This window comes from Phoenix dactylifera, unplaced genomic scaffold (genome assembly GCF_009389715.1).
Source record: "Phoenix dactylifera cultivar Barhee BC4 unplaced genomic scaffold, palm_55x_up_171113_PBpolish2nd_filt_p 000918F, whole genome shotgun sequence".
Classification (NCBI taxonomy): Eukaryota; Viridiplantae; Streptophyta; class Magnoliopsida; order Arecales; family Arecaceae; genus Phoenix; species Phoenix dactylifera.
Genome location: NW_024068278.1, coordinates 222 through 144,400, shown reverse-complemented (window position 1 = coordinate 144,400; position 144,179 = coordinate 222). Strand labels below are relative to the sequence as shown.

At 39.5% G+C, this 144,179-nt stretch overlaps 9 protein-coding genes across 15 annotated transcripts; 4 read left to right on the top strand and 5 right to left on the bottom strand.

The window, feature by feature from the left end:
* Positions 1–13,384: 13,384 nt before the first annotated feature.
* LOC103723292 (pectinesterase-like) lies at positions 13,385–16,112 on the bottom strand. The gene is made up of 2 exons (XM_008814171.2): positions 14,978–16,112; positions 13,385–14,258 (listed from the first exon to the last, which is right to left on the bottom strand). Exons 1-2 carry the CDS (start codon positions 16,059–16,061, stop codon positions 13,579–13,581), a joined length of 1,764 nt encoding a protein of 587 aa, XP_008812393.2. The 5' UTR covers positions 16,062–16,112; the 3' UTR covers positions 13,385–13,578.
* Positions 16,113–36,586: 20,474 nt separating this feature from the next.
* LOC103723296 (probable pectinesterase/pectinesterase inhibitor 25) lies at positions 36,587–39,904 on the top strand. The gene is made up of 3 exons (XM_039120928.1): positions 36,587–37,263; positions 37,715–38,065; positions 39,081–39,904. The coding sequence occupies exons 1-3, from the start codon at positions 36,687–36,689 to the stop codon at positions 39,770–39,772; spliced, it is 1,620 nt and encodes a 539-aa protein (XP_038976856.1). The 5' UTR covers positions 36,587–36,686; the 3' UTR covers positions 39,773–39,904.
* A 3,488-nt stretch (positions 39,905–43,392) lies between these two features.
* Positions 43,393–46,880, top strand: LOC103723291 (pectinesterase-like). The gene is made up of 3 exons (XM_008814170.4): positions 43,393–44,583; positions 44,687–44,847; positions 45,827–46,880. Exons 1-3 carry the CDS (start codon positions 43,643–43,645, stop codon positions 46,531–46,533), a joined length of 1,809 nt encoding a protein of 602 aa, XP_008812392.2. The 5' UTR covers positions 43,393–43,642; the 3' UTR covers positions 46,534–46,880.
* A 1,310-nt stretch (positions 46,881–48,190) lies between these two features.
* LOC103700281 (probable pectinesterase/pectinesterase inhibitor 12) lies at positions 48,191–53,012 on the bottom strand. Its single transcript, XM_039120926.1, has 2 exons — positions 51,624–53,012; positions 48,191–49,344 (listed from the first exon to the last, which is right to left on the bottom strand). Exons 1-2 carry the CDS (start codon positions 52,591–52,593, stop codon positions 48,656–48,658), a joined length of 1,659 nt encoding a protein of 552 aa, XP_038976854.1. The 5' UTR covers positions 52,594–53,012; the 3' UTR covers positions 48,191–48,655.
* Positions 53,013–55,259: 2,247 nt separating this feature from the next.
* LOC103723290 (replication factor C subunit 3) lies at positions 55,260–72,640 on the top strand. The gene is made up of 12 exons (XM_008814169.4): positions 55,260–55,505; positions 55,599–55,709; positions 55,814–55,846; positions 56,295–56,463; positions 58,805–58,986; positions 61,528–61,664; positions 61,798–61,896; positions 64,808–64,877; positions 64,954–65,028; positions 69,787–69,832; positions 71,972–72,062; positions 72,164–72,640. Exons 1-11 carry the CDS (start codon positions 55,422–55,424, stop codon positions 72,028–72,030), a joined length of 1,065 nt encoding a protein of 354 aa, XP_008812391.2. The 5' UTR covers positions 55,260–55,421; the 3' UTR covers positions 72,031–72,062; positions 72,164–72,640.
* Positions 72,641–76,820: 4,180 nt separating this feature from the next.
* Positions 76,821–85,021, bottom strand: LOC103723288. 4 transcript variants are annotated; one of them, XM_026800030.2, is made up of 6 exons: positions 83,795–85,020; positions 79,121–79,218; positions 78,929–78,963; positions 78,657–78,797; positions 78,396–78,460; positions 76,821–77,462 (listed from the first exon to the last, which is right to left on the bottom strand). In XM_026800030.2, exons 1-6 carry the CDS (start codon positions 84,174–84,176, stop codon positions 77,440–77,442), a joined length of 744 nt encoding a protein of 247 aa, XP_026655831.2. In that variant the 5' UTR covers positions 84,177–85,020; the 3' UTR covers positions 76,821–77,439. The 4 variants fall into 4 exon arrangements, with proteins under 4 accessions (XP_026655831.2, XP_026655829.2, XP_008812389.2 ...); XM_026800028.2 differs by having other exon boundaries at positions 78,396–78,530; positions 83,795–85,017; XM_008814167.3 differs by having other exon boundaries at positions 78,396–78,530; positions 78,657–78,777; positions 78,939–78,963; positions 83,795–85,016.
* A 2,040-nt stretch (positions 85,022–87,061) lies between these two features.
* On the bottom strand, positions 87,062–94,415 carry LOC103723287 (26S proteasome regulatory subunit 7-like). The gene is made up of 10 exons (XM_008814166.4): positions 94,192–94,415; positions 93,860–93,941; positions 92,350–92,441; positions 92,081–92,158; positions 91,917–91,978; positions 91,085–91,229; positions 90,677–90,895; positions 90,328–90,509; positions 87,746–87,921; positions 87,062–87,444 (listed from the first exon to the last, which is right to left on the bottom strand). Exons 1-10 carry the CDS (start codon positions 94,273–94,275, stop codon positions 87,287–87,289), a joined length of 1,278 nt encoding a protein of 425 aa, XP_008812388.1. The 5' UTR covers positions 94,276–94,415; the 3' UTR covers positions 87,062–87,286.
* Positions 94,416–95,333: 918 nt separating this feature from the next.
* On the top strand, positions 95,334–98,926 carry LOC120107598 (putative pentatricopeptide repeat-containing protein At4g17915). Of its 4 annotated transcripts, none has more exons than XR_005509312.1 (4): positions 95,334–95,584; positions 95,687–95,778; positions 95,984–98,227; positions 98,312–98,926. XR_005509312.1 is itself a non-coding variant. In XM_039120925.1 (2 exons), exon 2 carries the CDS (start codon positions 96,005–96,007, stop codon positions 97,391–97,393), a length of 1,389 nt encoding a protein of 462 aa, XP_038976853.1. In that variant the 5' UTR covers positions 95,335–95,584; positions 95,984–96,004; the 3' UTR covers positions 97,394–98,926. The 4 variants fall into 4 exon arrangements, 1 of the variants encoding a protein (XP_038976853.1); XR_005509313.1 differs by lacking the exon at positions 95,687–95,778 and having other exon boundaries at positions 95,335–95,584; positions 95,984–97,917; positions 98,003–98,227; XR_005509311.1 differs by lacking the exon at positions 95,687–95,778 and having other exon boundaries at positions 95,335–95,584.
* A 969-nt stretch (positions 98,927–99,895) lies between these two features.
* LOC103723294 (DNA-directed RNA polymerase V subunit 1-like) lies at positions 99,896–141,373 on the bottom strand. The gene is made up of 18 exons (XM_039120929.1): positions 141,290–141,373; positions 136,168–136,294; positions 135,952–136,064; positions 123,111–123,167; positions 119,523–119,690; positions 116,809–116,967; positions 116,553–116,708; positions 114,629–116,365; positions 114,325–114,500; positions 108,824–108,899; positions 108,592–108,719; positions 107,037–107,206; positions 104,728–105,002; positions 103,328–103,501; positions 103,060–103,200; positions 101,807–102,879; positions 100,542–100,650; positions 99,896–100,386 (listed from the first exon to the last, which is right to left on the bottom strand). Exons 1-18 carry the CDS (start codon positions 141,371–141,373, stop codon positions 100,213–100,215), a joined length of 5,097 nt encoding a protein of 1,698 aa, XP_038976857.1. The 3' UTR covers positions 99,896–100,212.
* Between the last annotated feature and the right edge of the window lie 2,806 nt (positions 141,374–144,179).

Genomic DNA, 144,179 nt, shown 5'->3' with positions numbered 1-144,179 from the left:
TTTCCTAGACAAGTTAACTGTGTTCACAAGTTAACTGTGTTCCTAGATAACTTAACTATGTACCTAGACAACTGTGTTCCTAGACAAGTTAACTGTGTTCCCAAACAATTTAACTGTGTTCCTAAACAACTGTGTTCCTAGACAAGTTAACTGTGTTCCGAGACAACTTAACTGTGTTCCCAGACAAGTTAACTGTGTTCCTAGACAACTTAACTGTGTTCCCAGACAAGTTAACTGTGTTCCCAAACAACTTAACTGTGTTCCTAGACAACTGTGTTCCTAGACAAATTAACTGTGTTCCTAGACAAGTTAACTGTGTTCCCAAACAACTTAACTGTATTCTTAGATAACTGTGTTCCTAAACAACTTAACTGTGTTCACAGACAACTTAACTGTGTTCCTAGACAACTTAACTGTGTTCCCAGACAAGTTAACTGTGTTCCCAAACAACTTAAATGTGTTCCTAGACAACTGTGTTCCTAGACAAATTAACTGTGTTCCTAGACAAGTTAACTGTGTTCCCAAACAACTTAACTGTATTCTTAGATAACTGTGTTCCTAAACAACTTAACTGTGTTCACAAACAACTTAACTGTGTTCCTAGACAACTGTGTTCCTAGACAAGTTAACTGTGTTCCCAAACAATTTAACTGTGTTCCTAAACAACTGTGTTCCTAGACAAGTTAACTGTGTTCCTAGACAACTTAACTGTGTTCCCAGACAAGTTAACTGTGTTCCTAGACAACTTAACTGTGTTCCCAGATAAGTTAACTGTGTTCCCAAACAACTTAACTGTGTTCCTAGACAACTGTGTTCCTAGACAAATTAACTGTGTTCCTAGACAAGTTAACTGTGTTCCCAAACAACTTAACTGTATTCTTAGATAACAGTGTTCCTAAACAACTTAACTGTGTTCACAGACAACTTAACTGTGTTCCTAGACAACTGTGTTCCTAGACAAGTTAACTGTGTTTCTAAATAATTTAACTGTGTTCCTAAACAACTGTGTTCCTGACAAGTTAACTGTGTTCCTAGACAACTTAACTGTGTTCCCAGACAAGTTAACTGTGTTCCTAGACAACTTAACTGTGTTCCCAGACAAGTTAACTGTGTTCCTAAACAACTTAACTGTGTTTCCAGACAAGTTAACTGTGTTCCCAAACAACTTAACTGTGTTCCTAGACAAATTAACTGTGTTCCTAGACAAATTAATTGTGTTCCTAGACAAGTTAACTATGTTCCCAAACAACTTAACTGTATTCTTAGATAACTGTGTTCCTAAACAACTTAACTGTGTTCACAGACAACTTAACTGTGTTCCTAGACAACTTAACTGTGTTCCCAGACAACTTAACTGTGTTCCCAGACAAGTAACTGTGTTCCCAAACAACTTAACTGTGTTCCTAGACAACTGTGTTCCTAGACAAATTAATTGTGTTCCTAGACAAGTTAACTGTGTTCCCAAACAACTTAACTGTATTCTTAGATAACTGTGTTCCTAAACAATTTAACTGTGTTCACAAACAACTTAACTGTGTTCCTAGACAACTGTGTTCCTAGACAAGTTAACTGTGTTCCCAAACAATTTAACTGTGTTCCTAGACAAGTTAACTGTGTTCCTAGACAACTTAACTGTGTTCCCAGACAAGTTAACTGTATTCCTAGACAACTTAACTGTGTTCCCAGACAAGTTAACTGTGTTCCCAAACAACTTAACTGTGTTCCTAGACAACTGTGTTCCTAGACAAATTAATTGTGTTCCTAGACAAGTTAACTGTGTTCCCAAACAACTTAGCTGTATTCTTAGATAACTGTGTTCCTAAACAACTTAACTGTGTTCACAGACCAACTTAACTGTGTTCCTAGACAAGTTAACTGTGTTCCCAAACAATTTAACTGTGTTTCTAAATAACTGTGTTCCGAGACAAGTTAATTGTGTTCCTAGACAACTTAACTGTGTTCCAGACAAGTTAACTGTGTTCCTAGACAACTTAACTGTGTTTCCAGACAAGTTAACTGTGTTCCCAAACAACTTAACTGTGTTCCTAGACAACTGTGTTCCTAGACAAATTAATTGTGTTCCTAGACAAGTTAACTGTGTTCCCAAACAACTTAACTGTATTCTTAGATAACTGTGTTCCTAAACAACTTAACTGTGTTCACAGACAACTTAACTGTGTTCCTAGACAAGTTAACTGTGTTCCTAGACAAGTTAACTGTATTTCCCAAACAATTTAACTTGTTCCTAGACAAGTTAACTGTGTTCCTAAACAATTAACTGTGTTCCTAGACAACTTAACTGTGTTCCCAGACAAGTTAACTGTGTTCCCAAACAACTTAACTGTGTTCCTAAACAACTGTGTTCCTAGACAACTTAACTGTGTTCACAGACACTTAATTGTGTTCCTAGACAAGTTAACTGTGTTCCTAGACAAGTTAACTGTGTTCACAGACAACTTAACTGTGTTCATAGACCTGGGGTCGACCCCTGCTCACCTGGAGTCCCGACTCTCTCAGGCTTTCCAGAGAGCTGTTTTTTTGCCTGATTTCAGGGGTCCGACTCCAGCTCTTTAGGGGTCGACCCCAGCTCTTCAGGGGTCGACCCCAGCTCTTAGGGGTCGACCCCAGCTCAGCATAAGTCTACAATAATTTTCTAATAACACTTAACTGTGTGCACAGTCGAAATAACTGTGTTCTGGGGTAGAATAAGTGTGTTCCGGGATGATTTAAATATGTTCCAAGCTTATTTAACCGTGTGTCATGTTAGATTAAGTGTGTTCCAAACTTATTTAATTGTTCCAAGCTTATTTAACTTTATTTTTATTTTTCCTTTTTTTCTTCTTTTTTTTCTTTTTTTTTCTTCTCTTCTTCCCTTCTTCTTTCTTTCTTCTTTTTTCTCCTTCCGCGAGCTGGGCGGCCACACAGTTAAGTTGTCTGCGAACACAGTTAACAGGACTGTGCACACAGTTAAGTGTTCTTAGAAAATTGTTGTAGAAGTGAGCGAGTCGACCCAAGATTCTCACCGAGTCGACGCCCAGCAGAGCAGGGAGTCCGACCCCAGTTCAAACTTTTTTCTTTTTTTTTTCTTTTTTTCTTCTCTTCTTCCCTTCTTCTTCTTTCTTCTCTTCCTGGGAGGCCGGCGGCGCCGGAAAGGGGCTGGGCCACGGCGGACGCTGGAGGAGGGCGGGTCGTGGCCGGCGACAGCCACAGGACGCGGGACGACGCCCTTCTTCCTCTTCTTCGGCACCTTCCCACCATAGGGGCAGGGGCGGAGGCATTCCCGGCGGCGCGGCCGCGGGAGGGGGCTCGGGGAGGAGGCGAGCCGGGCCCGGCGGCGGCCGTGGGAGGGGGCAGGCCGCGGTCCGGCAGCAGCCGCGGCTGGGAGATTACAGTTTGGAAAGTCTCTGAAACTTCTTCTTCTTCCGGAAGGATGGGAGATCATGAGGGAAGGGGCATTTTCGGTATCTTATTTCAAAATAAAAAAGGCTCAGGGACTGGGAATTACAGTTTGGAAAATTTCCTGGACCGATTGTTTTAGATTTAATTAACAAGGACTTTTTGTTACAGTGGAGTCTTTAGAGGGATGGGAAAGCCAATTCCCCCAAAAAAATATCTCATAAGCCAGTGGAGACAAACTGTTTCCACTGAATAGGATGGACAAAAAAAAAAGTTTGTGATGGCCTGGTGGGTCACTTATAGTAATTAGGCAGCACACATCACCTCAGAGTGAATGCAATGAGTTTGATGGACAACACGATAGCAATCCATAGGAAATGATGTGCATGTGTTGCTTTTCACAATACAAGCCAACCACCAATACTCCTTAGTTGCCAATATGTTTTCAGAGTTCAGAGTCCTGAAAAGAAAAAAATTCATAAGCCAGTGTAGCAAAGTGTTTCCCACTGAACAGGATGGGAAAAAAAGGTTTTTGATGGGCTGGTGGGTCACTTATAGTAATTAGGCAGCACACATCACCTCAGATTTAATACCATGCCCAACACTTTCAGGTATCAAATAAATTATTCACTTAAGGAAGCCATCAGATCCCACATAAAGTCGCTTAGAATTCATAGAGTTCTGATCAACACAATGTTTGCTGGATTGGCTCATACTAGAAGGCAAGAACTACTTTAGGGAAAATTCATTTTGAAGAGGAAGCATATTTTAATTTGGCACTGGCGTACTTGAACCAATTTGAGGATTTCATAAGCTTTAGAAAAGAGGCTTGATAAGTGTCCCTAGATTTCATGTCTAATAAAGCCAATTAAAACAGGTTCAGAATGGGTCATATCATCAACAATAATGCTCTTGTTTCCAACGACTTTTTCCTAAATATAATCGTGAGGACAGAGAAGCTAGTGATGGTGGTCGTAGCATGATGCCAATTAGAAAAGCAGCCAACAAAGAAGAAAAGCTTATTTTATCAATACAGGGCCGACCATGGAGCTCCAAAAAAAATGCCACACCAAGACATTAACTTAAAGTAAATCTTAGATTAAAGTATAATGTTCTTGGCAACCAAACATAGCTTAGAGTATAATATTCTTGGCAACAAAAAAGATCAAAAAATGATGGAGAATTAATATCATATGTAGTTTGTCGAACCAAAATTCCTGATTTCTTTCCTTTTCTCCTCTCTCTTTTGAAAACCAACAACTCTCATTTCTTAATTTAAAGAAAACGAAAGGTTCTGAAAGCCTGAACGCATGTATAATGGTGATGTCAAATTATAATTATCAGCAAGAGCAGATAAGGATAAAGACAAGTAGAAATTTTATAGTACACAAAGATAATGTTATCTATGAGATTTAGTTTTCTCAACTAAAAAGCTTGAGGTGAGAAAATGGGACCTCCTCACCAATCAGGCCTTGACATATTAAACAATGACAAAAACAACTAAATAACAACTGCAATATTGTATTATCTTTGTTGGGGCCAACGTCACTTCTATGATGAGGCTACTCATTAATTCAAGCAATGCATCACTTGCTGTAATGGCTGAAAACCGAAGTACCAAATACAACCTCCTCCTCCTCCATCTTCTCCTCAACACACACATAGAGACACAATAGCTGGGACAATCGATGGCAATAAGATGTTCTTACCCTGGTGTCATCCTTCCAAGAGGCCAGACCAAGAAGGCCATGCCCAAGAGCTTCCATGCTGCCAACAACAGCCATATACAACACAGCAGAGCAGCAGCAACTTCTTCATGCAAACCTTTCACAACCAACAAGGTCTGATTCCGATGACCACAACCCAAATCCAGAGATGATGATGTTTCTTTAGAATCAGTAGATGACTTCCATGACTTGTTCTGAGTTCCATCTATCAGGTTGTTTTTGAAGACCAAGCAATGGGCAATAGTCCTGTTACATAGATGGACAGGGAGAAGTAATATGCGAGGGGTATGATGAAGGCCCGCGATTTAGTCGATGGTCATCGAATGGCGCAGATCACCAAAGGTATATGCCAAACAAGACAGAACTTAATCAGTTTCAAAACAAATAGTTTTCCACTCACTTTTTCTTTGCCACTTGCGCAGGCGCAGAGACCATCAGATTCCTGATTTCCAACAAGAATGAAGCTTCAAATTGCCAAGGATGATGACTTTTTACCGAATCATTCGCAAACAAAACTAACATTTGGATATGAAGACAGATTCGGGTATCATACGAGCATGGAGATAAGTAGATGGGTATGCTAGCATGGATCTTCATATTGTAAAGATGGATGATTTGCTAATGAAAAGCTGGTTTTTGATTACAAAGTTTATGTATGTTTCCTGTCACAATATCAACATAATGGAAGCCTAATTAGTAAATTTGAATCCTATATGTTTACATTCATTTAATTCCTTCATTTACACTCACAGATTTTATACCTACTCTTGGTAATAGTGTGGAAACCATTGATAAAGAAAGATGAATCTCAGCATGAGAGATGGGAGGTTCTGTTGAATGCAAGCTATACATACTATTAGACGGTATGCCTGTTTCATTTCAAACAATATCACCTAAAAATTCTCGATTAATTCTATCGGCAATCTGACAAGCTTAACTTTGGATGGGATTAAAATAACCTTTTGATATTTTTGCATATCATTTTGTTTCACAAATTTCGAATTGTCATTCCTAAAACAAAAAACAATAATGTTACTACCCACTGCCTTGCTAGTATCACTCCTCAGGCTCTCAATTCATGGAGTAACACAGCACATCAACTGGTAAATTTTTGGAGATTTCTAAGCTAGACAACTTCCCCCCATCATGAACAAGGTGTCTTATCTCCTCATCAATATGATGACCAAGATGAGCCAAGGCCTTAATAATGTTAGAAGTATAGCTATTGTTGATCATCCCACTCGATTGAGTTAGAATGGGTGCTTGCTTTTGATGCCATGAGAGAGGGCACTATAAATCCCATTGGAGGCACAAATCGGTCTTCTCCAGTGGTAGGTTGGGATGTAGCCAGTGTCAAAGGTCTGAGCCAGAATAGAAATGTGTTTGGGTTGTAAAGGTGTTGCTTGTCTGCATATTCCTATAAGATTTTCTAAGAGAATCGGACTTGTTGATCTATCGAATCCAGCCCAAATTCTACGAACAAAAAAAAATTATAAAGATCTTTTTTCTTTCCATAAGATTCGGGCTGGGTGGAGTTTGGTTAATATAAAGTAATGCTTAAATGGATAGCCCAATTCACAAATACTACAGAATTTTCAACCTAACTTATAAGAATAGCCAAACATGCAAGATTTTTTTTTTTTCAGAGTCAAATGGCATGCCTAGATCGACTACTTGGCTGATAAGAGACCTCTAAAAAAAGAGGTAATGTTTCCTATGAGTTCATTCACTGCCTGCTAACCCAACAAAAATTCAGCAAGAAATTTCGTTGTTTTTGCCAACCTTGTTCTTTTTGCTTACACCTGTCTCACTGTCTGTTATTTTAGTTCTCTACTGTCTTAGATCAGATGAAATATATGTCTGAAGATCCGTCAAAAACAAAAAAGAAATATATGTCTGAAGAACACTTAATTGTTTAAGGCAGCAAGAACAAAGGATGTGAAAGCAAAGCAACCAAGATTTCCTTCCTGTCTTCCAGGATGGCTCAAGGATGCAAAAAAATAGCAGATAAGAGCAGAGTAAGTGACCCAAAGAGAAGAATTCATATGCAATCAAAGTCTGTTTGCATGCCAAACTGCAGTTTGGTAGTTCCATCAATGATGTCTCACTAGCACATCTTTTAAAGCACACTATCAGTCACATATCAAAACAACACTGGTTTTCGAGTACTTGCAAGAAAGATAGAACTGGGGGTAAGCAAATTCAACCATGGTAATATCTTTTTCAAGAATATATTTGCGAAGGCTTCACTCACGATCCCATGTAAAACTCTTCAAAACCATTTATTCCAATTAAACAAAAGGAGGAAAGAGGAGGAAAGACCTGTTGTGAATTTCTACTCTTGAGGGTCCAGTTTCAGACATCTGAAACCAATCAAGAAGGAGGTGAGCACCATCAATGTGCCAGATTTAAATGCCTATTCGAAATCTCAGAGCATCTAAGAATCTTGTTCTCCTTCTTTAATAAATAATTCACAAATGTAAGCAAGATTACAAATAAGACTGTCATCTACGAATCTATATAGAGGAAAAAAAGAAGAAAGAACATGGAGAAGAAACCCAAAAAATATGGGCCACCCCATCATACATCTCAACAAGATAAGCACCTTAGGATTCTTGAGGGGCCCCTTGCATATTGTCCTGGTTAACATCAGACTGCCCAGGTAGTGACTTGATGTGGAAGCACAAGAAAATAAGCAGACACTGCTTTTCTGAAACGTTTTTTTCGTATTGCCTGAGTGAAATCACAATTGGAGATGCATTTTTTTAGCCCACCCAAAAAGCTTGAAACAAGATCCGTAGAACCGGAACTGGCATCCATGCTGGTAGACTGGCAATACGATATGGTACAATATCATACCGTATCATTCTAATGTGGATCGACAAAAGAAAAACTCGGTGAGGGAGGGACGGAAATAGAGCGGCGGTGGTGGACGGTGAAAGAGGGTCCGCCGCACCTCGACCAATCTCGCGGGTCTGGGTCTGAACCTCCTGGGGTATAAGCTTTCGACCGAGTTGGGCTTAGCCAGGTTGGCCCTAATTAGACTTTTGATCAGGCTTGGTGTCGGCTTGGAAACAACCGGTTATAAAAAAAAAAAAAATTCCAGTCCCAATCCTCTTTATTTTAAAAGAACTTGGATCCGATCGGGCCAAGTTCCAAACCTATTCATGATGATGGCTAACAAGAACAGAACTTCCAAGGCCTAAATGTAGTGTTGGCGAGCAATGGCGGATAAATAGTGGTGATAATGGCATTTTGTGGCGATTCGACAGGGATAAAATATTTTGAATTTAGAAAAACTAAAAGGATTCAAAAAAAAATACAGGTCACATAATAAATATAAAAATTCCAAAAATAACAGAAATAAAAGCCATTAAAACCAGGTTAGCATGTCATGACAACAGGTGGTTGATGAAGTAATAGTATTCTGACAACTGCTCAGCCCCAAAGCAAATCAAAACACCTTCCTTTCAGTCTTTGCAACTGTGAATATGCTGCAATCTTTTTAATGAAAGAGAAGCTTGTCACTAATGATACACCTCTAATCCTTCCTTAGCAGGTTCAACGACATTCCAACTTGAATTTGTTTTGGTGCTTGCACTCATCTTTTATATGAATTAAACCACTTTTCTAAGGGTGGAATGAGTGAAGAATTGGCACATCATAAATACTTCACCTTTGCTCCTTGTGAATAATTCATCATACTTAATCCCGGAATAACTTACTCCTATGATAACCTTCTTTTTCTCTCAAAGTTGCTCCATTTATTTAACCCAATTACTCCAAATTTCCTTTTCCGCTTCCAAAGGCCTTTGTAAAGGAAAGAAATTTTGGTTCTTAGAAAAACTATGACAAGATCACCATTATTTCATTAAAATTATTAATCAACAAAAATTTAAGAGAGTAAGCAGAGGGAAGCAGATATTTGATCCCAAAGAAAAAGATGGAGACCAACATTCTGAAACAGCCTACCCACTGAAGAGCTCTTAGCATCCAGATCGCTAAGGAGAATATCATCTGCCAACAAAATTCAAACTTGCAGTGCCAACCATTGAGTATAACAGGCATAGGTTTGAAAGAACAGCCAACATGAAGACCTGCACTTTTCAATCTTGCCACAGAGATCAACAAAACATCTTCTATCACTACAAAATCCGTAATGTTTTGATCAAGAAAACCCTTCTATCACTACAGAGATCAAGATACTTGATCGATAACCACATGGCCTCAAAAAAAAGATACTGGAAAAAGATGTGCTAAACCGTCTCCAAGGTAGTGCAACTTTCACAGCCATTTTCTGAGCAGGGCCTGTTTAGACTTAAAAAATCTCACAAGAAAACCTTCTGTGTAATCCAACTCACTTGAGCCAAAAAAGAAAAAGACATAACATCTAGGGAGCAGAAGTATGTGTAATAACTCAGGACCTCACCCAAAATTGTTAGCCGAAAGATATTTTTTGGATTTCTTAGTCCTGTATAAGTACCTAAGATCTCCTCGGCGAAAAACCGATGTGGAACTAAACACACGCCTACACGAGTCCTCATATATTAGCTCGGTTTAAGTCCTGACGTCCTCGTCAGGCTAAGAGTTCAAATCTATTCAAATTTAATCACAAGCACCACGATCGGCCCATGGTCAGCCTCTATGAATTTGTGCTACAGTGTCTCCTAGTCCACATAGGCTACGAGCCGAGTTCGCTTTGATATAATTTGTAACAACCCAAGAGCTCACCCAAAATTGCTAGCCGGAAGGTATTTTTTGGATTTCTTAATCCTGTATAAGTATCCAAAATCTTCTTGGCAAATAATTAATGTGAGACTAAACACATGCCCACACGGGTCCTCACAATATGTACCATGGAAAACAACATCAACATGTCACAATAGAATAGAAGTTTTCCTCTTGATCAACTTTATAACCTCCAATCGACCTTCCAGTTTGACAATGGCAAACCAAGGTATCTAATGGGGGTAGCTAGCAGTACAACCAAGTAGACAAGCGGATTGTTGTGCCACAGTCTATCCCTCACCTAACAAGACCAACAGTCTAATAATAGAATTGATGGATGGGCCAAACAAATCCTCAAAACAACACAGAAGAGATTCCGAAAACTGAATCTAATGCTGTTAAGAATTGCAAAGTAATCTTATACTGTTAGTGTGATAAAAAAAATTAATGAAAGGATCCTACCTGAGTCATTGAATCCATAGAGTCTGCTGCACTTCAAGATTCGCAAAAATTTCTTCCAACAAGAACAATTGTCTCTGATAGGATCAGAGATTGGCAGAAGTTTTTTTCGAAGAAAGAGCTTTGTATGCGTGTATTTAGAGAAGAGATCCCCATAAGCTATTTAAAGCTTTCCCCAAGGACCAACTGCCTCAGGTTGTCACACCCATGAAAAGTCACCTGCCCCCCATCAAGATAACTCTTCACCATTGAGAAATTATGTCTATGCCCTCGTTGTGATTATTAAAATTTAATTATAAAATTCAAGAAACACTTGTCAATGTAGGCCACAACTTAATGAGATCCAACATTCTTTCACTTGGACCATATTGACGCCACTTGTTAATGTGGACCACAACTTGATGAGATCCCAATATAGTGTACATGCAAAATACTTCTTTAAATTGGACTAGAAACAATTCAGTTGGTGTATTTTTGACTAATCGCCCTGAAAATCTGATAAAGAACATCTGCAGCTAACACAAAGAGGAGTGAAGAGTAGTATACCATAGGTGTGTATTTTCTGTGGTCCAATGTATCTCACTTCTCATAAGCACTCAAAAGTGTTCATATCTGACATTTCTTTTACCATTTTTTGGAGAGCATGCATTTTTTTGATGCATATTTCCAGGTTCAGCCATTCTGATTTGAAAAAATTATTGCATTCTAACTCTTGCACTTATTTTACTTTTTGGGACCCTGCTACGGTATAATCGGATGATGAATGCAGATGCAAGAGTGTCCTTGATTGACCCAACACTAACTTTGTTCGACAAATGCCCAAATCCAAAGACCTTTTTTATTGGCATTGGCTAAACCTGAATTGAATGAGGCTTCAGGTTGGACCGCAGTTGACCCTACCAAATTCAGGACTTGGGGTGCTGGTGAGGGGTTCTACCAAACCTTGGCCGATTCGGAGCTGGGTAGGAAGGAAACAAGATCATTAAAACTTTAAGCACTTTCGTGATAATTAATTTCTTATGCATTCTTCTCTCTCAAAAAATTTCTACATTCTTAGTTTATGAATTCTCAATGGGTTTTAGCCAGATACTCTACTAATATTTCAGGGCAAAACCTTAGCATTTAAAGATAATTACTGTTATATATAATATTTGCATACCAGATTTAGCAAGGGATCAGAATGTAGCTTGCAGCTGATGTGCTTGCATATATTTGGATCAACTTAATTCCATTCAGCCGATATTGGTGCACTTCTAGATCAGTTTTCTATAGTTTTATTTGTTCTCTCTTGAAGGTCCTGTTTTGTTGCAGATTAATGGCTTCATCTATTTGGTTCTGGACCAATGTAGAGCAGTTCAGATCAGACAGGCATATCTCTACAGAACAAAGAGATATGGAGTCCATTGGTGCTATTGGTGGAACCCAGTCAGCATGAGCAAGATTGGAAGCTATGCTGCCATATGTGCTCTAGTTTTTTTTTGGCATATGTTCTTGTTTTTGGTGGAGAGCATCTGGTTTTCGCCGGTGGCGTATGATGAAACATGGAATCTTCAGAGACCAAGAATTAGAATACTAGGACTCCAATCAGAGTATGATATTGCTACATACATTCGATCAATAACCTTAGAGGAAAAGGTATGGTTCCATCACCCAAGTTAAACATATGGTCCCAGTGGTTTCTTTCTTTTATTCTTTTTTCCTGTTACTTGGAAAGTAGTAGCTCAGCTTCCTTGGTTATATATTCTGAATTATCCTTATCCACCTGACTAGCAAGTTAATAAGCTAAATTTTAAAAAAACTGAAAACTGTACAGATGATGACTGAATCATAATTCATCTAATGCAACAAAGCATATCCCGATCCGTGACGCTCTCAGAAATGACTGTGATGCTTTCTGCACCGGCATACTTGGAATTGCATGGGAGACTGATGACTGCCACAATCAATGGTTCATCTTGATTTCAAACCATGCAAAACCTTCCTATAGATTTACTTTTATCTTTCCAAGTCCAAGTTATAACCTCTCCAGGGCTGGCATCCGGGATCAAATTAGTTTTAGAAGATCAAGCTTCATTAACGATCATCAAGTAATTTTTAAAATTCACAGATCTTAAGCATTCTTGCAGACCTAAAAAAAAAGCAATGACTCTTCTTTTTTAAACCCTTTTTTGCTGATTTCATGACCGTTCAGATGCTAGCAATCATATTTTTTATAGGTTCATGTAATCATTGTTAGAAATTATAAGCTATACATATGTTTTGTCTCTTTGACTTATGGCTTTTGTCTTTTTGGTTTCCGAGGTTAGTTAATGTTGTCTCTTTGGTTTTTGTGGTTCATGAATTTTCTGTTTCATGAACTTCGTTTCTTGAGAAGAATTTATTATTACTTTGAATATGTTCTAAGAACTTGGTTCTTGTCTCTTATAAAGTTATGTCATTAATAAGTGTAAATTCGTATGGAAATTTGCCTATAAATTTTCCAGCTTTGTAACTTCAGAAAACACACTTGAATCAATGAAATTTGAGTCCATTTTCAAGTAGTAACATCCTAGCTAGCCTCATTTCTCCATTGTTCTTCATCAAGAATACACTTTTCTTGATCAGTTTTTGTATTTTTTTTTTTCCTACAATCATATTGTGGTACAAACCTCTGAGAAGAATATACAAAAACACCAACTTCCTGAAGTAATCTATCAAGCTCTATCATGCAAAATAGAGAGGTGAAAACCACCTTAGTTTACAGAAAATCATGTAATCTTACCGACCGACGAAGCAATCCTTTCGCTTTCAGCCAAAAATGATGATGGCCGGCCGCGGTTGCTTGGCATATAAATCTAGCATGAATAATTGGTAGGGGTCCCCAAAGCCTGAAAGATTCCATATTATAGCTCTCTTTCAAGCATCTGTCTTTCTTGCGGATAGCTGAAGCAACTTGGACCCCTGGTGTCTATAATTGGTTGCAGGCTGGGAGACGCAAAGTATGGCATTGTCCATTTACATTACAACATAAGGAATACTCCTGCCCCACCTCATCTAAAGGAGGCAAGCAAAACATATATCAAACATGAATACCATGCGAGTTTAAAAGGATAACACTTAGTAGCAAACAAGTTCACATTTATTGTTATAGCGTGATGATTTAATCTACGCTTGCAGAGTTGCAGATAGCAGTACATAAATAAAAACCAACATGCATATCTTACACTTGTTCAAACTGGGCCACAGTAGTGATAATTTATGCATATAGTCACGCCGGCGGGATAGCATATCAGAGTCCGGCGTTGTAGCTGAGGCCGGTGCCCGGCAACCATGAGTCACCAAAGATGAATTCAGAAACAGTAAATTTGGATGCCTCGGAGGCGGAGAGCGACGAGTGGACGCCAGACCAACCGACCCGACCGGATATGGAGGCCCCTGGGCCAGTGTTGGCGTACTCCCCATAGTAGAGCGTGGAAAGCGCGAAGCTGCCCGACCATGGCTCCCATCCTGCAGGGTCGATGGAGTCATCCATGTAAGTCTCCATCACCACCGTCCTCGAGTACTTCTTCCATGGCCTACCAAGGTAGGTCGGAGTCCCGCCCAAGTCCGACGCTCCGACGATCCTGCATTTGTGGATCGATATGCCGGTGTTTTGGTTCGGGTCCTCCCGGCCTTGCGCCGTGATGACGTTCTTCTGGCCCCCGCCGGCCTTCCGAGGTTGGATGTAGCAGTTCTGGAAGACCACTGCCGAGTTGCCGAAGATGAAGTCGACGGTGCCGTAGATGTCGTCCTGTGAATAGAATTGCCGGTTGGAGAGGGTGTAGAGGGTGTCCTGGTATCCCTGTATGGAGCACTGGTAGATCACGGACTTATCCCCGCCGACAAGCAAGGCCACGCCCTGCTGCTTCGATGCCCCGGAGTTGTTGATGATGGTGACGCCCTTGGCGATGAAGCCTGCACCCATGGCAGCTGAAGAATACAAAAAAACTATCAACCTTTTTCGCAAAGTTTTCGAGCGACGTCAAAGCTGTTTAGATATTGAAGAAAAAATAATGGGGGATGAGACATCAAATACAGCTGGAAGGAACATATATCTATCTTTAGATTCTTTAGAATTTTACAACCGAATTGACTTCATTCGTGGCATTCTCTAAGTGGCCCATGCTGTTCTTCGTGTGCCACTAACCCAGCTAGAATTCGGTCCTCAATTTGATCATATTTATCGTGCAGGAATCTGGGATTTTTTCATTTATATTTTGAGGGAGAAGATTGGTGAGTATTTTTTTCATTTATGTACGGATTCTTATCTTGTCCGGGCTTTAACTAACATTTGATATGGACGTAAGCCGGTGCAGTACGGTATACACTTACCACATTGAGGCTAGCGTTAAAATGGACGTAACACTAATTGAGCCCATCCCTTCAAAACATTATTTGAGAGGGGCCACTAAGTGAGACGACCATTAATGCAACTAATCTGCCCCCCCATGATGGCTACATCCAAGTTCAAATTTCACAAGCGAAATGGTCCACAGCACAATGGAACCTTGGCTCTCATTTGAGCCGACGTTGCTAGTAGCTGCTTTTGGACCTGTCACGTAAGAATTACCACGACCAAGAATTTTGGCATTTCTCGGGGTAAAACCGGAATGGTAAGAGTTAGAGAGAGTGAGAGAGCTCATTCTCACCGACGGTCGCGGAACCGTAGGTCGTATACCCGTTTTCAACGTTCTTGCTGCCCACAATGACGGATTTGCCCTTCCCGTCTCCCATCAGCATGACGTTCTTCTGCTTGGTTGGGATCTTGATGTACTCATTATAGGTCCCGGATTTCACGTGTATCACGCTCCTGCCACCGCCGCCGGAGGCCAGCGACACGTAGGCGATGGCCTCGTTGATCGTCTTGTGGGTGCCGCTGCCATCCTTCGCCACCACCGCATCCGGCCGGACGTCCTCCGGGGGAGCTTCCAGGAGCTTTCGGTCCGCGGCGGACAGCCATGCCGGAAATCCGTCGGATAGTAGCTTCCGGCCGCCGGCATCGCTTCCAGTACCGTTGAGCTTCATGTGGAGGGCGAGCGAGTTGCTGATGAACTGCGTCAAGCTCTCCACCTGGCGGCTCATGGCATCCTTCCCGTCGGAGGCCTCGACGATCTGGAGGCTATCCTTGCACGTCGCCTGGTTCGTGAGGGCCGCGCTGAGCCAGGTCTTGATGTCGTGAGGACTCGAGCTCTTCTTCGGGTCGAGGACGTCGTTGAGTTGATCCAGGGTGATGTCGAGGAGCTCGAGGCAGTCGTCCATGCCGGTGGGGCGGCCGGACCCGAGCTTCTGGTGATTGAGGGTTAGGTTGTAGGCCATGGCGCGGACCGAGTGGGCGCGGCCCATGGCAAATTGGACGGACACGTCGAAGACCTCTTTCGCTGACTTTGTCGGTGCTCCGGCAAGGGAGGCGAGGGCGGACTCGCATGCATTTGGGTAGTGGGTGGCCTCGCAGGCAGAGGTGATGGCGCTAGAGATCTTGGTGGTGGTGGTGGTGGTGGTGGAGGTGGTGGTGGTGGTGGCGGCGGCAGCCCTAGAGACTGTACTGAAGGAATGGTAAGAGGAAGCTAGACCCTTGGGTTTAGCTCCTGCTTGCTTTGTGGTTGTCAGGGATAGCGCAGTTGATAGAATAATCACTAAGGAGATGGCACATGCCCACAAGATGAACTTTTTCTTTTTCTCCCTATCCTTGGAGCTCACTCTCTCATACATGCTCATGCTGCCGAAGGGGAACATGACACTAAGAGAGAGACACAGAGAGAGAGAGAGAGATGGGGTGTTTGATGAGCATTGGTTAAGGTTCCACAAGCTTTTATAGGGAGAGTTTCAGGGAAGAGGGAAGCTACCTTTTACTAGAGGAGTCAAACTCATGGGTCCTATTGAACGTATTGATGGTCCATACGTCATATCAAGCTGAGCGGAAGAGGTCAAAGAAGGCATCTCCTTATCTCTCTGTTTCAACAAGTCGGTCAATGGAAGCCCTTTAACAGATTATCAAAGAACTGATATAAGCTCTTTGCTTATATCAGATTACTAGCAGAAAAGAAAAAAAAAAGGCAGATTAGCAAAGAACAAGGTGAAAAACAATTCTCAATCTCTGTGGCCTACTGATTTGATAATTATCACTTCCCACAAATAAATCCTAGTTTAATTAGTAAAGTGCCTTGAAAGTATCTCCATCAAAGTCATACTCTAGTTACCAAAATATTAATTGTTTTAACAAATGATAAAAAAAAGATGGTAATCCTACGTCCCAAAGAGAAAAAGAAAAAGAAAGAAACTAAAGAGATGGTTTAATTTATTGTTGTTGCCGTTCGATCTCTATCCCTTGAACTTGGTTTAATTTCTAATAAATTAAGAATTTGGTATAAGATTTGACAATTTAATCCAAGAGGTAGTGATCATATGTTTTAGTAGGTCCTCTCCATATGAATTTTCCGTTGCAATGTTTTTTATGCCATTATTTAACTGTGATTGTAGTGATGCTAATTGCTGATTATTATTGATGGACTGAACAATTGAGAGTCTCAGATAAACAACTTCATAGCACAAAGGGTGTAGGTACGATGTCAATACGTTGTGGTCCATTTTAACAATGAGCTTGCTTCCTTTTCATCAGTTAACCACGTTACATTAATCAAAATTCGAAAGTATAATGAACAGACCAATAAATATGGCTTACACGAGGATGCATGAAAAGGCTCTAAAACTACTAAAATGGTACTATCAATTGGTTGTAGCTGTCTTCGTACATCAAATCTTCATCTAATATCACTCTCACATACATACGGACCGATGTATATGAGGGGGAGAGAGAGAGAGAGAGAGAGTACTCTGAATCATCCCTCAAAATGAGCCGTGGAGGGTCATAATTCACTTTGAGGTTATGATGTAAAGATTCTTGTATACGTACACAGACACACACATACACCAAACTTGTTATCTCATCCTTTTCACGGAATTAATCATGCATGCTAATCTTCTCCGTATCATGTTGATGACCTACATATTCTCAATTAGTTTCTTTTGCTTAATTGAATTAAGAGATGATTGGAGCACACTCCCATGCAAGACAATATGCTAATCACTTAATTCATGATTTGATACTATCACTTAATTTTGATACTGGGCACGGGTCGCCTCCTCCTCGAGAGGAATTCGACCACGTACAGTGATTGGGTGGATACGGGAACAGGGGTGCTCAGTCAAGAATCGGCCGTTACTCCACGATATTCGTAGGATACTGGGGAAGCCCGAGTCTTATCAGGTCATACACGTATATCGGAAGGCGAACGATACTGCAGATTGAGTTGCTTTCTTCGCGGCTCATCATTCTGAAGATTTCGATTAGCTAGACCTTGGGGCTGTGCCTATGCCTTTGCGCAGCATTTTGTTTTCTAATTTTGTTGGCTGCATCCACACCCATCTGGTTTGAGCAGCCGATGTACCAAAAAAAAAAAAAAAAAGTCATACTTTTCCACTGCAATCTAAGTAATTCCACATTTTAGCCATCTATATCACACTTAATTTTCATGTCATCAACTGAAAGGAAAAGCCTATGCATGGTGAGCAAGATTTGGCATAGCTGTCGAATATCTGTCTTTCTCGTACATCTTAACATAGAAAATAATATATTAGAAGTCAGAGAAATTAGTGAAGTGATTGGAGAAGTCTTTATATTGTCCTTCACGTGGCAGACCTTCTCTCTTTATTCCCTAAACCTTTAACAACAGCAGATTGTTGCTTCAAAAGATAAAAAGGCACAGCATACCATTCTTCGAATATTATTGATTGATCCCTAGGTTTTTCTTTTCAGGTTGGATTTAATTTTTTCTAGCTTAGTGCATATTCTCAGCACCTAATGACCACAAGGCCTGTTCTTTCTTAATTCAATATATTGTTCCATTACCTTTGTTGTGAGGGTTATTGTAAATAACCTGGTGATTGCACCCCCCACACTCCATTTATGGAAGGTTTCAGCTTCCAATCCTGAGAGGTGTTTCCCCAAATGTTCGACATTAAAAAAATTTTATTTTTATTTTGATATTTATTTATTTTTTGGGGTTGTGGAACTTTAACCCTAGGGTAACATGTTATGGTAAAGAGTATTGTGGATTAGGTCCAATTCTAATAGAAAAAAAATATGGGCAGCAGTAGATTTTGCTAACGACAAATTAATTAATGGACAAAATCATCTTCGACTCAAGTCGAAGAATCATATAAAAGGAGGCAAATTACTTATGTAATAGTTCTTATAAAATTTGCATCCACCACTTGATTTAGATAGCTAATGAGCTTTCACTTTGCCGAAGGAATATTTGTCTCCTTGTCAATAGAGATGGGCACTGGGCCGGGCCGCCCACGGCACGGCACGGCACGAAGCGGGCCGTGCCTGGCACGGCCCGCCAGCTACAGTGCCGGGCCGTGCCTGGCACGGCCCCTTTGATAGGGCCGTGCTGGGCTAGAGGTTCCTGGCCAGCGGGCCGTGCCAGGCACCGCCCGCTTCGGGCCTGGGCCGGCACGGCCCGGTCTAGGCCCGCGGGCCAAGCACGGCACGGCCCGCGGGCCAGCACGGCACGGCCCATAAGGGCCTGGGCCGGGCTGGCACGCGAGCCTGGCACGGTCTGGGCCTGGGCCCGGCTCGGCCCGATAAAATTTTTTTAATAAATTAATAAATATTGAACACTAAGAAATCTTGATTTATGAATATAAAGCCACCTTAATGGTGGGGGGTTTGGCATAGACCCCTACCAGTTTATTAATTTAAATCAAAATGGTACATGAAGGGAGGTTTGGACCTTGGTCTGACCTCTAGATTCTAGAATATAATAAGAAACTAAGAAAGGGCCGAGGTTTGGACCTTGGTCTGACCTCCAGAATACAATAAAAATGTACAATTATAAAAAATTAAGAAATCTTACTAATCATCAGTGATTCAGTGAATCAGTATTCACTCTTCAGTCTTCAGTCTTCAGTCTTCAGTCTTCAGTCTTCAGTAGTGTTTGTATCATCATCATCAGAGGATGTTGTATTATGTCCACCTTTATCTTGAAGTCTTGCCTCAGCATCCAGCCAATCCTTGAAGCAGAGAAGCATCTCCACCGTTTCGCCCGTCATCCTACTTCTCTTTTCGTCAAGAACACGCCGACCTGCACTAAAAGCGGATTCCGATGCTACCGTGGACATCGGCACAGCTAAAATATCGCGTGCAATTGCAGACATAACAGGATATTGATTTCTAACACTCTTCCACCAAGATAATACATCTAGATTCTCTATTTGATTTTCATCATATGCAGACTGAAGATCATTTCGTAAATAAAATTCTAGTTCACTACTTAAAGATGAAGAAGATGAAGAGGAACTTGAAGCATGTGTGTGTCTTCTCTGTGCAATGAATGAAAAAATAGATGACGAACGAGAACTACTAAAAGGAGGAATAGAGGTTTGTATTTGTGTTCTAGATCCACGAATTTTTTCATCATATATAGCATAAATATCATAAAGAAGTTGTCTTACCTCATCTTTAGCAGATTCAGCATCTTGATTCATATTTTTAGCGTATGCATCAAGTAAAATTAGCACGCCATTTAATTTAACTCTAGGATCAAATACAGCAGCTAAGTTATGCATAGGACATATCCTGTCCCAATACTCATTCCATTTAGATTCCATTAGGTGAATAATAGGCATTAAAACATCATCATATCTATGTTCTGCAAATTTTTGACTAATTATATATGCTTGTTGTAAAAATGAACATGAAGTAGGGTAATAAATACCAGAAAGAACATTGGTAGCATTATAAAAACTAAGCAAAAAATCTTCCAAAATTTTTCCTTTATTCCAATCAGTTTCAGTCAATGTAAATCCTAATCCACGATCATTAATATATGCACTTAATAAATTTTTATATGGGTATGCATCATGTATCATGCTATATGTGGAGTTCCAACGAGTAATTACATCAAGTTTAAATTTTTTAAAACGTTTACCATGATTTATGCATAATTCCTTAAATTCTTAAAGTCTTGATCTAGAAGCATGAATAAAAGAAACTGCATTTCTAATTTTTGAAATCACATCTTGAATCATGCCCATGCCAGCTTGAACAGAAAGATTTAAGATATGACATGCACATCTAATATGCAGTAAATTTCCATCTAATATGGGATGCAATGAGTCTTTTAATAATACAACAGCAGAATTATTATTAGATGCATTATCAAAAGTAATAGACATAATTTTATCATTAATATTATATGAACATGCAGTTTGATAAATTATATTTGAAATTTGTTGCCCAGAATGTGGAAAATCAAAAGCACGAAAAGCAAGAATACGTTTATTTAATTGACAATCATTATCAATATAATGAGCAGTAATGGCAATAAAACAATTACTACCTACAGATGCTGACCAAATATCAGAAGTTAATGAAATTTTTACATTTAAAGTAGAAAGTGTTTCAATTAAATTTTGTTTCATTGCTAAAAAATTTGTCATAGCTACTCTTCTAAATGTACGCCTACTAGTTCTTTTGTAAGCAGGTTGTAGGTTTAATTGAACATATTCTTCAAAATTAAAAGATTCACATAAACTAAAAGGTAATTCATCCTTAACTATCCATTTTACAAGTGCTTTTCTTTGATTTTCATGATTATATGCAAAATTACCTACAAGCAATCCCCCTTGTATATTAAGGGTACTTTGAGTTTGAGCATGAGAATCATGCATCCTATGACTCTCTTGATGTCTTTTTAAATGCCCTGTTCCCCCACTACTACTACAACTGTAAAGTTTGGCACATTTTTTACATTTAGCTTTCCAGACTCCCTCAACCATAACTCTATCAAATTCATTCCATACAGTACTAGTCCTCTTACGAGAAGAGGTTTGACCTTCACTCGGTTCACCAGTTCTAGAGGAACTAGGAACAGGGGGTTGGGGATTAGTTTCTTCTCCCTCAGAAACAGGAATGCCAAACTGACTTTCCTCAAAAGATGACATATCTATGATTAATTCAAAAAATAAAAACTAACCGCAAGGAGGAATTGAGTAGAGGGTCGGAGGGCAGAGGCAGAGCCGAGATTCCGAGCTTCCTCTTGTGCTCTCAACAGAAGCGACCTTCTCTTCTCAACAGGAACCTCCTCTTGTGTAGCACTTGAACAAACTAAAAATTAAATTGCTAGAAGAGCACTTTAGAAGAGAGAAATAATAGCAGTAGAGAAGGAGAGAATGAGAGGTTTGGTGTGGTGAGAATGAGGGAGGAATGGGCTATTTATAGAAGCCCAAAAATTTTTTTCTCCCAAAATACCCCTCCATTCAGCCGTTATTGGACTGTTGGGAGGGGTAAAATCGACTTTTTCCCGAAAATAGCCGTTGGAAACGGCTATTTTCCCTCCCCCTCTCCAGACGGGCCGTGCCAGGCACGGCCCGTCTGGAGCCGTTACGGGCCGTGCCAGGCACGGCCCGTTTAGAGACGTTGCGGGTCGTGCCTGGCACGGCCCGTTTGCGCCCGTTACGGGCCGTGCCTGGCACGGCCCGTGCCGTGCCGTGCCCGGCCCGGCCCACCAATAGAGGGGCCGGGGGCCGGGCCGGGCTGGCCTTCCGTGCCTCACGGGCGGTGCCAGGCACGGCCCGTTTAGAATTTGGGCCCGGGGGGCCTGGGCCGGGCCGGCCCGGCACGGCCCGTTGCCCAACTCTACTTGTCAATGGGTTGCTATTCAAAACATTGCTTAATTTTGATGTTAAAGAAGTAACTCTAAAATCATAAAGTTAGGAATTTTTTGTTGACTAAAGGGAGGGAGACTTATCCTGAAATAATTATTCAGGTCCAAACCCTTAATATGCACCATCCAATATTTGAAGATGAAATCTCAACTTTGTGAGCAAGGTGCTACCACTAAGGAGGGCTGCAATTTGCCTTAAAGATATCATAAGATGTTACTTAGATTTGAATAACAAAGAAGGTTGAATAGAATTAAGTATTTCTTCATAGATATAAAGGTCAAAGTTGACTGGTGACCTGTCGCACCTCGAACCCAACAACCGGGTCTGGGCACATAACAAGGCTGTATACTCTCTAGAGCAAAACCCCAGAGAATATGTAAGGCCTGAAAATTTATTACAATCTCAATATTATTGAACAATAACAATCTCAATTCATAACAAATAACAAAGTTGGTCTAATTATAAAATTAAATCATCTAACTAGTATTAGTAATGTTCTATCTATTCATTCCTTCTATCTATGATCTCAAATATAGTCCAGTGCCACGCAACCTGCAACTTTGAAAGAAAAAGAGGAACATGTTGTAAGCTTTACAGTCTAGTAAGAATCCTGAACCGCTACACCATAAGTAATAAGAAAATAATCAATTAGCAATATCATATAAATTAATATCGTATCAATACTTGAAAAGCTCAAACAAATAGCATGCATACACTACAAAAGAAAGAATATATCCTGGCGCTTTGTTTGGTCTTTAGCGTCGGTAAATTTCCTGCCAACGCCTCCCAAAGCGTGGGTAAGACGTCGGGCAGGTGGGGGTGGGCTCAGTTTAGGCCGACGCTTCCAAAAAGCGTCGGTCAAAAATGAAACGTATGCCGACGCTTTTAAGCGTCGTTCATCTGCGAATTTATATTTATATATATATATATATATATATATAAATTCTCATTATCATCTTTTCAAAGAAGTGTGTGTGTGTATATATATATATATATATATATATATATATATATATATATATATATTAAATGTAACCAATTGTTTAACAACAGTTTCTTATGTCATGTCATCCATTTCTCATTAACTTGATTTTTATGTTTCTAATTGATTAACTTCTGTCTTTGGACTAACCAAGATCATGCCTCAGTCCAAGACTGACAAAATTCCACGCGTAATCTCATAGAGGCTATCCCCATGCATTAGCCCACGCACGCTATTCCTCGCTTAAGCCCATGGGCGCTATCATATGACGAGGTTAGTCCCAATAATATATTGTCTGTCTGATTTATATATTACTTTTGTCAAATCAGTTACCATTTGTACGATGAATTTCTCTCAAATTCAAGATATCTTTATTTATATAGTCATGTTCTCAATATATGATACGTATAATAACCATACAAATATATTTGTATTGAAAATAATATAAAATATATCATCATATGCTAAACTAAATTTATTGATATAAATCTCATGATGCAAATCCAGCAATACAAATCCAATAGAAAATAATTAATAATCAACCACTCGAATAAGGAAAAAAAAATACTCCAACCACGTCCATTAAAATACAAAGGTACACATGCCGACCTCTATTTACCATTCTAAATAAACTTTTTATAATTGAAAACATGGAGTTTTAATTTAGCATGGTACGAGAAACTACAACGTACGTAGGATTCATAAAAGGTCTTCATCATCCTCCATGCAACGACAATACTTTCAGGAGGAAGATCTTCTTCGTACCTTAATCTTTTTCCATTGTTACTTTCAAGCATCGTGCTTCCTCTGGCGTCTGGGACGGAAGTTAGCGTGAGGTATTAATTAGTAGATAACTACAGAAACAGTACCGCCATTGGAGGATGCATGGATGTAGATACACCACCTAATAAAGGCAGGTTGGCTGTTTTGCCTCCCTCTTCAATGTCTACATAATAAAAAGAAGACGCATCCAGCAGAAGGTTTTTTACTTCCTTGGCGAGGCTGAAAGAGCGCCGTGGTATATATATATGCAGCACATATTGGCTGCTAATATTTAGACTTTTAGAGCAACAGATGGGAACTTTCCTACAGTGACATGCAAACAAACAGCTCCTTCTGATCATGTCCCCATCTCAACGCTCTTGCACTACACCTAACACAGTAACACTTAGCTAGCCACTCATCTCCACTAAGCCTCCTTTCCCTTATCCATCTCTGTGGTGATCCAAAAGTGCAAGCAAATGTTTGTGCAGAATCTCGCGCACTTCATGAATATGTTACTTGTTTTCACCCACAGAGGAAACTCTAGTTGATGGAAGCATCCATGTGGAATCCAGCCAAGTCGGGAGTAGGACATGAAGTAGTGAAGAATGATACGGATGGATGTATCATCAACATATTGAGGATTTCTCTTGAGTGCAAGGAAAGAAAATATCCATGCACCGAGAAGAAGGGTCCCCACGCTGAGGATTACATGCGTAGAATAGTCTTCCGATGGTTCCACCGATCATCAGGTCCAAAAATCTAATTAGAATGGAGTTTATGGGGTACCGGTTTTTAGCTTCTCTTACTGGTTTTCAGTACTAACCTCATCCTTCTCTTCAATCGCTATAGTACAAGTGGAATTTATATATTATATTGAATGTCGACATTCATATGGATGAGGTATAGATTGCTTGTACAAGCTGCTTATGGGTTTTCTTAGGAATAGATTGCTTCATATAAGCTAAGACCGGAATATATTTAATTTCATTTGTATTGGCCTTTTTTCTCAAGGAAGAAAGTATGGTTTACAAAGACCTGCGACATTTATTAATAAAAGAACCAATCTTAATGCCTAAAGAAAAGAGTACTGCTTGTTTACCGAGAAAGCTACATCCTCTTGTTTAAGATTACACAATATAGAAGAATCAGGCTATGCTAAATGCCTATGAGAGTGGACGAGAGTGTGCGTACAAGGGGAATGCCAGGTGCATGAGATTGAGATAAAGTGTTGGGGTTGAAAAAAGAAAAAAAATTGGGACACATTTGGTTTGCAGAAAAAAGAAAAAGAAAAAGTGCAGTCAATGGAAAAGCAAAAAAATAATTCTTGTTTGCTTCAAATTTTTAAAGAAAGATAAAAAGTAGCAATTTTATGGAAATAAAATTTTTATAATCTTTTTTTATTAATGATATAATAGATGTTTTATATAATTTTTTCAGAAAATTAGATGTTCAACCGAATATAAGTCACTCTGATGTATCACTTTTTCATGACCAATCAAAAATGCTAAAATAATTTTTTCAAGTATCATATTCCTAAAAATCATCTTTCCACAAAAAAAAATAGAAATAATTTTTTTCACGAACCAAAGGAATCCTTAGATTCCTTTACTAATCAAATAAGACCTGATTTTTTCCCGACCACTATATGATTAAAATAATAGTTTGTTATTATCTCATTGCATAACGGCATTCTTAGATGAAGCATATAATTCTCGCTTTGGCCAGTTCCAACAAGTTGGTACCACTTTTAATTGATATATATGGTGATAATAGGGACTTTGAATACCTTGATGATGTGCATTGCACTAAATAAATGGACGTCGTTGTTTAAATTATTTTGTATCTTATGATTTGTAAAATAAACACTCGCTAAATCTACATGCACATATCGACAAAAATGGAAAACACGTACGTGATACAGATGGCTCACCTCATTGTATAGGTCCTTGGGGGACGTCCCATGTATAGTAACAGTAATTTGTGGGATCCACATATAAAACTTTATAGTCCTGTGATGCAGCAGGATGCATGCATGCCAAGGTTCTACATCTCTCCACAAATTAGTTCCAGTTTGTTGGTCCTCAGCTGGAATCTCTTGGCTCAAACCCTAGGTGACCACAAAGTTGGCAGGCAGAAAAGGCCCGAAAGAGAGCAGAATCTTTTCATGGTAACTTACAAACTAGATATATAGCTGATCAGAAACTAACTTAGCAGTATAGGTAGGATGGTAATCAGGTTGGATTGGATATAGGATAGATCAAAAATTTGTTAATCCGAATCTAACTTATTTAGTAAACGGGTTTAAAATTCCGATCTCAGTCTGATGTACCATTTTATTAAATAAGTAATCTAATCCGATCTACAATGGTTGAAATAAGTTGAATGGTTTAAGCATTGCCAGGCTCTAATCTCATAGATTGGAGGGAGTGGTTGAGGGAGAAAGATTAGTAGCTAGGATCCAAACTTTGATGTTTGAACGCTTATCTCTTCCTTTGTTGTAATCTATGTCTGTTTCCTATCCTCCATTGCCTCATGTCTAGGGCATCTCTTTTGTATTTTTGTTACTTCCTCTCAATGAAATCCACGTGGGAGGTGTTCTTTCCGTTTGAATTTTCAAACATGGATCAACATTTTGTTTCCTTCCATCCCGATTCCAACTCTCAAGCTAAATTACATGCAAACTGATATTTATGTGCCCGACTAGCTACCAGCATACGTTCGTCAGTCAATATACATAACTTTTCTTTTCTAAGTCTCCTTAAGAGACGAGAAAAAGAGAGTTTTGTTTTTAAAGAAACATCAATACTTAGCATATACACATGAAGCATACATATATCCATACAAATGTATTAGGTTCTTAATTTTTCCGACTCCAACCCATTTGAAATGGCAGGGGTCACTGGATGCTTTCAGACTGGGATAGAGGTTGTATCTTTAGCACAAAAGAAGAATTCACCTTCCTTGGTGTAAATCCACTACTGTTGGATTGCACAATGGCCATTTTGAGACCTGTGCAGACCAATGAATAAAGAAGTCTGGAGGGTTCTCAGATCTATGCTAGGCAAGATTCAACGGTCGATGTCGTGAAAGAAGATCATTTATTTTTCACATGAAAGTTGCAATCTAAATCCTTCAGACTCCGACCACTGAAAATAATAGAGTCTACTATCCAGAACGAATCTTTTAATGGGAAATTGAGGTTCCCCGGTCTTAAATTGACTGTTGTATTACATTTAGTCCTTATTGATTGAAAACTTTATCCTGGATTTTGACGTTCAGTTTATATTTAATCCTAAGCCCATGAAATGTTTAGAAATAATAATGATAATGTATAGAAATAGGTTACCCGCAATCCCGCATGCAAAACTAAAGCCTAATTATGTACAGAGATTAAGCATAAGGTATCCCACTCTTTTAACTAGGATTGTTGATAAACCAAAATGTTTAACCAGGCTTATCTCTAAATATGGCTGGTTTGATTCAATTTCATTTTACTAAACCCAACCCCCACTTGACCATGTGAGACTTAGTCTGAGTTTCATAATTAGGTTTGACCAGATTGAGCTAATTAAGTCTTCTTCTAGCTTTTAGATAGAAGAAACCAGGTTTTGAGCTCTTCTACCATTATCTATGCTCCACTTTTCATCTAACACCAAAACGAGGTGGTCTCACCTCCAACCTTTAAAAACTAGAGTGGTTGTCAAGTCAATATGCCGTTGCCCTAAACCTCATGCCTATCTGGCCAACTTGCCATACTTAGCCAAGAGATGTCACAATAGCTGGTTTGACATCTCGTCTCTAAATCCTTTGTCTTTTGGCACGGTGGCTCAAGGTTGGCTCGGTGGTCTGTCGTAATTGGCTTAAAAAAAAAGTAGATGTAAACAAAGACGGTCCGTTCGCCAGTCGCAATACTCGCACGCTGAGGAGTTCTTGAGGTCCTGTCGCCAGGTTGTGTGAGAAAGTAAAAAGGAAATGCTCCATTGCCACGTGTCATGCAGGCATTGGTAGTCCACATGCCAACGGACACCTGGATTGGACCAATGTCGTCATGCCACACGGCTGGGTTCCATGGTTCGACGCATGAGGGATTTTTTTATTATTATTATTTTGAACAATATGATGATGCAGTAGAAAAAGGAAAAAATAGATATAAAGGAAAAGAAAATAGAAACTAATATTTCAATACAAGCTACTTCTTTTTCTTGCGGGTAGTTTTTATTTTTGTCCCTTTCATGATTTTTGCGAGTAGTTTTTCTTGCGGGTTTATATAGACCCTTCGACGGCCCAGATCGACAGCGCCAGACCTGGCTTTCCATCAAGATCGCGCCACGTGTCAACCCTGAAAATCGGAACGGCGTATCACCCTGGATGGGCGCTTTAAAAGCAGAATCGAGGCGGCGTCGCGTCGGATCTCGGGGCCTCATCATGAGCCCGCGGCCCAAAACTCCCTCGAAAAAAAAACGGGCATCGCCTCATGCCCACAAGCCTTCATTAAAGACGTCTCAAAGCGCGCGGAACGGTGGAGCGATTTAAAGCTACCTGGTCCCACCAGCATAATAAAGACAATTACTCCTTTCGCCCAAGCTCGCGAGCGGCTCGGACTCGCAAGTCGGAGGATAGTGTTGGAGAAAAATGGATTGCCCCGAAGCACGTGGATGCATCGCAGGCACGTGGTGATGGATGCCATGGCAGCAACCCTCAGGGCACCCGACCTCAAAGGCTCCCGACCCTAAGGCGCCCGACCTCAAGGCGCCCGAGCTCAGCGGCGCTCGACCCCGAGGCGCCAGACCCCGAGGCGCCCGACCTCAGAGCTCACAGCTGTACAACCTTGATCGGCCTTAAGTCCGAAGAAGGTCCAGTCAAAGAATGAAGCGGACCTCTCCACTCTACCGAGGATCAAGTTCCTCTCCCATTCTCCTTGGATCTAATCTCGTGATCTCCGCCCGAATGACTGTCAACAATTAAATGCGCACGATCTCCAGGGATCTCCAGCTTACTCAAAATCTCAGGCCATTCACGACAACTAGTTGACTCACTCAGCTCCATCCAGTCACCCACGGCAACTCATTAATTCACACGATTACGCCCAATCATGACGATAACTCATTAATTCGCCCAGTCACATCATAGATAACCCTGTATCCCCCCTATAAAAGGAGAACTTCTTCCTCTTGAAGGGAATTCTGATTTTTTAGACTCCGGCACATAGACTCTTTCTCTTTTTCTCCACTAAAGCCCCTTCTGACTTAAGCATCGGAGGGCCGGCGCTGGAAACTCCGGCCACCGGCTTTTTCAGGTCCCCGGAGGACACAACCCGCCGACGTACCGCCCGCACCGGAGCTCCCCCTTCTCAGCCAGTGGTCACTCCCGGGTCCAATTTCCAGCAACAGTTTTAAATCCCATAATTTCTTAATTCTTATATTTTTTTAGATCGCAACGAGTCACCAAAGGCTAGCAATATTGATCATTTTCACAAGTTTTGGCCCATTATTACGGCCTGATATCAAAGTTGATTTTCTTTTTTTATACAACGAACGACTCACATAACTCTAATATAAATACATCCAAAAAAATCAAAAAAAAGCAAATCTTAAAACGCACGAGGCAGCTCCGCTTCACCAGTTCACTGGACCTCACCCGAGTGATCCGCCACAAAGGAAGCCATCCCAATCTACGACTCCATTCGTCTTCTTGTAAACATGCTGGAGAGCATCCTACCAGACTTGGTTGTAGGCTCTCTCCATGTCAAGCTTCACCACTATGAGGCTTTGTCGATATGGTGCATGCTGCAAATCAAACATCATCTCTTCGGTGATCGAAACATTATGTGTAATGTTTTGACCCCCCACAAAGAGACTCTGCTCCAGGCTAATGTGACATGCAATAACAGCTTCATCCTGCCAACCATGATCTTCGCCATTGCCTTGTAGAGAGTGGTGCACGGGCTGATCGGTCGAAAGTGGCTAGGCTCTAATGCATTCTAGCGCTTCGGGATCAGAGTGATGTAGGTCTGCTTCCAAACATCCGGCGAAGCGGTTGTACTGAAGAAAAGTTGGACTGCCTCCATGACCTGCCTCTGGATAATGCTCCAGTATCTCCTAAAGAAGAACGGGAGAATGCCATCCGGCCTCGAGGCTTTATCCTCCACCATGGCCCAAAAGGCCCCCCAAACCTCGATCTCCGAGATAGGCTCAATAAGGCCATCATTCTCCTTCATCCTGACCCTTGCATTTGGGAGAGGAAAATCAAAAGCAACCTTCCAATATCGGCTCTTAGTCCATTTGGATCTGAAGAAATTGAACATCACCCATCTGATCTCGCCTTCCTCCTCCACTCTCCCCCCAGTCTCATTTCTCAAGGATCGGACCAAGTTCCTCTATCTCTTGATGATGGTAGACTAATGAAAGAATCTAATATTTCTGTTTCCCTCCCTGATCTACTGGATTGTGGACTTTTGCCGCCAGAAGACCTTCTATTGACGTAGAAGAGAATGGTGCATTGCCAGCTTCCCCCAAAGTTCGGTTAGCTCATTTGCCGACACACTTCCACTTCTATCCTTCCTTCCCTAAAGGTCAGCAATAGACCCTTCTACCTCATCCAGACGCCTATAGATATCACCCATGACCTTCTGGTTCCATCGCAGCAGCCTCCGCTTAGTGAGCTCCAACTTGCAGGTTACCGTATGCATGGCATCCCCCGCATTGGGACCCTTCAAGCTCGATGGACAATATTCCAGGATTGAGTAAGATAGCCATAACTTTTTGAAGCGAAAAGTGTTGTGGTGACTAGTACTGGTGACAGTGCTAATCAACATCGGGCAATAATCCGAAGCAATACGAAGAAGGTGACGAACCTGATAGGCGAAAAAACATTGGATCCATTTCACTATGGCTAGGATCCTATCGATCCTCTCCTATACTCTGGCACTACATATTCAGTTGTTGCACTAAGTAAAATCTCAGCCCGGAGAAGCCAAAGTCCACCAACTCATTGGCTCCAATGAATTCTCGAAACTCCCTTCTCTCAAATTTGTCGTAGTAGGCCTTGGTACCTCTCTTCTCTAAGAGCTCCTATATATAGTTAAAATCACCAGCAACTAAGCTCGGAATCCCCTGACCAATAAGGTTAGTCACCTAGCTCCAAACGGTCCTCCTCAATCTATAGTTAGTGCTAGCATACCCACCCAACAAGATCCAAGGATATCCATTAGGCTCAGAAATCAACATTACAACTTATTGATGGCATTTGTAGAAGACATCTACTAAAGCCACCTCCACTTCCATACTACAATAATACCCCCCCTCCGGATCCGTAAGAGGCTACCTCCAAAAAGATGCATCTCATAAAGAAAGTAGATATCTGGGTCATGTGCTTGAATCAGTCTTCTAAATGAAAAGATAAAAATAGGGCTTGCTGCCCCTTTTACAATTTCAAACTAGAATCTTCATTCCTCACCCAGCTCCTCTGTACGTACAATGGGCCACCATTTCTTGTTCCCCGTCGGCCACCGTCTCACCCCCCACCCTCGGGGAACTCAAATTGAAGCCGTTGCCGTCCACTTTTTTTGCAAGCCAATCGGTAGCAGACTTCTTATCAATCTGATACTGAAGCTTTTTATAAAAAATCATCTGTTTTGCCAACCAGACTTGTTATCAAGTCACTCATATGTAAACTAACCATCCGGGCCAAAAGTTTCATTTTCTATACAATTGGGTTTTATGCTAAGATTGATAAGTAGCAGGGGGCAAAATCGTTTTCATGGTAGAATAGTCGATAAAAAGGCACATATTTAGCTGTAAAAAGATGCAATGATCGGTCTTCATTGAGGTTAGCCAAATACCAAATTATCGTACATTTCGTACCCTGTGGTAAAAGGTCATTCGCAAGCGTGCTAGCTAAAGACCACGTTTCTACATAACATTTCCATCTTTCAAGTATTCAGATGGACATGACAAGTGACCCCCAGGAGTGGAGGAGTTCCATGGGATCATCATCACAATTAAATATAGGATGGACACTGTTACCGTGTTTGTGCCGTAACATGAGCCGAAGAGACCTTTTTGTTGTCATTTTAAATCAAATGTACCCATCTAATGTTTAAAACCTATACCTGAAAGGTACCAAGCTATAGTGAGCGATTGGACATGAAAAATAGATCGATATAGAGATAGCCACCCATTAATTCATGAGATTAATCTATGTATATCGGAAGGCGAATAGAGCAGCAGAGTGGATTTGTGCCATTAAGCTTCCTTCTTCATTATTTTATTTTATTTTTTTTTTGACTTGGCAGACTGTACCTATATAAGAGCTTAATAAAATATCATTTTTTACTAAAAAAATACCAAGTCATACGAAAGCTTGTTGCTTTTTAGGTCAATAAAGAAATTTTGGCGTCGGTAGGCTAGAGCTTGATCCTTGGGTCTATTATGTAAATTCCAAGCGAGACTCAGCCTATATTTGATTTGCTGTAAGAACAGAGATTCATCTAATTGAAAACGTTAAAAATTATACAAGCGTCGAACCATTTGCTTGTGCGTGCAAGTTTTCTGCATACTTGGGCTGGACCAGTTGTGAGATAGATAAATGATTGCCGTTGCCACTGAGAATCAATATGACCGAGGCACCGAGCAGAAGAGAACGTTGGAGGGATTGACGATCAATTGCTCTAGCTGTGCAAATTGGTGATGTGCCTGAAATATTGTCGGGAGGCTGGGGTTGTGCTCGAGGGACCCTCCAGCATCTTGGTCATAATGATTCTCGGCAGTAACAAATTGGCGCTATAAGAAGAGCTCTCTCAATCTCCTCTATTTTCTAAGAGTTGCTCTGACTTAGGCTTCGAAAGATTCTAGACACTCTGATAAGAGAACTTTTAAGAGAACTTTTTCTTTTTTGTTGTTGCAAGCTGAACCCAACGTTAGTCCAAAGCACCGAGCACGATCCTGGCCTCCCAACACTGGTTCAAGCATGTTGCCAAGTCATGCAGCGATCCCTCTCGCTCGGTGCCTCGATCGATTCTTAGCGGCAACAATTGCCTGTATAAGAAGTGTCAACTTTTGTGTTTTGAGCATTCCTCATAGGCAATTGTATTAGTAAAACTACTGTTTATCTTCTTCCTTCGCCCTTCTCGCCGGAAAATTTTTGGGTTTCATCTAGCTATGGCCAAGTTTTTAATATATCATTAAGGAAGGAGCCATCCTTCGAGTAGAGAGGTGGTGTTCCGTCCCGTCCACTTCCCAATTCGTTTCATAGTAGTCGGACCGTGAGATTGGGCTACCAGTTTTAAGCCCTGTTTATGGCCCATTGCTTCCACGTTCTTTCAGATTGGGCTTACAGTATTTGGGCTCCCATTATCGTTAAGCTTGGAGCAAACCGTGCAAATGTCGACCCACACAAAACTATGATTGCATGTCCATGGAATGCCTAAACAATTCTTAAACCACAATTTTTTATCTAACAAAATTAGAATTAAAATAATAAAATGTTTCTTTCTTCTTTGATGGTGAAATGGAGGAAGCTACATACTTCCCCCACTCTATTTATAAGTGTGAATATATACAAGAGAGGTAGGAAGTCAGTACAAGATACGTGGCATCAATTCATTTGCACAAGGGGAGCAAGGTAACTCTCCAGTGCTTGATCTTCTCTCATCACATAAGTTCCACCAATGTTGGAATGTTTGCAGGATCTTGTGAAGGGTTGCATTAATGGAACATTTCTCTTCTAGAAAAATTTCTGCATTTCTGTCCAACCATATATGCAAATACATTGTAATAATGATCTGATCTCATGCTCTTCTTAAGAAAGATTTTATCTTTCAATGGTGCGACATCGTCCAAAGGTCTAGAAGGTTTGTCGGCCAACATTTTAGTTTAAGGTGTAGCTTCCAAGCAAACCAAACACTTCTCGCAAATGGATATCTAATATAAGTGTGCAATGATTTCGAAGTTTGCATCGCATGCCGGAAAACCCGAGCTAACACCTTACCTATGTGAAGTTTGTTCTTCAATGGAAGTCAATGAAAAATTTTTAGCTTCCCCCCCTCTATTTAAAAAATAAAATATTATATTATATATATATATATATATATATATATATATATATATATATATATATATGCATATAAGTTTGTTTCAAGATTGTAAATAGTAATGTTATAATTATTATAATGGCCTTTATAACACATAATTTAGCATAGAATTATCCATTTAAAGATAAACAATGCATGTTATTTTCACTTGTTCCTTGTTCTAAATAAAATACTAGTTTTTCAAAGTTTAGTTTTTTAAAATTAAATTTCTCCAATGGTCAAAAAAAAACTTATTTTTATTCCATAAAAGTGAATGGAATGATATAGCTATTATTTTTCCTCATTATCCGTTATTTTCTATTATAATGCTGTTATAATAATTATTCTTTTCCTATAAAAAGTTTGAAACACTATTGAGGTAAATAACAGCTGTTTTAACCATTATAAAAATCAATAATGGCTTTAACCGGGTTGACATTACATAATATTAAATGCACATTTAGACCTCATTATGTATGTATTTATGTACATATATATCGTTTTGTTAGGAATATTGACTGGGGTCACGATTGGCCAATGTTCTTTATCAGGCCTAACATTCAAAATCAGGCTGATGGAGTTCAGTTTTGAGACATGAATCTAATTTGGTAAAAGCTATCTTTTTTGGAAGAATGTGCTAAAAAGTCTTGTGAAATTGAAAAATGAGAGACAACTACTTGCAGCTTAGTGGTGGGGTCTAGCGTCGGTCACTCGTCAACCACACCAATATGTTCCTCTTTGCTCCTTTGGCGTCGGTCTTTTGATGTTGTGCCTTGACCGAATTAAGGTAACGCCGGCTGATTTGGAATGATGACACTTGTGACTCCTTCTAATTCCAAGTTCTACTTGGCTAAAAATGGAGGATGAATTCTTCCTTAGAACCTTAGGCAATCTCTGCAATCGAAGACAACTCAATGAAGTGAAGAAGACAACAATTGGTTGCTTTTGATTCCACTAATAAAAACAAATTATAAATAATCTAAGGAGGGAGTGGTATCCCAACCTTAGCCTAATCTAAGGAGAGTTGATTTATCCAACCTTAGCCTAAGTCCGTTAGGACCGAATTAGGCACTATGCCTACCCAGGCCTATGCGGCCGAGCACATTTAAAGTGGCTAATATAATGGATGATAAAAGACCTCTAAACTCTCCTCACTTAGGCCTTTATATAGGCCTTTACATTGCATGAGAGAATGCCATGCGTTGCTGTAATTTTATCTTCTTCAGGGCTGGATAACTTGTTGGCAACCGATGCAAACCTTGCTCTTCGGATGGCTGTTGAGATGGCATGGTTGCCATTAAGTTTCTATTTGGTTTGGCTGGTGGTTCTTGGAGTTGCCTTAGCTGTGGCTGTGGCCTGCGGATTGGCTGTGGCATTGGTCGGCAGTTTCCTGCTGTTGGTTGGCACTGGAAACTTGGGCGTTGGCGTCTGGGCGTTAGACACCTGGGCATTGGGTGCTTGGGCGCTGGGCGGCTGGACACTGGACACCTGGGTGATGGGCGTCTGGGCACTGGACACTTGGGCGCTGGATAGCTAGGCGCGCTTGGTCGGGCGGGCCGCGCGCGCGCCTGGTCGGGCGGGCCGCGCGCGCGCCTGGTCGGGCGGGCGGACGCCTGCTCCATGTGCGCGCACTTGCTGCGCGCCCGTTCCTTGGCGCATGCGCGCGCCGGCCTGGCCTGATGGCGCCAAGGCTGCGCGTTCCTTCCTTGCGCGTGCAGGCGCCTGCCGGGACCTGAGGCACCCCGGCCGTGCGCAGGGGGGCTGCTTGCTGCGCACTTCTACCAGGCATGCACGCGCGGTCTGTTGGCTGCGCGCCTAAACCTGTGTGTGCACTCGGTCTGCTGGCTGTGCGCTTGCTCCATGCGTGGGCGCGTGGGCTGGTGGCCGTACGCCTGTTGCCTTTATGCGCGCTCAGTCTTCTGACTGAGCGCCTGCTCCTTGCTTGGGCGCGGCCAAGGCCGCGCACGCTGTGCGGTGGCATGTGGTGCCCGAATGGCTCGGGCGTCCATAGCATTGGGCATCGCCATGCCAAACTCCTGCGCGCGGCCAAAGGCCGCGCGCACAGGGCTAGCGCGTGCCGAGCCCAATGCCATTGGATCCGAATGATTCTTGCCTGGCCGCGCGCACAGGGCTAGCGCGTGCCGAGCCCAATGCCGTTGGATCCGAATGATTCTCGCCAAGCCTTGGGTGAGATTTGGCTTGACAAGAAAATAAGAAAAAGTAGCTAATCTAGATTAACATCAAGTGGGCATTTAGCGAGGTTGGTTGGGCACTCGGCGAGGTTGGACTTAACTTGGCCTCCGCCTTGGCTCCTTGTTGATGATGTGAGCCTTTCATGGTTTGGTCACCATTAAGGAAGGAATTTGAGGAACCTCACCACCTAGCAAGCTTTTTCTTCCCTCTTCATTTCATTTTTGTCAGGTAACTCGCACTAGTAAATAAAGAAAACTCACTTTTTTTTTCCTCTTTTTTTCGTATTTTAACTCACTCTAGTAAATGCTACTCCCATTACAACCACCTATCCCACTTCTCCCATTATAGATCTTCGCTTTTAAGGCAGCACTCTAAAAATTAAACCCTCCCAACAACCTCACCCACGCACAGTAAAAATATTTATTGATCCCTACGCTCTCCATTCCATCTCAGAAACCTCCATTCGGCCACCTTGCACTTTGTCGAACATTTCATGAATCATATCTATCTCACGCGCTTTCTCCTCCTCGTATATATAGCCCATTCTAGTCCCCTAGCCGACTCACACATCACCGTCTTTCGTCAACCCCTCCTATCGGCTAAGAGAACACGTGTCGCAATGTGCTTAACCCCGGCCTTCTTCCTCCTCCTCCTCCACACGGCGGCCGTCGCCGCTCCGTCTCCCTCCGTCTCCACCGCCGCCGCGTGCAAGTCCTCCCTCTATCCCAAGCTCTGCCGCGCCGTCCTCGCGCCATTACGGCTTCCCTCCAAGCCCTACGAGTACGGCCGGTTCTCCGTCAAGCAGGCGCTAAAGCGTGCCCGCCGGACCTCCAAGCTCCTCGACCACTACCTCGCCGGAGGCGGAGACTGGGGGAGGGGCGTCGGCGGCGGAGCCCTCGAGGATTGCCGACAGCTGAATGGCCTCAACTTGGAGTACCTCGAAACCGTCGAAGCCGAGCTCGGCCCGGGCGAGTCGGTCCTCAACCCGGCCGGGGCGGACCGGGTCCGGGCTCTGATGAGCGCCGTGGTCACCAACCAGCAGACCTGCTTCGACGGCCTCGAAGCTTCCAGAATCTTCCCCGAGCTCCGCGGCGCCTTCTCCGACGAGACCCGGGTCTACGGCGTCTCGCTCGAGCTAGTCAGCGCCGCGCTGGACCGGACCGTCGTGAACCGGTCCGAGTCCGACTCGCTCCCAGGTGAGGACCGAGCCCTATAAAAGTGTGTGCGTAGACAGTCTCGTGTTCGGTGCATGCACCGTCGTCTTGTGGGACCGGCCACGCGTGGTCGCGCCGTTACACGAGTTGGTGTCGGTGGGTCCCACGGCGAGTTACGCGTGGCAAGAGAAAGCCGCCGGTTTATTTGGTGTCATTCCATCCGCCGACTCGATTCTCTCGCCCATCATCGACTCGGTCAATAGGAATCAACGGTCCTGATTCGATTAAATGCAATGCAGTGGAAGCCGCGTGAATCGCGATACCTTCCCCTCCTTTCTGAACCGAAAGGGACGTTTCAGCTCATGTATTCTGCCGGAAGGACGTTCCATTTCCTTTTCTTTTTAACATCCAGTCTTGATTAAGCGGCATTAAGTGACTATTTTAATTATTTCTAATCGCAAGTTTAATGCTTGTTTTTGACTGGTGCTAGCAGTGCAAAATGATGCTAGCTCGCCGCCCTTTGGTTTGCCGGCGATGGGACGGAATCTTGTGCATTGGGAGAACGGCGAGGTGGTGCCGATAAACCAGTCGGTGACGGTGGCTACCGACGGGAGTGGGAATTTCTCAGCGATCGCAGACGCCGTCGCCTTCGCTCCGAATGATACGTCGATAGAGGATGGGTATTTCGCGATCCGTATCGGCGAAGGAGTGTTCGAGGAGAACGTGGTCGTGGGAAAGAGAAAGAAGAACCTGATACTGATCGGCGCCGGGAACAATCGGACGGTGGTCACGGGGAACCGGAGCGTCGCCGACGGGTGGACGACCTTCAAATCGGCAACTTTTGGTGAGTACTTAGATGCGTCAAAAAAAATTTAAGAAACAAGGTCAAAATGGTCAAAATGGACGCTCGTGTGTTTTTGGAGTTAAAGCTTGCTCGGGCCATTAGGTTTTTAGTCTGACTGGCTGGTCGGGGGCGGATTTGATAACTATAGTTAAGTTTATATGCCCTCTAGTGGAATTTTTATTTCCTTTTAGAGTAATAAAGAGAGTTAGATATCGGAAAGAAAGCGATCATGGGAAATAGCTGAATCTTCAAGCTATCTACGTCATACACATCCTATCCAGAAAAAATATGGTCAACAAGAAAGTAATGAAATGGCTCTTGTTTAATTAGAATTTTCAAAAGTGAGATCTGAAAGAGTTGCATTTCCATGGGAATATGATTCCTACATTTCATAGGAAAATCTTTCCCATGAGAAACATGGGAAAGTTACTTTTCCATGAGACGACGAAAATCACTCCATTTTTATTTTTTCCCAAAAAGACCCTTCAGCATTAAAGAAGCATTAAAGAGGCATTAAAGACCTAATTTTTATTAAGAGTATAATAGAAATTATACATAACTTTTCCAAGAAAGTGGATGGTCAACTAAATTAAGCACTTTGGAAATATGTCACTTTTTCATGATCAACCAAACATGCCAAAAATACTTTTCTATGCATTCTTTTCCTACAAATCTAAGAAATCATATTCCTAAGAGGAAAAATGCTTCCTGCGAACCAAACGAGTCCTAAAAATTTTGTAGCCACTTAATATGGTTTTAATTAAATAAGCATTTCAAAATAAAGATTTCTAAACTGTTTGATGCATTAATTTTGCAAAATTTTCATGCCTTATTTGTCAAGGGCTTAATTAAAAGTATGAATTATGCCTTACTTGATTTCAACTGACTCTAAAACTTATGCATGGAATTCCGGTTCATAATAACTGCTTAATTTTCTGCCATTCTTCATATATAACTGCTATTTTTATCTCCTATTAAATTCGTGCATCAACCCAAGAAATTCCACGTAATGCAGCCGTGCATGGCGATCGATTCATAGCCATCAACATCACCTTCGAGAACACAGCCGGGCCGGAGAAGCACCAGGCGGTGGCCGTCCGGAACAGCGCCGACCTCTCGAGCTTCTACCGCTGCAGCTTCCTGGGCTACCAGGACACCCTCTACGCTCACTCTCTCCGCCAGTTCTACCGCGACTGCGACGTCTACGGCACCGTCGACTTCATCTTCGGCAACGCCGCCTCCGTCTTCCAGAACTGCAACATCTACGCTCGCAAGCCCCTCCCTGACCAGGCCAACGCCATAACCGCGCAGGGCCGCACCTGCCCAAACCAAACCACCGGCATCTCCATCCACAACTGCACCATCCGAGCTGCGCCGGACCTCGAAGCTGACCTCAACTCCACCAAGACATTCCTCGGCCGGCCGTGGAAGGAGTACTCGCGGACGGTCTACATGCAGTCCTCCATCGATCGGGCGATCGATCCTCTTGGATGGATGGAGTGGAACGGGACCTTCGCCCTGAGCACGTTGTACTACGGGGAGTTTGAGAATTACGGGCCGGGGGCGAACACTAGTGGCAGGGTGCAGTGGCCGGGTTATCACCTCATGAATGCTTCGGAAGCTCTGAATTTTACCGTTTATAACTTTACCATGGGAGATGCTTGGTTGTCTGCCACTGCCATTCCTTACTCTGGAGGGCTGCTGTAGCTCTGGAGTCGTTTAGTTGAGCAATTAGTATTGATTTTTGTTCGGGTTTATAGGGGATTCTGATCTGATTGTTGTGTAATTTTTTTTTCGTATATATGATGCATATCTGAGAAAAGTTATACTTGTAATAGACGGTGAATAAAGTTCGAAATTGTTTGTGCCTGTCTTTTTTATCCGGGATTGGAGGATGAGAAGCTCTGTTGCATGCAGTTCGTGGGCCTCCTTGGTTTGAAGGTTATGAGTTGCTGCAGTCCATGGTCTGCTCAACTCGATTTATGTTTTAAATGAAGTCGGTCAGGCAAAAAAATAGATTTTAACATGATTTGAACTCTAAACACGACCTGCCATGAAACAATGATAGGTGTGGATTTCAACTTCTGAATGGCAATTCTCAAAAGTAAGTGTACAAAACGGCCAGCCAATTGCAAAGATCGCAATTCAAGCAATGCAGAAATAGAAAGGACGCCCTTTTTTTTTGTGTGTGTGATTAATGGGGAGGCGAAGCCACTCAATTTTATCAAGACGAATTATGTAAAGCGGCAGGCAATGCTAAGGAGTGTATAATATAGGCCATGGTACAACAATCTGACTGAAAAACATAAAAGCTGGAAAAGAGAACGGGAGGTCACAGAACAGCTGAAACAGAGCATCAAGACTTGTTGAATATATCCTAAGTTTACAAAAGTTCTAAAAAGGTCGATTTAGGATACCAGTTCAAGTCTATATCGACTTAGGATACCAATTGTATATTAGCCTAATTTAATTATTGTAGGATACCAGTTCAAGTCTAAATTGGTTTACTCTATTATATTTATCTTTTGTAACCTCAAGGAAAGGAGTATCCTAGAGAAATAGGGAAGCTTCTTCTAAACAAAGAAATAGGTCGGCAGCCGGGTTACACCTGTAGAGGTTCAGAGAAGGATTATTGCAGTAGAAAAACATCAGAGCCAAGTTTTTCAGAGAGAAGGGCAATGCAGGTATCAAGTTTGATCGTCGGCCGTGGAAGAGAATGAGATTGGAAATCCAAGAGGCATTAGCCTCACAAGACCAAAAGATGGAAACAAAAGCAGGATCATCAACTGGTGGCAGAAGAACCTCACAATAAAAACAAAGTAGTACCATTAGCCTCACAAGACCAACAACTCTAAAGCCCACAACCTAGCAAAGAAGACAGGGCTCATGTCAAAGGATTGGTCTTGGAGGCTGGCAGAGTGTCATCTTCGCAAAATATCTTGTCAGGTTCAACCCTCCCCTGCTATTCCTTACTCTCGTCCAGAACCTTAATTTGCACATCCTCAATGTCTTCATCATTGCCTCCATCTCCAGGACCAATCGTCAAAGAAGTGATCACTTTTCCTCCTCCAAGCGTCCACTTAAAACCAGATAGAATCTTGGAGCCCATTGACATTAAAGAAAAATTTAACCTTAAGCAAATTAATTTGATTGAAGCCCCTTAGAGAACTGCCCGTGTAGAAAGAGATATTAGTTTTTTTATTTTTTTGGTACATAAGAGATATTAGCTTGTCGAGACTTGGATTGGTGTAACAAATAATATAGCTACTTGTTTTTAACTAGGAGCCACAGAAATACTTTCACTTGAAGCAAAGAGAAACCTTTTCACAAAAGCCTTGCAAAAGGCCCCACGTAGACCTCCATGATTAAGGCACTATAGAATAAATGACAAAGATGGCACCTTTTTTAGGCCCATCACCAGGTCCTTCTCTTTGTAGGCAATGGGGGTGAGGAGATTCTCTAAACCAGAAGGACAGAGACAATAATGTTTTGGTAAAGACACTCTAACACAACTACCAATTCATTTAGCAAATAATATTAGATTTTAACATTGGTGAACAAGTATTAAATATAACTTTACATTATATATCTATATTACTATATAATGCCAACTTCTTTAAAGTAGCCGTGTGTGAGACAATGACTGACCATCAACCTTTCCCTCCCCCGCCGAGCAATTTTGGTGAGCATGCGGCTTTTAACCATACAGTCAATGATTCAAGTCCTTGCTAGATCAAAAATATATAATTGTATCTTACTATGGTCATGGCATTTATTAGTATAGTTTTTAATAAAATTTACATGAATCACAAGTGTCACATACTAGTTGTAACTAAACAGCAATTCCCATGAGTCCTGATCATCTTGAACTTTATACTTAATGCTACTTATTTAAGAATAATGCACAAAGGAAGATTGGTATGCTAGTATTTTTCTTGTTTCTTCTTATTGTTTGTTTTATTCGAAACTATATCAGCCAGAGATAGATGCAAGTAAGTTAGATATTCAGCTAAATTTATCTTGCTTTTATATGAAATATTTGATAACTTTGTGACTTATTAATTTCTTTGTAAGAAATGTTGATTAAAAACTTACTTTTTCTTTTTATTTGAGAATGGAGAATGTAGAATAAAAGCATGATATTGGTAATTTCGTTTGATGTCCAACAATCTGATTTCTTATGGACCACCTACCACCAAAGGAGTGTTTCTAGTTTTATTCTACTTTGTTATTCCATCTATAATAGATATTTTTGTTCTTTAGCAATTATCAAAGTATGTCTTTCAGTGGGTTTTGTAAAGTAGGCATTGGTTTTCTGATTTCTATTGGTTTTAAACTTTAGATAGGAATAAAAAGAGCTCTATCTAAAGAGAGGACATGAGGCATTCTTTATCACGGTGCTGTGAGCCTGTGAGAAAGAAAGGGGGAGAGACAGAGAGGGCGGGGCCGCAGCATTCGTGACATTTTTGTAGTGGAGAGAAGCTTTGAGCTTCCAATTTCTAATTAAAAATTTTGTTCTCTTTCTCAAGAATTTTTTTTCTTCTCTCTAAAATTTTCTTCCAGCATCTTTTATGTTATTTATTTTTTGATATTTGTTCTGGATTCTGAACTGGTATGCTCGATCTACTCCAGAGGAGTTCTTCCAACATCTTTTCTCTTATTTATTTTTTGATATTTATTCTGGATTCTAAATCAGTACAATCGATCTACTCCTCATAAAATACTATTTTATTATTTATATATACATGCGCGCGCGCTCGCGCGCGCATGCACGTGTGCATGTGTGTGGGTGCGTGCGTGCGTGTCTAAGAACTGAATGCAACGCTTAAAAATTAGATATCAGCTGTGCGCAATGAGCTATGTGCACTCTGTCGAAATGTGCAAGGAAAAAATTCTTTCTTTTTTATTTTATTTTGGATGAATGGAAGGCATAGCCATCCAAATTTATTAAAAATAAGCTAAAGTTTACAAAATGAGATTAAATAAGAGTTAACAGAAGGATTTACAAGGATACTTCGTTGGAAACTGAACCTGGGAAGCGGGATGAAGATGAGAGACCAGGGCAAGAGAGGACGGAGCTAGTGGCTGAGGAGTGAACTGAAAAAAACCTCCAGTCTGAGACAATCTCGTCAGGCTTCGTGGTTGCAGGCAATGCAGGCTCTAGCTGAAGTCATCTTAGCGGCTCATTTGCCATTGAGCTGAAGTTTTCGGTGGCCATGACACAGCTTTTGACAGGTGATCGGTTTAAGCCCGTTTCCTTCGTAATTTTAGTTAATTTGAAAGAAATTTCTAATTATAACACAATGCAACAAAACGAGAAGCTTGGCGAGAGAAGTGGGAGTAAATGTTGGAACGCCCATCGCCCATTTCTCCCGACCCAAACGAACTTTCAAACACAAGCCCTCCAAATTCTCCCCACCCTTCTTTTCTAAGTAAGAAGCAGGTGCACAAATAAAACCCTCACCCTACCTCTTCTTCATCCCTTTCTTCCTCTCTGCCTTACGTACTCTCTCAAGGCAGAGAGAGGAAGAAAGAAGAAAGGAAAAGCAGTCATAGTAATAGTAACAGTTTCCAAGCATGTCTGCCTTTCAGGACTTCGGGCCCCTCTCAGAGCGCCGAAGGGCCGAAAGGCAGCAGAAGAGGCGCAAGCACCTCATGATCGCTGGGGCCTCCGTCTCCGTCATCCTCATCCTCGCCGCCGTCGGCGTTGCTGCCATTATATACCAATCGAAGCATCACGGCGAGCACAGCAAAGGTTCCTCCACCTCCAAAAACAAGGACGTGCAGTCCACCACCCGGGCCATCAAGCTGATCTGCGGTGCGGCCGATTACAAGGAGGCCTGCGAGTCACGCATGGCGAAGGTCGTGAACACGACGTCGCCCAAGGCCCTCATCCGGGCCTCGATCTCCGTCGTCGTCGATGAGGTCACCAAGGCCTTCAACCAATCGGAGTTGTTCAAGAGCGACGATCCTATGGTGCAGGGTGCGGTCGAGGACTGCAAGGAGCTTTTCCGGTTCTCCGACGACGAGCTCGCGACGGCGCTGGGCAGCATCGACGCGCTCACGTTGGATCAGATCCCGAAGCAATCCAGTGAGCTGCGGAACTGGCTGAGCGCCGTCATGTCGTACCAGCAGACGTGCATCGATGGATTCCCGGATGGGGAGTTGAAGGATAAAATGGAGGAAGCCATGGAGTCGGCGAAAGAGTTGACGACCAATGCGCTGGCTATCATCGAGGAGGCATCAGACTTCCTTTCATCGGTTAAGATTCCGGCTGGCAGCCGCCGCCGCCGCCTCCTCGCGGAGGGTCAAGAGGCGGCCCTTCACAAGGATGGCCTCCCTTCATGGCTATCCAAGGAGGAACGTAGGCATCTCGAGGAGGGCGAGCAGGATGGCCAGGGCGGCCCGCGTGCAACAAGGAACCTCCAGCCCAATGTCACGGTGGCGAAGGACGGAAGCGGAGATTTTAAAACCATTTCAGAAGCACTAGCGCAAATGCCGAAGAAATTTGAAGGAAGGTAGGTTGCTTAAGATTTTGTTCCGAGAATTAAAATGGAGTTGGAACATTAATTTGCTAACCTTGGTATTCTACGAATAATCTTGTGCTGTTTGGGGTGGTAGATACTTTATTTACGTGAAGGAGGGGGTCTACGAGGAGACCGTGGTGGTCGATAAGAAGATGATCAACGTGACCATATACGGGGATGGATCGAGGAAGACTATCGTGTCCGGAAGCAAGAACTACGTCGATGGTACCAGGACATACCAGACCGCAACCTTTGGTAAGCACAGACAAATGGTTTTAAATTTAAAGCCCCAGGCCGGAAAGCATACTCTAAATGTTTTTTTTTTTTTTCTCTTTCCTATAAAAGAAGCTCCCTCTAAATTTCTGCGTGCATTGAGAGCCGTATCGCATTTCATTTTGCTGCTGACCTTAGCAGCATAAGAAAGATGCTTTCCAGACTAAGCATATATTCGGAAAAACTAACGGTCGCGAACTGGATGGCTGCTTATCTGGCCAGCCATTTTGAGTATACTTTATGGACTGAGAAGCGGAAGTTGCCTTGAGCACTCCATGATTTAATACTTTCTAGTTTTCTTGAATATATCTATATTTGTATTGTATGGCATATTTGCTTTAGCGTAAAAAAAAATAATATATATATTATTAAGTTAGATCTCCGAGTTTACTAATTTTTTCACTATAATAACTTTTTTGTTTTTATAAACAATATCCATGATAAGTTTTTTATATGAAGAATATTTTTTAATTTTATTTACACATAAATATTATCTTAGTCACTTTCATAAAAAACAAAAAAGAGAAATTAAACACACATTTGGGAGAGGGAGAGAGTTTCGTGGCCGTCTTTTCTGTGCCATTTACCCCAGCTTAGAAACAAACATTTTATGTGGATAGATATGGTGATGGTCATCCCTTGATTCGGGATACACGCAGACTAGTTCAGGAGTTATTAGCTGTCCGGATTGGTCATGTATATCGTGAGGTGAACCGAGCTGCAGACTGGGTCGCCTCATATGTTGCTCGTCATTCCGGAGAGGTCATCTGGACCAGCCTGGCAGCCGTTCCCCATTTGCTGCACTGTCTTTTGTCTTCTGATCTGGCAGGATGTACTCAATCTTGAATTATTGGTTATGAAATGCCGTTTTGACCAAAAAAAAAAAAAAAAAAAAAAAAAAATTTATTTATATGGTAAGGCTGAGCTAAATGATCATTGCGTCACGTCTGGCTTTTTGCAGCGGCACTAGGAGACGGCTTCATGGCCATAGCCATGGGGTTCCGGAACACAGCCGGCCCGGAGAAGCACCAGGCCGTGGCCCTCCGCGTCCAGGCCGACCGCGCCGTCTTCCTCAACTGCCGCATGGAGGGCTACCAGGACACCCTCTACGCCCAGTGCCACCGCCAGTTCTACCGCAGCTGCATCATCGCCGGCACCGTCGACTTCATCTTCGGCGACGCCGCCGCCATCTTCCAGAACTGCGTCCTCGTCGTCCGCCGCCCCCTCGACAACCAGCAGAACATCGTCACCGCCCAGGGCCGCACCTCCCCCCGCGAGACCACCGGCTTCGTCCTCCACCACTGCCGCTTCACCGCCGACTCCAAGCTCGTCCCCGACAAGGACAAGATCCCCAGCTACCTCGGCCGTCCCTGGAAGGAATACTCTCGGACCGTCATCATGGAGTCGGATATCGGAGACTTCATCCACAAGGATGGCTACATGCCGTGGAACGGCGACTTCGCCCTGAAGAAGTTGTTCTACGCCGAGTACAACAACAAGGGGCCGGGCGCCGACACGTCGGCGAGGGTGCAGTGGCCCGGCTTTAAGGTCATTTCTAGCCGGACGGAGGCCGCCGGCTTCACTCCGGAGGTGTTCATCCAAGGTCGTGATTGGATCAAGAGAACAGGGGGGGCGGCCCCTGTCCCAGTTCACCTGGGTCTATATTAACGAGAGAGAGAGAGAGAGAAACAGAAAGAGAGCTAGATTCGTTGTTTGTGTTGCACCGCATGTGGAAACGGCTAAGAAGAGAAGCAATGTTGGTGAAATGAGATTCATCTTAATGAAGTTAGGCGCAAGGTTTTCAAATCCCAGTATTTTTGGACCGAGCTCTCAACCTATATGATAAATTCGAGATTACCGACTCTATTTAATCATTGACTTTAATATTAACCTATATGAAATACTGTGCAAGACTTTAAGCTCGCCTCTAAGTGTAACATTTGTTCCAGGCTGCTCACTAAACTTTTGATTAATAGACTGTTAGGGACATTAGTGAGAATATTTTTGTGGCCTAAGAAGTGTTGTATTCTATAGATTATGCTCGGTTTATGATGGTTTATACGTGACTTTTTTTTTGTGATAAAAATGGCATTTTATATATCTCTCAAATGAGTACAGGCAGCCAAGTCCAAAAAAAAAAAGTGGTGCAAGAAGAAAAGAACATCGGCAGCCCTAGTCCAGATGAACTCTTCGGAGTGCCGAGCAACAAATGAGGCAATCCAATCTACAGCTCTGTTTGCCTCCTGAAACACATGTGCTGCCTCAAATGACTCTATCTCCCTAACAAATCTGCGAGTCTCGCCAATCAACGGATGTCCATCCCCATACTAGTTGACTCTCTGTATCCATCCAATTACTGTAGAGGAGTCTCCTCGAGGTACACCAGCTTCAAGAACTGATCCTCTCACATGCGTGCCTTTTTTTTTTGTGGTCAAAACGGCATTTCATTTCCAATGAATCAAGATTGAGTACATCCTGCCAAGTCAAAGGAAAGTAAGTAATGCAACAAATGGGGAACACCTGCTAGACTCGTCTGGATGACATCCCTAGAGTGACGAGCTACATATGAGGCGACCCAGTCCGCAACTCCGTTCACCTCACGATACTCATGGCCAATCTGGACAGTTAACATCTCCTGAACCAGTCTGCGAGTATCCCGAATCAAAGAGTGATCGTCACCATATCTATCCACTTCCCGTATCCAGTCAATCACCGTGGCAGAGTCTCCCTCAATGCACAATCTGTCGACCTTCAACACACATTTCGCATACCGGATGCCCTCCCAAGCAGCTCGTAGCTATGCTCCAACATGTTGGAATATTTCAAAATTCCGAGTCTGCCCTTCTCTCTCTTTTGTCTTTTTGTCTAGTGTACTTTCTTTAGTCCCACATTGGAAAGGAACAAAACTCAAAAGATCTTTATATAGTATTCAACATTTTAACTTGGTGAAGCAAAGAAAGAAAGTAGCCCACGCGCGCATGCGTGCCTTTTTTTTGCCGTTTTATTTTTTGAATTGTTTTGAATAAAACGTCGCGTCTTTAAAACAGCTCTTTGGTTATCTCTTGATAAAACGTCGCGTCTTTAAAAACACCTCTTTCATAAAACGACGTGTCTTTTAAATACGCCTCTTCATTTCTTTTTAAACCCTATCAGATCCGATAGAGTAATCTAATCTAACCTATCCTCTCTCTGTTTCCGAAAGCCTCTCTGTTTCTTGTTCCCGAGAAGAGTCTCCCTGTTTTCTTCTCTGTTGTCATTCCAAGAGCGCGGTTCTGGGCTGTTCGACCGTCACTTCATCTGCGAGTGTACGCTTGGAGTGATCCAGTTGTTGTATCCTGGAGGATAGGCCGCCATTACCTGCTACACCGAGATTCAATCTCCGAGGGGCGCGATCTATTCTTAAGGACAGTGAAATCACGCCTCAACTGATAAGTTCTTCCTTCTTTCATCTATTATTTTTCTTACACAACAACAGTCAATCCTGATGTGCTCTGACCTCCAGCTGCAATCAATCTGCCATGCTGGTTCCTAATAACAAAGCCCACTCCTCCGAAAGCTCTATCCATTGCCATACCACCATCAAAATTCATCTTAAGATAACTAGGAGGTGGAAAAGAGAAGCATACTTAGGCGCTGCAACAGCATAAAGCATGCGTGCCTTTTGGTTGGACATGGAAGAGTAAAAGACACTCGACATAAGCATATACATGCTTACACGTGGACATACAACTGACGCATAAAAAAGAACAGCAATATCTACATATTAAAGAAAGAAATAAGAATTCGAACATCATATCCCAGCATCATACGGAAATGAGGTGGAATCCAACCACTCGTTGCCGTAGATGAACTCCGACACAGTGAAGTTAGAGGCATCATCGTAATCCATAATGTGGTATCCCGGCCACGAGACTCGACCATCGGTCCCGGATCCGGGTCCACTATTCATATACTCGCCGAAGTATAAGGTATCCAGCCCCTGGTCTCCCGACCACTCCAACCACCCTGCCGGATCCACCAGCTTATCAAGGTACGACTTGATGTACACTGTCCTGGAATAGAGCCTCCAAGGCCTCCCCAGGTAGGTCTTGGTGCTTACGTTGCTTGATGTTAGTTCGCCAGATGCCAGGACCGAGCAATTCTGAATAGCGATGCCGGTATCCTCGTTAGGATCATCTCTGGATTGGGCCGCGACAACATTGGACTGGCCACGTAAAGGATTCTTAGCCACAAGTTTGCATCCCTGGAAGAGCACTGCAGCATTACCGAAGAGGAAATCCACCGTGCCGTGGATATCACATTCCCGGTAGAACTGCCGGAAGGAGTGGACGTATAGCGTATCCTGGTAGCCATCAATGACGCAACGGTAGAGGGCAACCATGTCGGCGTTTACTCGGAGGGCCACGGCTTGGCTCTTTGCTGCTCCGGCAATGTTTTGGAAGGTAATGTCACGAGCCAAGAAACCTTGTCCAAATACACCTGCAGTATTTGCAAGTTAATATCATCAGTTAAAAGAGAAAAGTATTATTTCTTGTATCATTTTCTTTTTCTTGACTTGGCTGGCTGTATCCACGTAAGAGCTATATGAAATGCCGATTTTACTTTAAAAAAAAAAGTACATGGTTCTATGACGTAACTAGATCTCACTTAATGTTCATATGCGTATATAAACTACTCTCCCATAAAACATATTCATATATAAGCTAGCCTGATTAGCAAGATTATTTTTATCCATGGATTGAATGATCCATTGTCCCTTTAATCATGCCGGATGGCCAAGATTTACAAATAAAAAGCTATCCCAAAGACGATTCACATTTCTAAATTAACTAATATATATACATAAAACACGCACTCCTAGCTGTCATACATTCAACATATATACTTTAAGGTGATTTCATACGATTAGATAAACTAAAATAAAATCACAAAAAAAAGTACAAGAACTAGTAAAAACCCAAATAAGAAAGATATTATCCCCTTCCGTAGTAGAAACCCTAAGACTACATCAGCACATGTAGTTGCATGTATTTATTGTTACATACAATGCATGCGGCAAATATACTAAATAATAAGGGTTTTTTTATGAATATCTTTTTAAAAATTCAAATTTACGTGAATACCTTCTTAAAATTTATATTTATTTCTGCACCCTTATAAATACTATTTTTACGCAAATACTCCTAGTATTACGGTTCTTCTAACAACATTAATAAAAACTATATTTATTTTAATTAAAAATAAAATAGAATTTTAAAATCACTTTGAGTAGATGTTGCACCGCCTCATCTTCTTCCAAGATCTCACTAATGAGATTACAAGAATGACTGTAGAACAACTATTTATAGGCAATCCTACAAGTGAGAAGGATGAGTAAATCTCAAGCTACGTGCATGCATGAGGAGTAGGAGCTCGGCTTCTTTACATGAAGAAGATTCGTGTAATAGAAGGTGCATTATTGCTAGTCCCCTCCACTACCCGTTGTCTCCCTTTGAGTTGTCGACTTACTTATAGTTTTTGAGGGGATTGAGAGCTTGCTTTATGGAGATCTTGGACCATGTTAGAGGCTACATTATTGCAGTCCCATGCAATAGAAGCTAGGTAGCCATGCAACGGTGTGACGTGGTCCAGTAAAATGATGAGTATTAATTAGTTGTTAGAGCCATGCATGCTGTTATATGGTGCCAAATGCCAATGGGTATGGGTGCATGTACATGCCAAGTGCGCGTACGCTAGGCAAAATTGATGTGATTGGAAGAGGTGAGAGGTGTGCATCTCGATCAGTGGCAGTTCAGATACAGTGCAATCACTCAAGCACTTCATCTTTAGACTTTGTTCTAGTTTCATCCAAAAAAAAAAAAAAAATTGTTGATTCTCGTGATATGCTTGTGACAGTTTAGGACTTCATACAAAAAAAATACTAGCCGAAAGATATTATTTTAAGTTTTTTGGTCCTATATGAGTATCCAAAATCTTCACAATAAATAACCGATATAGAATTCAATACACATCTGCATTAGATCCCCATAATGCTATATTCACTATGTTAGTTCAAGATAACTAGCACTATGTTATACATTTAGACATTAATAGAAGACAACCTCCATAAATAGCCCATGAAATAATTATTGTGATTGAAATTGTTTGCAATGTTGGTTCAGATTGTAGCTCATTAATTTTATTATCCACGTGGATCTAATTTAAGAAGTGAGAATCCTCTACCACATGAAGCATAGAAAAATTAAATCTTTCCGGCCAGGAGCTTAAATGATGTGCATGTTTAGACCAAATTCACATGTTCACAATTTTAAAATAGAATTTAAAAAATCATATTTATTTTGTTCTTCATATCGATCGTTTTATAATTGTTTCATTTTGCATAACTACTCATCAAAAATATTTTACTTATTTTAATTTAAAATTATTAATTTTTTAATGATGTTAGATAGTGTAGCTACTATGCAAAAATAAAAATTAATATATATATATATAATATTTATATAAAATTTAATATTTAGAAAAATATATATATAAAAAATAAATAATAAAGATGCAAATTGTTGTGGGGCAACCAGATTTCTCCGCTTCTGGAAATTATTTATCAAATTCGCCAGCGTGGAGGACCAGGCACGTGTTCATTGTCCAAGAATGGCTCGAGTTACGACTCGTGACGTTTTGTCGGTCACGAGAACGTGTTACGGAATTTCATGGACAAAAAATTTAGAAAAATAAAATAAAAAATGAGAAAGATCACTCACCGACGGTGGCTGATCGAAAGGTGGTCCAGCCGTCACCAACGCTCCGGCTTCCTCTGATCACGGTCCCGTCGCTCCCATCCCCAATCAGCAGAATGTTGTGCTTCTCACTTGGGATCTCCACGTTCTCCTCGTACGTCCCCGCCCGCACCATCACGATTGTGCGGACCGCGCTGTTGTTCGGCGCGAACGCGATCGCTTCTCCGACCGTCGTGAAGTTCCCTGTCCCGTCCGCCGCCACCGTCACCACCGACGACGGGCCGTACTCCCCGTCGTCGTCGCTCTGGAGTAGCCTCCGGTCCCTCCGCGGGACCCATACCGGGAATCCATCGCTGCCGGCGGTGGAGGAGAGCAACCGTCTCCGCCGGGCCCCCGGCCGCCGGGGACCCAAGCGGGCGACGAGGTCGAGGGAGTTGCTTACGTGCTCGTAGGCTGTGGTCCAGGACTCCACCAGCGAGGGCTTGAGCGAGCCCCGGGCACCGGTAAGGCCCTCGAGGCAGGTGGCCTTGTTGGTGAGGGCGGCGCTGAGGTAGGCCCGGACGTCGGCGAGGTTGCAGATACTGTCGTCGGTGGAGCTGGCGAGCTCGGCGAGGGATTTCTTAAGGGAGGAGAGGGTGATCTGGTGGAGGTCTCGGCAGTCCTGTAGGGAGCTTTTTTGGGACTCGACGAGGTTGGGGCCGGGGGCGATGCAGGAGAGGAGGGAGGAGAGCTTGGTGGCGTAGGAGATGGCGGCCTGAAGGGAGCAGAGGGCGGAGGTAAGGATGGAGGGGTTGGTGGAGCCGCCGATGGAGATGGTGAACTTCTGGGATTCTAAACAGGAGGCGGGGTAGGGAGTGAAGTGGCAGATGGATTGCACGTTGTTAGGGTTTAGATGAGTGGAGGAGGAGGAGGTGGTGGGAGTGAGGAGGAGGGACAAGAATAGGAGAAAAGAAGTTAGAAGATATGGAAGGAGAGGAAGGGAGGGAGAAGCCATGAAGAGTGAAGTAAGGGTGGAGATGAGAAGAGAGGTTGGACGTGGATTATGGGTTTAAGCTGTAAGGTCATAAGATTAAGATGAGAGTGCCGGGATTTTCCTAATAATTTTTCGTGAGGGAGGGTCAATGGGTAATCACAGCGCCGACACAGCTTTGGTATTGGGGTTCTATCCTCGATGTGATGCGAAAACCCGTAAATCGAACAGGCTTATGGTCATCTGACTCCATACTTGTGAAAATCGGCCTAAATTAAGCTCATATTGGACTGAAGTCGGCAAGCCCCGCCAACTTCTACCTAACAATTTGAGCAAGGCCGGTGGAGAGGCAATAGGAACATGAGATCATGATCCACCGCTCGAGCGTCCGCTTTCTACTGGGGGATAAGGATGCCAACCTCCTTTTTCTTATGGTGGAATTGATCTCGGTATGAAATTATAGAGCTCGTATCTTGGTTAATTTTCTATTAAATATTTAAATCAGATTATTAGATTTTTTTTAAAAAAATAAAAAAATCAAGTTTATAGGTTGATCATGAATTTTGTATCACCATTGGTGAAATACTGGTAGACTTTTATGAGAGGCCTAAATAAGTATAATCTAAAAAAAAAGATTCAAAATGGTCGAACATGCTCATGAGTAAGTTAATATGGAATCTTTTAATTCATCGAAGCATAGAATTAATATTCTTAAAAGAGAGATCAATATCAAATTGTCGAGGGAATCTAGAGTTGGCTTAGCTCAAATTAGATCTAGAATACGATTACTTGATTATATAAAGGTACAAATATAGTAATTATCTCGACAGTTAATTATGATCTAATGTATTTGGGAAGTAAGGATAAAATCTCTGCTTGGAATTTATTAAAAAAAATGGTCTGGGATCATTGAGAAATTTTGGAAAATGTTGATCAGAGTTGCGCTGTGAAAATGTGGTGGACTAAATCATCTAAATCTGGTCAAAAACATTGATTGTGATTTGAAATGTATCATGATGGAAGACTTGATTTCTCAATAAAGAAAAATTTATCAATAAGGGAAGCTATATTATTATCTCTGATTGATTCTTCTATTGTTGGCTGTGCTAGGAAAAATTTGAGCATATTATGACTAGGATTAGTTGATTAGCCAAATTTAGTCTAGTTTGTTAATTTCAAATTCTAAGTTTCATTACATATGGGCTACTTTATTAGAAAACTTATTATGATCTCCATTTCAATATAGGAATCATGATATCAATACTTTGTCTTCTCAGAGTTGCTCTTATAATTTGATGCCAATCATTTTCATAATTATGATAGACTATTGTTGTCTAAAGCCCATCACTATATATTCTTTTATATATCACCTTCACAGCCATCTAATGATTTGACTAATTAGGGTTGGTCCTTATCTTGTTGGATCGGCACCCAACCATAATATTTGTATTAAATCTTCATTTTAAGCTCTACTCTAATACAATTAGTTATAATCGTTCTTGTTGTGAGGAGTTAGCATTCAATCCGATCTGGAGTTGACCTACATTGTAGATAATGACTTCAATCTCAGACTCCTAGTTAGTCACTTATCTAGTGCTAATCTTGTTAGCCTATATCTTGATTTTAAATGCGATAGAAAGCTTTTCTAGTTATCATACTCAAGGGAAAAACACTAGAGTTAGTACAGAGGTGTTGGGTTGCATAGCTTATTTGGAAAAAGTTCAACCTTTGACACAGAGATGTATACGAGTGTGGCAATTGACCTAACGGGTCAGACTGCTTGCTAACACTGGAGGGTATCGCATGTGTTCAATTTAACAGAGTGTCAAGCAAAGGTATGGAGTTGCATGATTGATGCACATTTATATGTGTGTTTGAGTAAAGGATCGAGGATGGTTAGCCTTGGTGTGTGGTATGCTAAGGCTCCACATGGGTGTTTGGATTATGAAAACACCTATTCCATATCTGTCAGGTTCGGAGCGGGCTTTTATAGTATCCATATCCGTCAAAAAAAATGTGGATATTAATATATAACCATCCGATCCGTATCAGAAGATACAATTTCATTTATAGCCCTATTTAATTTTGTATAACACTGATAAACTTAAAAAAAAAGACAAATAACTATATTGGCATGTTATTAACTTAATTTATTATCCACTTAATAATATTGTTGATTCTGTAGTCACAAAGTTTAATTATCCGATTTATAATTATATTTGTATCTATACTTTTATATCCGATTTATATCTGTAACCGTATAAAACAAATATGGATGTAAATTTTTACATTTAACTAACATCTATATTTGTATTTATCAAACAAAATAAATATAGATATAGATATGTCAGTAGCCAATCTTTATTCGATCTAATTTCAGCTCTACTTGAGTCTCAAATTCATCAAATTTCATTTAAGGGATCCAAAAAATTTATCCATTGGGATTTATGGGTCTGGATTTCTCTCTAACTGCCAACTTCATAAATATTTATAGGAAATTATAATCTTGATTAACATGATGAAAAATTGTATAAAGATGAATTCTTGTAATTATTACAATACACACTGGGATACGACGTTTTAATTCACCACCTGATGAAATAAATAATAATACCTTTTGTGGTGGTGGTGGCAGCGATGAAAACAAAAGAAGGGGCGGTATAGAGTTATTAGATTAGATAGTAACAGAGGAAACGTGGAAAGCCATCTGCTGTCCCTACCCGCCCCCTCGATAAAAACCCTCCCTTCTGTTCTTCCCGCCACTTCTCTTACACCTCGTTCTTGCGCGCTCTCTCTGTCTCTCCGGCTGCTCCTCCGCAGGGCCTTCTTTCCTCTCTCCCCTTTCTCCGAAGATGCTGTGGGTCGACAAGTACCGGCCAAGAACCCTAGACAAGGTCATTGTCCACGAGGAGATCGCCGGGAACATCAGGAAGCTGGTGAGTCCCTCGAACTCTTCTCCAAGATCGGATCTTGATCTAGGGTTTCTTTTGGATGTCTCGTGTGATTTCTTTTTTGAATCTTTTGATTAGGTCTCCGAGCAGGACTGCCCCCATCTTCTCTTTTACGGGCCGCCAGGTTCGGGCAAGAAAACCCTAATCATGGCCTTGCTCAAGCAAATGTTTGGCCCCGGATCTGAGAAGGTCTTCCTTTCAATCTCTCTGTGATTCTTCTTCTGCCTCTTCTCTTCTATTTGGATACTTAATATTTGTTCTTAATTGATGTGCCTTTTATATCTCGATGGCAGGTGAAGTTGGAGAACAAGATGTGGAAGATCAATGTGAGTTTCTTGGGAATTAGCAATAGTCCATGCTGCTGCACTGCGTGATTTCTTTCTTATTTTTTTTCAAAAGAAAACATTTCTTGGAGAATTTTTTCTTTGAATAATAATTGTCAGAAACTTGTCAGCTTTACCGATTTTCAAGCTTCAGAGGTCCGGATCTGGATATGCAGTCACGAAAAGTCTCTTTTTCTTTTTCTTTGAAAATTGTGGTCGCTTTTATTTGTAATTCTGACCACTTGCGAGGTCAATGATAACCTAGTTTCTCAATATGAGCTTTATAGAGACTTTGACATTTGCTTAAATTCTCAATTCATTGTAAATCTGCGTTATTAATTGGCAAGAAGGAATGTGGAGTTGGAGTGCTTCACCTTCCATTCGTATGTTGAATGAGCTAGAAAATTTGTTGATTATTGTGGCTGCGACTGAAGTTAAATTTTTCTTGCAGGCTGGAACTCGGACAATTGAACTTGAATTGACGATGTTATCGAGCACCCATCACGTGGAGCTGAACCCCAGTGATGCAGGCTTTCAAGATAGGTACATTGTTCAGGAGATTATTAAGGAAATGGCTAGAAACAGACCTATAGATACTAAAGGCAAAAAGGGATACAAAGGTAATTGTTCTTTCATGATGGTTAGTTACATGGATCACTTATTGCTCTTACCATCTCATAGATGGGAGGCTTTGCAATAATTCCCTTGTAGATGTCGAATTTTTTCTTGCAAGCTATGTGTAGTGTGTATATATGATCCTGAATATTCCATTTTTAACTGCGTGAAAACTTAAAGCCAAAAGCTATGTTAATGGAGTAAGCTATTGGTACATGAACATTGGCATGTTCTGGGAATAATAACAATGTAATCCACTCATGGATAGTGCAATTATTTGGCTGCCTATGGTTCTGGAATTACAAAGGCAGATGTAGGCAAAGTTCATTCAATCTAAACTTGCCTCCAGTCAGCTTGATATTTTTTCTCTATGCCTTCTGGTCCCGGACACAAGCTTCATGGGCTCGGTGTTAATGAGCGCACCTGAAACCAACCTATGTGCTGGAAATTTTTCTATACATATTGGGAGCAGAGTCTCCTTAAAGAAAAGTAGATTCTAGAGCACAGTTCCATGATGAGTTCATAATGGGCACAATACCCTCATTTATGATGAGAAAGCAATAACCAAGTTTATTGTGGTGGTTGCTGTTATCTGAACCTGAAATGACTTCTTCTCTTTCATCCATGTGTGCATGAGTTAGTGCACCATCTCCTTGACCTCAAATGCTGACTTGAGGAGGTTCTCAGTAACAATTTCTTGCAATTCATGATGCGATTCTCTGTGATACCTCTCCATATGTAGTCCTTTCTTAGACATATGTAAAAGTTAGTGGTGGGACCATACAAGATCACTTTTCCCATCTAAAGGATTGTGAAGTTTAGAGAATAGCCTTTGCCATTGAATCTGTGAAAGTGATTCTTATGAGGCTAACTTTAAGCATGTTCAATTTAGTAGCAGTAAATATGTAAAATCTTCTGCCAATGAACATGTAATTTGGAGGCCGTTATATTAGGAACTAGCCTATCTTAAGACTACCTAAACCTTTTGATTTCTTGTGGCTGAAGGGGGCTTTTTGGGTTTTTTTCTTTTATTAATGAATTTGGTTCCTTCTGTAGAAAAAGCCTTGGAGTCTCCTAAAATGGTTTTTCATTATATATATAGTCAAAAATCAAAACAGTTAAGTGCAAAGTCTTTAATATCAATACAAGACATCCTACTAGTAGGAATGGAAATAAAAGTGAAGACTTCTGTTGTGGCATTGTTAACCATTGAAAATAGGAGTTTTAACATTGCTAAGGTTGATATCAAGTTTGCTATTGGTATAAACTGTCAGCTTGATTTTTGGGATGGAAATCACTCGTTAATCTACTAGCCAAACCTTTAAGGCGATGACCAAAATTTTGTCTTCTTTATCCACCAGTCAAAATTTGTGCATTTCATAACATTGATGAGCAAAATTTGTGAACTATGCTGAATGCGTCACAGTTTCATACTAGTGGTGAACACAGTGTTCTTTAAAATCGCCATACTGGATCATCCAAAAAAACTAAAATAACTGGCCTTTAGAGCATATTCTAATATTTCTCCGACCCCGCTGAACTGGAACCTACTCCCGCTATTGAAGTGACCAGCCATCTTTTGGCAAGCCCCAAGAAACCCTTTCAAGGAAATCCTGGAAAATTGCATGGGCTACCTGTCACCGATAGTTGTGACATTTATCCATGCAAGAATAAAACCCTAAACCAATTCTTTGGCTGTTCTTTGACTATTTTGGTTGATTTTAATTCATCCAATTTGAGTTTGAGACTTTCCCTACGTGGACCTGACCAGATGTTACTCAAACGTGGTCAAGACCGAGAGTATATTGCTTTAGATCATGTTAGGTCAAAATGCTTGAGACTTCTACTAGGTCCATGTTGGTTTGGCTGCTAGGACATCTCAACTTGGAATGGAGAAAGAAAAAGATAAATAGAATCATTGGCCTCAGAAATTTGTGCTTCAGCAATATTGGTCTTGTAGGAGTTATTGTTATTAAGAAATTTCCTATCACTAATTTAGCCAAGGACTTTTGACTGCTATTCCCAACAGACTGCACAACCCTTTTTTCTTTCTTGTTGCTGCTCACAGGAGGAACCTGGTCATATTCAAGGAATTAGAGATCTTACTGAATTTGACTTTCTTTCTTTTTTTACATGGTTCTTTTACATATGTCAATTATATTTTATGTTTTTATGCTTCCTCATTATCTTCTTAAACAAGTTGCATTTGGTCTAGTTGTATAATTTCCTTTGTTCTCTTCAATTGTTTCTGTGGTTACTTATTAAGAGAACAGAGATGTGCATATTTGTAGGACAAAATTTGTTCAGTAATAATGTGTTGCTAATAGAAGGTTACATGTAATGTAGTGCTTGTGTTGAATGAAGTTGACAAGCTCTCAAGAGAAGCTCAACATTCTCTCCGGCGAACAATGGAGAAATATAGTGCATCGTGCCGGTTAATCTTATGTTGCAACAGCTCTTCAAAAGTAACTGAGGCTGTTAGATCCCGCTGTCTGAATATACGGGTGAATGCACCTACTGAGGAACAGGTTGGTTCTTGCTAATATAGTTAGCATCTTGTTGTTAGTATGATACTGCTTGTCTGCGTGATATTGCAAGCATCTTTATATCCTCTCCAACAAGTTTCGTGTCAATGTTTGACATTGGAAGGTCTTCTCCTGATGGGGGACTAAAAGCAAAGCTAAATTACTACAGCGAATTTAAAGTGAAATGTATGAATACCCAGAGTTTTTGGATTGTACATATAGGAAATTGAGGCTCCATTTTAATCATTTGTTCCATACAGATCTAATTGCTTAAATTGATTTCGTTCATAGTTACAAGTTGCAGCAACAGCTGATCCAGGATTTGGAGAAATGGATCATTTATTAGTTCACTCTATTGAGACATTATATGCTTGATAGCTGTTGAACCTTGTGAGGTGCCTTAAGTTCTTGCACTTCATGGACTAGGATTCCAGTTTTTATATCTGAAAACTCTAACATAATGATCTGGAGTAAGTTTCATAATGAAGATGGTAAAGTATTTCATTTATTTAGCAAAGAAGAAATTACCAGACTATTTTAATTCTTTGTATATTTTATTTTCGTTTGATATTGCGGATTGTAAGCCAAACATATGACATCCACTTCTTTTCGTTACTGAAGACTTGCATTTGCAATCTATTTTAAAGCTTATCTGCAATATGTATTGTTGAACAGAATGCAGCTTTACAATTTTTGGACTTTGGTTCAGATTTCCAGGAAAAAAACAAGTCTTCTGTTCCTATTTTTGGGAGAATTAAACTTAGTTGTAGATCGTTAATTCATATTGCTAAATGGTAACACATCGTCTTGTTGTAAAATCTTGGCAGTACATGTTATTTGTAATATTAACTCATGTATGTGCAATGTATCTTACCAATTACTGAGGTATCTTCCATGAATAGTGTAAAACTGAATGGTTATGAAATCTAGCTCCGGGCCTTTTCCTATGTCCATTTTTCTTTATCAGTCAGGAGTAATGTCTCTGCTGATGTTATTCAGTAGGAAAATTGCAGTCTTAGTTTGCTGCTTCTTAGAGTTTGAACAAAAAGTCCTGTTGGAGACTACTTATAACACAAAACTTTCTTTCATACTAGGGTTAAATCTTCATTGAATGCTGCAATTAATCCAAATATATACTATTTCTGAGTTAAGAATGACATTTATTTTATCTTGCGACCGTGCTTGGTGAGTGCATTATCATCTGCTTGGTTTTTTAAGCATCAGAACAACTTGATATACTGTGTTTAAATCTATCCTCCCCTCCCCCCTGCAAAAAAAAAAAAAGGAGAAAATTTCATCCGTGAGATAATGTTTGGTGAACATTATGACAAAGAGAAACTGATAAGGATGAGAAAACATAGTGCTGCAGAAATCATAATATTGACTGGTTGTAGTTTGAGCATCATTACAGTTAGTGGGCTTTTTGCAAGTTTTCAGGTCTTCTTTGGTTAAATAGGTGAAATATTATATCTTTTTGTCATCTTTTATATTTATTTTGCTTCATGACTAATCTCAATAAGCATAATTTGCTTCATGATTAATCTCAATAAGCATAATTTGCTTCATGGTTAATCTCAATAAGCATAATTTAACTGTTAGCAAATCGGGCTGATCATAATATCTAGTGGGTCCACCCACTTTTGAGAAGGAGAGGATGGTGTATAGACACATAATCCCATCTCAAAGAAGAGAGTGGCATGGGTTGTAATCTCTTTGAGAATCTGAAAGGAGAGGAAGGGTGGAGAGGAGAAAAGAAGGGGAAAATAGAGAGAAGAGGAGAAAAGAGGGGAGCGGTTGTTGCAACCAGCTGTCCACTCCCTTTCCTTCTCAAACCAAGTGTGTTTAAGGCCTTCTTTTGTCTCATTTATTTTGACCTTAGACAGAGGAGGACCAATTGCCTACAAGATATATAGGTTTGAAGAAAGAGAAAAATGGTGCAGGAAATAGGTTTTCAGAACTTCGGAAGATATTCCCCTTCATCTCTTCTCTTATTTTATATTATTTTTCAGTCAATCATATTTGACTGGAGGCTGATCCAATGCCTTGCAGATGTGGTTTTGGTCCTCTCTTTTTTTTTCCTTTGGAATTGCAGGAACAAATTCTAAAATTAGGGATCAGCAATTAATTTTCAGATAGAGTTTTGTGGGAAGTCAGATTGACTTTACAAAAGCCATACCATGTCATTACTCTATCTAAAGCTGTCAAACTAGACTAGTTTGTTCTAGAAATGTCTATATGATTTTTTTTTTCTTTCCAGTCTTTTGGGTTTAAAGAAGGTAAAGCAATGCCAAAACTAGGTTAGAGGACTCTGACAAACATACTTTTCTTTTTAGACACCTCTGCTTTTTCGACATAAGCAATCTGCGATTGCAGTCTCCAAGATTCCAGCTTTTGCCTTTTGCATATGCAGTGAAAACTTCAATAGTATTTGTTCGTCTGTTTATGTGATGATATTCTTTCTAGTTTTGTCATGTGGAACTTTTGAATTCGCTTATTAAATGCTTCATAAATTCTGCAAAGATCTTACATCCTACTTTGTTTCAGATTATCAAAGTTTTGGAGTTTATTGGCAAGAAGGAGAACCTACAACTTCCACCTGGATTCACAGCTCGTATAGCAGCTCAGTCAAACCGTAGTTTGAGAAGGGCGATATTATCTTTGGAAACCTGTCGAGTGCAACAGTAAATTCATTATCACATCTTGGGTTAATTATTAGTAATTCCATGCATTTATTTTATATACATTTGACAAGATTTGCATCCTGAGTTTATATTACCCAGTTGCCTATATGGCATAAATTTGTTTTGGCTTTAGGTATCCATTCACAGCGAACCAAGCAGTGCCCCCCATGGACTGGGAACAATATATTTCTGAAATAGCTTCTGATATTATTATGGAACAGAGTCCTAAGAGGTCTGGCATTCTTTTACTTACATATTGGTCTATTTTAGTGAAAAACTTGAACAGGAAGAATTTGGGCTTTCCTGGTCTTTTCTAAATCTGAATATCTACAAATGATGATTTTTTTAGGATTTTTGTTTATGGATAAATCTTTTTTCATCAACAGGTTGCATGCTTTGTTTTTTAAACCAATCTTTCCCATCATCACAACTTAATTGTTTTGTTTTTAACAGTATACTATAGGAGAATGTGTATAGAATGAGGAAGTGTCAGCTGGTTGCTAGAATTAGTGTGGAGCGTCACATGCAAGGTTCGCTGTACCGGTCGGTACCAGTCGGTACCGAGCGTACCGTACCCGTACCGATGGGTACCGGTATCGGTACACCAATGTCGGTACGGTCGGTTACCGAGCGTACGTACCGTACCGACACTCGGTACACCCTATACTGGTGCGGCACCGGTACGGGGTTCGGTACCGGTACGGCGAACCTTGGTCACATGTAAAGTCATTGCTAATGCATTGTTGAAATTGTTCGAGATTCTAAATAGAGTTGGCTTAGGGTGAGGAAGTAAAAATCCAAGCAAGCCATCTTGGCCTATATAATGACTCGAGTTCAGGGTATTAACTACTGTCAACTCCATTAGCCTAGCGACCTTTAGGTGGCCTGAGAATTTCACAAGTAACATGCCATATGAGATAGAGAAGAATTAGGAATTTATATTAGGATGACAAGCAGCAAGGAGCACATCCTAGAGGTGGAAAGAGCGTCTTGCTCAAGAAAGGTTATTTATGAGAAGAGATCTTAATGTAAGGGATGGATTTTAAGCGACAACATGGTCTAAAACCTTTCAAAGGCACTTCAGGACCTAATAGACAACCATGACCATAACCATCAAGGCTTATCACGAGTGTTTGGAGTCAGCTTTATGAATTCTCATTCACCGTGAATGCCTATTTAGGGTTATATTTGGTGTTACTTCAGGCTTTCCTATTTCTCTTCCCACAACTTCCATCCATGTTAGCTTAGGTATTCACCTCCTACATCCTTTGATATAAATTAAAGTGCATCTTCTTATCGGAATAACCTCAGGTTTTGATTGTGCATGTCCATACCATCTTAATCAAGTCCTCATCATTTTGTCCTTAACTTGAGCAACTCCAACAAGTTCTCTAATATACTCATTTCTCAATCAACCCCATCTTGTTTTGCCACATTGTCAGTGTTAACATTCTCATTTCTGCTATACTAACTTTTTTTCCTCAACTCTCTTTATGCAACATTCTAATCCATACAAAATTGCCGGACTTACTGTTGTTCTGTGAAATAGACTGTTTCTAAAGTTTTGATACTCCACCATGTGTAATAACACATGCATTGACATTGATTGGCTTCATCAGTGCTGATAAAACTATAATCGGATGGGGCATCAAATTGAAGTTTGTGTTGCTGACATAGTGTGTGGTCTTTGGTCTTTTGACCATTTTAAACAGATACATTTATAGGGAGGGCAACATCAAGTGGGGAAGAGTGGATGGTCAAGACACTCACAATCAATGTAGCTAAGTTCCTGAAGCACCAAGGAGAGAGAAAACATGAAGGAAATTTCTGACTCTTCTTGGTATTGAAAAGGTGTTTTAAATGTCTGATAAAGATTCAGCGATGAGAAGATTGGTTTATTATACATTAGCCAACAAATTGGAGTCCTATAATTTAACAAGAGCTGGAATGATATTTGATAAGGAAAACGAGGAGATGAGAACATTTGAAATGTGTTCAAAGCTTTTCAGCATGCAATTTAGCTGCATGAATTTTCTACCTTGGCTGGTTTACAATTTTCTTCTTTTATTCTTCAAAGCAACCCTTGTAACTTGGAAGTTGGTGCGGTACACGATGGAAAGTTATCTTGTATGAGGCTAATTTTATACTTGATTATTATAAACTAGACTTCTTTCTTTCTCCTTTTTTTTTAATTGTCTATTTGTTCTATTGGTTTGCTACTCTATTTCATAGAACAATTGGTTAATCCTAAAAAAATATGCTTCCTTGAGTCGTGTGTGAGTGAATATACTTCAGGTCATGAAATAGTCACTTTCAATTAGGTCAGTGCCTTAGTATCTCCTAGACCTATTTTGATTATCTTTTGCATAAGTTTCTCAGTGAAAACTATGGATATGATAATTGATCACAGTACTGTAAAACTTTTATGCTGAATGTAGAGTCTAATTGTCCTTTTGACTATCATCTAGTACATGCTAACCTGAAGTCAAACTGTCAGGTTCATCATGAGTCCATGCGTTTAATATCCATTCATCCAGGGAATGTATATGTTGCTGACTTCTGCCTTTCCAGTGAATTTCCTTTTTTCTTTTGTTCTCGTTTATCTCTTCTGATCCTTTTGAACCTAATAAGAGTCAACTTTCACTGGAACTTTTCCAAATTACACATTTATCCTTGTCTCAGGTTCTGACTTTGATAATGTCTTAGCATACTCAGTGCCATGCTTTGTATGGTGGCGAAAAGGCACACGGTTCCAACATAGTCAATTGTCCATGATACATGAAATTTTACAAAAAATTCTGAATAGTTTTGGCATCTGACACAAAATTGTAATGTGAAGAACAAAGTAATTTTACTATACAATGATCATGACCTAAATTGAGTCTGAAAATACCCTGATAAAATGAAAGTGTATTCTACATTCGTTTTGCATTATGTGAGAATATTTCCTGTAAAGGTGGTGTATTTTTGTTTTTTTTTTCAGTTATCTCAGTCTGGTGAAAGTTTTTCGATTGCGTTCTACATTATACTGTTTCACATCGCTGTTGCAGTTGTATAAAATACATTGCTAAGTTTGCGCTTCTTTGTAGACTGCAGTTAGAGAACCTGCCTCTAAAATTTTCTCTTTCTTTATATGTTTCCAGATTATTTATGGTCCGTGGAAAATTATATGAGCTACTTGTTAATTGTATTCCTCCTGAAATCATTCTGAAGGTGAAAGAACAAGTTATAGATTTCTCTTTCTGAAAACTTTCCTATGCGATTTTTCTTACTTGTTTTGATTTTGCAGAAGTTACTGTCAGAATTACTGAAAAAGTTGGACTCTGAATTGAAACATGAAGTATGTCATTGGGCTGCATACTATGTGAGTATGTTGTAACAATGTAGACCTTGATCTTGTTGGTTGTGGTCAACAAACCATATTTGATCCATATCAAGCCAGCTTTGTGAAACCTTCTCTGCAAATTGTTGATCCATATCTCTCCATCAGGAGTAGCTGCTTTAGAACATTTCTCCCTGGTTCAGTTCAGTTCTTTGTAGGTTACTATTTGGATGTTCTGCCCTTTCTAAAATCCTGTTTTAATTACATTTAACCAAATATTTTCTCCAGCATATCTCCTGTGATGACAAAAATGCTTCCCTAGGGTATTGCATATTTTTGTCAGGCATCTGATTCACAAAGAATATCTTTTAGCCATTTTATCAGCAGGGACAGTGTAGGCTGTCACACATCATAGCTGCGATAACTAGTGCATATTCTCTAACCATTCCAAGTTGTCCTTGTAACTCTCCACGTCATCTCATGTTCAACTTGTTGCCGCATCTACATGTGCATAGTGCAAGATGTTGGTTTACAATTTTCCCGAAATATTTGCCCTTAAAGGCCGGGTTGAGAAGGAAGAGAGAAGGGTTCCTCATTTTAGAAGGCTATATCAGCGGGAGTTCTATTTGAAGACTTTGTTTCTAGACCTGCTTCGATTCAAATCAATTCTTCGAGCCTGCCACGGGCTTTCCAATTTTCTTAGTCTGATGGAACGAACCTTGACTGAAACTGAATTCTCAACCCTATCTTTTTGGCTTATTTATAGTCTGACCCGCTTTGTTTAGTTTCTAACTGGTGGTCATTACAAGGCTAGTTGCCATCGATCATTTAATGCTTCTATATATATATATATCTATTTGGATCTTTGACATTTAATAGATGCTTTTTTGCTGGTCAACCTCATTAATTTGTTCATTTTTGTAGTTAAAATTGTATGTAGGAATGTTCTTTTACCACTTTGATTCTAAACACCCAGTCCCCTTGCCTATATTAGTTGGGGATCAAGTCAGTATGCTACTAAGATGCCTATGTACTGTATGCTACTAAGACGCCTATGTACCAAGTACCAACACATCGTATCTCATGGCTTGTGATAATCTTCTTGCAAGGAATTAGGCACACCATCTTACTGAACCGTTCATTTATCATAAACGAGTAGTTGTGGCCCTGTCTTGCCCTTGTTAATCCTCCCAAGAAATCCAGCGGAACACTCTTCCAAGGACTGCTGGGAACTGGAAATGGTGTGCACAATTCCAGCTTGCTATTGGAGGACTCCAATATGTTGCATAATATGTAGCCCTTTACAAATTGGGCCATGTTTTGTTGCATCTTGGGCTACAACTCATCTCTTTATGTTAAGTGGTCTTCTCAATCTTGAAGTGTCCTGCAACTTTCGAAGTGTGAGCCTCTCGAATCCATGTACCCAATCAATACTTGATCACCATATTGAAAATTGTTGCATGTAAGACATCCATTTTATGTGCCAAGTTTGTTGCTACTTGGATTATGTGCGGAGGAACCGAAGTGGCTTATGGTCTGTGCACAGTAGTATCCTTGCCCAATAGATAACGATTGCCAATGCTTCACTGTCTGCCTTATCATATGTAAATTGAACTATGCACCATGAAACATCTTCAAGTGGTATGCTGCTAGTCTCCCATTCTGCATGAAAGACTGATCCCAATGCATACCCTGACGCATCATTCCCAATCTCGAAGGGTCCTTGTCTGATTTGGTAATGCTAGGATTGGTGCTTTATAGATTTTTTCCTTTAGAAGCTGGAAGGTCTCTTCATTCTTCTTAGACCACCCAAGCTTCTAATTGGCCTTTGTTAGGTCATGTAAGGCTGCTGCTATTTTGGAAATATTGGCATGCACCTATAAGGCTTTGCACCTTTGCCAGTGTTTTGAACCTAAGCCAATTTTTGATCACTTTAACATTTTCTGAATCAATCTTTAGCTCGCCTCTGCCAACCACAAAGCCTAAGAACACCAAGGATTGCTTTACGATCTCACTCTTCTTGAGGTTTGGCTTCAGTTTCAGCTGGTTTTCTATAACACCTCCGAAACCTTTGTGATGTGTTGGACGCGATCTTCTCATGTCTTGTTGCAGATTCAGATATCATCTAGGTACACTATCACAAAGTTTTCAATCAAGGGGTGCAGCACCTCGTTCATCAGCCTCATGAAAGTGACAGGGGTATTGCACAAGCTAAGCAACATGACTAACCACTCAAACAAGCGCTTCCTTATCTTGAAATTTGTTTTCTAAGTGTCCTTTTTGCAAACTCGAACTTAATAATAGCCGGATTCAAGTCCATTTTGGTAAAGTAGCGTGCTTATTTGAGTTGATCCAACAAATCATCAGCTTGGGGTAGAGGGTTTCGATTCTTAATGATGATCTTCTTCAGGGTACAATAGTCATGCACATCTGCCAACCATCATCTTTTGTTGGTACTAAAACCATAACATGCATGGTGGGTTGCTTTGTTCGATCATGCCTTGTTCTAGAATTCCACTGATCTACCTTCTAAATTATTTGTTCTCTACGACTCAGTTGCAATAAAGGCCCATGTTGGGTAAAGGCGCACCTCCAACCAGCTGGATCTCGTGCTTAATGGCTCTTCTAGGCGGCAGCCTCTTCACCTACTGAAATAAACATCAAAATTTTGGAAAAAGTTGACCGATCCCAACCTTCTGATTGGAATTCAAGGCCTATTTAGGGGACTCAGTGATATTGGTGTCTTTCAGCATTAGCAAAAAAAATTTCTTGAAAGCATTAACTAATATCTTCGCCTGTGCAGCAGTCAGAAGGTCATTTATGCCTTGTGTCTTAGTGGTGTTACCCATGAACTCCCTCCCATCTTTCATGAACCGATACTTTCTCTGTTGCTAATAGAAGACTGCATCTCAATCTTAGAGTTACAAGCTTCCAAGGATGACCTGACAGACATGCAAAGGAGCCACTTCGCATGCCACCTCGTCAATGTTCTTTTTGATGATAGCAAATTTGAAGGTACAGTGCTTGGTAATCTTCATCTTGACATTGTTCTAAATCCAATTGAAAGGATAGGAACGCAGTTGTGGGGTAGTCTGCAATCCCAGCCTTTGAACCAGACTTTCAGAGATGAGGTTCTTATAATTACCAAGATCCATGATAGCTCCGATGATGCTTTGCTTTACTTGGATCTTTAAATGGAAGAGTAGCCCTTGCTCCTTTGAGTCTGCTTCAGTTGCTGCCTTTATTTTTTCCAGCCACTATACTCTATTTCAAGTCTATGTGCTAGAGCTGAGGCAGCTCCTCAACTTCAATAACGTTGAAGTCTGCCTTCCTTTTCTTGGGATCCTCTATCTTCTTTTCTTTAGGCTGTAACTTGGGTTGAAGCTTTCAACAGTTCTCCTTCATATGTCCACTTATCTCTTATTAGTTGTGGTATCTTTTTTTTTTGAGTTGGAGTGACTTGCTTATTGCTTTGTTCCCCCTTTTGGTCCAATTTGCTGCCACTTCTGTCTTGGTTCTTTGTTTTGTGGCTCTTCCTACCTTCCCTCGGCATGTCCTTTTTGATTCCCATGGTCTTCATCTGAGCTTCACCTTTATCTTCTTTTGAAGAGTTTCAGCTCCTTTCTTATATTCTCATGGAGACTTGTAATGTATTTCATGAAATATGATTGTCAATGGAGATCCAGAGAGAGTGCTTGCTTATGGAACTTGGTGGTGGTCCTAGATAGATTGATCGTTACTTCCATCGAAAGTGTTGCACTTGACCCAAGCTTCTTGATGGATGATTGGATAGAGTTGCTTCTTAATTAGACTTCTAAAACTTCTTCTACGTAAGATCAGAAATATCATTGCTTCGCTTGTAAGAGTTCCATTAGGTAAGGGCATGGCTGGAAAGCTTTACACGGGCAAAGGCAATCTTGTGGACATCAATATATCGGTAGATAATGAAATAAGTCTCTAATTGGTCTAACTAGTTGTCTGCTTCACGACATTGATAGCTTTATCACATGCAAGAATCTCGAATCGAGCTTTGACCTTGAAAGTTTGATGAGGATGGTTATACTGTGTATCCTCTAGTTGACATTTTATCTTCATCTCTAGGTATTGGGGATAGCTTTACAATAAGATTTGCTTATGCCTAAGTTGAAGCCTTGAAGGCGCCTGCTGAGACACGAGCTCGGTGAGTCAGGAAGTCTTCTCTAGTTGAGTGAGGCATCCTTTCACATCATCATTTGCAGAGGTAGAGGAGTGGTCATTCTCGCTTTTTTCCTTTGATGTACTTCGAGCACCAACAATTGTTCTCTCATTTGGTTGTACCGCTCACAAGTTAAATTAGGCCCCTGCTGATTAGAGGATCGAAGCTCTAATACAAATCTGATATAATTAGAGTGAAAGAATTGATGAGTGATTAAGCTTTTAATATCTTTTTTTTTTTTTCATATTCACTTTTTTTTGTGGGTATGATACTTCATATTCATCTCATCACATTTAAGGAGAGGACACCAAAGTTTAGCCTAAAGGTTTTATCAGAAAGACCCATAACAAGCACTTTGCTCCATCATGTCATCACCCTGATCTAAATCCTTAACTGACCTAGCTATATTTCCTGAAGCCTTAAATTTCTCTTTCTCATTATCTTAGCAACTGGATGAAAGTGTCTTCTATTTTTGATGGCAGATTCAAGTGTATCCAAAATTGTGATCCCATTGTTATGCCTCATCAATAGCATTAATACTTTGGTCACTGTGTTCTTTTGTCCGTCATCAAGTCTTCCGTAACCTTATTATATGCTTTTTGCAGGAGCACAGGATGCGTCTTGGGCAGAAGGCCATATTCCACATAGAAGGTACCTTTGTTATCCTTTCTTGCAGGCATTCATCATAATTGTTATCAGCTGTATCTTTGTTCTGTTTTCCATTTTATAAGCTTTACAGACTTAACCGGATTGTTTTTTGATGCCACTTTAATAAAATGGCTGAAGGAGGTGGTCTTCATAGAGCATTGAGTTTATATCCTCATAAGCCTGTGCATTTTTCATAGGTTATCAAGTGCTAAATAGTGACATGAATGATGTGACAAGAGAATGCTCTTTCTTTGCAGCCATGAGATGTCAAGTACCCCAGTATAGGCAGAGAATACACGTTTTCTGAAGCTTGCAAAGTTTATAAACATAGAATACAAAATTACTTCTCCATATTATCATTTATTCTACTAGAGCTATGTCATTATGGAGTTGTGTTCATTTCTGGCAACCGCGCCTTACTTACCTGGTTGCAAGTGGGTGTGCAAGATAGTGGACCCATCAAAATTTAATGGAAACAATTAGTGATGCATTTTGAATCAAATTAAGACTATCTTAGTAAGCTAATATTAATGATTAAAGAAACGTAAAGATGGGTTGGAAGCATTAAGGTTGTGTTTAGTTTGTGATCGAAATCAGAATCAGAATAGATTGGATTGGGAATTGGAGGAATAGCTATATTCCTTGACGTGTTTAGTTCATAATTGGAATCAGAGTCGGTATGGCCACTTGGAGCATTTTTGGAAAATCAATTAAACAGAAAGGTATTTTTGGAAAATTGATTTTTAAAATAAAGTTGGTGGAATGTGATTTTGAATAGCTGGGATTGGGTTTTGGAGGATTAGGGCATTTCCATTCCGAGGAGGAATGGGAACGGGATTTGTTCAACCAAATGGCTGAAGTGGGAGTCACTCGTTCCCATTCCCATTCGAAAGCCCAACTCTCCCCAACCAAACATATCCTAAAAATGTGGTGTGAAAGTAGAATTGGATGCAAGATCCTAGGGCGGGTGCAAAAAAATGCACATCAAACGTTTTAGGTAGTTTGCAGTTGATCTGTTATCTTATATTAGCATTGTAGAGGAATTAATTTTCGGTCGAATCGACAAAGTTATACTTCTGTAGCAGAATTATTTGTTAAAGTTTACATGAGTCATATGAAAACCCTTCAGTTGCTCTTACATACATATGAATGTCCTATCTGCCACTTGCTTCCGTGTCTTAATTTCAAACTGTTCACATTCAGAGCTGCTAAGTTTGTCAGGAAGAATATTTCCTGTCATTGAGGTTCTTCAAAAAATCTGTTGATAGGGATTAGGAATTTTGTCTCCACTTAAATGGTTTACAAGGTCTTTTGCAGGACCTCAAGTGGTGTGGTCCTCTAGCCTGAAGCTACTATTTTACCACATTTTGGATTCGTTGGTTTAAAAAACATCACCTATAGTAGTTCATCTTAGCACAGATCTTGTACTAGCCTCTATGGTTAGTGTAGCCATATGTACTATTTGATCATTGGTGTAGATCAGTTGGTTCTGTATGCCAGTGCATTGTAGTTAATAAACAATTTTTAACATAGAAACACTTATGATCTTGAAATCATGGTAGCTGGAAACAAGAATACTAGTCGCCATGTACATAATCAGTTTATTTGCAAGCATTATTAGGTAAACATTTTATGCCGCTTTTGAGCAATCCTCTCAGGAACTAGAGATCCAATTGACAAACAGGATTATTAGTGATGAGCCTCCTATAATTGGTTGGAAATTGGCTTTAAGGTCTAAGGAACAGGATAGATAGGATGATAAGCCTTTTGGTTTATAAGAAATTGCTTGACTATATTCGGATGCTTGAAGCCCCTGACCAGTCACTGCAGATCTAATTTCTGGACGAACAAAGTTGATTTCATTTGTTTGTTTATAGATTATTTTAGAATCATTATGACATAGTTTATTGGATCATAGTGCTTTTTTTTTTTGCCCTTCCAAACTGACAGTTGTACATGCAAGCATTATACACCACGTCTTGATTTTCGGATTTAGATGATGCCAGTGCTGTCATGCTTTTGCTTCTGATGTGTGATGCCCTGGTTTTTATGCTACACCATGTGTATGTGAGTTTATTATATACTTTTAGACCCTTCTGTAACTCTTTATTGTTTCCATCTCTCCAACAATGTCTTCCACAGCATTTGTGGCTAAGTTCATGAGCATCTACAAGGGGTTCCTCATTGCAACATTTTCCTGAATGATCGCGAGCAGGAGTAACCCCACTAAAAGGTTCAGACCTTGATACCTTCATTGTGTTAAGATTTACCGATTTCCTGATGTCATAGTCATGGATTATCTCGGTTTTCATCCCTGTTTCTTTGTGATTGCAGTTTTTGACATTGGGAGGACTCTTCATGTTTGCATCGTCACCAAGCAGCTGATGTTTAGCTTGATCCCTTTGTTTATTTTCTTTATAATATGGTGGAAAAACCTGTGAATTGTATTAATCTAGCGGCCCCAAACCTTGTATTCCCAAAGATTAAAAAAGGGACCTTGTCTGCCATCCAACGAAGAAGAGTTAATGAAAATGTCTAAATTCTTTTCCAAGTGCTCAGCAGTATGCAGGCCCAGGGCTGCAAATATGATTAGTGTCGTCCCCACCCAGTTAGGTCCGGTTCATCCCCATGTTTTAGACCCATGGATCAGGTTTGGGTCCGATATGCGATCTATTTGAAAAATTGGGTTAGGTTGGCGTCAACGTCTTCCTACCCAATCAAATCCGTGGATGAACTAGACCTGGAGTGGCTCAAACACTGGATGACTCGGTCTGGGACCTACAGATCAATAATAAAAGCCATTCATTGTCATGATCTGAAGATATCCACTGTGCTCATGAATGGAAGATTCGCTATATAGGTATTTAATAGTAAAATTTTTGCATGTCTCTGTCCTGTGTTTGCACGTCAATATGTCGAACCATGTAAATGTTCTGTATTCTTGATATTTCTTTTTGTTTCGTAACTCTTACCGCATGTTGCAACAAATTCAAAGAGATTTCCATCAAAAAATACATACTCGGTTGTACCCAAAAAAAAAAAAATCAAACTTGGATGGATAGGTGGGCACCTTACGGCTATATAGTCCGGAAAAGTTACACGTGTGTACGTTCCTAGCGGAGTACAATAGAATTGATTAACACGAGCGACTATAGATTACAGACCTTACTGCCGTACCTACTGAGTTGATAGCATTTAATGACCTTCAGGATTTTCTGTGGTGGTTTGTACCCGTGTGAAAGCAGTGTGAGCAGTGTATCACAAAAAATACAACATTCAAGACTGCATATGGCCGTGAGGTCTCAGAGGCGGCATGGAGAGGGCGGCGAGTCTCCTTCATGTAGCGTGAGATTGGGAGGTACTTGCCCTTGGTATCGGCGAACACCAGATGGCTGATTGGTGATGGGCGGAGCATTGATGTGACTGCGGACCCATGGGTGGACACCGTCCCACTGAGGTGTTGGCCGACTATGATCGATGTTGAGGCGGTGGAGGGATTGCGGGTCTCCGATCTTCTTGCCCCAGGAGACTCAGCATGGGATGATGATAGGCTGCGACAGTTGTTCGGAGGACACCTAGCTGAGAGGATCCGGTCCCTTCCAGTGCCAGGTTGTGGGGGGGCTGATGTCAGGGTTTGGGGCACCTCTTGCCGGTCCAGTGTCAGACTGGGAGACCTTGCCAGAGTTATCCAGCAGGAGCATGAGTCGGGCCAGGATTACACTTGGATCTGGAGGTCCGGACTTCACCCAAGGGCGGCACTCTTCCTTTGGAAGGTGGCATGAGATCGCCTTCCGACGGGGGCAGTGCTGAGTAGGCGCGGTTGGGGGATCCCTGCAGAGTGCGGGACATGCAGTGTAGAGGAGTCGGTCGACCACGTGCTCTTTCAGTATTCGTGGGCGAGGTCGGCATGGTTGTGGGCTGGGTTCCCGCAGGGGGTTTGGCGTGGGAGGCCTCAGTTTTTACGGATGATGCAGCAGTGGCTGGCCCGGCCGCAGATATGTCAGGAGGCTATTCGAGCGACCTGCACAGCACATCAGATCTGGCTGGCGAGGAACGCCCGCACCCTTGGTGAGCGCAGGGTGTCACCGAGGTTCGTTGCAGAGCTCGCGCGAGTACAGGCATTGGAGTTCAGGGCCTCTTCAAATAGACCTCTGACAGCTCGGGACACCTGGGGTTCCTTCTCTGCTTCGGCAGCTCCTCAGCTGGTGTTCTTCACCTGGGAGCCCCCACCCCCGAGTTTCCTCAAGGTCAACTTTGACGGATCGGTCCTGGATGGAGGTTCGCGTGGCGGTGCGGGTTTTGTGATACGGGACCCGCACTCCAGAGTGGTGGCAGCAGGTGGCTGTCAGTTGTTCGGCACATCAGTTCCCGGGGCAGAGCTACAAGCTGCTTGGGCAGGTATTCGATGTGCGAGGCAGGTACTGCAGGCTGGATCGATTGTACTGGAGGGCGACTCGGCTACAGTCATCAGCTGGATCCGGGAGGGGCTGAGGGGTGAGGGCTTAGACCACCCCTTGGTTCGGGATATTGGGATGATGTGTGGGGTTGGGGTGGCCATCCAGGCCAAGCATGTATTCAGAGAAGCCAATGGGGCAGCCGACTGGGTGGCTGCCTTCGCGGCTCATCATTCAGGGTACACCTTTTGGCTGGGGGAGAGAGACTTGCCACTGGCTCTCCGTGAGCTAGTGTTTTTTGATTTTATTGGGTGTATTCGTACACGTACTGTATGAGAACCCGTTTTCAGCAAAAAAAAAAAAAAAAGACTGCATATGCCTATTTATTCAGTTTTTAGTAATAACTTTAGTAAATAACTTGATGGCGTGTTTTAGCACAACAGTAAGATTATTTCATTATTATCTGAATGTACGGATTTAAAATATGAAAACAGTTTTCCTGCATGCAAGGATAAAGTTGCGTACATTCGACCCTTTCTAGATCTTGCAGTACGTACGTATGTATGTATATATTACATGAATGTATATATATATTTATGTATCTGTATATGCTGTAGGTATGCAGATGCACTCAAGCATGTCTCTGGATGCGCAAGCGCACACGGTAGCCCAGTGACATAGCCAGAAACTTGGCATCCAATGTGACAGCATGGTCAATTGTTACATGAGCACTTCCGATGACTATTTGGCCTTCACCTTTAACTTTTAGTGTATGCAAAACTCTTAACTAGTGATACCAATAAACACAAACAAACTTCTCAAATTTATTATTCTTCCTCTTTTTATAATCCTATTCGTTCTTAATTGTGATGATGTACTTTTTATTAGTATGTTTACTGATATTCTTTTTTCTCCTGTCGGCATAAAAATCAATAGTTATCAGTGCAGACTAGTGAAATGTTGGGAATACTTTTGCCCGTTTTCAATAGTAATCAGTAGTTACTGAGATTCTGCAGTTTATAGAGAATTTATCTCTGTATGCTTCCATGTACCTCTCATCAGAGTACTGGTTCTCAGAAAGCGTAATCTTTCTCTATTAACAGCAAAAACTGCCCAAGCTTCAGGAAGCTGTTCCCAGAATATGTAGACATGTACCAAAAACAAGAGGTCCCAAAGGAGTCTCTAGCATCACAGCAGATGAGTGAACATATGAGCTCTCCTCCTTCCACTGTGGTTGAACAAGTTGCAAGACGTCAAGGTGAAGACAGAAAGATTATACAAAATGCTGGAAAGCGAAAGCAGATCCCATTCTGGTTACTGCTGTTGATGGTGTCAGTCTTCGGCATTGTGATGGCTTGGCCCTGCTGCAACCGTGACATGATCAGCAGAGATTGCATACTGACGGTATGTGAGTTCTGCTGCAAAACTTTGATCTTGAAAATGTCAAGGGTCTTAGATTCGTGTACTGAAGAATTTTATTAAGTTGCTCGATGTCCTTTGACATCTCTTGATGAGCATGATGTAATATTCTAGATATCTAGTTTGTTACTGACTAGCAGCATGGTGCCCTGCTTTTCCTCCATATTTTCTGTGCGTATTGTTTCACGACTTTTGATGTGCCAAATCTATGAATCATTACGACAAGATTCCAGGATGTGATTTGATTTGCTGCGAGGTAAAATGGTTGAGAATTTCATCTCTTAAATAGAGAGAATATGCTGGCTTTTTTTCCTTGGTTAATATCTTTTATTGACAGAGGCTCTGTAATGGGAAAATGAGCGACTTCAATTATCTCTCCAGGGGAAAACATGCATGATTTCCATCCCATTCTAAAGAAGGTTAGCAACCAGGTGCTATCAATATCTGGGTCTCTTTATTTGGAGATGCATCCTTTAGGATCTGAATCCATTTTGAATCTAGTATCTCTGGTTGCTAAGCAAAGGGATGTTACTATTAGAGCAGGTCTCAATCATTTTATTATGCGTTGCTCCCATTTTATGCACTAGTTGGCACGATTCCCTCTAAAAGCTAGTTGCGAACTGTTTATGACAAAATTATTAAAAAAAGACATGATATTGGTTGGTGGAGTACGTGTCTGCATGGGTAAGCTGATAAACTACGCCCAAACCCATGAAATTGATTGGTGTTTAGTCGTGGAAGGCTCCAATAGTCAATGTGTTGGGTCCCCAAAAGACAGTCCAGAAAACACTCACAAGAGAATTTCTTCTTCTAGGGGATTGTAAATTGATTCAACTCCCTTCCTCTACATCTCTGGGTGCAAAATTTGGTTCTCAGTCATGATTTCATACTTTACATTAAATGGCGATTACTTTGTTTACAAATGTTTGGAGACACTAGTATCAGCACTGGCCTCTCCACAGCTCAATCATCATGACCATTAATCTTAGCAATCATAATATATGATCAAAAAGGTGTGAAAAAAAAGGTAGAGGAGCCCCTCAAACCTAAATTTCAACCTAGGAGTTAGTCTTCTCTAAAAATACTCTATTGAAATTGTTAAAAAGGTAGTCAAAGATCAACAGAAGTACTTCCTCAATTATTGGAAGTGACGGTTCCCATTCACAAACACAGCATCAAGACAAGAATCTCAAACTGGTTCGCTTGCTATCTATTTAAATCGATAAATGTTGTTACAAAATTCCCAAGTGCAACTGGCTCGTCATAGGTTTAGTAAATTTCATGAAGTTAGTCATTGAGGAAGCCGTGTTCCTGTAATGATATATACAGAAGCACTGTCTACCAAATGCATTTGATGTGGGACAAAGAGAACACTAAATTTGATTTTTAGACCAGCAACCTTCTATAGCTAATCTATAATTGATCGAATTCATTACCCTGCTTTATATATTTTTGGAAAGAAACAGACCTGCAACAACTGTAAAAACCCCCAAGAAAAGGTACCTAGCAAGGAACTCAGCCTCCATTTAAACTCATCAGAGATCAGAGGCCACTATTGCAGGATAGCTCCTCCAAAGATGTTTGAAGTAGTACCACATGCACGGCAAGCCGAGCTCTAAGGAACTGCCAAGGAGACCAGTTGGTGATCTACTTCTTGCCAGTTATGAACCTTGGTCACCAGGGGGTGTGAAGTTGCCGAGCCAGACTTGCACCACGGATACGAGTTGTCATAGTCAAAGAGTAAGACTCTAATACCTACGTCTGCACATTCAAGAGCATATCTTGGGTTGTCATCAATCAGGACTTGGGCTCCCAAAGACCTGCAAAGAGCAATTCAAGATATTAGTATAAAAAATACTGACTCTTCGATGCCATTTATGGAAATGAAACAAGGAGAAAACACAAATGTTGTTGGAGTAAATAAATTCGACTCAAGAACTAGTCCAGTTTGTATAGTTGGAACTCAGGTCAAATTGAAGGATTAGTTGATTTCTATAGAAGTGAAAGAAAATGAAATGGAATGTAAAAGAGCTTGGACAAAAAAAAAACTCTTAAGAAATACCAGTGCATGAGCCCTGAAACTCATTAAAAAGGAATATAGGGTAAAAGAAGCATCGGATCAGACCTGCCATAAGACTTAAGTTACAGAATACCCTGTATTAAAACATAGTATTTCATTGTAATTTATTCACGAAACTTGGGCACGTGTCGGAATGAATCCTCACAGAGACCTGCCCATTAGGTCATCAGGTCAAGTGTATGCAGATTAAATAGACAGAGTAACACAAATTCGTAATGTGCTACAAGCAGAGACTTATGAAAAGAATGAAAGAATGAAAATAAAGACACCAATATGCACACTATGCTCTAAGTACATGATATACTATTTCTTTAATAGTTCAATTCTACTGGTGCATCTGACATGGTCTATCAAGCACATTCATATCACAGTACTAGCATTTCATGGTCATGTCAGGCTTCCGAGGACACTTGATGAGGAAATGAGTCCATATGTTGTAGGAGAAAAGCATGTTTTCTAAATGCCAGCCCGTTGATGATATCCAATATGCAAGAAAAAAATAGACAACTGTCTATAAAGAACATTATTCAAATGTCTGGGATTAGGTTCATCTTCTGTTAAGCAGCTTCGAAATTTTACCAAAACAATGAAAGACATGCAAGCATAAAGCAAATAGTAGAACAAGTCGTGTTTTAAGCTAAAGAGAGCAACAAACTCAATCAATATGGCTTACTTGCAGATCTCAGATTTTGGCCGTGATTGTCCATCCAATGCAAAATGATTTCCAAAGTGAATCTCCTGAAATAAGCCAGGATAATGCTCTTCAATCCACTTCAATGTGTGATCTTTGATTGCATTCTGCCGAGATCTTTTCAAAGTAACAAGTTATTCAGATAAACTGCATCGATTGTCGTAGGTAAAAACATAATAGTTGCATTTTTCAGAAGTCAGAATGAGAACTCCATTACAAAATATCTATATGAGGAAGACATACGTCACCACTGATAAATTGCAAAATGCAGATAGTCTGTGAAGAGCATGCCGAGCACCTGGGATAGGATGAATGCCCTCTTTGAAATAAGCAGTTTTAAAGAACTCGTGAACACGGATATCAGCTGCCACAATAAACAAAAAACTGTATATAATAAAGGAGAACAAATGGTAGATACTGTCACATACAAGAAATAAAATTCTACTGTATGGAACAAATAACTCATTACTTTCTCATTACAAAGTAAAATGTAGCATTTATAATATGTGGGATACCAAGTGATACCTTCTGTTCGAGAACAATTCCATATCTGTTGAGAATCACATACAAATACATAAGCATGTGAGTTGCAACAAAGAACTAAGGCAAAAAGTGTGATCATTCATTATATTAAGGGAGATCAAGAACAAGCTTCCATATACCTAATCACCAGAAAAAGTAAAAAAGGTGAAGCCATTGGATGGTACCTTGAAAAACTCGTATACATAGTACTCTGACATTGAGTGATTAGAAGAGTAGCGATCCGCAATAAATTGGTTTAAAGCTGAGAGAAAGCTTCCAAGGACTGAAAATCAGATAATCACAAGAACCAAAATATTAGATCATATATCCATAAAAAGATACATAATAGAATACAATCAGTTAACCACGACATTAATACATGACCTCTGTTTGCAAAACAGAACTATGATGTTTAGGAAAACGAAATCTTTGCTTTACTTTTTTTGAGAGACTTAGCTCCCAAGCTTACAGCAGAAATGCCGAGAGACCAGATTAAATAATACCAATCATCAACCATAAAGTTTCAGAAAAATAGCAGTGCCCCTATTTTATACTTGCAATAATTTACAGCTTCCATTAAAGAACACAATGGCATCAAGATGGCAATTTTAACATAATGTCAAAAAAACTTATAAACAATCTACTAACTCATACATGCACCAGATTTTGCACAAAGAAATTATATTAAAAGGACACTCTTCAAACATAAACTGCTCGTAGGCATCTGGCTAATTTTAGAGGCTTATTCCTTGGAACTTCAGAGCTCATGCCTCTTGTATGCTTCCAAGTATGACTGCCTCATCAGCAATTAAAGTTGGACCTAAATACTTACAAGTCCTTGAACTTATATTCAAGGGTTGCAGTTCCACTGAACAGAAAAGATTAAGAGATATCATGGATGGCTTGCAGGCTGTAGCACATGGCATTGACATTTTTGTCAGATCTTGGATAGTGGTTTTTTCTTATGCAAGTGATCCTGACTCAAAAGTGACACCAAGTGTACAACTCAAAAGTGATATGAAGACTCAACTAGAATTTCCAAGGATCGACACCTTCTATGAAAGTTTCTAGACTTCTACAATCTATTCACCATAAGCGAGAAAAATATATTAAACAAAGAACCTAACCCTCCCAAAGCATTATGGTATGAAGAACTGAAGGCAAAGAGAAGGAAAAGGAAAAAAGCAATGGATAAAAAATAAATGCACATCCCAACAACACACTGCAAAATATGAGCTCGATTTTTCTGTTTTCCTTTTGCTCTTGATGTTGTGCAAAATGGACACCTAGAATTCGAGTACTGGGTGTACTGGCCAGTATGTATTGCACGAGCAATGAACCAGTACCCTATACCCATAGGGACATTTCGTTGGCCAACTGGTCTGAGCCAGCCCTAAATTGACTGTGTACTCTTTAGTGCCAAGCTTAAAGGTGTTTTCCTCCTCCCTCCCCCTCTCTTGGCTTCTACGCTATATCATGCCGGCCATTCCCTATGTTGGTAAGCTTTTGTATAACATACTATGTCCTATACCGGCAAGTGGAGTATGGACCTGCACCATAATTTGTTAAAACCTAGACTTATAAGGACATATCCAGGAAATTATGTTATTGATGAATTTTTCTTCCAAGGTGAGAGGTTTAACCATGTCTTAGCAGAAAAACACGCACACTGATCATTAAAGGACATGTAAAATTACAAGAGCAAATCGGTGCAGTAACTTCAATAGGATTATCTTCCCAAGAACTATAACATCTCTGATAATCATCTCTCAAAGAGGTCTACCATTGTACCATCTCCTAAAAAAAAGGAAGACATATGGTTTTTTCCAGAAAAAATCTTTTTTAATCATTTAATTGAACAGCTAAAAACTCACAAAGAAAGGGTGAAACTGATAGCAATTATGTTTATATATGTTTCCAAACATGAGCACATGACTATTAAAGGTATCTTACCCAGATTTTAGACATATATATGGATCTAACTAGGGACTCAAGCACAGAGCTAGGCCTTCCCAAAAAAAATTGGGCAGACGGTGCAGGATGGGTATCTAGTGCAACCCATTCGTTCACTAAGAAATGACAAAAGTCGATAGTTTATTTTACAGCTATAAGTAGATGATCTTACACAGTTCCTAGCCACTCTGCTTATGGGTCAACCACCTAGACGTGCCCTACATGTAGGCCACCAGGGCCTAGGCCTAGAAAGCCTAGGTGGACTGGACTATCTTCTAGGTGAGTAATATAGTAGGTAAGGCAGTATGAAGAAAATATGACCAATGCCCAAACATCTTACTTAAATACAACTCATGAATTTTATTAATTATTGATTGATTGTTTGCTTCAAATTTTCATTGATTATTCATTATTTGCTAGAGTTGCTTGCTGTATTAACTTAAATTCTTGAAAATGTTTTTTTTGGCCAACAGATTAATACCGTGGAATAATATGCAAGAAAAATTTGCATCACAACTAGTTGATGCCATGTCACACTAAAACAGATCCTCAAATAAATGTGAAACCTTCTAATATATTTCTACTAGTTTTGTGTATATGTATTTAATCTGCCTACGCACTTGCCTAAGCACCATGCAGTCTCTTGGCCACCTGCCCCCCTGTAATTGCCATTATTAGCATCTAGGTGCAACCAAGTTTTAAAGATATACAAGTAACACTGATCAACATTGACTAATTTGGATAGATGGTATGATTAGCTTAGTTTTTAATAGCAGCAGGCTTACTAATGACGCATATGATAAATTTGAATTTTCATGATTTGCAGTAAAAACAAGCATGCCTTATAAGATCTACCAAAAGTGGTTTGCCTTCAGTGGAAATATTCCATTTGAAGCACAATATGTGGGTCAAGAAACCTTAAAATAAGTCACAAATCAATGGGTCTTCTTTGCTTTTAACATCTCAGCTCTCTAAGCAATAGCTATAACTGAAATTCACGTCAAAAGTGATGCAACTCGATTTCTCATAATAATTAAAATTGCTCATCACTTTTGTCCATACAATTTGTAAAAAAAGCCTGTTAAAGATGATTTGACATCCAGTGCCAATCAAAGCTAAAATAAAGTTTTATCCAAATCAAGGTTTTTTGTAGAGTACAAGGCATCTTATTAGTAGTTTACTAGTATAGTACAGGTTGGAACTGTACACCGACACATGGTACACTATTGGAGTTGAGGCAACAGCTATACCATGTGTCAGTATAGTACCATATCGAGCCCCCGTACCATACTAGAGACTTACCAACATAGTAAGCCCAGTACCAGGTGGTACAGCTCAGTGTAGAAAACCTTAATCTAAATAACGAATACAAGGTTGCAAAGCCATTGTTGTTAAGAACTTACGACTACAATAAAGATCAAAATAGCCCCAAATGATATAGACCTCATCCTTGGATCAGAATCAATTAGGGTCATCATATCTAGATCAGTATTATGGATCTTACAATCCCTTAAAACATTGGATCTAACTTAATCATTTTTATTTACATATTCAATCATATGAAAATCTATTTTCTATTTTTCTATTTGAATTATGACATTTAAAATTATTTATGTAACACCAATAAGCTTTGAGCATGTAAAATTGATAAGCTTAGAACAAGAGTTTTTAACTTCTAACAATGTATGGACAAGGAAATTTTGAAGTTCATGAATTAAAAGGAAGAGGCAAATTTCAGTATTTATACAACCATTTACTCAACCTGATTCTCATTTTTTTACTAAAAAATTGCACTTAAAAGAATAACTAGATTGTAAGTGGTATAGCTACATTACTGGCTTATCAGGCATAGTGCATATGTGATTATGATGCTGGAAAGTGCAAACATCTTATTTGCATGGTTTTTTTATATTTAATTGATAGTAATTTAGCATATTCTTAATTTTCACATGTCTTTTATATTTTTAAATTTCTAAAGAAATCAGGGTGGTCCTCTCAAAAGAAAAAAAGAAATCAAGGTGGAAATCTTACTATCCATGGTTTGATCCATGACTTGATCTGATCTAACCTCCTATAAGATTTGCAATTAAACCCGATCCAAGAAGCATAACACTTAGCTGGGAGAAATATTGGAAACATAAAACTAGATGACAAGGAGAATGAGGACCCAACTCCACACACAAAGGCAAGAAACTCCTACCCACATATCATATGATCATCCATCCACCATTGTCAAGGCCATGCAAGGTTAAAGGGACTTGGCCATTTAGCATATCTCCCGCTCTAGAAAAAGATCTCCTAATATAAAGGCTGAGGCCATTTTAAAGCAGCAGACAGAAGACATGTTACTCACCCAATTTAAAGAGAGAAAAAAATGCAGCTTTCAGATGACAGGTTGTGTATCATTAACAACCAGAAACTGCTTGAGAAGGTCTATATCAGTATTCTATTTGAAGCATTTGTAGATAGTATTCTCTAAAAACTAATAACTGAGCACATGAACAGGTCAATCCCATGTTGGTATGTCCGATTTCAGTGCAAGGCTCTAATGCTCTACGGGGTAACAGTAATCTTTTCTGCTAATCTGTAAGGTGGCAAGGAATCATTCGTTTCTAAAAATTCCTTACCAGATCCAAAACTATCAAACAAAACTCAGCAAGTTGCATACAAGCTACAACTAAGGAACACTACATAAAGATAAAATACTTAATGTTTACTGTAGCTTCCGCAGATAGTAGTATAGGTCATCAATTTCATCAATTATAAGTTATATCATTGCAAAGCAACTGCATGCCCCTACCTCAACCAAAAATGTGTAATGAAAGCCTCATATAAAGAACAAAATATCAGTGATAACAATAATCAAACACATGCCAGAGAAGCAAATATGGGCTTACAACAGATACCTTCATCAACATCAACAGCAACCACCAATTTCTGTGGCATTAAGTGGTCGGAAAACCCAAGGGGGTTTCCATGTCTGCATGCTCCATCTCCATTCACCAATTTTGCACCCACCTCCTCTCCAAAAACTATTTCAGAATCCCGAACAAATTGCCAATAAGGCGCTACAGCATGAGCTTTTCTAGTTTCATCATGTACCCTTCTAAAAACACCATTATGGCGATCCATGCAACTTCTCAAACGCAAGGCATGATTTGAAATAATTCTGGAGCTAATTCCCATATCAACCCAACCCTTGCTATGGAGTCCACTTCGCTCATAAGAGTCACTTAACTGGCTGAACCCACAGAAACTTGCAGAGAAGGGATGCCTAGTTAAGGTCATCGAAGCACGACTACTCCAAAGAGTCTAATTGAGACGAGAACAATCGCAAAGCTTCTCTATTTAACATCACTTTGCACACATTCCAGTGAAATCGAAACGCTCTGACACTAACAACAGCCCAAATCCCAAGAAACAGAAATCCTCCAACTAAAAGTCAGGCAGAATCCATAAAAAAATCAATAAAATTTTGCAAAAATCCATAAAGAATAAATCAATAAAATTTTGCAAAAATTACCAAAGAACCAAAGCGCGAAGAAATCCAAAAGGAAGAGCAACGATGTATGAATCAAAAACGGCGGTTTGAAAGGGAAAAAAAATCACCTGCTAACCTTTCATAAAAAATCAACGATTTGTGTCCAAAGAAACGATCTTTCCGGTTCAAAACAGAAAGAAATCAGGATTTCACAACCAGAATCGAATCAATACTGTTTCAGATAAACTGAAAAAAATCGACATCCAACCGGCGAAAACGAAAAAAAACTATTCCGATCCAAATATGAAGGAAAAGATGACTGCTTGGTGCCGTAAGAACCCGAAATCCCACAATAACCGGCGAGACGCCCCCGAAACCAAAATCTCAGACGAAGCAATTAAAACTAGAAAAATAAGAAAAAAATCGAATTAAAGCCGGGCAATTGGGGGAAGAGGAAGAATTCTCGCTCCCACAGGCGTCCCGGAATCGGAGAGAGACTAAAACGGTTATGAATTCGGGATTTCTTCGAAAACACTCGCCCACCTCTCTTCTTTTGTTTTTTAGGGTTTTCGGAAGTATTGTTTGCGAATGGTTTTGAAGAGGCTTTTCCGCGAATTCCGATCACGCGCTTCTTCCGGGGTGGTGGGCTTTTTTTTTGGGCACCGACTCGAGGGCGATAATGATTGGGCCGCCTCGCGTACGATCTGGACCGTACGATGTACGGTGGCATCTTTTTGCACGGCTGTCCGAGAATGGTTTTGGTGATCCAATGGTCAGAATCAGCCGGATAGGCTGTAAATTGGATGCAGCACTGACTCCAGTGTTCCCCCGAAGGTAACTTGATTGATATGCAGCTGGGGGCACCAATTGGATCCTGGACAAAAAACAAAAAGAAAGATCAAAAAATTAAATTAAATAAATAAATATTTTTAATATTAAGATTTTTTTATATAAATATTTTTTAAATATCGAATTTTGCATAAATATCCTTCCAAATTAATATTTACATGTATACCCTCGTAAAATACTTGTTTTGCTATTATACTATTTTTTATCTTTATTTTTCATATGTATCCACCACATTTAATGCCGTTAAAATATTAATAATTTTTAAATTAAAATAACTAAAATATCCTTAATGGGTGGTGTGCAAAAAAAAAAAAATTTACAAAGCAATTGAGGACAAAAAATGATTTCAAAATTTTATTTTATTTTTTAAAATAAATATGGTTTTTACTAAAAAATACTTAATTAATAAAATATTAAAAATCCTAATTGTCACAAAGAGCTTTCTAACCCCGATTTTGAAAAGCGAGGGTATTAAGATGTTAATCTTGATATAATTAAAAAAATTATCCATAAATAAAATAGATAAGCCAAATTGTGATCGATGGCCAAGTCAGCATGACCATGCAAATTGTTTAATTCATGAGAAAATGAGAAAATGAGAATATCTATGCAGTATATTTCATGGAACAAAGTATATATTATAGTATATTCTTTAATGCTTAATTATAGAGATTAAATTGAAATTTAAGAGAATTAAATAGATTGTTGCTTAGCCACTAGCTCATTGCTTTATGAGATGATCTTGACCCCAGCATCATGTCTTTATCATAGGAAGGTCACGTTTGAAGATGCCCACAAGTACAAGAAGCATAGTCAGGACAAAAGATGCTTGACAAATAATATCTGACATTATCGATGATGCATTGATGCCCCATCAACTATTAAACACAGCTTTTTATTATGAGCAAAATGGAAAAAATTTCAATATTCAGTGTAAATTTAGATATCAAGTGTCATATAGATTCAGGCTTTGGATTTTTGACAATGAGATAATTGGAGAGTAGGTCTAGATTCCAAAATACATGTACATGATTTTTTTATAAATTAATGTTTAATTTGTTTGTATATGAAGTTGGAAAATCTAATACCAAATTTGAATCTCCTGTGCTGGTACTAAGGATCAATCTGTTATTTTATTTTTAAAAATTTTATATGCAAACTATTCTTGTTGATAACAACATGCAGCCATGAACCACTGGAGGATATCTTGTACCGACCCTTGGCTTCACAGTTCACACTACAAATACCATGACCTGGTCATTATCAAATTTCGTTTTGCCTTACTTCCAAGTTTGAAGCTAAAAAAGTACGAGGTTAGTGATTTGGTATTTTGTTGCTTGAGAATATGGCTTTCACTATAGTTTAACTTCCATTATTTTATTTGTAGCCCCATCATTTCCTTAGAAAGTTAAATATAGCAATCCTACGTAACAAAGCAGCAAACTCTGTAAAAAGAACAGGCAAGTATTTTTTTTTTTTTTTTTAAGACCTGTTAAGACTTCTCACATTATCTATGAAAAGGGTCGCATGGATACAGAGATGGGATTCATGGGAATAGGCTTCAAACGCACATCCAAATATTTTACTCTGCAAGATCGGAAAGAAATATATAAAGACATGTAGGACAAATTATGATTTTTAACTTAATTACAGATTTATACCTTGAATTATTTACCTAAATATTAAAACTAAATAATAAAAAACATTATCTGTTAAAATCTTTAAGATATATATTTTCCATTCAAACTTTTCAACTAACTCAAGAATATAAGAAAAATAATATTTTGCAAAAAATTATTTTAATATAAATATCCTTAGTCAATCGCTCAAAGGATGGACACACTTCTAACTCGAAAATAGAGAGTCAAATTGGATGAGTTCAACCATGGTTTACATTCATAGCGATCCAAAATGAGAACCATGAGCATCATGCAACTTATAGGCTATAACACTTCCAATCGTGCTTGCAGGATAAGAAATGGATCAATATAAGTTCACGCAGGATAAAAAAGTACATCCACCAAAAGAAATTATGCCTCCTTCCATCATGAACAACACAAGACTTCTGTTAGTTGTAGACCATGTACTTTGGTGTTGCACTGAACTTCTGATATCCTTTAATAACCTTATTCACTGCATCAAGAAAGTCTTTCTCGGTTACCGTCTTCCTTCGTGCCCGAATTGCATACATTCCAGCTTCAGTGCACACACTCCTTATGTCAGCACCTAAACAAGAACCCGACAATAGAAGAACAAAATCAGAAGCTTGAACAGGATACAAGGATTTGGCATGTGCTATATTAGGTCCACAACTATCATATAGAACATGTCTACAGTTTACAAGGGGGTGTCATAACATCATTGGTGTTCTTAAAGTGACATACAATTTGAAAGGAGCTATGATGACGGATTTGCACTATAGATATTGAAAACCAATCCACATGCCAGGCGAACATCTTGCATTGAGAATTCATAAGACACCAGCAAAATAATATAATTAAAAATCAATCCATGAAAAATAGCTCACCAGTGGAATTTGGGCAGAGACGAGCGAGAAGCTCAAATCGAATATCCCTCTCACAGTTCATGGTTCTTGTGTGGATCTTGAATATCTGGCTTCGGCTCTCCAAATCAGGCAGACCAAACTCAACCTTACGATCCAATCGTCCAGGACGCAAAAGTGCTGGGTCTAAAGTATCAGGTCTGGATTATTATGCCAAGCAAAGCAGTAAATAAAATGGTTAGATTCAGTATTTGCTTGTAGGTAAACTAGAAACTAGAGAATAGGGCAAACTTTTTAATGAAAGTAGGCATTGTTAGAACTATGGAAGAAACCATCTTTCGGGAGGGCAGAACTCGTATTTCACAAAAATGGGTACTTCATAAATGCTTTACCTTTTCTTTTCCTAGCCTATTTACCCCACTTAACCCAGTAATAACTTCTTCCAATGAAATGGTGGAATAATTTAACCCACTCTTTTCCCCTCAAGATTACTACATTTAACCCAGTTCAAATTCTTTAATCTGCTTCCAAATGCAGCCCAAGAGAAACGATATGGCATGAAATAACAAATCTGGCTCCAAGCAGCGCAGCCTGGCTGCAACTTGCACAGTTTGACTTCTCATTTTTTTTATTTTATCATTCATATTGAAGTAAATGCAGAAAAAAACAAGAGAATCAGAATTTGACTTTGATACTACACACCTCTCAGGCACGCTAAAAGTAGACCACCTATTAACAAGCTTAACACCAGGACTCAGGACTGGGAGCTGATCAATTATGAGTACCATGTTAAGTTACTACAAATATATTTGGTTAGAAAACCTGAATAGACGAAGCTTTAGACTCCCCATATCCAATAGGCAAGGTTGGAAACTTGCCAGAGTTCATGAAACCTCTGTTGCATCCAGAACGATCATCAAGCAACAAAAGATTTCCTATAGAAATGAATAACAAACTGTTGACTCGGATGAGGCCTTCTTTAGGCCAGGGTCAAGTACATTTGTGCGTGTGCATTTGGGGGGGGTGCGGGGGCAGGTTTGGCGGGGGTGGGGAAGCACTCCATAAATCCTGCAATTCCAAAACATTAAGATAACCAATTCCATTCAAAAGGTGGTTTTCCATATGCCCACTTTTTTGGGATCATATTAAGTTTTCCCCCAATTGGTAGGATTCTCCCCTCCCATGATTAACTTATTCTCAGCTCAACGATAATACGCACCAGCATCCAAACAGCCCTGTAAAGAGTATTGCTTGTAAGTCCAAACAAAGTTATGCTTGTTTGTAACAGACGCAATAAGAAAGCTACTTCATGAAGGGCTTAATGACTGTTATTGGGGTGGAAGGTTCTTTCTTGGATAGAGTAGGACGAAGTGCCACCTGCATTATAATTACCTGGGTCAAAATCTTGAGGACGCCACTCAGGATTCGAACCCACAACCTCCAGTTTTTGGAGGGGTATGATCAATGAGGTAACCTTTATTTCCCTACTGGGCTGTATACTAGGACAGTTAATTTGGTGACATATAGGACTGAATTTGGTTCCTCCTGTTTTTGTACTGCCTTTTAAGGTGGGTAGTTTGTAAGTTCTCAAGTGTAATTGAGTGAGACTATTTGCTATTTTGGGGCAGTAATTTGCCTTCAATTTGGAGCATTTTGCATTAAAGTCTTGTGATTTGGTGCGGTTTCGTTTCTTACTTGCGTTGAGCCATATTTTCTTTGTTTTCTTTTTGGGAGAAAATTTTTCCTCCTTTCTTCAGGCAGTACCCAAGTTCTCTAGTTTGACTAGGCATACCTTGTACCTTTTTAACCTCTATCAATGAACTAGAAGGGGTCCACCAAACCCCCACATCCCCCGATGGCAGTGTTATCCACACACTCCAATTTTTGAGTTTTCTGACATGTTATACACTTGGACACTTGGGACATTTCATAACACTCTTTGACACTTCATGCCATTAAATCATAACATTATCATCATCATTATATCTCTACTTTTCATAATTCTTCATGAAATTTATTAGGTCTAGCATACCAATTATCAACACCTTTATCAATTTTGACAACTAAAGGAGCAACGGGTCTAGCTCATTATTCGACATAGACAAATCAATAAATATTTACACAAATATATGGGATATAGACATTCCCCCATGTCTGATCTTCAAATAGTCCCCATGTCAGATTCTTCTGGAAACCCTGATACTTGACACCTGTGTCACATGTCCAAGTAACACTACTAGATGGCTTTCTCCCATAAAAAAAGGACTTCTTTATTTGGTTGCCCAAGTGCATAGATTTAAGAAATATTCTAATGGAAGAAAACAAACAAACAAACAAAACAAAACCACTAAAAGAACAAAAAAAAAGTATACATACAAAAGCCTGCTTGGATGGCGTATAAAGTACAGAATTGTAAAGCCAATTGATCACATCACCCAGAAAGTTATAAGAAAGTCATGCTAGATATTAGATATGTGGTTTAAGAATAGCTTTCATCGCTGGACAGGTGGAAACTCAAGTCTTCAGAAATAAAGTGAGACCATGTGTGGTAATGCTAATTTGGATCACAAAACAAGTGAAAGAGCAGGATGCAAGATGGCACATACCTATTGGTTGCCATTAGAACCTTGATGTTTCCTCTAGCATCAAATCCATCAAGTTGATTGACAATTTCAAGCATGGTGCGTTGAACTTCATTGTCACCACCAACACCATCATCAAAACGAGCACCGCCAATGGCATCAACTTCATCAAAAAACACAATGCAAGCTTTTTTCGAGCGAGCCATCTAAAATGATAAATGGGTCAATAAGCTAATTCTAGAGACTTATCAAATAAGAAAGAAGTTCAAAATGCTCCTCAGGAAACGTGTTGACCACTGAATGAAAATTTTGAAATATATTTATCCTGAAGAGGGGGGAAAACTTGCTATCATATATCTGGAATTTCAACAACCTGAAAAAGTTCACGAACCATCCGAGCACCTTCTCCAACATATTTTTGAACAAGCTCACTCCCAATGACACGAATGAAGCAGGCATCAGTTCTATTGGCGACAGCTCTGGCCAGGAGTGTTTTACCAGTCCCAGGGGGGCCATAACAAAGGACCCCTTTTGGAGGATCTATACCAAGCTTAACAAATTTCTCTGGATGAAGCATAGGAAGCTCCACAACCTGAATTGGAACAGTGCACAAAACGTTATGGACCTTACAATCATAAAGACTAAATTTACTGAAAGATGCTTGGAGGGACATTGCAAATGTAGGCACCCTGAGAATTCTCATTTTCTAAGAATTACTAACCCTATGGGTGCAAATGATGTCAAGAAAATATTTTCCAAGGAGAAAAAGAAAAAATCATACCTCTCGCATCTTCTCAATCTGCTCCTTGCATCCACCAACATCATTATATGTGACATCAGGCTTCTCTTCTACCGTCATCATCGTAACACTTGGATCAATCTTTGGTGGTAGAGGGATCTGAATTTGATATTTATTTCTATCAACTCTGTAACAAGGACAAAAAGATCTACAAGTTAAAAAAAGCAGAATTTGAGATTAGAAGCAAGGTCACACATCATAATTGTTGAATGCATTAATTTGATTTTTCTAACAATTTGGAGCAATAAATTGCAATCAACTATTATCTATAGCATAACTCATTAAAGTCAAAACTGACAAACTAATATGACATAATATAACTAACAAGGGTGAGGTAAGAATAGAACTAGAGCTTTAAAACTAAATTTTCTTTTTAGCATTATTGGTTTCAAGTGGGAGACCAACAGAACTATGCTCAAAATTATTAAAAGATTAGAATAACTAGAACAGTTTTTGCTACAAATAATACATAAGTTATTTATGATATTTTCCAGCATACTATTTTTTTAAGAGAACTTTGAAAACAGGTGCAACACCAGGGGTTACCTATCTTAATAGTTCTCACACCCAAGCATGCCTAACTGCCAATTTTTGACAGGAACCACTGCTCTAGTGCCGACATGATTGCACCCGTGTATAAGTTGTTTATGATATTCAAATCCAAAAATTCAAGGAAAAACAAAATTTACTATATTATATACAGATATAAAGGATAAATAATGTTTCTCAACTAAAACTAGCTAGAAATAAGCTAGGTAAACAATTCTCAGTTAAATGCGAGGGAGTTATCAAGAGAAGAAATTTATAGCCTTACCCTACACGCATGCCTTCTTCAATATCAGTTGGAGAGACTTTGTCACCCAAGCCAACCACAAACTGTACATGGGGAATAAATTATCTTCAGTCTTCCAGATTGAGGTTCTCTGAAATAAATCAATCCTTTGAAATCAAGCGTTTAATCAAAGTCAGAGAATATACCTTGGCAATTTGCTTTACATTTATCACATATTTAGCATCTTCAGTGTTTGGATTTATAATCTTCGTACACCTAGCAACCTTTGAAGAAATGAAAATCTGTCTTAGAATTTGAATAATCTGAAAGAGAAAGCAGCAAGCTACAAATTCATATATATGAGTTCGTGCATGCCCACATCTCTCTCTCTCTCTCTCTGTGTGTGTGTGTGAGTGACTGTGACATATAAACAATATCTTCAATGATCTGCTAAATAAAAAATAAAAATATGTACTTGTAAAGGTTGTTCTTCTTGCATCATTTGCTTATCAGAGACTAAATCCCACTGGCTTGGTGCAGCTAAACCGGTGTCAGACTCTTTGATTCCTGACATTTGATTGAAGAAAACACGTGTTAGAGACCTAACAATTGCGATAGTTTCCCACATATGATGGTGGGCGATTCTACAAAGCCCATTTAAATAGAAAATTGAGTTTTTTCTTGAAGATAATTCTAGTCAGTGCATTTTGAAAATAATTTTCAATAACAGGCCTAGAACAAGCTGCAATTAGCAATAACACTAGCATTTCTTCCATTCATCTTACTCAAATTCTTTTAAACTGTACATCTAACGCTCCCTTTTCTACACAATAGGTCTAAGATGATAAAACCCACTCTCAGCCTTGGCCCTTAATATTTCCCTAGGTGAAAGTTACCTCCGCAGTCGTCAAGCATTATGTGTTATTTTCCTTTCAAATGATTATTTTAACCTAGGAAGTGCTCCAAGAAAATGAAGACTATGTTTCTAACATGGAAGGTCCAATTGCCAAAGTTGCTTGTAATGAATCAAGATTATCTAGTTATTCTTTTGTTTGATTGTTAGAACTCCCGTGAACAGGATAGTTTACAACATGGTTTGAGGTTTTGCTCAAAACTCCAAAACCAAATATGAATGTTTCGATCTGGTTGGAATCAGTCCAACACTGGAGATGGTTTTGATGTTTTAACTAAAACTAACTTATAAAGCCAAATTAAGTGTATATGTTTTATCTATGCTAATTTTCTCATATTTCTTTATTTTTGAAAATGCTGGACAGAATTTTGTTTACATTAACCTTAGACTTAACGAGTTTTGAGAAGATTTATAAGCCTGCAATGTTACATTAAAGATATTTAAGAAAAAGTAAAATCTTTTTGCCCAAGTTCAGTATCCTATAACCTGAACCTCATAAATTTCAGATTTCATATATCAAAGTGCCATCAAGTAGTATAGCATATTTCATTCCAACACGATTTTAAAATTATATCTTGAAAAATAATTCTGTAAAATGATACCATATAAGAATTGAAATATGGTTAGCAGCAATTTAGAAAACTTCGACAGCATTCCAGGGATTTACACTCTGATACAACTAGTAGAACCATCAGCAGCTTAAGTATATAACTCTAGACTTTAAAATTTTGTACCTCCTTCTGCCAAAAGGAATTATCACATGCAAAGGTAAAAGAGGAGCCTGCCATAGTTTTAACAAAGATTATAATTCAAAAGAATCATACCAACCTTATAAATAAGGTATCGTTCTAGAAGATCTACATGGCTGTCAAACCAATATTGAACAATCAATAAATTGAAAGCTTTAGTTCAATAATTATCTTTGTAGTACACCAATAAAGATAAAGGACTAGGTTTGTTGCACTTCTTCTATATTTCCTTCTATATACCACAATGCTTATAATGCCCAAAATTATGAATTAAAAGATAAGATAAGAAAGCACGCTCTGAACTAAATATAACCACCACCTACCACAGAGATCATTGACCTTCTTTGCCATCTCCTTAATTTCCTTCTCTGCTTTCTTGATGCTAGCTGAGTAAGGTCCTAGGCCCTGTCATCGAACAACAGCGCAACAATTCAATTTACCAACTGATGATATAATAGATCCATTAAACAGATTTAACCCATATCCCGACGACAAAATCCATGGGGGGAGGGGGCGGGGGAGTAAAAGATTCAGAACATAGGTTAGAAAATTGAACAGATCCTCCGCCTGAATTCAAAACCAATTTGCATCAAAGACTAGGATTTGAGAGTAGATTGGGTTGGGTGGGGGGGCGGATCGGGAGAGGTAGGCGTACGTAGGTCTTGAGAAGCGCGATATCGTCCTCGTCGAGCGGGCGAGGGTTCTTCTCGTTCGTGTCCTCCTCGAGCTCCGGAGCCATGGCGGCGACCTAACCTCCTTCTCTCTCGATTAAACTCTAGATCTATTTAGCTTGTGTTCCTCTTCGCTATATCCCCACTCCCCACTTGCCTTGCTCCACAAGAAAACCAAGGCAGCCCGAGCTTTGGCCGACGGTGTTTTATTATGGCACATTATATTTTTAATATACAGGATCCGTGCAATCACGGCGGTTGCATGATGTGCGGACGGCCGTGATTGCATACTAGATTTTTTTTGAAAATGATGATGTAGAAGTTATAGATAAAAATCTATGAGAGCTGTTATTATTATTATTATTATTTCTATTGTTTTCTATCTTTTTGGTTTAGACGGATTTAGGGTTTAGAATTTATGCATTGTTTCGCTGCCTGTGCACTGTCAATATGACCTGCCATTCCAAGTACCAACTCGGAAGGCATAAATTAGCCATTTAACTCTTTTTTGTGAGAGATTTTTGGGTTTAGCATTGTTTGCATTATATTTGTCGATGCATGGAGAGTGTATTTTTCTGTGAAAGATAATTTCACTTTTCTTCCCACGAATCCACAATCCGATTATCCATTAATCACTTTTAGGTCTGTGCAAGTAGATGATTGGTAGAATCTAAGAATTATGCTATAAATGATCAAATAGTGGATTCTTGCAAAGGAGATTTTTTTTTTTTAATTTTTGCGAAAGATATAACTCCAGTCTTTTGCCATGCATCGACCAAGCGGTAATTCAACCTCGAACAATTGTTACTTCTTATTCTTTAGAGAGGTGTCCAAATTTTGTTATGGTTCTTCTAAATTGCTAGATTGTTCTTGCTGCGATGCTTCAGATCTCGTTATGGTGGAGCTGTCGCATAAGCCATAATCCGGTACATAGGCACAGGTCAGCTGGACACGTGTCCAACTTGGAAATAAGGGTGCAAACCAGCGCGGAGGTCATGGATGTTTTGTGATCCGTGAACGACAGGAGATCCCAGAGTCAATCCCCCGGGAGAAACGAGAAATTATTGCCTACACCGGGTGTACCAGCGTGGCATGCACGCGGCCAATCAAAGCCGCTTGTTTCTATAATGGTGCACCGAGATACGAGCTTGATGGCGGGGGCGTTCTTCCCCCTTTATCCCCTCCTCTGTTAACCCTTTTTGGCCGCATCCTCTGTCCCAAGATCCATTCCCCATCCTTCTCTCCCGATTTTTTTAGCTCCCATCACCATTCCTTAATTCTGACGCTTGGACACTCTCGCTGCTTCTCGTGCCACACCTCCGCTACCGAGATTCGATCGCCGACGACTTCGCCGGCGCCGTCTCCGCCGCCACCCTGGTATGCATGCATCCGCCTTTCCTTTGCTACTCCCTCCTCCTCTCTGCGTGCCCACCACCTGTTCGATTACATTTATTATTATTTATTTATTTGGGGGAGCAGTTTGTGGCGACAATATCCATCAAAGCAACATCTTTTATAGGCATAATTTCCATACTATTTGCGGGAGGTTTTGAAAAGAGTCAGTTTTGCTGGTAAATTCCTTGATTTCATTTGGAAAGGCTATGCTATGCAAAAACTATGCTGTAGTTTCCGATTTGATGGCTCTATCAATGCTTCTGTATTTGCGTATCACCTGTTCGCGGCTAATGATACTCAATATCCAAAATGATTTTTTTTTTTTTTTATGGTTTTGTGTGACAAGTTTTATATGTATGGATTGTTTTTGTGCTGATTTAGGTACCATTTTGTTCATTCTATATGCCTTTATCAAGAGAAATATGTGGATTTTCGACTCAACTGCTGAATATCTCCATAGCTTCCCTGTGTAAAGCTAGGAATTTAGAAAAAGCCGAGGCTGTTTTAATTGACGGTATAAGACTCGGATATATTCCAGATGTTGTAACATACAATACATTGATTACGGCATATTGCCGCTTTGTCGGGATAAATGAAGCATACTCGATTCTTTATAGAATGAGAGAAGCAGGCGTAAAACCTGATGTAATTACTTACAATTCTTTAATTGCTGGGGCTACTCGATATTGCCTTCCATCACGCTCGCTGGAGCTGTTCGAAGAAATGTTGCAGACTGGACTTGCTCCTGATGAATGGAGCTATAACACTCTGATGCACTGTTTGTTTAAATCTGGATACCCGGAGGAGGCCTACAAGATTTATATGGATATGATCTTGAAAAATATCACCCCTTCATCGGCTACATATAATACTTTAATAAATGGTTTGTGCAAGGTGGGGAAGGCAGGGAATGCTCTGAGACTGTTTAGAAACTTGCAAAGGTTTGGGTTTTCTGCGGGGCTGGTGACATATAATACAATTATAGACGGGCTCTGTAAATCTGGCAGGATGGGTCAGGCAAGAAGGATTCTCAAGGAACTTGGAGAATCAGGTTATGCTCCAAATGCCATAACTTATACGACAGTTATGAAGTGCTGCTTTAGATCTGGGAAATTTGAGCAAGGATTTGAGATTTTTTCTGAAATGATGAATAAAGGGTACAATTCAGATGTCTTTGCCTATTGCACAGTAATCAGCGCATTGACCAAGAAAGGTATGATTAAAGATGCTAATGCTTGTGTCAAGCAAATGTTGGGAAATGGTATTGGCCTTGATAAAGCATGTTATAACACTCTAATTTATCTGCTTTGCAGAGAAGGAAATTTAGAAACTGCATTCCGGTTGCTGAATGAGATGGAAGAAGGTGGCCTTGAGGGTGATGAGTATACGTACTCTATTTTGGTCGATGCGTTGTGTAAAATGGGTCACGTTGATGCTGCCCACAAGCAGTTGCAATTGATGGAGATGAGGGGCTTCCAGTCAAACTTGGTAGCTTATAATTGCTTGATTGATGGGCTGTGTAAGGTGGGAGAGGTGGATTCTGCCATGAAGTTATTCAATAAGATGAATTCCAAGGATCCTTTCACATACACATCATTGGTGCATGGCCTATGCAGGAAGGGTCGGTTTCGTGTGGCATCCAAGCTCTTGCTGACTTGCTTAAGGGAAGGCATGAATGTTCTCAGATCTGCCCAACGTGCCGTTACTGCTGGACTTCAAAGTTCGGGGTTTAAAAGGGATGCAGGGAAGCTTAGGACAGCATTACGCCTGGCTCAGCTTTCACGCTACTAAATTAGGGAAAGGAAACAAAGAGATTATTTATATATGAAATTGCTCCAGGGATACACTCTCAAGAGGATGAAAACATGGCTGTTGCTGCTCTGCGACTCGAAGCAAAGGAAGCATTGGTGATACACCTGAATCTGAGATGTTGCATGAAATTCCTTGCATGGACTCGATCTAACAACTCTCTTTGATAGAGGAAGTAGCCCTTGAAAGGACCAAGTGATTGAGCCTGGAATAAAGCACTTCTTACCTTATGAGCCAGACCCATCTACCAAAGGAGTCAAACTTGCTTTGGAATCTTTCCAGAATGTTGTATCTCTACCTGCTTCCTACACAATTCGCTATTCAAATATTTTCTAGAAATCCAGTTCCTGGTCCTGGTCCTGCTCTTGATTCAGGTGACGAGCCTTATTCACTCTTGGCCTTTCCAAAATGTAACCACAACAAACTTGAAGGCTCCATGAGCACCTATTTCAGAGAAAGTGAGACAAATTGTGCATTCCAAGTCGAGACTTGATCCACAACTGAAGGTACTCTCCTAAGCTCATATCTGGGGATCCTAGAAGTAGGACCCAATTTGGACAACTGGGTAGTTACAAGTTTGGTTGCGCATAGGAGGGCATCAGAAGTCGCTTCACTTATGGGGGAAGTCGCTTCAGGTGTTTGGTTGTCCTGAAGTGGCCCATACTGGGTTCCCACTGTGAGAGGAACTGTGCTAAAAAATGCAGGAACTTTGGCTGGCAGGGAGCCGAAGTCACTTAGGCAAAGTGAGTTGCACCATCTACTTATGAGAAACCAACAAGCATTAGATTGCATCCGGAGTTATGAATACACTCCAAGGTGAGTCTGTAACCTAGCTTTCTCTTTGCCTCGAGCAATATTTACCTAGTCTGAAGAAAACCTGCTTTGCTGCTTACTTTATAGATGCAGTGTCAGTCCATTGCAGACGGAATGCATGGCGGGAGAGAAGATGACATTAAGTAGCCCTAAGGAACTCGGAAGATGAGACATGATACGCACCATTCCTTGCTTCCACACACAATTTCTTATCTTGGTAAAGCTCGTATTGATAAGTGGTTTAGAATAGTGGTTTAGTCTGTGGAAGTGTTTGCCCATTGTCTACCTGTGTTCATAAGGTATATAGATGGCCATTTGTATGCTGGCCCTGGCTGTGTCCAAACCCTGCACAGATTCTTGCTGGTCCATGGAAGGTAGATGCAGTTTGGTTGGAGTCACGACTCTGCTGAAGTGATAGCGGTACTAACATAGATTGCAGTGTTCTCCTTGAGAAAAACGAGGATGGTCTCTCGTGGGCCACACACGTCTACAGGAAGACGAACAGCATGGCCGATGGGTGGCCTCATTTGCAGCCCACCACTTGGGAGGATTCATCTGGGGCGACCGTGCATCAGTGCCTCGGTCTCTGTATTATCTTTTCTTTTCTGATTTTGTTTGTTGTACTCATATCCGACGCGTGTAAGTTGCCGTTGCACCCAAACAAACAAACAAAAAAAAAGGACTTGTGTTAAATCTTCAAAGCCGTATTATCCTGTTGTGTGCTTCCTTCTGAAAAATGTTAAAAGCGAAAAACATCTTGTGGTAAAAGTGATGGAAGTTGGCAGGCTACTTCCATGTTTTACAGCATACATAGCGGAGATTACCGGTCGGCCTTAAGCTAGTAAACAAAGTCACAATTTGCAGACAAGTAAAACTGACAGATGCACAGCCAGATACGCCTGCAAATTTGATGCGGGTTTCTCATTATCCAGACCTCTGAGGAAAACAAAGAGATTGAACTGGATATAAGACCTGCATTCTAAATGCTGGGGCTGACTCGACTGCGGAGAGTTTTCCACACATAAGGACCAACAAATTTGGTTGCTGACTTTTGTTTTGCCGTCTACGAAAAATAACTTTTATGGTGGCGGTAGCTACAAAATTATACATGGGGCAAGAGCTAGGATTTATACACTATTAAGAAATCAAATATAAGCTATTTTCTCTATTTTCCATGGGCATAAAGGTGCTTGTTGCCCTCTATGCAAGATATTTTCGCTGACATCTTTTATAGAAATCAGCAAACCATCACTGGAAGTGTAGTAAAAATTACTCCTCGTGCTTAAACTCGCCTTGATCCATACACGACTTCTGTCACGCTAAATTGTATTCAAGCATCAAGTCAGGAATGGTATGATCAAAGCATTATACCTTCAGCCAGAACATAAATGATGCCTGATCTCAAGGTTAAAGAACACGGTTGATTTATCCTCTCTGGGAACCAGCGAGTCCCTGGCCTCACCATTTAATCAACATATTTAGCGTACTGTTTGGTGGCTTTGTTGAACAAAGAATAGCGTGAAAGCTTTAGGTAGCACTTGTCTGAATATGCCTAAGCTTCAGGAGAAACTGAAAGGATCCAGCTGATGGAATAAATAATATCTGATTCCACAAATTCTGGCATTCATCTAGTTCTAACCAGTGCATGGAATAACTGAACTTTCAAAGTCATGGCATTAATCAAAATGAAAACTGACATTTAATGACGCATCAGTGAACAGTGGCAGGTAATGCCAACTTCCATAAACTTCTTGCTAATTTACATTCCTCTTAACATGTTAGCGCAGGTAAGGCCCGACACGGGCCAACTACCCCAAAATTTAGCATCTGTAAGATTTGCAGATTGAATAGTTTTGTTGTTTGGGTCCATAAAAGCTACCTCTGGGTCAAATATTAGGCATGCGCCTGAAAATATTAACAATAAATTTACAAGTGCCTGAACAAATTCCACGCGGTGGACCTATACTATTGCTGCTGCTGCTGACTTATCATTTCGGAAGGCGCCTCCTGAAGTACTTTCTGTTGAAGGACTCTGCATGCTCTGGGAAGATTTCCTTCACAAAATTCTCCATGCACTTTATATAGGAGAAATCAGCACTAGTGCCATCACAAGAGACCACATAAAAACACCTGGAATCTTGAAAACTCTGGTGCTTGTCAACCTGTCAGTTGAACAACAGCATTACATGTTTTGACATTAACAGGCAACTGAATAGCTTGCAATTTTCAACTGAATCCAGGTTGTTGTCATGACATCCGTACGGCATCATTAAAAAGTTTAGCTTCAATAATAGACTGACGAATTCACTAAGCTTACCATGATATGGTCAATCTGATCAGCCACTTTTGCTTGCTTATCAGGATGGTGCTGAAAAACTCTCTCCAGAATGAATTTTTGATCATCAGCAGATAGTTGATCACCATCGCTGTATACATGGATGACAAACAAGAAATTGTATGATGAAATTAGACAGGAAAGACAACTTATTGAAATATTTGAAGAGAATATTCTCAGGAATGAATAAATGATCAGAAGAAAATTAATTGCCATCCCTGCAAACACAGATGGCAAAACATAAATTACCTAACCTGTTTAGAAGAGAACAGATTTGGGCTTTATTTCAATTTGACTCTTTTGCTGGAACTCAAATGACTTATGAATCCATGAGAAATAGGATTTCTTAATCGATCTAATTAATTTAAAGTTAAATCCAGTAATTTTTTTTTTTTGATTAGAAGGTTAGGTTAAATCCGATAATATCACTTCCATTAGACATCTTTTTGGTATGTTGACGATAAAAGATAATTATCACAAAATCTAATGCTGAGTATTTAATTGAAGCATATAAATTTAGTACTTATCCTGTAAAAGTTCAGCTTACTGTCCTAGTGGATTAATTTAAGCAATAAAAAGGTATTTTGAATAATTTTTAGTTAGATAGTGTAAGATTTATAATCTAGATTGGTTAAAAACAAGAGGATATTTATTTACTTACAACCCTAAGTTGGAATGGAACAAGTTCTTGTCTGAATGTAGAAAAGATGTCAACTTTCAACAATAAAACAATTTTGAATCTTTTGATGGCAACAAATTATATAGAGACAAAATCAATGAATTATATTTAAAAAAAATAGCTACATATTAACTACATATTCAAGATTATAGTGAAAGCAATATTTGACAATATGAAGACAACAATCAACCAATTTGAAACACTTGATGGTTGCAAAATTAGGAGGATATTTCATTCAGCTAAAAAGGCTTGCCACAACCAAAATTCAGTCGAGTCTCCAGTAAATCCAGAAATCTTCAATATAACCAGCCCTCATTCAAACTAGTATCTAAAAGACTAAAACCTTAAAAAACCTAACCATACCAATGAAACCAAGCCCCTTACTAGCTCAGTAACGCTTAACTTTCCAGAATAATCAGAAAATAAAAGTGCTAATTAAAATTAACTGTGAAGTGAATTGCATGGAAAGCTATATCATGCAACCCATCAATATCATGACAGGACTTAATGCAGATGTCCTGCACCAAGGGTGGAGTTAGACAAATAAATATATTACCCAAAAAGATACCTGGATTCACGCAAAATCCTTCTTATTGTTTGCATAGTCGGTTCAATTTCAACAAGAATCCTCTCCTCCTCAACTGTAAAAGAATCCAATCGGCGTCCTGTCGAGGTCAACAATGAATTTGGATTCCAACCTTTTCGATTATCTGGCATCCCTAATGACTTGTTAGAATAGTTTCGCTGGGTTCTCCGATCAGTTGCATTTGAAGAATTCCAACCATGAGATTTCCATGATTGATTTTTACGATCAGTTGCTTGGTTCTCATTCCATCTGCCTCCATCCGAACCTTCATTATGAACTTTGTCAAAACTCTGACCATCCCAGACATTTGATTTGGAAAATGCACTTGTATTCCAGGTGTTGTCTGCCTCGTGCGATTTCCTTGTTATGTTAGTATCCCAGACGGGCTTCGCCGGTGATTCTGTCACATGGTTCCATCCATCTTGGGCATTACCTTTAGATGTGGTATCCACACTGCTCCCATCAGCAACTTTACTGGAACTCTGACTGCTCCAAATTCTTGACTTTGAAGATGAAGCAACATGCCGAGGCTGACTTTTAGGGCTCGAAGCTTGGGACCTTTCTTGAACATCACTAGCATCCCAACTAGACCAAACACTTGGTCTGGCTGTTGGCAGTTTGGAGTTCTCTCTATCAGTTACCCTTTCGTTTCCCCATCCTTGTGACCTATCGGATCGATCTATAAAAGGCTGTTTTCCATTGTCCCATCCTTGCCAGCCACTGGACGTGTCCATCTCAGGTTGGTTTCCATTTTCCCATCCTTGCCATCTATCTGAGCCAACCACTGAATCTGAAAGCTTTTCCCAGCTTGAGTTACCAACTTTTCCGTTTTCCATGCTTATATCTTTTTTAAGATTGTAATCAACTTCAAATCCATCATCAAATGTCAGCTTCTCAAACCCAATTTCAGGAGATAAACAAACCTCATCATTTTCATTAACCCCTAGATCATCAACATCCACTGAACATCCATTACCTGCTTCGCCTTGACTGGATGTCCTTACCAACTCAAGAAAATCATAAAAACCTTTTCCAATATTTTGATTTTCTGCCATCTGTCACAAAAGAACGTAGATTAGTTTTCTGTTTGTAGTACTAGAACTGAAAAGAAGCGAATCCAACAGTTTGGCACCAATTTGGTGACTAATAATTCATAAAAGTTGAAACAGCATTGAGGCAATAAAACAGAGTATGGATATTCCTTTCTCACTTGTTATGTGGACAGCAAAACTAACCTGCCGTTTATTCCAAAGAATCTGGAAAGGCGAACCAGTGCCGATTGCTACATGTTTACCCCATAAACATGACGAGACCACACTGGTTAATGAATCAGTGTGGCACTTCTCAGCAGCTCTCTCAAAACATTTCATCGGTGTCTGTGAAAACAAAGTCACACTTCAATACTATCTGGTCTCATCAACACATATATGGAGAAAAAGCAGCTCAGACTATGGAATAGAGGTATAAGTGAGAAAGTCGAAGTATTCCAACTGGTTCGCTTACAATTAATGTGGCCTCAGTAAACGGCACTTGAACTTTTAAAGAACGAAAAAGTGCCTTGTAGCCAGCAGTATTGAAACCAATAAGGTTTCCAGTGCATGACATGCTATTTGCAACAAGAATAAGGTGATCTTTGAGCACTCCCTTTGCAACCATCGTAATTGATGCTGACAACCGCTGCAGAAATGAAGACATATCATTCACTGTGTACTTGGACCACTAATCAAGAAGGGAAAAGAAGAGTAATGGTACCGATCATCTGCCAATTCACACCTCAGTTCACCAGGCTAATGTGGCAGTCAGGGATTGGTGCGGCATATCGACTTGGGTTGGTGGTGTCAGTCAAGCCTTGCTTACCGCTCAGCCAATCAATGACTTCCACATCAAACCAGTGAACTGAGTGCTGATGTGGCAGGTGATCTTGAATTTTCCAAAAAAGAATACAAGAAGACTAATAGATGTTATTAGTGAAAAATCAGACGGAAAATCTAATATTATGCCTTCCTCATATTTTTAATCAGTATAAACAGTAAAAAAATATATTAATTATTGTGATTACTTTCTTCAGAACACAATTAACCCAAGCAAAAATTATCAAATGTAACAAGAGTTGCATATGTTGTTTCTTTTTGCCTGATACTTCATATAGGAGATATATAGTTTCCTTTTGCAAGGGGAAAGGCATGTTGATTGTGGAAAGTTTCGTTCTGATTGAGCATAATACTAATAGCCACAAGTGAAATATACATCAAAGCGAGGATGGCTAAACCATCCCAAACTGCTCAGTTTGGGGTGTACCGAACTGAACCGGCACAGAACTAGGCCGGCTCCTAGTTTCAATTTGGGACAATCCAGGAATTGGTCCAAATCGTTCAATCTAAACAAAGGGAACTGCCCATGTTGGCTCCATTCGGACCAGTACCTACTGGTTTTGGGGCTGTCACAAGCTAAAATAGAGAAAGGCCACCTGATGCCTCTATCCTCTCACCTCTCATTGATCAAAACCTGTTGGCACGATATGGTATGGTACCATACTGTATCGAGCCAGATCCTGGCCAATACGGCATGCGGTACCAATTCAGGAAACTTGCATCAAAGAATGGTTTTTCATTCTGACTTGTCATAATTTCATGCGAAAAAAAAAGAAGTGAAATAAAAATCAAAAAATGATGATAATCAGAGGTGCACGGAGAAAATTGATAAAGAAGGCCTTTTGATAACATCAGGTGGTGGACAAGTTGATTGAAGCTTGCTGAAGTTATATTAGCATTATATACATATCTCAATAGTATAAAGCAAATTCATATTATCAACAACTCAGAAAATCTATCTACATTATCCTGGTTACCAGTAGCATACAGGCACATGACATTTTCACCAAATATTATACTATTGAAACAAACCTGAACTGCTTGATCAAAAGCACAAGAAATGCCAAGAAGTTCTTGAAGTTGTTGAATGCCATAAGGAATAGATCGCCTGGTGTTGATGAGGTGCATTACAGGTAAGCAAGCATCTATAACAGTCCTCCAGGCATCACCATGTCGTCGAACTGCATCTTTTTCAACAACAACTTCGACGGCTACCTCACCCTTCAATGTTTTGCATGAATTTCTCACCCAAGAGGTTGCATATGGTCCAGTCCAAACAATATTAGCCTCACGGACTCGAGGATCACCTGCAAATTTACAAAGAAATGAACAGATGGAAGAAATTAAATTATCATTGTGACTAAGACGTTAAGAATAGAAAACAAGAAATACTGCATTCAAATTTAAACACCGTGTGAGTTATGTCAAAACTAAATTTCGAAAATAAACCTCATTTTTCTGATGAATATGGTTCTTAGAAAAGCTCAGAAAAAGAAGCACGAGCCCTCTAAAGAAAAGAAATTGACCACAAACTTGTATGTTAGAGGCAGAGTAAGCAGATCATATTGTTCATCTTTTCAACCATTACCACTCATGTTACAATCATTCATTTTGAGCTTGATGGGCAGTATAATAGTGCCCTTATTCATCTTCTGGTAAATTCCATTCACATTTTTCAACACTCAAGAACATGTGTGATCCAGAACTGCAGCTTCAATAAACAAAAAGAAATGAAATCTAAGGGTTCCAAGTGGATGACTTGGCGAAATCTCGTGTTGATACAAGATACAATGGTTCAATTCCCACCCCCATCCAGACAAAAAGGAGCCTCATCCAGAAGGAGGGGTGTCTGTCCCTCCTACTCTGACACAAACACACACACACACACAGCCATGCATATAAAATGATCATTTACCATCAACGAAACCTTCAGAAAAAAACAGATAAGCAGAATGCATATTTAAATCAGGCAAGATTGAAACTAAGATGTCTTTTTGTAGATGAAAGATGAGAATAAACCAGAATACAACATCCTCATGACTACAAGTCCCTGAACTATACAGAGGTATGTAGCAAAACTCATTCTGTGGTGTACTAGTAGGCAATTGGTATGGTATCCAGTACCGAGATTGCAAGCCTTGCTTCAGTATCTCGAGATCAACTTTCACAGTTCTTTGAGGAACCAATATCTTTTGGGGTTGGCAAGGTCAAAAAGAAAATAATAAGACAACTTTTGGTTAATAAAACAGGTCAAATCTATTGAAGACCTCCAACAGGTTGGCTGCATTAAGATAATCTTGCTGCAGAAGGTTGACTTTAACCGTGTTCATTTTTCTGCCATGGGTCCAAGACATCCTTGGAAGCTCAAATATGCCAACACATCATACTACAGTCAACTAGCTATCTCATAATCAATATTATATTAGAACTGACTACACTTGCATTACTATTTTATTACATTAATCTTGCAGTCATTTCAGCCCAAATAATGTTTATATGGCGACACTTATAAATAGCAATGTATACAGTGTATACAACAATATATGAAGTGTTGAGCTAGGTGATAAGCAATAGATAGGCACATAGGCAGATTCCTAGCTACTCTCCTGAAAAAACAGGAAGTCAAATCATCTATATTCTGTATAGATGGTAGGCATCCAGGCAGAGCAGCAGCTTAGGCGCCTAGGCAGGTTCCATGACAAATTGACAACAATGTTACCATGAGAAACTTCAATGGTCCATTTCTTGTACTTAATAAAGATCCTTCTTTTTATTAGTTAGAAGCTCCTTCTTGCACTTCCCGCAGTCAACACCAATATTATTATGTTTAGGATATCTTAGTGAAGCATAAATATAACAGTTTCAAGAGCTTCCTCATTTGTTCTAATGTTATATAAGCACATTCTATCATCAATTTATCATTATAATTTGACTTTTATTTTTGTCTTATTGCTGTTGTATGCCAGTTATGACAATAGGTTCATCATAAGCAAGCTAGTTATCAACCAAACAAATAATGTCAGACCATTAAAGCTTAGGCACTGAAGACCAAGTGGTAAAGTAAGCGATGCCTAAAAGTGGTGGTTAACTACAAATTTTGAGAGGGGGAGAGAACCTAATAAAGAATGAAATAGAAAAATATATATATACATCTATAATCAACTAAACAAATAAGGCAATACTGGAAGTAAGGTTCCCTACTGGAGCCCTTCAAACAATCGACATAAGCCTACATATACACCAATTAGACTGTTTGAAGTTAAAAAATTAAAAAAAATGCAGTGAAGACAGCAAGTTCCAATTTTCGTGACATGAAATAAAATTTTAGAATCTATACACACCTTTAATAATTGTATCCAATAAAATTGGACATATAGTGTTTGCCATAACATGTATTCCTCGCTCAAGAGATTCACAATCTGGAGTGGCAGTCTGATCACAGTAAGAGAACTGCAAGCATGGGAATGGAGACAAATTCCCGACATCTGGCTGCCTGGTGCTGCAACATTCACTGCACAAAAAGAAAATGCTCCACAATCATGTTTGATGTGTTTAAAATTCTAGAAAGCAAATGAACATATTAATAAGTTCTCCAAGTCCAGGATAAGACAATGTTTGAACTTTCGAAGAGTTTCTCTTTTCTTATGATGCAAAGTCAGCTCACAAACATTCAAAAGTAATAAAAAGAATTGGAGAAATCACATTTAACACATCCCAGTACCATCCCCGCTATCAATTTAAACAAGCAGTCATGACGCCAAGTCAGCTTACAAGCATTCAAAAAATAGTAAAGGAATGGAGAATCCACATTTTACACATCCCAGTACTGTCCCTCCTGTTAATTTAAACAAGCAGTATGCCAACTTATTTAAGGATCTATCAGTAAAAAAATTACATACTCTGTTCTGGCAATACTTCTATCAATAAGTGGTCACAAAGCAATCAAACCAGTAGAACCTCCTAGAATGATAAGATCATGAAAGAAGATTGAATAAGTTCTCTTTAAAGCTGTTCTTGGATATCTCTTTTCTTCATTGGAAAAGAAATCCCAGTGGCACATAATATTGCCCAAACTACCTGGTAAAAACCATATCAAAGAAACAGAGATTTTTTTACACAATGTTAATTACTACCTAACTTGCCAGACAAGACGAGAACATTCATCCATCTGTCAGCTTATAAGTCAAAATGGAAAATAAAATTTCTATGACAATAGTTAACCATAAGCAAGGTCACATCTACAACCATATCCGAGTGGAGGATGTGTACGTGTGTGTATGTCTGCACATTAGAAATATGAAAAATGAAAACATTTACAAGTAGATAAACAAATATGGAAATATAATTAATACATAGATACAGAAAATTATGGATGCATACATATGCACCAATTTGCTTTTTAGGAAAAGGGAAAACAAATCCCAGGATGTTATATAAGCATCCAACAAGGTGGAGTAGATGAGCAGGGTTGACATGAAAAATTCAAACCATGCAAATATGCAAGAGCACACCCAGGCATCAAACCATGGTCAAAGCCTAGGATTGCTTAGGAAGTTTGATTGCTTTAAACTGCATGTAAGCGAGTATAGACACATACAAATAACACAAGTATTTCTTTATCGAATAGAGAATGCAATTTCTAGAGCTTTTGCCAGTTTATATCCCATGTCAACTATCATTACACAGCAATTAAGCTAATAAAGACCACAGATGCAGAAGGAAAAGGCAAGAATGAGAGTTAAGTGCAGCAACAAAAATCACTATATTGGAAAGCAATAGTATGCAATGGTGCTTGAGAAGTGTCTTGATGCAACACCAGAGCTTCCGACAGAATTTTGCAAGCTCACTTAATATTTTCCTTTTAAAGACTTATTATGTGAAAAGAAAAGCTCCTACCTGACTAATAAAATAATTCTCCTAAAAAAGTGAGAGAGCTTTCCTTTCTTCTTTCCATAGCCAAAAATAACATCTTGACACTTCCGAAGAATCTCATCAGGACTTCGGTTTAGCAATTTCAACCGCATCTGTCCCAAAAAGAAAGTTCTATGTCAATCAACGGATTATTTTGCCATCTAACTAGCAAGTAGAATTTGGAGTAGCTAGTAGAATTATAACAGAACCAACAGACCTTGTCAAGATGAATATGACCAACAAGGCCTGAAGTAGTTTCTGAACTATCACGTAAGCTAATTTCCTTTTGATATCTGAAAGTAACTAAAAAGAGTAAGTCTATTATTCTTGAAGACCAATAGAAGGCATCTTTCTAAGATATAGAGATAGTGAGATTCAGATTATCAGCAATATTATAAAGATGAGCATATATAACAGAATATTCAGTTGATATTTATACCATATGATTGATGACAATAATGCTTGATGTAAGGAACTTAAAACCAATTCAAAGAACTTTAATAGTCAGTAAGAATTTCAAGGTCATGAAAGTGAAGAATACAATATGACAAAAATATCTGTCATTAGCTGTATAGCAATTAGCCTATCCTTAAGATGAGGTATGAAGCAAAGTCTTTAGCATTACAGGCCACTATTTTGTATGTTTGTACCATGATACAAATAATATGCCAGTTTTTTTACATTTATGAGTTTTATCTTAACTAATTTCAAAAAGGGAAAAAATCAGCATATTGGTTCTCAGAGATCAAAAAGTAGGCAGAAATATATAGTTTAAATATAAAAAAGAATCTTGACAGAATAAATTACAGAAAGTTTTAGTAACAGTTCTTAAGAGGTTTATAGATGTTGGCATATGTGACAAAGTTTGACTGAGATTTTATATCAACTTGCAACAAGATATAAGATAAGAAAACTTGCACATGTACCAAAGGCCTTCCAAACTTCCCCGTCATCATCGATTAATTGAATTCAAGACAGCAGAATGCTTTACATGGAATGTGAATATATAAAATTAATGATTGCCTTCCAAAGGAGAAACTACAAAAACCATCAAAAATTGGAAGAGTTCTATAATTTCTGATAGGTACTCAACAATTCACTGCCTTTATTGAATGACTTTGATAAAGAAATGGGATCTACCATGCATCCATCTCTAAAAAAAAGATAACAAATTGTCAAGAAAAAAGTTCAAGTAAAATGCAATTATATAGACCTGACTGCAAGACTACAGCACATAATCGTGCGATCCATCTGAGCACAACAAGATTGACATCTCATGGATCCCAATGTAAGACTGGTGAACCAAAAGGTACGTGATCCACCTTGAGATCAGCAGCATTCTGATGTAATAGGAACAAGCCCAAGAGTATGAGCCCCTTTATGCAGTAAAAATCCATGCACATAATACACTATGGCAGTACCATTTATTAGTTTTCAGGCCCAACTTTCTGTTCCAATCAGAGTGAATATAAGCACAAAGGTTTCAAATACCGGTACCAGATCTTGTAGCGGTTTATTGACAACAGTATGGTACCAGGTTCAGACATATAGCACGGGAAGTCCCATACTGACACACTATGTATATGTGCCGGAAACCTGCCAAAATGGTAAGTTATCCTTCGTACCGTCCCATTCCGATAGTATATGAAACTTTTATAAGCAAGGAACTAATATTGGGCGACCTCAACAGTACATAGAATACCTACTGCCACCCCTGGCAGAACAAGAGTTCAGCAAGATAACCTTTTCAAAATCTTTTGAAATTGATAAGCCGATGCCTAGGAAAATTTTACAGAAAAAAGGCTTCAACCATTTTCTGCCGATAGTTTGAGGCATGTTTAAACAAATTTATTCTGTAAAAAACATAATTGCAGCCACATGCTAATCCATCAGCCATTGAGGCACATATCGAATTGATAGCTGGTTGGAAACAAGTGGAGGCACGAAAGTACTAAAACACGTGGACATCCTCTAAGAGGATTTCTTTTGTTGAGCAACCTACAGAATCAGTTTATGCACTTAAAGCAAATAAATGAAAAGTGGTTTACCGTTTACATTTAAGTCTTCATGTAATTCTAGCAGATAGAAGCATGTAATTACTGACTAGTGAGGTTTTCTTTGATCATAATTGAACTATATCAAAACAATCAGTTATTTTGCATAGCTGCATACAGTAGAAAGTCAGCAGAAATACAATGTAGAGATGTGGCTTTGACTTCAGATTATTTTTTTGGACAGAGAAGAATGTGAACCAACTGAGCAGAATCTAGTTAAATAGGTTCACAACCGATGGATTTGAAGACTAATTATGATTCCATGATCAGATGTGGCATAAGCTCTTCCCTGGCTGACAATCTAGAAATATGATGGATGGACACGGATATGAGATACAGATACAATACGGTATGGATAGTATAGGATATGATAGGGTTGGAGGAACCGTCCCGAACTTGACGGTTCGGATCGTGCCGAGCTGTCTCGGCGGCAAAATAGGACGGTTCTGACAACGGAAATGAAACTTGTTGCCCGAGGAGGAGAAGGAGAAGGAAAGAGAGGAAAAAAGAGAACGAGCAAGGGAGAGAGAGGCGGAGGCTAGCGGAGGGCCAGTGGAGGGCCGGTGGAGGCTAGCGCCCAAGCAGGGGGCCGAGGTCACGTCCGGGTCCCTATTTCGTTCGAAACAGAGATCCGGCCGCTTTTTAATTTCGCAATTTTTAAGTAAAGTCGGCAAATCGCAATTTTTAATTTCGTTTTTTGAATTCACGATTGCTAACTTCACTTAAAAATCACAAAGTTAAAAAGCAACTAGACTCTTGTCTTGAACGAAACAGGTGACTCAGCCGTGGCCTTCGCCTCCTGCCCAAGTGTCGGCCTCCGCCGACCCTCCTCCCTCCCTCTCTCCCCCTTCTCTCTCTTTTTCTCTCTCCCATTCTCCCTCTCCCCCGCCTCCTCTACTATGTTGGTACCAGCCCGATGCGGGTCCGTACCGACCCATGCCGCTGGAGAATCAGTCTGATGCCTGGTACCGGCACAGCAGACCATAGGATATGAGACAACTAAAATAAGTACATAATATACATGTATTTTATATATAACTATATGCATAAATACACACACAAATACACACTTATGTATGTTAAAAAAAAAAACCATTAAGCAAAGTAGGTTATCAGAACATCAAATTCCATACTTTTTCAATCGCATCAACTTTTACAAGTATATTATTTAGTCATTGTTCAAATCCACATACCTCAATCCATACTTCATATTTTAATGTTAATATCATAGATCACAAAACTGACCATTTGTCATTAAAAGGTTAACATTAAAAAAAGAAAATGCCTTCCCCCCACATTTAAAAGGGCATCAGAAAGTTTCTTGAGTGTATCCAAAAGTATCCTAATTGTCATTTCAATTTTGAAAAACTAAGGTACTTAATATAGGTATCTGACATGTATATGAGAAGTATCCAATGAGTATTGATGTCCGATATGGACACGGCATGTGATTTTAAGTCTGCATGCTTCCCAGATCTAAAAATTTTATTAGAGCTCGACCCATACTTTGAGGGTGCAAAGATTATCTATGATAGTAGGGAGACGTGTTATCTCTATTTTGGTTCTGTATATTTAGAATGATAATACAGAATTCTCTCAAAAGAAACAGATGAAAGAGTTCTCTAGTGGCAAATGCACGTCCTCAAACTCAGACCAATCATAGTCTTTGTGAAGGGGATACAAAAACATAGAGGATCAATTGAAAAGACTTGTTCTTTAGCAAAACATATCGATAAGAGATGGATGGATGCAGGCTGATGATAAGTGGTTAGGAATGTTGCTAGGATGAAGTTACCAAAGGATTAGTAGAGATGGTCAGCTAGAGTGTATTATTTGTTTCAATAATTGTGTTCTTGCTGATGCCTCTTCTGGATAGTATAAAATCTATAATGAGAGGGAGGATTTGTTTACTTCTAACATTCCAATTTCCATGATTCAAAAACAATTGCAATAATTTGGCTTATATGCATTATCCATATTGTCAATCAAACCTTCTCCACAAAAGATATATTTGAGTTCTTTACCAACCATACAGGGAGAAGCAATTTAGTGCAAAGCACAAAAACCAAATCATCTATCAGATCCTACCTATAAGCACAGCCAGTCAAATGACTTATTTGACATAATGGTTGGGATCACCACCAACTTCTACACCAATCATAGTTAACAACAGCTTCATTATTGCACCTGGATTAAGCACTTGGTTCTCTTACCATTTAAACAGCACAGAAATGAGATAACAGCACAAGGGATCCTCTGATTATTGTAATGTGGTTGTTGGAAAAGTTTTCACATAAATTTGGAATTTGGATATCACCTACTGAGTAAATGAACATAGCAGTACAAGCAAATCTCAAAAGTTAAGATAACACTGGCATTGATGTAAGTTCTAACATGCTCGAAATGGCACATCAGCTGGTCATTACATTAAACATGAATTACCCTTTCTTTTATAGAGAGAATGTATTAATTGCCGCAATAAATCCATTACAAGTTTAGATCAAAGCACACAATTACTCTATCAGTAAGGTATGCCCTGTCTATGATAATTCACTCTCTCCTCAGCAAGTTTTGACCATCAAGCTTTTTGTACCAAGAATAGGAACGGAAACAAACCCAGTAGTCCATGAAACTGTAGAGGCGTAGCCCAACCTGCTGCTCTATGTTTGGGATCCAGAACAAGTAACACGCACCAGAACCCACATATAGATATACAATTTAAATTTAGATCCATGAAGATCCCAAACAAAACACATCTATGCTGTCCAAGTCAAGGGATAAGTGAATATCACCCCTGGGTCAAATCTAAAAGCCAAAAAATGAAGACGACCACAAAAAAATCCTACAAGCCAAAGGAAGTAATTGTACAAAGTAAAAGAATTTTTTTTCATAATATATATCCTCTTACATGTTAGAATTAGTAGACCTAAAAATACTGAAAACACAATGACAGAGAGAAAGTCATGCCTGTATAGACACATTTGAAGTAGGAGACTCCACATGCCAGGTTTATAACTGCATTACTTTGGGAACTAACGTAGAAATTCCCCAACAAGAAGGGAAACTTATGTTGACTGTATCACATCATAGTAAAAAACACCCAAATATCTAGCTGGAGAAGCAGAAATTTCCAAAATAAATTGATTGAAATGATAATCATCATTGTAGCATGTGCTTTTTCTTGGTTGGTGCTTAATCATGTAATATTTATATTTCATAAGATTTAATAGAAATACTGCAAAGAAAGGTCTATACTCTATACAGATAACAGATCATTTACCGTACTATACAATTGCTATTCTTTCATGCAATATTACTGTAACAAACTGGTCCAAAAGTTACTACCAAACTACGATAACAAAATCAACTAAAATGACCTTCAGCTCCAACAGTGTTCGCCAGCATTAGGCCCCAAAACCCAACAACAATAACAAATTGTAGCATACATTACTACATTAAGAAAACAGATTAATCAATTCATATAATTCTTACCCATTAAAAGACACCTGAATAGGAGGTCACAAATCAAATTTCTTGAGTAAGGAAAGCAATAAATCATTAACTTTCAGATAGTGAGAGAATCTATATAAAATAAAGGAAACTAAATATACATAGAACATATAGACATACTACAATTATGAGATGTAAAATTAAGTACACATACTCAATTGAGAAGTCACATGCACAATCCTTCAAAGTAACTCTCTTCAAGCAATTTTGAACAGTAATTGCTGCATTTTCTTTGCAAAACTTTTTCCCACAGAAGCAATCATTTAAATATAAAATCACACGCCGATCAGTAACAACATTCTTAAAAGTGACTTTACAAAGCAATATCTCCTGTAAAATATAAAATGGAGCAAATAAACACAAATTAGTAATATTGTTATGCCAATAAACTTTGCAGATCTATATAAAAGAACATAAAATATGACTACACAAGTACCAGAAGAACAGAATATTGATACCTTCATCAATTCCCAAGATGAATTGTTACTTTGCGAGGATTCTAGGACTGCCTTATATGCAGGATTTGATATTGCAGTGGCAGCTAAGACACCAACAGGTTCACCAGCAGGTGAAACATTCAAGGAATTAGCCCCATCATCCTCTCCATACTCAAACTGAATAACTGAATTACTGCAGACATTTCTAACACTTCCATCATAGCAGATAATAACATCCCGAAGAATTGCCATTAAGTTCTTAAACAAAGTTCCAGGTTCTGTCAGTCCTCTCGATGAACGAACTATAACTTCTCTGGATGAAATAGAATGGACCAACTCTTCATACGGATTTAAGCCATGAAAGAAACAATTCTTAACTAGTCCATATGCCTCACAGGAATGATCAGCTCCACTGGTGGAATATTTGTTTACAAAGTTCGTAAAACAATCCTCGACCAAAGCCCTTGAGTATAACTTCCCTCGGTCAAAAAGTTGAAGACCCAAAAATCCAAGTTGTTGAACAACTTTGATAATAGACGAATCACTTTTTGAATCAATCAAATTACCCAGTGAAGTGAAGTTCAAAATGAAATTCACAATTGGTAGTTTGATGCTTTTAAGGTGGTTCTCGACTTGCAGCTCCACAAGTTCATTGTATTTTGATCTCAATTGATGAAGTATAAATGAATTTTCTTGAACACTTTGTTGTGCCTTTTCTAGAACTTCCCTTGGAACATAAAAATCTTTCAAACTGATACTAAATCCTTCCATAACTAGTACCTCCATCAAGAAAGGCTGTAACATATTAAAGAAGTTTAAAGCCTCCTTTGGACTTTTCTTGATGAAAATAGAAGTAATTATCTCCGTAAACAATGACTGCACTGCATCCCTTCTAAAGTCTAGCTTGATGATTTCGCTATCAATAATGAGATGTCTTTCTCCAAAACAGTCCACAAAAGCTGGCAGAGCATTCTGCAGTATTTGATGAACAGTCCAGAAAGGGCCAGATTTATTAGCTTTAAATATGGCAGGTGGTGGCAAGATCGGAGATACAAACATTGCCAACTGTTCTGCCGTTGCCTTTCTCAAGAATGCTGTGTTGAACATGAGTTTCAAAGCCAACAATGTGTCATGAACCAGTTGCAAGTTTAAGTTTCCAGTATGAGAACTAAGTAACTGCTTTTCAACACTAAACAATTCTAGGACTTCTGCCTTTGCAGCTAGGGACTGTGGATAAAATATATGAACACAATCACCATCAAAATCTGCTCCAAGGGGAGCACAAATGAGGGGGTTGATCTTGACAGTGTGATCATCATGGACATATACATAAAATGCTTGTAACGAGTGTTTGTGCGTACTAGGTGGCCTGTTAATGAAAACAATATCACCATCCATAATCCGACGATTTATAACCTGGCCAACTTTAAGATAAGTATGCCCTTTTGAGCCCACGGCAATTGCATAAGTGGAGAAACCATCTTTGTATGTCACACACAATCCTTTATCAACGACTTCCTGCAACTGTTTCATGTTATGCACTGTTACCCGTTCTTCAAAGGTAATTCTCTTTGCTATTTCAGATGGAAGACCAATTACATTAACACCTATATATGCATCTCCAGTGATTACACTGCGGGAAGAGAAACCTGAGCCCTTTCTGATAAACAATGTCCTCATCTTTTCAAGCCACAGTTTTGTGGAACATTCATTTGCTTCAGTGCCGATTGCAAACTTTTTGGTGATGTCTTGAGGTACCTTTGAATATTAAAATATGTAAGTTGGAAAGGATCAAAAAGGAATAATAAAATAAAAAGCATAAATGTCAAAAAATGTAAGAATTAAAAAGGAATAATAAATTAAACAACATGCACAAGCCAAACAGCACCAAGAAATCACGAGCATACGTACAGAGAGTCCTTTTTCTAGTTTGATATCTATATACCTTTGGAGTGCCCCTGAGACGCATATATTGAGAAATAGATAACTGCAGGTCATTGGACTCAACTTCATGGGACTTAAAATTTGGGAAACCAGACCTTGACCTTTTGATGAGCTCAATCTTGTTAAGAACTCTTTTAAGCAGGGAGATAGAAATATCCTGCAAAATAGAAAGATAAACAAAGTCACAAATAAGTACTAGAAAAATATTGAAGGAACTAAGCTTATGCAAATTAAGAAGTTCATCTTTGAAAACCTACAGAGGACATGATATTTTTCCCATCTGAAATTTCTGGCACACATAAGCAATTGGGCGGAACAGGAAGATATTGCAAAATAAAACCAATCTGAGGAAAATATCCCTTCGCAGCAAGCCTTTTTTTGGTTTCTTCAGGAATCTCTTTCAAAATATTAAGAGCCTTGAAAATAAAAACATAAACAGGACAATCAGCAATTACAGAGGATTTCCCAAACAGAGGGAAGGGAAAGCAAAGGTTATTAAGATTACAGAAAACTAAATTAAGCAGGAATAAGAAATAAAAAGAAAATTTTGTCCCTTGTATAACCCCACCAATTAAACCTTTAGTTTAATGCATACGTTCCATATTATCATCCTATTTAGCAAGTGAAACTTCTATAAGAATTTTGCAACTTTTTGGTACATTTGTCATTATGTCAAGTAGCAACGTGAATGGTATTGCGTCACACAGGCTGGCGGAGAAACATGAAGATAAAATGATTTTTCAACTGTTCAAATTATAGAAAATTTCTCCTTCAAATCAACTCCCAGTTGCTAGCACTGGCATAGTATGTATTTGAGCAAAAATAGCTTCAAGGCACAGGATGCTGCAATTTAGAAAATCAGTTCTTTAGATTTAGCTATTGACTTCGTAAAAAAGGATAAAGATTTGCAGTTTTGACATGACATGTAATTGCCCCTCAGCATTGAACACAAATATAAAATGCTAAATTGTGCAACAATGGAAAATTAGATGAACTGATATCTCTGAGAATCTATAGATCCACCATGGATAAACAGACGTGCTTATATTTCTGGAAAGAAAACTAGCTGGTTGTTTCATTTTTAGCTAAATCAGAGGAAGAATTTGGGTCAAATACATTATGGCTACTTGTGTAAATATCTAAACACATTGATTGAGGTGTCAGACTTGAATATGCCAATTTTTCAAGGGTTAATTTCAAAATCGATTATATAATTTAGCTTTAAGAAAAAAAATGGCAAGTCATAAACTGATAAATTGCATCCTGGATGGATGAATTAAACCTCGTCAAATATGATTAAGGAAATCAAAAAAAAAAAAAAAAGATAAGTGCAAACAAATCGTTTCCCACACAACTACTACCTAAGGTTTGTATTAACAAGTGTCCGAAATTTTTTAAAGGATTGATGAGAACAAATCTCTAGCATGTCAGAATTTCAGCAATAAATTAAATTTGAGCAAACTTAAACATAAACAATTGGCCTTATTTGTCAATATGGAGCATTCTGGATCCTAATTGACCATTGGTTCCTATCCAAATCAAACCTTCTAACAGAACTCATCTTAAATAACTCCAGCCAAGACATCCATACGACCAACCACCCATCAGTTTTTTTTTTTTCATGACTTCGCCCCTTCCTAACAGGAGGACCTCTAAACTCTGATAAGAGAACTTTAGAATTTGGATGTCCACTGTCAATAATCTCTTTTTTTGATTCTCTTGATGCTAAGTATTTAATCTCATCTTTTGATTGAAATGGATTAAGTAGGACGGATTTGTTGAGAGTGCTGCTTATATTTCCTTGTATGCTTTAGTGGTGCCTTTATTGGGAGATACAATGACCACACTTAAATGGAATTTAGTTATACTTCTAGCATTATAACTTGAAAAAATTCATGGTTATGTTAAAAGAAAAGATAAAATTCTTCAGTGTCCATTGTTGAAGTTTGGGAAAAATGTTCTGAAAATTATCCTCCCATGTAACAATACTTGACTTTCTGAAGCTTTTTTCCATACGAGTTATTGAGATCTGCTTTAGCTTAGTCTTTGATTGTACTTCTGCATTGGTTGGTTTTGGCATTTTGATACAGGGATTGGAAGCAGTCACATCTTCCTCATAAAGAAGACGGCAAATATTACTGATTTAAAAGGGTAAACATGAATATCAAGGGATGTGGGTGAAACGATAGGGTTAGAAAAAAAAAGAAAGCTATTCCAACAATTGTCATAGGAGAAATAATATGGACTAAAGATATAAAAAAGGAAGGGCAGAAGATGCCTTCAACTACAAGTAGTTTAGCATGCCTCATAATGTAGATCACAGTTAAAGAAATATCAAAGAAGAAATATCAAAGAAGAATGACTATGAAGTATGAACTAATTAAGATGACATATAGGAAACTAAGGAAAGTGAATAGCTAATGACAGTAATTGCACTAGAAAAAAGGAAGGGAGACTAATTAGCATGAATGTTGGAAGAACATTCAAAATGCTTCCCTAAGTAAAGGGTCATGCAGGCTGGTAAATATAGGCCTGAATCCAATAAGCTTATTCTCTAACAAGAGTGCATATGCTAAACCCTCACCCAACGGACACAATAACTCAGGCATCACTTATATCAGTCTAGGACCAGAAACTTAAGAAGTTAAGATCCTAATGGGCCAATAGACCTCAAGAGATGATTAGAATGATAGGAAGAATAATAGAAACACATATGGGTCCCCTCTCTCTCTCTCTCTCTAACTGAGGGAGAATGGAAGGGAGACTGGGAGATCCATCCCATGTAAATTACCAATGTATGAATACTTGGGGATACACTGCACAGGACTCAAACTAGAACCCCCTCAAGAGGTGGGAGGTGATCGCTGAGCTATGCCCAGTTCACCAAACAAACTGGTGCTTGAATTATATTTGACAGTAATAAAACAAAAGAATAAATATTTCTGGTAAAGCAGGTGAAAGATTTTGTGACCTCATATGGAAGCAATGGGCGACAATAGGTGTCACCATAACAAAAACCAAACCGATTCAAAAAGTTCCAGAAGCCATCTCGCAGCCTTGTCCTCGATGATACTCTCAATTCTAAGCAAAGAGCATTATCTGTTGTCTTTACTTCTTTAACGGATATGGGTGGAAGATCCTGAAATAAGAAAAATTAGCAGGGGATGACAAATGGAGTAGAGCAGGCCTACATGCATTGACACAAAAGCACCCATGTATTCAGTGCACTCCACAAAAAGGCAGCAACTAATACAGAATGCAGTGATATACAAGAAAAGGAAAGACAAATATCAATAAAATTAACCCTTAAATCCAATAATTACAATGCATCCACCTTTAATAAGTAGAAATATGAAAGAGAAAAACAATGGTAATAAAATTACTCCAACACATAAATTGACATAATGTGAAGTAATCAGAAATTTTTCTAATTGATTGTTTACTATTCTACGAGGAAAGAAAAACATTATGAATAATCATGTCGCAACTTGCGAATTGAATGCATACCTAATAAAACAAGACATCAAGATAAGAAATTGAGGAACGCCCACATCTTTCACAGGTCAAAAGACAAAGGACAACATAATTGCAGCAAAAATATTCCAACCCATGAATTGCTGTGTCGTGAAGTAACCAAAATCTGGTATAAGGGAAAATTAACATATGCTCCTAAAAAATGCATGCCATTTTAGTAAACAAAAAAAATATTTCTGTACCTATCATAAATAAATTAATTATAAAGAATCTAGATACAAGCATGAAATATTCATCAAATGAATATACTAGGAGACAAGGTAGCTGTAATGTTAACCTACTATTTTCCAAATACTATAATATGAATATCCAAATGTTTACTAAACAATATCAATGCCTGCATACATTTGCAAAACATAAAGCAAAGTTGGCCTCATGCATTATTATACACTATTGTTAAACATATGTGAACATATCATTAACTCTCCATACAACCAGTTGCAATTTATGATTACTGTAATTTTTTTATTCATTCCTCTATTCATCATGATAAATTTACAATCCTGGAAACACATGGTATCTTAAGACCCTTGTGATGGGAACCACTTCTACTTCTATAAGGGATGAAATTAGGTCGGGAAATATTAGCCGTGATCCATTTCCGTATCCAAATCTATCAGAATATGAACACAAATTTTAGCATTTTGCTAATATAAGAATCCATATTTGCATCCATTTTCCACCCTATTTCGTATAGATGGAAATAACTGACAACATCGACATGTTTTCAATTTAGATATTCTTCCCAGGCAGTAAAATGTTTAACCTGGTGGATTGCATCCTTAATGGTAAGCCTCCTTTAACCCAAAAGTATACAACTTAGCAGAATTTTTAGGATTCACTAAAATAGTCACGTGATTAAGTTGAGGCAGCAATTTCTTTGTTTTAGCAAAGAAAAAAAAGTAATAAAGTTGTACAGCTTGTATATACCTCACTTTGAATAGCGTATGAAGTGGAATAACATCCCTGTCCCCACCCCTAGGAAAAAACAATGTTTAAGGGCCTGTTTGGATAATCCTATTAGATCCTCAGGATTGGAAACATGATTTCTAAAATTACAGAATATAAGGCCTGGTCCAGCTCATGGTAACTAGACCTTTCCCAGCCCATTCCTGCAAGGAGAAAAAAAGACCAGCTGGCATCCAATTACTATCTGTATTGATATCTATGATCATCAACAAAACGGACATACGGATATAGTGATATCCAATCAGTATGAAATCCATTTTCAGCCTGCCTTTTTATCCCAAAAGTTGAGGTTTATCACTCAGTTTTCCTAATAATTCCTATAGCTTCCAGGCCAAACTTGGAAAAGATTTTCAATAGAATTGGGAGGTCTGATATCTGGAAGATTTTGTTCTGAAACAAATTTACAGTATACTTTCTAAAAAATGGAAATTAAGAAACACAAAAATGGTTTAAGGAAAAAAAATAAATCAGACATCATTTTGAGTATAATATGTTTTTTGTATAATTCAATGCTTTTGATCCAAAATTATATTAAGGCATAAAAAGTGAGACTTAAAAGTATTTAAAAGCCCTGAAATTTAGCACGAAAATTGTAAAAAAACAATATATAACATATATAACCTACTCTCAAGAGACTTAAGTATCAGACGTCTAAGACTCAACAGCATAACAAGGTAACTAAAAATAAAGCACCAAAAATCAAAAATATTAAATCTAGAGCTAATTTAAACCTAAATTAAATTAATGTCTCTGAAAATTCGTTGATTGAGCACTATACTAAAAGATAACTTTCGGAATCAGACCAAATATGACTCATAAATCTAGAAAAGAACTCTCACAGTAATACTAAGATAATTCAAGAGACATTTACAAAGGATGAACTATGAAGTGTGCCAAGAAGTCAAAATCATAATATACTGCCATTGTACATCCATACATACATGCATGCATATATACATATATTAACTGATTAATTTCATGGAACTGAACGAAGCTGACCAGCTGAAAGTAGCCAAAAAAGCAATGAGATACATAACAAATGTCTCTGAGCGCGAATGGACCAATTTAGGAGCATACATCTAGAACATCACAAGCAAACAAGTTTTGACTGCCGGTTTTCTCAAATGAGACAATAAAGGAACACCAGAAGCTATGAAATATTTTAACAAATTGTTGACACCATTAATAGAGAAAGTTTATAATATGTAAGAACCTCAATTTACCACTGATGCCAACTCAGCAAGTACATGCCAGCTGGCATAAACCTCTAGATTCTAGTTCATTAAACCAGAGTGCCAGACATCAAACTCTGTATTGCATTTTCCAAGAAGCTCCAGGGGAGAGAGAAAACCAGCTTTCAAAGAATTTGCTTTTCTTTCACGAGATGTAAGTTTAAAGAATCATTAAAACTTACTTCATCCTATCTCTGCATTGTCTAATACGGGTTAGGAAGAATTTAAGACAGTAGAATAGCATTTAGTATTGAGGATCAGAGGTAACAATATTATCCAAGAATATGCATCCCCTTTGAAAAAAAGAAAAGAAAAGAAAAAGAAAAAAGTGAATCATTGTCTTTCATTAGCTGCAGGTTCTCTTCCCAGCTTAGCCCCAAGAACTTTGGGGATGATTATCTAACCACAACCTAAACCTACATATCACTTCTGTTCTCACTCAGATGATAGTATTCTAGCACCACCAGCAGATCATCTAAAAGTTGCAAACAGAAGCACATGGAAATATATCTAGAGTAGGAAGCTAATACCATTAGGAACTAAGAGACCAATCTGACCATCATAACAACCATGCAGTTAAGAAAATAATGCATATATCAAGGTTTCCATTTGCAGACCTATTAATTGTCAAGTCTAAGAAATAAGTATTTGTGGCATTGAGAAAATTTAAGAAATCCCTAAATCATACTCCACATATCAAGTTAAATTAAACAAGAAATACAGCGTATCTGACTAGAGTTCCATTAACAGGTTTTTCCTCAAGTAATATAAACAATTATTATTTTATAAAACAAAAAAAGAGGAAAATGAGATTTAAACATTACCCGACAATACAGACATGATGTCGTTGAGACTTTTTCTTTTCCACTGCCATGTTTGACCTGATGATTGATGAGAGGACCAGATAATTGTGTCAAGATGAATTCAAATATGCAATTTAGACGCCAAGAAAAGAAACTAAAAAAATGTTCCACAAAACAGGTAAATGGTTCAATTTTGGAATCAAACTAACAAGTGCAAAAAGTTTATTATCAAAACATATAGTTCGGTGACAGAAGACCCACATATTGTAGTGGCCCATTAATCAAACACACAATGCTATTTCAAAATTAAAAATAAAATTGATCCTCTTTATATTACAATAAATTTCTACGACATCACAGATGCAATAGATGATTAATATCACAGGACATCAACAGGCAATGAGCAAAGACAAGCAAAACCAGGGACACTACATTAAAAGGTTTCCTCTACATGCGCCTGAACATCTAAGCCCACAATGGAACAAGTCGACATAATAATCAAATTCCCAAAAGAGAGTAATAACAAGTGATTCAACTTAAGAAAAGATACAGTGTGTAAAAGAAGTTATTTTGACAACCATCAAAAGTAGATAATGAGAAGCAAAAGAACTGTAAGTTTTTGATAGTTGGATCAAGGTTTACCCCATAAAATGACACCTACAACTCAATAATTTTGCCGTCATAACTCAAGCAAATAACAAATTGGTGAAATTCCTAGCAGAAACCAAGCCACAACTGCTGTAGCATGATAAAGATTGCTCGTTGATACATACAATGTAATCAGTTATAAATCTCAAGCTGTGCTCCATTCCACAGCTAGCAGTACAACATTCACCAAAAGTATATATATAATGGTCAAGAATTCAAGTACTACAACAGTGTGAACTGGTAGGAAGGTGTCAGAAAAAAGCAGTCATCTGCATAAGTATAGAAATACCTAAGAAAACAAAAGAAGAGGAAATGTAGATAATAGTGCACAAATCAGGAGGTGGATAACATAATTTCCTGCATCATTCATATTTTCAACATCTGTCTATTTAAAATTGTTGCTACTTGCTAGCATAATTGGTCCGAACTAAATGGCTGTATTTACTTCACTAAGTCAAGATAATATTTGGGAAAGAAAAAGATAATTTACAATCATCTTACATTCTTTTATAATTTAAGAAAACATGAGACTGTATTAGAGCTTAGAAGAAAACCAACTCTATTAGCCTATATATAGGAAGAAACTAAAGTATCTGCTTGAAGTTTATTCTAATTAAATGGGCAAAAATGAAATGTTTATAAAATATATCCGCCTCTATCTATACTACTACATAACTCCCACTGTAGGGTTGTGCCTGTGGTCACCAAATCGACCACATCCACGCTGCTTCAAAGAATAATAGTCCGAGTTTTTGCTTATAAATGCACTTCCTCTGGAAACCATGCACTATCAAATCGACCATATCCACTCTGTTTTACAGAATAATAGTCTGAGTTTGTGCTTATAAACACATTCCCATTTTCTGGAATCCATGCACTTTCTTTCTTACAGTTAAACCGGTGAGAGAGTCATGAATGGGTGAACACATGGTTTTAATAATGGTGGTATGGCTGTCTCACAGCCATGACTCTAAACCACCATGGCCACCATAACAATATGATATGCTGTTCTTCAGGCTACATTTTCAGAATTCAGCTTTTTAGACAATTTCATTTATTTATGTATCATGTGGGCATATAACAGCATATAGTGGCTTACAAAGCAAACTATCAGTATTTGTAGCTCTACATTTGAGTTTTCTTAACCTGCTGTGCATATAATGTTACGGATAAATAATACTCACTGTAACTACTAATATGATCCTCATAATGGTCATAAAATATAAATATATTTAAACATTACAAATAAATAATACATATATAACAACTTCTATATAGATGGCATAGTATAAAGAGGGGCAACCTCTTGGGTATACCCAAGGATCGCCGAACCGTATACCATTATACTTAAATCAGAAGAGAGGTCCCGTGGTATTCATCTAAATGTGGAAAGTGGGTTTCGATCATGCCACAATGGAGGCAATAGTGGGTTTCAGCCCTAGTATGACTTGCCTAGGAAAATTGTGAGTGTGCTAATTTATACTGGCAGCATGAAGAATACCATATCACCATAACTTGTGGAGAAGCTGAATTTAAATACAAAGTGGAAGGCACAACCGTGCCAGGTGCAACATCAGTTTCCGACATGTTTTTTGACGGGTCATAAGTATGGTCTGATAGCCTTATGCCACACATTATTCCAATGTCCAATTTCTTTCAGGAGACTCTTGATTATATCTCAGGAAGCCATGCCAACAACACAATATTACTCCTTTTACAAGTTCCAAGTTATATTGCACCTAATGAAGCTCGATGCATCACCAACAAAATCAAAGTAATCCAGATTCACATGAAATATGGTGTAGAGCAATGGTGATCGAATTTTGGGTCCATATCATCAATATTCAGCAGACATGCTTAAGAACAGGCCAAATGCTCAGTGTAAGCAAGTGGAGATCAGGTCTAAGAGCTAGTGGCTGAAATATATGTTTTTTTTCACTTTTAGGCTTCTAATTTGCTGCTCTAGCACTATTTTTGGCTTGCAAGGTTGATATTAAAACCTCTCTCAGACATGCAGTTCTTTTCTTTCCACCCTCTTCTTACTCTCTTTTTTGCTAAATTTGCTATCGATAGACAACGCAATCAAATTTTTCCACGTCTAAAACTATTTCCACAAAACAGACTATTTTGGCAGCCCCAAAGCAAAGGGATCATATCATATTCATCTTACCATAAGAATCTCCAATCTAGGGTTCCTGTTATCTTCTTACTTTCACATTTACTCATGGGAGAATGAGGTTTCTTAAGGATGCGCATGCACGAGCACATATGCACAAACACGCATGCACAAACACACAGACATACATATATTATATATTTGTTGGAGATGGACTATGCTCCTCTTGAGAAGAGAGTGTATCTACTTTTCTTGATTCCAAAATCAATCATGAGGTATCCAAATCGAAGATTCACAAACGCCTAGAAACTAAAAATCATGTTTTCTGGTCTCTAACTTATGCATCAAGTGGGTGCAAAAATGAATGGTTAAAATGATATAAGATCATGTTTTGCTATGAACTAAGCATTAAAATCTATTGTTTTCAATGTATACATGTTATAACATGTGTAGATCACAATCAGAGATGTGGATACTCAATCTAAGTGTTTTATTATATATTTTAGCGCACTAGAACAATAGAAACTGTCGATTTTTGTGCCCATATGATGCACCAGTTAGAGACTACCAAAATATGTAATTTTTAGTTTCTAGGTATTTTTAGTATTATAGATCATGATCAATGGATTAGATATTCAATTTGAATGCCCCACTATAGATTTTGGAATCGAGAAAAAGATACTCTCTCCTCTCAAGAGAAGCACGATCCAATCTCCACTAATTGCTATGCTTATTTACCGGCAAATTTCACATGCACACGCATGGTCTGCCGAACGACCAGAACCGGTCAGTTCAGACTATACCGAACTGGTGCCGACAGCTACCGGTATGGTTCGGCTGTGAAAACCGGTATCGAACCGAAACCGGTGCGACCGGCACCAGTAGAAGCGAGGAAGAAGAGGAAGAAAGAAGAGGAGGAAGAAGAGGAAGAAAGAAGAGGAGGAAGAAGAGGAAGAAGAAAAGAAAGAGTAATAGAAGAAGAAGAGAAGGCAAGTACCGGAAGAAGGAGGACCTCTCTTCCTTGCTCGCAGGCGGGACCTCTCTTCCTTCCTTGCTCGCGGGAGAACAGGGGGGAATCGGGAAAGAGAGGAGAAAAGTGGAGGAGAGAGGGGAAGAAGGAGGGTTCGAGAAGAAGAGGAAAAAAATAAAAAAAAAAAAAAACTTGCGAGCAGGGCAACGCGCCCGCCCGCGGGGGCAAGTGGGGAACCGCGATCCTGCTCGCGCCCGCTCGTGTTCCACGCGTAGGGAACCACGCCCGCACGCGGTTCCCCGCGTTGGCCACAATTCCCCGCGCAGGCTTGCCGCGCGAGGCAGCGAGCCCATGCGGGGTACCCGCTCGTGTTCCACGCGTAGGGAACCACGCCCGCACGCGGTTCCCCGCGTTGGCCACAATTCCCCGCGCAGGCTGGCCGCGCGAGGCAACGAGCCCACGCGGGCTCCCCGCATGGGCTATAGTTGCCGCACATAGTAGCATTTAACGCGGACGCACGCGTCCGCGCGTCCGAGGCATTTATTTTTTTTTTTTGTTTTTCCTATCTCGACCGATTCGGTATCGGTCGGAACCGGAACCGATCTTCACCCATACACCAGTATTGCAGACCCTATGCACACAAATAGATACACACGTAAATATCTATATACATTTTGTGTTTATTACAAGGAAAATTCCGAACAAACATGCACACATAAACTTATATGTTGTGTTCAATACCAGCAAAATCATAAAAAAAAAATAATTGACTTATAAGCAAGGATTCAAATCCTATTGTACAAGGGCATACCTGATGGGGACATCGGAGCTGATTATGTCTCCGCCTAGTCCACCATCTTAGTACATATTTATTTTATTTTGTTTCTGGGCTTGTTTGCATTTTAGGATTCATTTGTGTATTTTGGGTTTATTGGGAATTATTCTTGTGTAAGGGGGTTTATTTTAATTATTCTTATTGGGCCCTATTTATAGGAAACTTAGATGGTAATTAGGGTTAATGAAGGTTTAACAATTTTCCCCCCACGTTTCTCCTACTCTCTTCCTCCTCTCCTCTTCTCCCTCTTCTCTCTTCCTCTCTACTTATTTTCCTCTCTCATTCTCCTCCTCTTCTTTCTTTCTCTTCCTCTGTCGCTCTATTTTACAGCAGCCACAACCATTCCGGGTTGACTCATCACCGTTGCAGCCACTTCTCCCATGACAGTGCTGCATCAACTTGGTATCAGAGCCTCGGCTTTGCCCCCGTTGCCAAAGCCACGATCGAGCATTTTCTCCCTCAACCTCCCACGGTCCACTGGCCCTATTCATTCACCCCACCAAACCCGAGACATCATCTCTGTCTCTTCCCCTCGGTGCTCACCAGAAGGACACACACGAAAAAAAAAAAAGAAGGTCCCTCTCTTTCGATTTTCACCCCAGTTCCCCTTCTCCCGGCTCTCACACGAAGAACAGGGAAAACACCTTCGTCGATTCGCCACGCACCCACCCCCTTGCTCACAACTCCCGATCCCACCCTTCTCAGCCGACTCACACCACCACCCTTTAGGGAAGTAGGCCACACCTTCCTCCCTTTCTCTCGGTTCCTACCAAAACAGAAGGAAACTCCCCGTCGCCGAATCCTTTCCACCCGCCGTTGCACCCACAACCACTGCCACCACCAGGTGCCGCCAACAGCGCCAAACCCCCCCGTCGGTCGCCCATGCCGCCGGTATCAGACCCCACGAGAGCGCCGCCGCCCTGAGTGTCCTGTGTCTGCTCCCAACCGTCGGCGTCGGGCCCACAGAGGGGACCGCCGCCAACCTTCGCTGCAGCCCACGAAGTCGTGGCCGTGATCTCGCTGCCGCCGCAGGTCGCGGAGCCGCCGTCGTGATCCTTGCCCCGGGCCCGCAGCCGCCGCCGCGAAGATCGGCGTCCGCCCGAACCGTCGAGAGGTTGAAGAAGGTTGAGGCAACGGGTAAGTCTCAGACCCGTTAGCCCGCCCCACTAGCCCGGATCCGTTCCGGAGGGAAAAAACAAAGAAAGAAGACGCACGTGACCGCACGTGCCGCCTAAAAAAAAAAGAAAAAAAAAGAAAAAAAAAAGAAAAGAAAAAGAAAACCTTTGCACATGACTGCACGTGCGTGCCAAAAAAAAACCTACCTGTTCATCTTCCCCGATCGGCTGCCCCTCACCGCGTCTCCGCCGAGCTGCGCCACCACGCCCGCCGCCGTTCGACACCTCCTTCGGGCGCCTCCTTCCTGCAGTCGACCGCAGACGATCGAAGCCGACCGCCACCGAGCCCCGACGACGCCCTCCCCGCCGAGCCGCACCACCTGCGCACCCTTCGCCGCCTCCGCCCGTGCCGCCTCCTGCCGCTGCCGAGATCTGCCATCGCCCGAGCCCCGTCTTCTCCCTCCCCCACCGAGCCGCGCCGCCTCGCCGTCGCCGTCCTCGCCGCACCCGCGACCGCCCGATTGCCACCACCGCTGCATCCTTCCCCGCGCCCGCGTGCTCCACCACTACCGCCGTGCGCCGTCGGCCGCTGCCTACTCCGGACGGACCGCCTGCAGCGCCCGTCACCGAGCCTTCGACCGAGCCGCCCCCATCCAGCTCTCATCCGCGACCAGGGACACCCCTATGTGCCAGGCTGCCAGCCGAGAGGTGGCATCAGGCCACATCCGAGCCCGACCGGCCTGGCCCAGTTGTCCTCAGCAGGCCGCCAGCCCAGCCCGTGCGCCGTACTGTAGCGCGGTCCAAGCCCAATCGGCCGCAGACCCTGTTTCAGGCCCGATCCAGCACCTTTTTTCAGCCTATTTCAGAAGTCCAGGAGCCCTTGTGCTGCAGATCCAGATCCATCGCTCCAGCTAGCTCCGCCCGGCGCCAACTTCGTGCTCGAGACCCTACAACGGACGCTTCCGGTTGACTGCATCCGCCACAGGTAACAGGTTCTTCTTTCTTTTGGGCTTGTTTATCTAATTATGTGCTAGTTCTCTTGCATGACAGTCCTATTTTGAAAACTTACTTTCCTGTCAAACTGCAAAACCTAGAACATCTATTACCACACCCGTCCTATTCACCCTCTAAATCTATATATTAAATTAGCACACCCTAGCGACAGGATATTTCTCAACATCCATAGATCAGATTACTTTATGATTAGAACGACCGTAATACGTGTTTGCAACCTAATTTCTTATAGTGACTAATTTTCTACCTTAATTCTGAAATAACCAAAGTGCAAATTAGTAATATTTAATTTTAAGTTATTTTTGTGAAAATTTGCTGATTTCCGAATTCAAAGTAGATTGCATTAATAGGTTGTCCTGCATTGCATATGGTAAGTTAGGGTTCATTAGTAACATTGCATATCATATCACCAACTAGAGTAGTCCCTGCATGCCAACCCGTAGTGGTAGAGAGTACCTCCTCACTGACTCTCAGACCCTTTTACCCACCATGGACCCTAGAGTTCTACAAGATATTTTGGAACAATTAGCTGCATTACGAGCTGATCAAGACGAATTCAAACGGAAGATCCGTGCTCTAGTGCAACACCCTAGGACTCCTGAACCATCAACCCCAATCGCAGCTTATCCCGAGCTTGGTTTGACCACACCACCTGTAGCATTTTCCCATCCCCCTAGGAACCAACTTCCTCCTGATCACCAGCGCGATCTTGACGAGCGACTACTTCGCACCGTCCGAGTACATGCTCCCACATTTGCTGGTCAATTAGAGCCGAGTGTGTACCTTGATTGGAGAGCAGCCATGGATAACTATTTTGAGTGGTACGAAATGACTGATGATAGAAAAGTACGGTTCGCTAAAATGAAACTTATTGGGCAAGCTCACTGGTACTGGCATAACGTTGAACATATGCGTGAGACCCAAAGGCTTCCTCGTATCACCACCTGGGAGGATATGAAAGAAAAACTGAATGAGAAGTATTTGTCATTCTCTTACCGACAACACTTTATGGATAGGTGGCAGAAACTAACTCAAGGGACTTCAACCGTTGCCGATTACATTGCACGATTTGAGGAGTTTCATATGAGGTGCGGTGTAATCGAAGAGAAGACTGTTACTCTCTCTAGGTTTCGGGCAGGACTCCGCGAGGAGATCCAGAAAGAACTAATCCTCCGAGAGATTACTACTCTTGGCCAAGCATACCAGTTGGCTCAAGATGTAGATAGTTTCTTACAAGCCCCTGTAGTGAGGCGTACCGACCCTCGACCCATGGCCCCAGGAGCCCGACCTAATCAAAACTACCTCCCACAACCCAGGCAGCTTCCCAATCCTTCTAACCAGCCCGGCCCTAGCCAAGCACCGATTCAGACATCCCCGATACCTGTCCTGAACCCTTCAAATGATAAAGAAAAGGGCACACTAGGTCCCAATCCTCGTTCTAGAAGCCAAACCCAATATTTCAGGTGCCAAAAATTTGGCCATATAGCGCCCCAATGTAATGCCAAGACCTATCTCATAACCGAACTAGAAGATGGGACTCAAGCGAATGAATGTGTCGAAGAAGTCTATGAGCCAAACATTGAGAATTTTGTAGAAGACTTTGGAGACGAACAGACCGGGTTAGAGTTTCTCCAGGCTGAACCCCAAAAAAAGCCCACTGATCCAAATAACCAAAACCCTAGGCTTCATGTGGTTAGATGCACTCTAACTCAGACTAAGACCGAACAAGATTGGCGTAGGCCCTCCCTATTTTACACGCTCATTAAGATCAATGGTAAAACATGCAAAATTCTATTTAATAGCGGAAGTTGTATTAATGCCATTGCTTCCGGAGTTGTCTCCCGCCTCGGCCTGAAATCTACCCCTCATCCCAACCCATATAAAGTAGCTTGGGTAGATAAGACATCTCTTTCGGTGTCGGAAAGATGCCTCATCCCGATTCAATTCCTATCCTATAAAGACGAAATCTGGTGCGACTGCATTCCGATGGACGTAGGTCAAGTCATCCTAGGGAGGCCTTGGCTATACGATATGGACGTCACACTTCATGGGCGTTCGAATTCGTGTAGCTTTATGTTACAGGGTCGGAAAATTATACTGAACTCATTGCCTCCAAGAGAGTCTGCCCCTGAAAAGAAGAGTGCCACTCTACGAAAAGATGAATCACTTCACATCATTACTTCGACAGAGGTAATGAAAGATATCGCAAGCCAATCACCTGTGTTTGCCCTCGTGGCTAGGGTTATCAATGTGGAGTCGAGCCCTGAGCAACCATCGGCAGTAGTTCCCCTGCTGGAGGAGTTTCACTCTGTTTTTCCTAAGGATCTTCCAGATACACTTCCTCCGATGCGTGATATCCAGCACGCAATTGATCTCGTTCCCGGAGCATCTATATCCAATCTTCTTCATCATAGGCTCAACCTACACAAGTACACTGAACTGAAACGTCAAGTTGACGAACTTCTCACCCAAGGGTATGTTCGTGAGAGTCTGAGCTTCTGTGCTGTACCCACACTCCTCACCCCCAATAAAATTACGGTTAAGTATCGTTTTTCCATCCCTAGGCTGAACAACCTCTTAGATTTTATGTCTAGTGTCACGATCCCATGGCAAGATGTCAGTATGGACTTCGTGTTAGGACTTTCTCGTACCTATTTTAAGCACAATTCCATATTTATGGTTGTGGACCATTTTTCAAATATGGCTCCCTTTCTCTTATGTCCTAGGACTTCTAAAGCTTCTAGAGTCGCCAAACTTTATTTCAATGAAGTCGTTAGACCTCCTGACCTTCCAAAATCTATTATATCTGATAGAGATGTTAGATTCGTGAGCTCCTTTAAGAAAATTCTTTGGCACATGATTGGCACTAAATTAAAATTTTTGTTGGCCTATGCTAGGACCTGGGATTTAGTGCTACCGACCGCCGAGTTTGCATATAATAGTTCGGTCAATAGGTCCTTAGGCATGAATCTTTTCGAAGTGGTGAACAGTTATAAACCTAGGCAGCTCATAGACTTGATTTTCATGTCTCATCAACATAGAGTCTCTGAGTCTGCACAATCATTTGCATCACACCTGCATTCATTGCATCAGAAATCAGCAAACGTATTCACTCTAATAACTTAAACTATAAATCCCTTGCTGATTTGCACAGACGTTATAAAGAGTTGAATGTAGGAGATTATGTCATAGTGAGAATTAGACCTGAACGACTTCCTTCGGAAACGTTCAAAAAGTTGCAATCTCGTAGTGCGGGACCGTTCAAAGTCCTAAAAAAAATCAGTTCGAATGCTTATGTTGTAGATCTTCCTGAAGACTATGGGATTAGTGTGACATTTAATATTGAAGATTTAGGCCCATACAAGAAGTCAACATTCATTCCTTCTGACCCTTTTGTTGATACACCCGCTCTTGTTGATCACCTTGACCCAGCACCTGCTATTGAGCCTCCACCTCCAAAGTTTCATGCACGCAGAGAACACATAGAACATATATTAGATGAGCAGGTTATATCTACCAGAAGAGGAAGTTACCAACGTTACCTTGTTCGGTGGAAAGGTCGATCCGAATCGGATGTGACGTGGATTTCGAGAGCCGAGTTGCCGCGCCTTGACCCTGACCTTCTGGAGCAGTACGACAGCGGGCCAGACCTGCACTCGACGGGGTCGAGTTCTTCCCACCCGGGAGGAGTTGATGGGGACATCGGAGCTGATTATGTCCCCGCCTAGTCCACCATCTTAGTACATATTTATTTTATTTTGTTTCTGGGCTTGTTTGCATTTTAGGGTTCATTTGTGTATTTTGGGTTTATTGGGAATTATTTTTGTGTAAGGGGGTTTATTTTAATTGTTCTTATTGGGCCCTATTTATAGGGAACTTTGATGCTAATTAGGGTTAATGAAGGTTTAACAATTTTTCCCCCACATTTCTCCTACTCACTTCCTCCTCTCCTCTTCTCCCTCTTCTCTCTTCCTCTCTACCTATTTTCCTCTCTCATTCTCCTCCTCTTCTTTCTTTGTCTTCCTCTGTCGCTCTATTTTACAGCAGCCACAACCATTCCGGGTTGACTCATCACCGTTGCAGCCACTTCTCCCGTGACAGTGCTGCATCAATACCATTGGCTAGCTGGTACAGCAAGCACCAAAATGCAGCATCATAACAACAAAGGCTCATTGACCAATATGGTACAGCTGGTATGGCCCTGATATGGCCTTTTCTAGTCTCCAAAATTATATTTTTTGCTTTTTGTCTTATCTTCTTGTTTTGATTGTATGTTTTCACATAAATACAATACACTTATTGATTTAAATGCCCTAATCATCATATTCAATGTGCACTGAAGCGTTCTACTACCATTCATAATTTTGTGTAACTTGCAAATAGAACTACATTGAAAAAAATATGAGTGCATTAACAATTGAAATATAATTAGATTACTCAAAATTAGTGAATTAATGAATGATACAACAGATTGTAGTGCATTCAAGATAAAGTAGTCTATTAGTAGCACTGATTTGACAAGTGAACAACGAAAGAATACATTGAGGGATGTCAATCAATGCTGAGCAAATCCTTGTCATTCTCACCTCCAAGCTCCCTCTCACAGATGACACAATCTTCAAATGGTGGAAAAGCAGAGAAAGGGGAAAAACATTTTAGGGGTCCCAACCAATACTAAGCAACAACATTTGCTTCAATTCCATTTCAAGCACAATTCTGCCCGGCCCAATTGATCCAAGTAGCTCTGACCTAACTCAGCCAAATTGAGGCATACCAGCAACTGCGATATTGGCAATCAACAAGTACAGTGCAGTACAACTGACTCGTGGCCTGCATGCACAAGTCTAAAATCCTTGCTCATAAGTTCATTCCATAATTCAAACATGCAGTTGGTAGTCGAAAAGCAATCTTTCAAGAAATGTTCAGGCTGGATGCCAAACACCCAATGCAAGCAGGGTGGCCACCAAGTCGCCTTACTTATGGAGTATATGGCCTAGTGAGGGAGCCCAATCACAAGACAAGCCTGTGCCTAGATGGCCCTCCTAGCCTAAAGCTTAGGCACCTAAGCAATCAGCTAGACTAACTAAGCAAATGAAATTTAAAGAAGGCTGAGGAGCAGGTAGCATTTGAAACAGATCAAATGAGGGATGATTGAAAAGCCCTAAGCCCCAAACAAAAAGAAGGGAAAGAGGAGGATAGAGGTCCGGGACAAGAGAAGCACTTGAAGGCAATCAGTAATGACATCATCCAACAAAGACATTCAGCAATAGCAACACATTATGGCCAGTAGTTTTATTGTTTAACTTTTCTCTTTCCACCTCTTCTTATCTTGCTCTTCCTTTATAATCCTTTTTTTAATTTGCAGATTGCTAGGATTACAATTATCATCACTGCAAGAAGTAACAACAATAACAAGGAATGTGCTGCAAGCAGCGGTGGTAACTACTATTAAAAACTAAATTAATTTTTTTAGAAAAAATTGAAAATGATGCCCCTTTCTTTTGCTATTTCTGCTACTCTATTCAATTTTCCCCCATTTTCTAAAATTTTGGGTATTTCAAATTCCTTGATCTCTAGGCTTGCCCATAGTTCCTGGTGTTTGGCATACCCTAGGATCGCTAGTCTGCTACCGACATTGTTTTATTTTATAGACTATGATTATTTTCAAGAGATACAGACATCTTGATCCTTGGATTCCTTTCAAGAATTAAACTCTGACAATTGTCTTCTGATACAAATTTAGTTGATTATGTTTAGTTCTCACCTTCTAACAGTTATTACATGCATTGAAATCTTTTACAAGATGTTCATACATATATTAAATATTAAAAAATCAACAGATGCACAAATCTTACATCCGCATGTAGAAGCCACCTATTTGCAACTATTTTGCACTTTCAAGTATCAGCATGCTTTTCAAATGATATTGGCATCTGAATTGTCTTATTAAGATGCCAATCATAAGAAGATATTCCCTTGTACAAGCATAACTACCATACCTGACAACAGGAATCTAGATTTGGTGAAGACTTGCACAATGGGTATTAACCATAAAATCAATAACTAGTTAAACAGATCCTCCATAGATCAGAATTATTGCATCAATACACATAAACAGCTAGCAAAATAAATAACCAAAAGATGCTCATATGTATTCTGGATACCTTTCCTTTCATCCTCATGCACTTCAAACACACTAAACTCAAGATCTGTCTCAATTCGCTGACATGAGAAGGATGATATACAGGTACTGGCAACTCGATGTAACCAAAATGACCTGATTTGGAAAACGATTGAAACCAGTTATTGTTATCAAATGACACTTTGTCCTATGGACACCTCATATTATTTATAAAAGAAAGAACAGATACATATCAAACCTTCACATTTTCCGGGTTCAGCAGTGCCACAAGATTCACATTTGCCAAATTCTAATGGCAAACCAAGGAAAGGATTTGTTAGTTGGCTTGGATGAGAAACTGGGCAGTCATTTATGGCGTATGTACGCTGCCAAACAAAAAAGGCATCATATTACAAAAAGAACAACTTCATTTTTTGGTCTGTTGAGCAACTTATTGATAACATACATATCAGTAAAGCAATTTAGGTTCCCTTTAGTTATGAATAATACTTGATAAATTTTTTTTTTAGACTAGAATGTATTGATTGATTGATTATACAAATTACCATACTGCTATATTAACAAGAAAATTTAAATATTGTTGTTGAAAGAAAATGATTACACATACAGACATTATACAAGTGATCATTCTAGATGCAGCACTAACCATTATCTTACTTATCTTTGAGCAGATTGATAATAATAAGGGTTACGAGGCTTTTAAATTTGATAGGAATGTGGATGGAAACTCATAATAACTCGAGGATTGAACACATGGTAAGGAAATTATGAACAAACAAACTACGCAACTTTTCTGCCTAAGATACTTTTTTGTTTAAGGCAAACAAGGGGTCTACGGAAACGTCCCTTTGGGAAGGTGAGGCAATGCATAACTAGCATTCTAGAGAAGAATTATGAAATTGACATTAAACAAGAGGAAGTTTCTTAAAACAGATGCATGTTCAGAAGAGATTGTTGGCTCAAAAAATACATGACTGACATGGTTTAAGAGACAATTAACACATAGAAAGTCAGAGTGTTCCATTTTGGCAGCTCAATAGCACAGCAAAAAATAGTATTGGATCGATTTTGTAGTGTCACTTTGTATTGAACTGCATCAACAAGTCAGAATAGAAAATGGCACAGAGAAGTATGAATCTACTAAGTTGATATTTACTGAACTAAATTGTTAATACGGCATATATTATGTATTTCCAAAAATGTCTGAGAGTTCATCGCATATTATGTGCTTAAATTAATAAAGCATGTGACTTAGATGTTCGAAACAAATCAATTTACCACTTCTAATCTATTTAAATTGTTTAGCTTGTGTTTGAGTGCATGCATAATCATACATATTATTCAAGTAACACTCCAAACGCATACAAAGGATCTAATCACGAGAGTTTATGTTTTTTATATTAAACATCCAATTTGGGTCTTTTGGTAGAATGGCACTTATCATGCTGAATACCAAGCACTTCATGCACAATTCATAAAACATGAAGCCTCAGTGGCAGGAGTGGTATATTCTTCAATAAAATGGCCAGCAGAAAGAGATATTATTGGGCTAAAGAGTCACCGAATAGAAAATGTTCGTGGATAAAAAAAAGGTTCACAAAAGTATCATTGATCCTCCGAGGAGCTCTGAGACTAAGAAAACTGGTCTACCGAACCCAGAGACAAAGAATCTTGTAGATATTATAGTGCTTGGGAGGATGACATCATAAGGAGATAAGTAACAGGAGAATTTACATAGCCTTTAAAAGAGAAAGGAAGAAAGCACACTCCAAATGTATTCCTTTTTCCTTTTCTCAATGACACATGTTTTCAAGGACAGAGTGATGAAGCTATTTACTGAAGTTATCAAGAATGATTGTCCTCAAAACTGCGAATGTGAATACCTTTGCTCTCATTTCCAAATAGAGGAAGCAACAAAGTGTGACAATCTCAGACATACTAGATATTTGAATTGTGTACAAGATTTCAATCAATGATTTGACTAAAAATGTAAGGTGAACTTTGGTGACATGCTGATAACGTTCCAAAGAATAAAAGTACAACCACTTATGGTGCGACTATTTTGTTGTTTATCAGATCATCAAAAGTGAAAGCTGGATCTGTCTGCATATAACTTGGAAACGTGTATGCCAGTCTGAAATAATCCTTTGTTGCATCAGATGAGGCTTAGGGAAAGATGGAAACAGTTGGATGGCATGAATATCAGGCCTTTAACAGATTACGTCAGAAAAGAGAAGGGCATCATGAAGTGTTTTCAGGTTAAAGTATATCTAGCTCTAGTTTCTGATTTCTATAATACTAGCAAAACTATCTTCTTTGGTGATTTGACCTTGATCCCTTTGTGAACTTATGCCTTATCTTGATCTGTTTCAAGTGGACTTCAGGTTTCAAGGTTTCTTTTTTATGATAACTTTGGTAAAGAATAAGTTAGGACGCAACTGAGCCGGTAAATGGATCAAGTTATCGGACTTTTTGGGTCAAGAAATTTCCAATTTCATATACAGAGTTCTCAATGAAGATGCCACCAACCAAAGATCATTACCAGGATCTTTGGGTGAAGGAAATATATAGATAATTGATGTCTCAGAAGAAAAGAATTACTTCTTCGGTCAGAACATTACCTTATTAATAAGTGCTGGGTAACCTTCCAATACATTACATGCCCATATTTGATTAGTCCATGCCACTGCCATGTATATGCTCTATTTCAAGTGTCTGTGCTTCATTTCAAATGTCAAAGAATAAAAGAAGTGACTATGCTTAATCTTCTCTGGCAGCAAGGTTGAAGTTAGTGTCACAATATAGTGGATTGTCACAAGGCTTGTACATCAGAGGTCAAGAAGAGGAACATAAGACTTGAGGGAGATGGATAAGTCATTGAATTTAGATAAATGGAATTCCACTTTTGTGGCTGAAGGTGATCGAGGGACTCATTTACCTCAGAGGTGAAATTATATGTATTTGCAGCCAGTCAAGAGAACAGGGAGGGCATTGTCAAAAGGAGATTTAGTGAGTGACAGATATAGATTGAAGGGGTGACCAATTTGGATTATCTCAGAATATAATCAGAATACTGGAGCTACCATCAATGAGAATTAGCATTGCAAGTGTTAAGGGTGATCGCTCATCTTTAAAATACACTTGCATGGAGGGTGAATTGGACAAAGCTTATTCCATATTCAATTTGACATACATAGTTACTAAGGTTTAAAGTTTTGGCTGAAACTGATTTGTTAGCACAACTGAACAAAAGTAACCTCCAAAAACTAAGTTTCAGTCAGGTTTCAGCTGAACATGACAGGTTTTTGGTGGTTTTTGGCCAATTTCAGCTGAATCTTGCTCAAACTGAGCATGGATGATATCTTTACTCATCATTAGTTTAGTATTTTATGTCATTTCAGGGTCAACTCTTCATTTCTTGAAGCATTTGGCTGAATAGGCCAAATGTGGCCCATTTTTCTGGGGAATGAGGCTTAAAAAGTGAGTACTGATTATTTTGTTTAGATTAAATTTGATTTTTATTTTTATTTTTTCAAGATAGGAAGCACTTGCAAGTCCATTTTCAACAAATTTGAGGGTAAGGTAGCCTTTCTAATATAAGAGACATTTTTGGATTTGTGAAATTATCTTTGAAGGTGGGGAGAGGAAAAGTGGAATTTGCAACTTCTGGAGCTCAGATTTTCTAGAACATTAGCTTGACTCCCGTAAGCATTTAGATGAGGTATGCCTAATCGTAGACTTCTCTTTATATTTTATCGATTATAAATTATATGTAGGTACTTGGAGCTTGATATGATGGTATTCATCATATCAAGTACATATTCATGTGCAATTTTATGGTAGTAAGTTTCACTTTAGCTATTTGCATTTATGTGTTTAATAAATTAACAAGCAACTGCTAATCAAACAACTGCAGCAATTATATGGAGAAGCTTAAAATAACAGGTAGCCCATAGTCCTAAATAGGAATGCTTTGCAATGAGTATCCAAAAAGCTAACCCAAAATAGTAAGACAACACTAGATGGTTGTGGTTATAATTATGAAACAGCCAGATGTAAAATAATTCTTTGACCTTCTCATTTGTTTTTAAAGGATATTATTACTTTTTACACAGTTTCATGTTCTTAGCCTGACAATAACAACAAGAGATATCCAGACATTACAAACAACAATATACTCAAATTATGCATGGCTTCCTTGGCGTGTTATTTTCCTACTTTTTTTTCATAATCTTATGACTGAAACTCATACCAAAACTATTGAAATTATCAAAATTATAGAAATTGAAAGTTTGTAGGCCATATCAAAACCTAGCTTTTGAACCTTGATAGTCATATTAGTAATGGGGTTAATGATATTAGAGAGTGAAGATGGGATGCTAAAGATGTTTTCTCTTTGTGATCCTTTTTTAAATGTCTTTCCGGTCAAGGAAGTTAAACAGCTACTAGCTTGAGAAAGCATGACCCCAGGAGATTCATCATAACTTCTAAGATTCCATCTGGATGACTATCTTGGAAAAGTACACATGGTGGTTTTGCAAATGAGAGCTTAAACAGAAAACATGAGCTTTGTTGGGTGGAGGATGAATGCACTTGTGGGGCTATTGCTTGTGTGCCAGAATTGAATGAACTTGTGGGGAACTCGCTTGTCTGCCAGGATGTCCATGGCTTATTAAGACTCATTTTTTTGGCTAAGTTGTGAATAGAGAACAAGATTTTAAGGAGAAGAAGCTTAAACAATATGGAACCTCAATTCTAGTCTGGTCTAGTGGGGGTTTTGAAAGACAATGCCTTGAAAAAATATTGTTTGTATTATTTTGGTTGTCTAAGCTAAGGAATCATTTTGCAGGTTGAATTAGGGACCTGGATAATGCAGTCTGATTTTTTTTTATATAATTTATTGCTGGTTTTTCCCTTTTTTTTGTAGTTTTACTTTCCTATCTTACTCATAATTTTGTTAGTGATCAGGAAGAATTTCTCCTGCTCTAGTCTTTCGATTGAGTAACATTCTGATGTCTCATAGAAAGAACATATTCTTCATGGCCCCTTAATTTTAAATCGAATTTCCTGATTATTTAATATCAATATAAAGCAGTAGTACCAACAAAAAGGAAAAAGAAACAACATTGCCATACTTCTGCTTGCTTTTGAACACTTATCATGATGCCTAATGCATTTCTGCATCTACACCCAGAAGGAAACAAGGCAAGCAATCAAGCAGAAAGTATGTAAACTGAAAAAAAGGGTCAGCTAATGGAAACTCATGAGAAACTGGTTCCACTAGATCCACCATGTACCAAATAAAAAAATATATAACAAGTGAAACACAGAGCAAAAGACATAGAAAAGGCAATGCATACAATTTCCTCGATCGTTGCAGCACTAAAACTGATACCACGAACAGAGCCATCCGAAATAAGAGGAGATGGTATATTTTCCTCCATGTCCGATCAATTTTTTTATCTTTGCAAGATATAGAGCGATAGCTGCATCACAAATAAAAGCACAATAAAACACTTAACAAAGTAAATTTAACAGTGAATTAAAGTGCTACTAATTAAGGTATTTGTCGTAGTGTGTATTTTAGTATAGATTAACATGTTACATATAACATGAGCATAACACAAGACGATTGCATATAGCTTCAGTCACAGCATATCAAACTTCAGAAAATATTCCAAAATTTTCTTTGTATCGATCTAAGTACTACTCCAAATTAACTTCTCCCCCATGTACTCTATCCTTAGAAGATTCTAAACACCAAGTTGTGGAGCATAGAAAGGTAAATTAGCTGCAAATGATTGTTAGGCCAAAGAAGATTTACTGAGCAACGGCATGACCTTTTACATGAGCGCATAGGAAACCAATGTGACAGCTGACAACCTCGCCAAAAAGTAAGGGTATACAAGTTGACTGTGGGTTATATCTGCTGCTCTTCAGTGCTTTTTCTCATGATTCAAGCATCACCTAAGTTTCCAATCATTGGGGGATAGAATTTAAAGAATGCAGAATGAGATACTGTTTTACTAGAACACATGACAAAGTGGTCGAGTGTCCTGGTGTCCAAAGGATTCTGATATAGATACCTTTAAAAAAAAAATCTGATGGGAATGCATCTGAACATTACATACATATGTGCAATATGAGTAAATACATGTCTAATAATGAATAACTGGTGGGAGTAGCTGCAGAATAATTTTAATAAATTGATAAAACCTTTGATAAATGTCATGTCGCACATGACAAAATTTATGTAAAAATGCCAAAAGTAGAGATATAACAGTAACAACATCTTGATTTCATGATACGAATTATGAAATGTCGAGGCATATCATGGAATGTCCCAAATATCCAATTGTTGGCCACTTCAAAAAATCCAAATTCTGGGGTATCTCAGAAACTCTCACTAACATCCTCATGCAGTTTTGGGCTTTCCCTTGTTTAGAGAGTGTCCACTAACCAAGACATGACAATTTTGGGTGAAAGTGTGAAATATTCCTAGGTCAGGCAGAAATGTACAATGACAAAAACAAGTTGGCTCATTTCCCTAAACAAATGACATAAGGAAGAGATATATTAGTTAAATCATATCACATGTAGGTGAAATATGTTCTTAACTTCAAAGAAGTGGAAGCAAAGATGGTCAGCTTCTTTCTTTCACAATTCTAAGAAACACATAGTAGATTTTAAGCTCAAAGCTTTAGATTGAATAGCCAAGAGCAATAGAATCAAAAGCAGAAAAGAAAGTTGTAGACACAAAAGGAGGCAAGTCTATTCAACAAAAAGGTTAGCAGATTGTCGATGCTTTTACTTCTCTGTTAATCAACATCAAATCCAAATACAAGGCAGTTCTAATTCTTATTAATTCCTACAGCAGTGCCAAGACCTGCTTATTAGTTAGTCTAATCCTGCTTATACCAACCAAACTCAGCCCTCTGGGAAAGATAATACCAAGGATTTAAATACAGTGGGATGGGGCAGTCCCGGTTTTTCTATGGAATGAGATACCCCAAGTATGACACTCATGATGGTGGATGTCTCATGACATCCCATCATGATCCATTTGCCAACTCATCCCATCCCAACACTTCGGCCGGTGGGACACCCCGCCATCCCACCAGTGTATAAACCTTGGATATACTGCAAATGCAAACCTAGAGAATGTCAAAACCCTTGTTACTCAAAGCTTTGTCCACTTTCTCAAGCATAATTCAAGGAAGCTCATGAATGAAACTAGAGCCTATGTGCCAGCCGAAACAAACATACTGAGAGTCCAAGAATCAGAACATCAAAAGTACATCACCAAATCTTTTATTACATTAAGACATAAAAATCAAGTTTATTTCCATAGTAAATAATATCCAAACTTTATTGCATTTGAATAATCAATTATCAGGATGACTACCACTGACAAATACTAAACAAAACATTTTCTTGGCTAAAACTGCGACTTCAAGACATTTTCCTCAAAAACCTTAATCGATTATGAAGAAAGCATGACATCGAAAACATATAATCTTGCTGCAAACTTCTACTTCTGCAGTTCTGCTTACTGTGCATCACGAGTTGTTTGTATCATGCTCCATGCTTCTTAGTGCCCATTAAAATTTCATATGCTTGAGTCAACAGAACCATCAAGAGCACAGCAGCAATGCACATAGAAACAAGATTTCGACAGAAGAAGATATTTCAAAAAGAAACGCAGAGATATGGACTACCCATCGCAACAAGGAATCTAGATGTATACAAACACAGGAATTAGAAGCAGAGGAACAGCTTGTCATAATATGAGCATGAGAAAAAGAATAAGTATGGCCAGCACAGTTTTATAAGGCATTCAACCTAAACCGCTTCAAGAAAAAAATTAACCTCAAATTGGTAAATAGTTCAAGCAGCCCAGTGTCAACTATTGTTCAACAAGCCCGATTTGTGAATCTATATCCCCATCAAGAACGAGGGTAAAAGGGAAAGGGTCTTTAGTTAGCCAAACGGGGGTCATCCAAAATTCATTTAATAATTCTATACACATAAGCACATAGACGGTACATTAAAATACAGCATTAGAATGGCTTCAGAAGCTGGGTTCCTGAAACAAAACAGCAAACAAGTAACTCTCCCTACTTTCCTTTTTCAAGAACAGAGCATATAACATGTCAAAATCTCTCATGAGTCCAAATATAGGTACGAGAAAAAAGGTTCTACCATATCGATAGATTCCGATCGCATGTCCGGAACAGTAGACAGGACTAA

Coding starts and splice junctions, on each gene's coding strand:
- LOC103723292 (XM_008814171.2), bottom strand. CDS start 16,061: ATGTTCCCCTTCGGCAGCATGAGCATGTATGAGAGAGTGAGCTCCAAG. Junction 14,259..14,977: donor CTACGGTTCCGCGACCGTCG/GTGAGAATGAGC, acceptor TGTATTCTTCAG/CTGCCATGGGTGCAGGCTTC.
- LOC103723296 (XM_039120928.1), top strand. CDS start 36,687: ATGTGCTTAACCCCGGCCTTCTTCCTCCTCCTCCTCCACACGGCGGCC. Junction 37,264..37,714: donor CGAGTCCGACTCGCTCCCAG/GTGAGGACCGAG, acceptor TGGTGCTAGCAG/TGCAAAATGATGCTAGCTCG. Junction 38,066..39,080: donor CTTCAAATCGGCAACTTTTG/GTGAGTACTTAG, acceptor CACGTAATGCAG/CCGTGCATGGCGATCGATTC.
- LOC103723291 (XM_008814170.4), top strand. CDS start 43,643: ATGTCTGCCTTTCAGGACTTCGGGCCCCTCTCAGAGCGCCGAAGGGCC. Junction 44,584..44,686: donor CCGAAGAAATTTGAAGGAAG/GTAGGTTGCTTA, acceptor TTGGGGTGGTAG/ATACTTTATTTACGTGAAGG. Junction 44,848..45,826: donor ATACCAGACCGCAACCTTTG/GTAAGCACAGAC, acceptor GGCTTTTTGCAG/CGGCACTAGGAGACGGCTTC.
- LOC103700281 (XM_039120926.1), bottom strand. CDS start 52,593: ATGGCTTCTCCCTCCCTTCCTCTCCTTCCATATCTTCTAACTTCTTTT. Junction 49,345..51,623: donor CTTTCGATCAGCCACCGTCG/GTGAGTGATCTT, acceptor CAAATACTGCAG/GTGTATTTGGACAAGGTTTC.
- LOC103723290 (XM_008814169.4), top strand. CDS start 55,422: ATGCTGTGGGTCGACAAGTACCGGCCAAGAACCCTAGACAAGGTCATT. Junction 55,710..55,813: donor TTGGCCCCGGATCTGAGAAG/GTCTTCCTTTCA, acceptor TCTCGATGGCAG/GTGAAGTTGGAGAACAAGAT. Junction 69,833..71,971: donor GGCCATATTCCACATAGAAG/GTACCTTTGTTA, acceptor TGTCTTCCACAG/CATTTGTGGCTAAGTTCATG.
- LOC103723288 (XM_026800028.2), bottom strand. CDS start 84,176: ATGACCTTAACTAGGCATCCCTTCTCTGCAAGTTTCTGTGGGTTCAGC. Junction 79,219..83,794: donor TGCTGTTGATGTTGATGAAG/GTATCTGTTGTA, acceptor TCTGATTTTCAG/TCCTTGGAAGCTTTCTCTCA. Junction 78,964..79,120: donor ATGTATACGAGTTTTTCAAG/GTACCATCCAAT, acceptor GATTCTCAACAG/ATATGGAATTGTTCTCGAAC.
- LOC103723287 (XM_008814166.4), bottom strand. CDS start 94,275: ATGGCTCCGGAGCTCGAGGAGGACACGAACGAGAAGAACCCTCGCCCG. Junction 93,942..94,191: donor TCGCGCTTCTCAAGACCTAC/GTACGCCTACCT, acceptor GTTCGATGACAG/GGCCTAGGACCTTACTCAGC. Junction 92,159..92,349: donor AAGAAGAACAACCTTTACAA/GTACATATTTTT, acceptor ATTTCTTCAAAG/GTTGCTAGGTGTACGAAGAT.
- LOC120107598 (XM_039120925.1), top strand. CDS start 96,005: ATGCCTTTATCAAGAGAAATATGTGGATTTTCGACTCAACTGCTGAAT.
- LOC103723294 (XM_039120929.1), bottom strand. CDS start 141,373: ATGGAGGAAAATATACCATCTCCTCTTATTTCGGATGGCTCTGTTCGT. Junction 116,366..116,552: donor GTCTCAGGGGCACTCCAAAG/GTATATAGATAT, acceptor TAATATTCAAAG/GTACCTCAAGACATCACCAA. Junction 107,207..108,591: donor AGAATTATTTTATTAGTCAG/GTAGGAGCTTTT, acceptor CTTTTTGTGCAG/TGAATGTTGCAGCACCAGGC.